Source organism: Chiroxiphia lanceolata, chromosome 11 (assembly GCF_009829145.1).
Source record: "Chiroxiphia lanceolata isolate bChiLan1 chromosome 11, bChiLan1.pri, whole genome shotgun sequence".
Taxonomy (NCBI): domain Eukaryota; kingdom Metazoa; phylum Chordata; class Aves; order Passeriformes; family Pipridae; genus Chiroxiphia; species Chiroxiphia lanceolata.
The window spans coordinates 7,374,435-7,518,613 of record NC_045647.1 but is presented as its reverse complement, the minus strand read 5'-3'; the positions used below and the strand labels follow the sequence as shown (position 1 = coordinate 7,518,613).

At 44.4% G+C, this 144,179-nt stretch overlaps 2 protein-coding genes across 4 annotated transcripts; both read left to right on the top strand.

Moving 5' to 3' along the window:
* Positions 1-30,601: 30,601 nt before the first annotated feature.
* Positions 30,602-133,664, top strand: SYNPR (synaptoporin). Of its 3 annotated transcripts, XM_032699283.1 has the most exons (6): positions 30,602-30,715; positions 30,812-30,877; positions 104,647-104,771; positions 121,498-121,696; positions 130,672-130,863; positions 131,884-133,664. In XM_032699283.1, the coding sequence occupies exons 1-6, from the start codon at positions 30,698-30,700 to the stop codon at positions 132,148-132,150; spliced, it is 867 nt and encodes a 288-aa protein (XP_032555174.1). In that variant the 5' UTR covers positions 30,602-30,697; the 3' UTR covers positions 132,151-133,664. The 3 variants fall into 3 exon arrangements, with proteins under 3 accessions (XP_032555174.1, XP_032555175.1, XP_032555176.1); XM_032699284.1 differs by lacking the exons at positions 30,602-30,715; positions 30,812-30,877 and adding an exon at positions 80,871-81,048 and having other exon boundaries at positions 131,884-133,135; XM_032699285.1 differs by lacking the exons at positions 30,602-30,715; positions 30,812-30,877 and adding an exon at positions 90,115-90,265.
* Positions 133,665-140,269: 6,605 nt separating this feature from the next.
* Positions 140,270-143,644, top strand: SNTN (sentan, cilia apical structure protein). The gene is given in 5 exon segments (XM_032699292.1): positions 140,270-140,379; positions 140,993-141,030; positions 141,769-141,908; positions 143,403-143,466; positions 143,469-143,644. Coding segments are annotated over 5 exon segments (444 nt in total). The 3' UTR covers positions 143,561-143,644.
* Positions 143,645-144,179: the final 535 nt, after the last annotated feature.

Below are 144,179 nucleotides of genomic sequence, written 5' to 3'. Positions count from 1 at the left end.
CTGTTTAACAAAGCTAACTGTGCAAACAAAGAGATTTTGAATCCAGGGTGCTGCCAAAGCATCCCTTGCTCACAAGTACTGTCTAGGACATTAAAGAGAATGAAGTTTGCATGTTATAAGGCAGAGCTAACCTTATATTTCTCCTGGAATTCAAATGATGTTCACCATCTGCTCAGCTTTGCCCGTTGTGAGACTCACTGTATTGCCTTGAATAGACAGAGAGGCGTGTGGTTCATCAGATGGGCATCTCGTCTGGGAGACAGGCTGCCTGCCAGGCTCAGGGCAAGGACATGGAGCAGTGTCCCATAGCCCGGCCCTTGTGACATGACATCAACCCTCCCACACCCTGCTCCCTCACTATTCTCTTTCAGAAAAAGAAAAAATATGAATCAGATGAGACAGAGTCTGAATCACACTCAAAATGTGCTTCTAGAATAAAAATCCCTGTTTTTCAGTAATTATTGTGCTTAAAGCCTCAGTCAAAGATTATTTCTGGGAAGGGCAGTGCTAGCCTGGATTTCGGCAGCTTGCAGCCTGGGCATTTACTGCTGGAAAGTGTCTGATGTGTCTTCCTGGTTCTCTAGTGTCTCTGAGATAATGCCCAGTGCAGCCAGTTGGTCTGAGCAAGCAGCTTCAACAGGGAGCCAGGGATGGCGGCTGGGAGCCATCTGGGTGCATGGATATTAATAATGCCTCTCATGTCGCTGGGTGATTAAGGCAGAGATGATAAGCAGCCAGAAATCGCTGCTTTTGGGGATGTGGCAGCTGCCAGCAGGGAGGTGCAGGCTGTGCAAACCTGAGAGCACCACCAGAACGGTGATCTTGTACCTGTCCCCTTCAGGGACCCAAATTCTATCTCTCAGGAAGATGCGAACTCAGACAGAGCTGGGCAGTGAAAATCAGCCTCTGGAAGACATTTTGTCTTCTTCTGCAGATCACGACGAATCTGCTGTGTTCTGGGTTTCTGAAGTACTTTAATGCTGGCTATCTCAGCTTAAAAAACGAGAGTGAGCATCCTCTCAGACTTTCAGGTGAAATGGGCTCATTTTCACCTGCAGACCTGTGAAGGGGCTGTGTAATCTTTCTATAGACATTAAAGACCATCTTGGCTCTTTCACAGGCTGTTGGGAAAAGGGAGCACACAACAGGTCTGAGGAGAGGCCTGTACATTTCAATCACCTGAAGTAACTGCAGAATTCTTTAAATGTCATGGATCTAATGGTCATTTTTCAAAACTAATTTGAAAGCACTGTCCATTCATAAATAGCAGCTATCTCTCCATTGTAATTTCTAGGAATATGAAGGGTAAAAAAAGGATTTTGAGGGGGAAAAGCAGAGAGATACAAGAAACACCAAAATAAATGAAATACTTTTTATAATGCAGTGCAGCTCAGTTCATCATGAGCATCAGATGATGGCTGCTCCCCAAGCTGACAGTAGTCTCTAGCACGATGATGGCCTGTGGGTCTCTGTGTAGCCTCTGGGATGATGCAGAAGGTGATCACGTGGCACTTTTCTGTGCACTGTGCTGCTTGTGGCCATCCTCACCAGCATCATCACATTCCCCTCCAGCTCCCAGACTTCAGAAACAGGTCATGCCAGGAAACAACCTCCTCAGCCCATCTCTGCCTCCTGATGGATAGGAACCAGAGAAAAACTCATCCTCCCAAGCATATCAGAGGAACACAATGTCTGGGCTGTGTCTGAGCTGATGTCTGTGGTGGATAACGCATAAAACATCCCTATGGAGCTTGCTGCATTTCCCCAGGGAGACCCCAGGCGTGACTCCTGCTGCCTGACGGTGGCTGGGACAAACTTCCTTCACCCTGGGAAGGTGAGAAGGAATCAGCTTTATATGGGAAAATGTACTCGGAATCAAACAAAGGGAGTCATGACCTCAGTTCATCATCCCCTGATTCAGGGACGTCCCTGGCACCCTGGGGACTCCGGGGCTCCACTCCCCACCACCACAGCCATTCCTCCTCACCTCAGCACCCAGCAAGCAAGATGCAAAGGCAATCAAAGCCCACAGTCATCAAGATCCTTGCACAAGAAGCCTTTGCTTTCCCAGGGCATCTCCTGACCACTTTTGCTTTGCTCTCACTTCCACCTGTGCATTCAGTTTCCCAGATTTCAGCAGCGTCTGACACCTGCCAGAAGCAGCACCAACAGACTTAGTGGCTGTATCCCCAACTCCAGCCACTGGAAGCGGGAAGCTTATTGCTGGCACTGAGACTGCGTCTGACCAGCTGCATGAAACCACAGGAGGGAGAGGTGCAATTCATTATAGCTGTTTATTTTTTTTTTAGCACCTTCTCTGCTTCTTCTATGAGAAACACCACCCGATCCCACCCTGATTGTCTATTAATTTTGCAGACCTGGGCTGTCTCCTCCTGAACACTGTGCAGGACTGAGGAGGGGGAGTGGGAGTGCATCACACAGCTGTGCTGGCAGCAGCTCCATGTGTGCATTTGTGTGTGTCCTTGTGTGAGGGGACAGGGGAGGGCACAGCCTGGATCATGCCTAATGCCAGACTGCTCCCAGTTTCATCTGCATCTCTCTCTAACTGCTCTCTGGTTAAACCCACAATTTTCATGAGCTAAATCACTCCCCTGCACCTCTTAGCACATCCTGGGCTCCAAAAGGCTTCCTATGCTGCTAAATTAATGCTAGAAAAAGACCTTTTCACCTACTGTCATATTTGATCTGTCCTTCTCCTAAAGGCATTTCCTGAAAACACATAAGAGCAGGAACCTTCTAAGATGTTTATTAAGTGTAAAATACTGAGATGACTTGATGACATAATTATCTTTTCTTCTTTTCTTCTCAGATGTGTTCCCAGCTGCACCCATTGTATCAGCCATTCCAAGATTCAGCCAAGCTGTCACATCCATGTCGTGTCAAGTGCAATCATCCAGTTAAGGGGGAACGTCTCTCCTAGATGCCAATGACAGGCTCCAAAGTCTCCTTGGGTTTCCAAGTCACTGCTGTGTGTCCTTGTGTTGCATAAACTTCTGCTCTGACCTGCACTCTTGGCCATCAACTCGTGAAAGCTCTGAGTGCCCGAGCATCACACGGGCTGGGGATAATTCTCGTCCGTCTCTCACAGCTCAGCAGTGCCAGCAGCAATGGGCAAACTGCTTCTGTCTTCCACCTTTTATTATCATATATTTCCTTTTTATTATCCTTCCAAGAGACTCTCACTATCTCAGACATCATCATAATTTTTCAGAGTGTTTTTAATGCCTCTTCCCTATTTTCCCTTCAGTTGTCTTTCACATGTCACAGCTCATATGGCTGGGGCTCATTGTAGCGCCATGACTGTCTATCCATTTGTCTTCCTAAATCCCTGTGGGTTTTAAGGGTGGTATTTCAGTATTTCTGAGTTGTCTTCTCTTTGTACTGTAATGTTTCATAAGAAAACTTGCTGGTGTTGAGATCTGTCAAGAGAGAGACAGCAATGAGTTAAACAACTTCACATACTTTGGAGAGCGATGACAGCATATAAAGAACCAAGTGTTCAGAGAGCCTTGGGATGTGAAAAGCCAAAGAGGCAGAGAAATCACAGGTGAAATGTGGAGTTCCTCTTTCCCTTGACATGTGGGCTTTTGCAATATTATATGTTGCCCTGCAGTGTTGAAGAGCCCAACCATGCCCGAACGTGGGATATTGCATAACAGCTATTTTCCTGTGAAACTCTCCACTGATGCTTGCTGAACACCCGCATACAGCAGTAAATACATCAAAATTCAAATAAATTAAAATTCTATGAAGAAGTTGAGCTCTGAGAGGAGTAAATGTGTTTCTTGAGTGAGCGAAGTTCAAAACGTGGTTTTGGCTGAAAATTTGTCAGGACTGTCAGAGCAGAGCCCTTCTGCCAGATAAAAGCCTTGGCACTTCTTTTCCCTCTCATCTTCAGCTACTCTCCTGCACTTCTTCAAATAAATTATGCAAGAATTTCGCTGATGGCCCCTCACTAATGCATCATGGCTTGGACTAGTCTCTGCCAATACGAATGGCAGCAGCAGTTGCTCTCAGGCTGAGCAAAGCAGTCAAGTGATACCTCTTGCATAATGTTGATGTAATGAAGGATCATCACTTTTTAGGTGGAGGGAAGAGAATGTAAGAGAGCCAAAAAAGTCTTCTAAGTGAAAAGGGTTTCAATTAGCGCTTCAAGCCTCTAAGCCAAAGGAGAGCTTTCAAATCAGAAGCTTCATGCTGTTACTCTGAATGATGCTGGACCCTGTTTCAGCCCTGTAGCAGCAGAGGGCATAATTGAACCAAATCTGGATTTCCTGACCCTTCCTATTGCATCTACTTTCTGGTGAACAAAAAAAAAAATTAGTTTGTGGATGTAAGGCAGAGAGACTCTCTCACCTCCCAGCTTCAGACTCTTTCTACTTCCCACTAACAAATCAGTGTTTAAAATCAAGGCAGCCTCCTTAAGGTCAAAGAATTTCCCCTTTGTTTTAAATTTTGCTTTGCTTCAGAGAGGGAAATCATGTCAACTCTTCAGAAGTCCCCCGCTCCTTATTTCCCTGTCAGAGCTAAAGAGAGGTCTTTTTGAAAGGGATTTGTGCAAGGCAGGCATAAGAAACTGTTTGGTAGCAATGCTTCCCGTGACGACAGCAATCTCCTACAGAAAAAAAAAAAAAAAACAAAACCAAAAAAAAAACAGAAGAAGGGCAGAACTGGCTTTTCTGGAGATATGTCCAGGGCATCTCTGCAGTGTTCTGATGCAGAGCCATTCCCATACCCCTGTCTTGTGCATCATCCCTAGCTACAGGAAGAGGAGCATGTACTCACTCAACTGGGGCAAATTAAACACCCTGTCTTGAAACCAAAACTGCCTTCTCTGAACCAAGGTATGAATCTATCCTGGCCAAGAGAGTTTTCTTGGAAATTTTGGCAGGTTTTTGTGAAAAGAGTTGGGTTTTTTTTCTCTCTGAGTACAAGTAGGCTTTCACTGCACTAAACTCCCAAAGAGTAACAAGGGACCTACTCCAAAGCTCTGACAAGTGTCAGGAAGTGGTTCCTGACAGATGAGGGAGCGGTAGGAAACACAAACCAAAAAGAAGTTGAGAAATAGGTCATGCTGGTGCTATTTTTATATGCATACTATTGATTAACCAACAGACTCAAGCAGTGCTTAAAGTAGGTATGTGCTCATGTTGTCTTGGCTTTTTTGGTGATGCTTCATTAAAATAGTCAGAAAAAAAATACATTCTTGTATGAAACTCTCAAAGCCCTGAAAGCACAGCATACCATAGGCTGGGGGAAGGAACGTTTGTACAAGCTGTCACTGCGTTAGTGCATGAACCTCTCATTTTGTTAAACTCAGCACAGTGTTGCTACAAATAGTTGGACAACGATCAGATATTTGAATGGTGCTTGTATAGAAGGTTCTAAAAATATTCCGCTGTTATTTTATGCTCAACTGCTGTTGAAATCAATGGTGCAGTACTGCAGGTGACAGGGTACCTAACAAATATCCAGCATATCCAATATTATGATAAATGTGCCTCAGAATACAGGCTTTGATATTCAGCTAATTGGCACAGGCACTTCAAAAGAAGAGCCCCATGTCAAACTGACAGCAAACCCCTCACTGGCATCAGCCACAGGGCTGCCCTGATGTGGTTGGCATTGCACCTGCCCACAGCTTGGCACCAGCAGGTGGGGGCTTTAGTGGCACAGGCCATAACTAATATCTCCCTGAGCACGGTGCCAAGTCTTTCAAAGCACAGTTTACACATCATGCCAGGCACTTGGGAATGTGCTCTCTTGTGCTGCCACCATTTTCTGCCCTTACAGGGCACCCAGCAAAGAACTTCTCCAGCTGTGTGTTATCTTGACCTGAGGAGGAGGAGTGACCACCCAGAGAGCTGTACCCTATCGAGGCACTTGGAGAAACAGCCAAACTTGGTGCTCTTCTCTTTTGCTCTCTAATCCTGCTGTTGAGTGCTTCTGTCTGAAGTTTCTTGGGCTTTCTGAGCCATAGGATCTGATGGGCATTTTAGGAACATTTTAAAAAAGGAGAATTGCAGATAACTAATGGAGCTTGCTAGCACTGGTAGAGTCAGTGACAGAGGTGCAGGGGGGCTCATAGAAACTTCTGTGGGTGCTAAAATTTTTTGAGGTTTCTATATAGTTAATGATTTCTACATATTTAGTTAAGATACGGATGATAATACAGCCTTTTTCATTAAACACTCTGAAACACTCCAAGTTCCCCTTGATGGAAGGTGCCTGAGATGCTTTCATTAAAGTCTCCCACTAGAGACACTCCCTCAGTCTGGATGTGCTTCCACCAAAGCATTATAAGCTAGTCAGAGACCTGGGACTCATTCAATGGCCAGGCACTGGAATAACATGATCAGAAACAGTTCCCTTTCAAAAATGTCTTAATTTTCAGGTCAGCATTGGATATGGTACCAAGCAAATCACTGTGTATGTAAAATATCTAGAAAAATCCTTTGTTTATGAGGCAATTTTGGAAGAGGAAATGGAAAAAAAATATTGTTAAGTCTTTCTTTCAAAGGGGGAACCCCCTGCTAGCTCTCTCAAACCCAGAGAAAATCGAAGTGACTGGGGATGAAATGAATATGTATGGCTGGGTGCTGCATTGCACTGATAAGAGCCTCTCCTGCTCTGCTGGCAGCACCATCCGTCCTTACTCTTGGGCTCCCTGCATCCCCCTTGCTCCCGAGGCAGCACCCAGCCAATGGGAGATGCCTGCACATTGAGGAGGAGGAGGTGAGGAGGAAGGAGCAGAGCCAGCGTTACCATCACAGGCACTTTGGCCTTTGGGAGCCCCCAGGCACTGCTCTTGTAGCTGGATGTGAACACGCGGCCGTGCTCACCCCTCTGCAGAGGCTTTTCCCTCTCAGCCCCATAATTTGAAGGGAGGGAGGCACAGAACAAAGTGATGGTCTCAGCTGCCAACAAAATGAACACCTGCAGGCTCGATGGTGTCCCATCACCTGGGGATGGAGTTGAGGGGTCTGAAGGAGGCACTTGCTCTGCCCCTTCGGTGGCACCAATCTCACTGTCCCAGAAAGTTAATCAACCAAATATTGCTCCTTTGAACTTAATCTACAACTGCTTATTATTGCCAGTTATCCTAATTTCCAGCTCATCCCTCCTCCCCGGTGCTGGCAAACTTCCAGGTGCCTCCCTGTTGGACATGCAGCCCCACAACCAGCAAAGCCTTCAGGTCTCAGCATCGCTCAGAGCTGCGCTCGGTAACACAAAGAGAGGTAAAATGCCATGCTGTGCCCTGCTGTGCCATGCTGCCTGTCACCAGCCACAGCACCTGCTGAGGCAAAGAGCTGTGCTGGGAGCTGAGCAGGTCCCACGGGCACTGTGCTGCTTATGGCTGGGGCTGCTGGGTGAGGTGCTTCCCTCAAACACTGCACACAGCCTTGGTTTTGTTTAGTGAAAGTAGCTGAGCTCTTACAGACCTTTCTCATATACCCCCAGCATCTCAATACTCCCACTCAGGACATCTTTGTTTAAGATCAGAGCTCACCAGTGCCCTGTTAGATCCATGTTAGCATTAGAAGCTCTCTGCTGCTACATCCTTGGTTCTCATTTCCCTCATCAATACTTCATGTATCTCAGCCTGTTAGCAACAGATAGATGGAGAGCAATCATTTCCAAATAATAAGCTCTTGACTTACAGTAGAAGTGCTCATTTAGTGCATTACCAGGTGCTTTGATTCTACTAAATTATGTCCCATATTTATTCTCCAGTGGTCAGATCTTCTCTGTGGTGAAAATGCCTCAAGCTTTCTTTCCTTGCTAAATTTCATTAGAATGCACTGTTTGCAAAGGCTGTGAATACATGAAACAGGCTCAAGGCTGGGCTGTTCTATGGGAAATAGCCCCTTTACCATCTCTAGCCTGATGCTGTAATGAAAAGACGCTGTTTTCCTCATTCGTCCTTGACACTCACAGCTTTCTTTATATTAGTTCTAAAACACTTAAGGCTATACAAGTGGCTGGCTGGTGATCAGCTCAGCTGATATTTTGTGACTCCACAGGTTTGATTTAGCCAGAAAGGAGCAGGGCACAACAGCTCCTATCAGCAGCAGCCCCAGAACAGATATCTACAAGCTATGGAGTTCCAGTACATTGCCCCTCACCATATATCCCAGTCCCTTGCTATCTTATCAGCTCTCCAAGAGTCCCTCTACTGTTTTTCCACATCTCTTTTCAACTGGAGAAGCCCAAACTGGATGGTTTACATCAGGTGCACTGAGGGGAGGGGGGAGATAACTTCCCTTGATATGCTGGCAAGGCTTTCATGAAAGCTTTTAGACATACTCAGCAAGTAAAATTAGTAAAAGAATTCCCCCTGGCTTCTTCAGGGAAGTCAGCTCCATGCATGTGCATTTTGTGAAGCCATTTGACCCGCAGAAAAGAGCCAGATGCTCTGTTCCAGCCCTTTCCCATTAGCTGTGGGATGGGTACCACTTTTTTTCCTTGGGCAAAGCAGAAGGGTTTAGAGAGAAATTATATATGCAGCCATGAATTAGCGCAGGGGGAGGCAAAGGAAGCACAGTGAGATTTCGTAAGGAATGACAGACTCCCAGTATGATGATGGGTTCCAAAGAACGGAGGCTGGGTACCACCATCACCACCGCATCGCCCCCGGCCTCTGCCCAGCGCCGCCAGCGCATCCCCGGCCCGACGAGACCGCAGTTCCTGTCGCAAAAGGAGACGTTCGGCCCCATCAAGTGGCAGCTCAGCAAATTGCAGGAGAACGCAACTAAACTGTTTGTACCTTAGGATTAAATATTTACATGTTTTCCTATTGCCCTGCCATAGTCAGAATTATGCTCTTTGCCAAATGAAAAGGGTGCTGGCCATTTGTACCATCTCCGATTAAAATGGCTACACTTGCTAAACGGGAAGCCTAGGAATGCTCACTTGCTTTAAAATGGTAAATTCAGTTAATATATGTACTAATTTGTTTTTTTTTTTTTCCCAAGTACCACTGTTCTTCACTGGAAGTGTTGTCAGATTTTTGAGGTTTTAGTGTAACATATGTGCAATTACTTAGTGTAGTGCTTAGAAATGTAGCTAAGACTACAGTGTGTGTCTGTGCTCACACAGATGAGTGTACAACTACCCTATGTCCTGCAGAGGGGGGTTACAAATCATATAGTTTTGGTGAAAGGCAGCGTGGTTGGTTTTAGCTCCAGCCGAGGCTGTCCCTTTCCCTGACCCTCAACCCAGCACAGTGTAGGCAGGGACACAAGCACAACCTTCCAAACACAGTTTTCCCATTACAAAATGAATTTGGGACTATTAGATGTATTACCCATCACATGAAATACAGGCTTAGAAACCTCCGGTGCATATTTCAGCACTTGAACATTGTCACAGCAGTAAATGGGTATAAAATGATGCTGTTACTGGCACAGGAGTGTTGTCCAGGGTTACGAATCCTGGGGCATGTATGAATTGACACAGAGTTGACAAACTTGATGTCCAGATTTCTATTGCTGCCTATACAGATAAGGTAGATCAGAGAACAGGCTCTGCTGTTAACAAGTCCCTGCATCCCAGCTCAGCTCTGTTTCAAATACACCCAAGAAGTCTTCATTGGATAGAAAGCCATGAGAAAGTCTGCAAGACTCTTGTACAGGAGAAAGTTTCCAGCAGCCCTTGCTGTGGCTCACAAGCTGTGTTCCCTCCTCTATATGCTGATCCATCAACAATGAAATGGCTCTTTGGTGCTGCTAGAAGGGGCCTGAGCAGCTGGGAAAGCAGGTCCATCTCCATCTAGTGATCCCCAGTTCAAGTTCAACCAACCTGAAGCCATTTGTAATTACCATCAGCATACTCAAACTCTTCCCATCAGTCAGGTACTTTCCTTCTCTAGTACCTGTGAAGAGCTTTGAAAGCAATTCTGTGATTGCATCTGTTAATTATTTTCTCTCCTCCTCACTTCTGTTACGTTCATTTAAGGAAATATCAATATAAACCCTACTGCTTCTGTGCAAGTAAATGCAGATCCCTAAAGAAAAGATCAGCTCATTTGCACCTACTTCAGCATGAGGTATCCCACAAGTAAAACCTGCACCTCTGCTACCAAAATCCAAAAGTCTTGCTTTTGTTGGATACCGATAATGACAGTCTTACTGCTTTTGGATTCAGAGCATAACTTTTCTGACGGATCACACACATGAAAAGACATCATGTCAGCCACCCAACTAGAACTGTTCCCATTGCCTTGGATTCAATAGCTTGTGCTGGCAGCTCAGAAATATATCAGAGGGTGGAGGGCAGGCCTGAAAGAAACAGAGGCTCCAGCATCCTCCATTGCAATTCAATATAATTCCAATAATCTGCTGAAAGGTCACTGAATAGTGAGTAATTCAGCACACAGCCCATAGCAGGCTGATAGTGTTCCTGGCACGCAGCCTACACGCTCTCACAGATAACTTGCTAAGTGAGGCCATTTTCTCTGAAAGACAAAGCCTGGGCTAGAAACACAGCCCTCTCACTGGGAGCTGGGATTTTTGGTTTAATTTCATGTTAGAGGATTTCTAACGCCCCCAAGGCACCCAGCTGGATCCCAGAAAGAGAAAATGAGCGGATGTGCGCTCCTAACCACTGCACCAGTAAGTTACCACACATCTGAAATAGCAGCCAAAAAACAGTAGCATCACTGGGGAAAGCACTTGCCTGGAGGGAGGCGGCAGGGCCCCTGTTTTTGGGTAATGAGGGAAGGTGATCAGAGGGTGCTGGGACTGAGTGCTTCCCTCCTGCACTGTGACAACACCTGCCTGCAAAGTACCCACAGGCAGCTCCTGCACTGGCTCTAGCAGGTGCCTGATGCTCGTGGCATCCCCACCCAGCCAGGGGGCCTCCGGGTGATCCAGGATGTTCCCCAGTATCCTCACTGTTGGAGAGCATGGCACTGGCACTGGCACCACCTGAAGAGGTAACACCTCTTGCAGCACCCAGGGAGAGGCACCCTCCCTCCAGCGCAGGGGAAAGCGGCTGCTCTGCAGCCCAGCCGCAGCTGACTGGGCTTGTGTAAAGCATTTGGGGTCAGATTCCCAGCCAGCATCAAGGAACTTCATTCCTGATATCACTTTTTGAACACGGACCCAGTTCAGGCTGAGGAAACAGCTGAGTTTTGTGTTGAGGCAGGAGAAAATATGCAACTGCAGCTTTGCTCTAACTAACTCACTGTTCTTTACATTTCCAAGTATCTCACACAAAACCTCTGATCTGCTGTAATAAATAGAGCGTGAAAATCAGGTTTGGGCTTCAATTTTATCCATGACATTAGCTCTGCCTTCATTTTTTTTCTCCTGCAGGGTGAAGTCCTAATGAAAAAGGCAAAGGTATTGGTATTATTTTTCTAGGTATTATTTTCCCCCCTCCTTTCTTTCAAACCTGAGTAAGGTGGATTTCAGCAAGTGGATTTACAGTCCAGAGCTCTCCCACAAGCTCTCACTGCGCTGCTGCTGAAGTCACCACAACACTGACATTTCCTAACACAGGATCTTCCAGTCCCTAGCACCAGCAAGGACCTGTCTAACTGCCAATCCCACCTTCTCCTGAAGAGAAAGCCCCATTTTCTCAAAATGGAAGGGTGCATGGGAATTATCCACCTCTTCTTCTTTTGACAAGGTTTCTGGGGCCTGGAAGAGCACTGACACTGAAGAGGCCTCAGGTTTGGGTCACTCACCCAGGACACAGGACACATCTCCTCACCGGGCAAGGCTTTTTATAGTCTTTTATATACAGGTCGATATTCACCCTGAGCATCCAGTGTGGGAGGCAGTTTGCCAGAGAGCTCCTGGTTTTGGAATGCACTGGAAGCATCCCTGAAAATACTCAGCTGCTCAGAGGCAAAGTCAGGATACAGTCCTAGTCAGGCCTGTCCAAAGCTGTAAAAAGCCTGATGGACTCGTCCCGCTGTGTGTTTTGCTGTGCTCACTCATCAAAAGCAGAGCATGGCAGCGAGGCGTCTCGCTCTTGAAAGGGACTGGCAGCGAGTGTGGGTGGGAACACAGTCGTGGCTCTGATCAGATTATCAATCATCCCTTCACGACGTGGCCGGTGGTGCCACTCAAGTGGGGGAGCATCACACAGTTGCCAGAGAACCACATGGCCCAAGCAGCTGCTGAGCAGTCAGCCCAGCAAATGCTGGGGATGGCGAGGGGAGAAGCAAAGCCCTCAGCCACTATTCCTGATTAAGAGAAGAACTCATGAGTTCGATGGCAGGCTTGGTTATTACCCCTCAGTTTAACTCACCCGGGATGGTTGGCTGCCAAATTCAGCCTCGAAAGGAAGATGCCCTGAGTTCTGCTGGGGTAGAGGATGGTTCCCTGAAGTGCAAAGTGCTGTGGGAATGTCTGTGCAAACCAAGGCAAGGTCCTGGCTTTACAAAGTAGTTTGTTGTAGAGATCAGAGTAATTTTCTAATTCAGCAGGTGAGAATTACTTAATTAATATTGCAGTGTGGTGAATAAATAGTGCCTGGAAAATAAAACAATCCCTGGCTTGGCAGAAGTACCCCTTTGATGCTTATCTAGAGAAAGTAAGATTACAGAAATTCATATGCAGCAGTTCCTTTGCATCACAAAAGTCTCCTATCACTCCAATAACATTTTCCAGAGGATTATTTTGGAAGAACTTGCAGGATCAAGGCCTCTGTGTCACTGCACGGTTCATTTGTTAGCTACAGTCCTATTAGTGCTCCTTTCAGCTCCACTTGCTGTGGGAAACCCTGCCTGTTGCTAATGCCTCTCCCCTCCCAAAAGGCTTTGAGGTCCAGCAATGGCAAACTGTGTAAGAGCAAGATATTATTGCAATTAGCCAGAGTTGTTAAGTGTACCCTGGTAGGTAATGAGTACATGACGTAGTTCTGTACAATAATTCAGCAGCATAAGAGTGCTGAAAAAGTGTTTGTGTTTCCTAAATGCCTTAGGTTTTATATAAGGGAATGAGGCCACAGCTGCTTTTCAGAAAGGAGCCACGTGAGGGTGAGGCTGAGATATGCTAAGGCTGTGGGAAAGGATGTTCCCAGCCAAGCATCCCTCCCCATCCCCATCATCCGAGTGAGGGCTGTCCTATGGCAATCCTTTCCCCTGGAGGTAACCCTTAGGTGATGAACCCAGCCATCCTGGGGAGGCTGGAACCTCACCACGGGAGGGTGGCAGAGGACACATGTCCTGAACATGCCTGTGTGGCTGTGCCCAACCACCACAACAAGCCAGGTCTCGATGTAGGCTTCTAAAAATGCCAGGACTGAACTGTGATGTGAAGTGTCGTCAGCTCCTGCTGCCAGCATAGAAGTCCCTGCTGGCTCCTCCTGCACAGCGCTGCACATCTCCTGTCAGCGGCAGGAAACCCTCCTCTCTGTAGCTGTTCTGTCCGGGTTGATCCAAACAGTAAACGTACAGCTTGAGTGTGAATCAACATCATGATTCATCCTTCCTGCAATGTATCCTTTCACTGTGATTAAACAGCTATTCTGTAAGACATGAACTTCACTTAAGACTACATGGTTTATTTGGGTTTGGGAATACAGATGCGGTCCTGTTCAAACTGCCATGCCCGGGAGCCAGTGACAGAATATAAAAATAGCTTATGCTGTCAGCATGGCTTTTTCTTATTTGTATTCTGAGTATCATCACTTTGGCAGGCACAGGAAGCTCTTCTTGTTTGCATTTTATTTTGCCTGCAGAAAATTTACAGTTCAAATGACTTCTCTATGCTTCATCAGACTAATCGGATGACAAATTGCTTGAGCTACAGAGAAGAGACCTCAGACAACAGAAAATTGTAATGGAAGAAAAAATTAAATGCCTGCTTTTGGTAGGAGCAAAGATCTTGCTTCATACCAATCTCAGTTTTCATTTTTTCCTTCTATGTTAGTGCAAAGCTTTGTGAAATGGAAATCAGATTATTTAATCTGATTACAAGGATCTACAGGCTTGGCATCATCATTTTCTTCAGTGACACAGAGCCTGAGAAATGCTGTCCTTCCTTAACCAACAGTAACAGCTACAGACTATTTATGCTGCACTTCCTGTTGCCACAGAAGCCTCATAAAGAATCCAGCACAAGGCTTATTTTCAGCTCATCTTATTTATCATTTTTGATGTCTAGCTGCTATCCAGAACGAGCAGTTTAACGAATACCCAAAGATTTGTCTCTTTTTCAGAAGGGAATGGGGAGATGGGATGGGTTTTCTCCTACTTGCTGTGCTGGCTGACCTTGCCTGGAGTGACATGGAGCAAAAGCGATGAAGATACGTTGCCCTAGTTTTCAATAAGAGCCTTAACTCAGACTAAATGTCAGGTTTGGAGCTCTGAACTGCCCTTGAAAATAAGTTTGCTATTAAATTTCTATGAAATATTATTTTCCGTGCAAGGACTCTCTTCTGATCTGGCATTCACTTCACAGGCAGAACTGTGGCACCATCTTCTGGATGACTCTTTAGACAATAAAAAGTAACCCACCTAAAGAGAAGATGTTTCTTTATCACCCTTAACAATGAGAACAGCTTGAATATTCATTGACTGTGCATTCCTGATTACAGCAGGCTTTAAATCATTTAATTATGCCATCCATTTTGGGAGCACTAAGAGCTAGTCAAACTCTTGATTGCTGAATATTGTTGCGAGGGAATACAGATTTTGCTTCTGAGAGGATATTTCTACCCACACAGTTGTAACAAGAAGTGCCCCATTTATTAAACATAGAGGCTTAACTCTCCCTGCTCTGAGGTTATGAGCTCAGGTTATTCTGTGATGAACCAGGAGTGAGTTATTCCACTTCAAACTGTTACTCATGAAAAGTTTTCATGTTGTAAGAGGAAAATGGAGGAAAGAAGTGCAAAAGGAGCCTTGAAGAGCAGCCTGGGAATGCCTGTAATTGTAATGCATAGCCTGAACTACCTGCTACAGCCTAATGCAGGACTAAGGAATCAGAAAACTTTACAGACTTCTTATAATCACAGCTTTCCTGAACACAGATTGCAGACCAGTAATTACAGTTAAACCCCTAAGGCATCCAACTACCTAAGGATAGCCAGGGGCGCCTTGGCAGTAGGGAGTTTTAGGAAGAAGATGCTGACGCATGGCAGCTCCACTGCCCCTCAGCTGCCAGTTCTGGACATCCTCCCAGATGACTGATTTTGAAAATGCATTTTTCACTCATGTACTTGTGTTATTTTATTTGGTGGTAACTGTTGAAAATTCTGTAACAGGTGAGATTATCAGTTGGATGCCAATCACTGACTGTGGGTCATCTATCAATTTTTTTCTTTATTTCTTACAACACTTTGATATAATTTTTTTTACTTTTTGACTGTAATAAAAATCTCTTTGGATTGTGTTTTGACTGAAGATGAGATGGTGGTCAGAGCTCTCTGTCCCTCCTGCCTCAGGTGAGCATCAATGCTGCTTTTCCTTTTGATGCTTCAGGGTATATACACTTTCACTATCATTCCTCATTCTTTAATTCAGAGTACAAAGGCATCAATCCATCTAAAGAATTTTTTTTTCTCCATACTTGAAACCATGCCTTGTTCACTGGGAAGCACAAGCCACACGGGTAACTCCCATCCAGGTGAAGCCAGAGAGCCTGAACTGTGTGATCTCTCTTGTGCTCTGCCTTTTGGTAGCTCTTGTATGTTCCATGTGAACACTACAATCACACCATTTATCTTGAATGAGGGATAACTGGGTTGTTTTTCATAGTTACGTATCATGACCTACGGAATCATTCCAAAGGAGTGCCATGACTGGTGCAGCCTGACATTTACGCTGAGCGACCGAGCTGCTCAGTCACGTATGGAGACCTGCCACAGCTCCCACAACCAGCAGCACATTATCACATCAGATAAGATTTCATACCGCTGGATCTATAAGCACAAGAGACATCGTAGGTTGTCTCCTTCAGTGGCAGCTTGAAGATGCAATATCTGGCTTGAAATATACAGGGAATCAGAGACCCAACTCTGCCCCCAGGAAATTCATGGGACTCCTGTTGCCACCAGCAATAGTTTCGGGGCTTGCTCTCACACTCCTGCAGCATGCAATGCTCCATCCCTGCTGAAATCAGCTGCTACAACTGCCCAGTTCACCCTGGTAGGACGAGTAGGACCTTGGACGCTCAGCCTTCACTGCACAGCCTTGCTCCCATGCAGAAGTCAGCACCTGGAACTGCTCCGAGGTCCCCACGGGTCACTGTGTGCCACTTCCCCTGCACCACTGTTAATCCCATCAGCAGCAGTTTCCTCACTCAGGTGTCCAGTGACTAAAAGCATTGGGAATTTTTACTTACATGCTGGGTTATAGAAAAATATTATGGCTAGGTATTAAACTCCTGCTGTGAAATACCACATATGCCTGAGGAGAATGTCAGATCTTCCTGCTCCTTTCCCTATGAGATTATATATTGTCAAGGTACAGCAGGCATTGGAGGAACATGGGAAAAAGTTGCCTCTCTCAGGTGGCACAACAGGTATGAACTTTCAGGGAAAAACCATTGCTTAGACAGACCTCTGTCACCTCTCCACAGACCTAAACTCCAGCTATACAGCAGAGCACAGACCTCTGCTCAATTTTTCTCTCCCCCAAATTAGTCTACCTGCGTAAAATAGCTCCAAAGAGAGCTTTTCATGCCACAGCTATAAAATGCCAGAGAAAGCACATGCATAGTGTGATTCGGGAGTCTATACAATGAAAAATGATGTATTCTTTAGCCACTTACTATCCCTGGTGTTGTTTTAATGTCTTTTATGTCTGAAACCAAAGCAAAAGGAAGTTCATTTGACATACAGGTGCTTTGCTCTTCAAAGCCTCTGAAAAACCGAGGTCCAGATGCTCTGCTGCTGATTAGAGTGGGACCAACTGTGTGCAAATGATTTGCAATCTCTAAATCTTGATGATATCTAGTCATGTTTGGATTACCTTCTCTCTTTTGCTTTCCTCACTATAATGTGCGTGACAGGGTCTGACTGCACAGATGTTTAGGAAGAGGTTTCTCTGTGGAAACTCAAGTGCTCCCACATGAGTGAGTGTGTTCTGGTCTGTGCAGAAGTTCTTACAGAACTATGTCTTCTCCCTCAGCAATGACACAATTACCTATGGCAAACGCAACTGAAGAAAATCAAATGTCGAATCTGCTAAACATCCAATATGGACTTGGTGTTCTTGGCAAAGCTTTCAAAAAAAAAGCATTTTTGTTCTCCATTCCTACAGCTCCCAACACATGACCAAGGCTGTAAATTACTCTCCAATACAAGCAATAAACCCCATCTCTGCTTTGCTCCAAGTTAAACACAGCCGGCTTTGGAACTCATACGCTCATACAGAGCCGGGCAAGGTTTTCCCTTATTCAGGAAGAAAAGATGAATCGCCCAGATAGCACTTTTGGGCAGTATGAGGCTTGTTTGCTCACACTCTCTGGGAGAGGCAGAGAGATGCTCCTGGAAGGCATCCAGGAACTCAGGATGGTTTGGTGCTGCTGAAGGGTCTGTTCAATAGGAGAAAATAATTTTGTGTGTGGCCAGACTGTGGCCAGCACCAGCACTAGGGATGAGAGATGAAAAACAACAATTGTCTTTGGCTGAGAGATTAAAAAGGGCTGTTCTGCACGCTCCGGTGCTGAGAGACCTCATGGTTTAATCACAAGCCTCACAATACTTAGAGATTTTCCTAGAGTTGTTGTGGCTTGAGAAACAACTTCAGGCTCTATTTTGATGAAACGAAAGATTTCACTCCTAAAATTGTAAAAACTATTGATCCCTGTGTATCTTAAGTTTGACTGTGAAGATTCTGAGCTTTATTTTAGCAAAGTATGTTTTAAGGTGCCAGGCCTGTGCTTATGCACAATGAAACTGAGATCCTGAAAAAATAAGGTAGACAAATAAGAAGTGATAGCCAGCCCTCCTGGATCCTCATGCTGAAGGTAAGGGCAAGGACCCAATAAGAGCTACGAAAGGTGCAGACAGTCATACCCACACTGTGCAGGCACTGCAGCGCCTGCAGAAAGTGACATCTGGTCTGGGATAATCTGCCTTCCGAACAGTGGCTTTATGCGAGGGAAGCGCCACTGATCTCGGAGGACTTGTTCCAGATTTAGCTCCGTGTGGGATCAGAACGAGACCAGCTGCAGCTGCTCAGTGCTGCCAGCCCCGAAGGACAGAGCAGCCCTGGGTGGGTGCTGCAGCATCCCCCAGGCCAGTGGCCCTCCAGGGCAACCCGGGAGGCACTGGGTACCGCGGGATGGCTTCAGTGCCTTACGCTACACTGGAGTGGATGCAGCCAGGAAAGGAATTTCTGTTGGTTAAGTGAATGATTCCCAGGCAGAATTTTGGCTTGCCCCGACTTCTTGACACACATCCCACCCCTGCAGCAGCAAACTGCACTGGGAATGGGCAGCGGGAAGGGTTGCAAGTTACCCGCCAGCTCCATTTCATGGTTTCAAAGTCCTTCTTTCTGGAGCTCATATCACTGACTTAAAGCCTTTGGGTGACAGCTTTCTCACCCCAATGCTTTCATCAGTAGCTGGATACTGGGTTTTTCACTTGCTCTTTGCTATCTCAAACCCACTTAGAATTTCAAAACCAGAAGTGGAGGAAAGCCCCCTTCTGCCCTCGAGCTCTGTCCACACAGCGGAGGAATGGAGATGGTAACTGGTACTTGCAGCCAGACATGTCAAGGAATTATGATGGCAGAGCAGAGGAAGTTTGGCTAAAAATATCCCTTGTGACAAATTGCACAATAAAACAAAATTAAAAAAAATTAATATTTATAAAATATTTAGGCTTCCCTGATTTTCACTTTGAACTTTTTTTCTTGCAAGCTCAGATTAACATGTAAATATGCGTATAATCAGGCCATTACAGGCAAAAATTATCCTGTCACCATGGAATACAGGCAGGTTTTTCTTTTTGATACATTTTAAGTAAGGGTCTGATTCACACTCATGCATTCTTTATGTTGTGCCAGCAAATGAATCTTATTTTTCTGCCCTTTTTGCTTCACCTAAAAGGTGTAAAAAGGCTTTTGTACAAATGAGGATTGAGAATGAACTGTTGTTTTGTGAATTGGAATTATACTTCATCTAAATTATAAAAGATATAAAAAATAGCTCAAATATCAGAGAAGTAACACATTAAAATCAAAGAACTCATGATCTTTAACACATATTGCTGAAATGTTTATCGCTTATCAATAGTCGTCAATTTATGCTTTCCCCCATTACCTAAATGGTTGCTTTTACAAAACAAAAGTGATCATGGGTTTCCTCACAACAAACTGAGTTGCTGTAAAAGAATTAGATGAAAGGCAACTAAGCCACCCTAAACCCTGCAGCACTCATATTCACATGGAGCAGATTTTGCACTAGATGTCCTGCTTGAGAGCTGTGAAAATCTTCCTAAGAATCTACTTTCCTCCTGTTGTTACATGCACATAATTTTCTTTACTGGTAAGGGATGTATCAAAAGGAAAATACCCTTTAAAAACACAAAAAAGTTGTTCTATTTTTGTTCATTCAATGGCTTAATGCATTCTTCATTTAGTGACATGGTTGTTTGTGGCAATAGAGATTTTACTGTTAGACAAAGTGAGCTATCTCCTTGTTTTCACATCAAAGGAAAGGAATGTGTTATGCAATATTTTTTGAAAAGCATTTTAATCACCTGACCTGATATTTTTAAATTAATCCAATTATTTAAATTGATAGTGTGTTTAATATGTCACTGTAGATATGGCCTTCGCTTTTAAATCAATAAGTCACAATAAGGTATTTAATATTAACTTTTTCACAGCAATTACCATGATCTTTACTTCTGAAATGTAGCTGGTTCTGGGCCTGAGGGATCAAACACTCAAACAGTGAGTAACAATTGTGGGGGAGATCAGCCCTTTGGCTGGGGAAATCCTGGCCTTTGCTCCTTCAATCTGTTACCTCCTCCTGATGGATTTTCTTAAATCCTTTCCTTCAGCACAAGCAGACTGGCTCAGGTACACGTACACACACATATACTCATCTACTTTGCTTAAGATCTCCTTCATATTTTAGGATTAAAATTTAATTGTTTTAACAAATTCCTCAGGTTTTAATCTTATTTTTCTTCATTGCATGTGGTGTCTCATCCATCCATCAAAGACAAAAGAGCCTGGTCACATTGGTCACTGCCTGTCCCTAATCTGAGCCCCTGGTCTCCCTTGGGGCAGCAGCAGGATTAGGGGGCAGAGCATGCTGGATGCTACACTCCAGTTTTCTCAAGCACATATTTGGATTTTGGATTTCCGGGAAGCCTGTGTCAAAATCAAGAAGAGAGGAAAGAGACTGTCTCAGGGAGATTCAAGCTTTTTGCTTTATTTATAGAGCATCCAAACCCAGAATATTAAATACTGCTGAGACACAAGCCTGGGCAAAACAAAACAGATTTTGGGATATGCTCCTCTCCATCACACCAGGAAAAGCTGTTGTCAAAACACAATTGAGCTTTCAGTCTAAACACTACCAGCACTGTCAGATCCAGCCTCAGAGAGAAACCATGAAACAGACTACATTTCATTAGAGGATCTTAACACCTCCCAGGGCACCCCATTGTCAGGAACTGATTCAGCCAGACTTGGCTGCAGGTTTGAACCAAAACTCCAGCACCAAACTCTTCCTCTGCAACCACTGTTTCTCAAGGGTTGTTCTCAGTTACAGCTGCCAGAGTCAAGAGAAAAGGAATAGAGAAGAGCCACGTGGCAAACTCCCCATCTAGATTTGCCCATTTTTTTTTCTCTGCTGACAGTGGTACCCATCCAGGGAGGTGCAAGGATGCTTACCAACCAAGGGTTGCTTTCCATCCTCTGGGACCAGGGACCAGAGGGTATGTGGAAATCGCTGTTCCTGCCCAGAGACACTGAGCTTGAGACTTGAACTTTTTCATAGCCATATCACACCACTGGCTCAAAGCTGTTATCTGACACATAAATAGTCAGGCCCAGTACTTCTATTCACACTTGCTGAACTCCTTAGGACCAGAACAGCTGGGTTTAGTCCTTTGGTGACATGTGTCCCTTATAGCTTACACTACTACTATGGGGAGACATTACCAGTGAGGTCACCGTTCCTTTTAAGTGCTTGGACTGTCACCCACTAAGGTATGTGTATAAGTATATAGGGGTGGGTATATAGATACACTTCCCCATCCCTGGAAGTGTTCAAGGCCAGGTTGGATGGGGCTTTGAGCAACCTGGTCTAGTGGAAGGTGTCCCTGCCCATGGCAGGGGGTGGAATGAGATATACTTTAAGGTCTCTTCCAACCCAAATCCTTCTGTGATTCTATGTATATGCACACATGGAGGTCCTCTACAGATCTCCAGCCTCTCTGGGAAGGTCTGGTATACATAGGTCATTGAAATAAACCATATGGCCTTGATAAAGATCAGGCTGCTCTAGAAGTTGTTTCTGCCAGGGCAGATTTGGAGAAAAGGGGCACGTCACTACATCGCCTTTTGCTGACAACAGCCTGGGGGAAAAAGAACTTTTTTATTTCCTTCTCCAGCCTCCCATTCTTCCTTAGGCCTAGCAAATGCTCTCAGACAGCCTGAGCTTATCATTTCACCCAGATAGGTTATTTCACAGACTCAAGCCTTTGTTTTCCATCTCCCAGACTGATTCTGTGAGAGCTGCCATAGCCCCCAGCTCCTTCTGCACCTGAAGAGTTGTCCTTGAAGGACTTCAAATGTTTCTGAAAACTGCAGCAGAAAATATAGCCAAAAGCCAAAGTTTGAGGAAGAGAGACAAGAGGTGATAACACACAAGAGGGAGAACAGAAAGAAAGAAGATGCTGCAGAATTCCCTTCTGCTACTATTTTTTAAGATCTCAAAACTCAAGATTTTTGACATTTCTAAGAAAAATGACCTTCAGCAAGAAAAGAAAATTTATTTCTCTTAGGAGGCACATAGCTATAAAGATGACTAAACCAGGAAACGTTCAGCAGACCTACTCAGACTTTGGAATAGCTCTGTCCATAAGCCACTGCTGCCTAATGCAAAGCCCTACCTACCACTCTCATTTACCTAAAAAAATCAGCCAGTAGCCCCCCTGGCCTTTCCCACCCCTTGTTGATTGACTTAACAAAGCCTCTGGGAGGAGCAAACTCAATATAACCTTTCGCTCCAGCAAAGCCTTTTCTACCTTCTGCTCAACTGCAGCTATTTGGGATTTTTGTGATGGGCTGTGCCTGCTTTCTTTTTAATTCCTGTTTTGCTTATATCTCTGGGGGTTTTAATTCCTTTTTATTATGTTTCCATCCCCATTTTTCCACTTCAGTTTTCCTGCTGCTTCTTCTGTTTGGTAACACCCTTTCACCATGGTTTTTTTGTTAGTGGTCCCTGCCTGCTCCCTGTCCTGCAGGGTCTCCTGGTGTTTCTCTTTCCAGTAAAGGAGTGGGCTTCAAGTTCTTCAAAACAAAAAATAGTTACCTTTTCTGCAGCTTCAAGGACTGATGGGTGGTGTTTGGACAACTCTGAAAGGGTGTTTCTAACCAGATGTGAAGGCTAATTTATCCTCATGAAAACTGGGTGTTGGTTGGTAAGTAGGAATAATACACTGGCTAGCTCTGTGTTTTACATCCCTTAAGTAATGACTTCAGGGGTATTAATTAGACTCCCTTGGAAACAAACTGAGAGGAGGAGCTTTTCTCTTTCACACTGTCCCTGAGAGGAGAGCCTGGTGAGGGTTTGACCAGTAATGAGGGTTCGGTCTCTGCTCTACCATTTTAGGCACCTGTGAAGCTTCTGTGAATTCGTTGGTGGGGACCTGGACTTCAGTGCAGCCCATTTCGGGCTGGGGAGAGCTGGTTCTGTGCTGGGGGAGCTGCACCTCTCCCTGTGAGAGCCCTGCAAGGCTCAGTACCACAAGGAAAAATGAACTCAACAGGCTGATGAAATGGGCAGTAAAAAGTGCCTTTTTTTAATTTTATTTTTAATTTTTCCACAAACCTCAAAAACAATTTTTTTCCTCCTAAATCCAATTTGATGAAACACAAATTTAAAAACACACAATCCTAGGAGGAGGGAATGGATTTCAGTGTTCTCAACAGTGCTATAAATAGTACGTCAACAACCAGCAAGACTGTTGCAACAGCTTTAGACAGATTGCAGATCTGAAGGAAATTTAGATGATGTTTAGCATGAGAAAAGGTTGTTATAGTAATTGTTTTGAAAAGGAAAGTCTCTGGTTGACTTTTCAAATTATCTATAGTTATAAAAAGTTCACTTTATGACATTAGTAAATCTCCTGTTTTGAGGTGTGCTACTGATAATCTGACTTCAGCACATGCTGGCAAACTATTCATACTGTTAGCAAAATTTCCAATTAGATCCAGAAAATACCTTATTAAAACCTGAAGGTTTACAGCACTGTTTCTTGCTCAACCCCAAAGCCTGAGAAAGCAATTGGGAAAACTGTAGTCAGCGTGAGGAAAGCAAAGATAATGTGTGAATTGCCTTCAAGGAGAGCAAGAGTGGGGGCTAATGTTATAGGCAGTCATTTTGAGAGCTGTAGATTCTTGCTTTCTCATAATTTACACTTGTCTAGTTCATTTTATGTTTCTGATGCCCAAAAGCAGGATGTAGAGAACTGCTCATTTCCTAAAAGTTTTTTGAAATCTTGTTGCAGATGACAGGAACTGGTGCTGTGCTTAAAACTTTTCTATCCACCCATCAAATACTAATTGGGTGTCTTTTACAAGAACATCCAAGTGGGTCACTGTCTTTAATGCCTTGCGTGCCCAGGCTTCCACCAGTGAAACCTGCTGAGTATTTTGATCTGATTTGGAGCATCCCCCTTGCTGCTGTGACCTTGCCTGGGCTGCACACCAGATGATGCTTTGCCTCTCAGCCTGGCCTCATCTGCAACCCTGTGCTTGGGGCACCCTCTGGAAAGGATGACATGAGCTTGAATTTTCTCTGGCTGGAGAAGAGACTGAATTTTTCTCACATGGTTTGTGTGAGAGCTGAAACCAGCAAGTAGCAGTTTTAAGGAGAAGGAGCTGCTGTTGCTCTCCGAAGGGATGGGGCACCAGCTCTTACAGCTCCAGGCTGTGGGTGCACATGGAGTTAGATGGGTTACCCCTGGGGGGTCAGGAAGTTTGGGATGTTTCCTATCCTTTCCATTTTTATTAGCTATCTTACACCTTCCAACTTGCAGGGCTGTGCTGGTGTGAATTTGGGGATTTCGGTGAATTTGTTTTTTCCACTTTGTGTTTTGAGAGATTTGCACCTACTGTGCTGTCAAAGCTTTAATCCAAACTGAGAGAGGCAAATAAATGCTCCCCTGGCAAGGAAAGAACAGGGGAGATACCTTTTGAGATACACAGATGTGCATGCAGTGTGCCTGTCTCATCCCTTCCTAAGCATGTAAGTAGCGTGCATGTGCTTTATACCAGCATTGAGGAGCGAAGTTTGGGTTTGTGGTATTTCTCATTCAATCCTGGAGCTAGCAAGGTGGGTCCTCCCCACCACTGGCTAGCCCTGACCCTCTAATTCCTTACCCTGAAAAGAGATTTTTCTCCTGCAAAACAGCAGCAAGGCAGGTTTAGGGTTTGGCTGTTGCTCTGGCGCCCTAAATGGGCATTGGGCCAGGGCACAGTATGGATGTGTGGACGTGTCCCTCATGGGGCTGGGACAGCTGATGGCATCATCTCCATGCAGGGTGTGGTACAAGCCCCTTTCTCTGTGGTTATCCCAAAGCAGCTCAGGCTGCTGCAGCTGTTCCTTGGAGCCAGTGCACTGACATTTTTCCCTCTTCCTTTAAGGAAAAAAAAAAAAATCTAGCATTTAAACATTTGCTTTGGTAAAGGATGAAATGGAAAAGTAGGTCGGATTTGAAGGATCCCAGCCCTGACAGTGTCCCTTCTAGAGCTCCAGACCCAGGTTTTTGGAGAGAGACAGAATATGACTGCAGCGGTGCTTCTCACGCTCATTTATTCTCTTTGTGTTCTTGTGTACAAAATCACCCTCAAAATGCCCAGGACAAATTATATCCCCATGATTTTAAGGGAAGGATTTTGTTACCAGCAATATGTTTATGAAATGAAGCTGTCCCTGTTCAGCTCCTTTGAAACTTAGCTGGATTTTACCAGGAAGTGAGGTTATTTTTTTCCTTTTAAATAGTCTAAGCTAAATTAGCTGGAACCTAATTACAGAATGCTTTTGATTAAAGCCAGACAATGCGCTCTGGAAGCTAGGATCAAAAGTGACAAGACTGGATGGCAGAGAAGGATTAGGAAGGAAAAGGAAAATGACTGATTAATTTTTAAAATCAAATCAGGATCACTCTTTGTACATGGAACTAAGGTTGGAACCAAGTCAGGCAAACCTTTTGGGCTAGAAGAAGCTTGACTTTCGATAATATGATTTTTAATTTCATTTCACAGTCACATAACTGAAATCCAAAGAGAAACACCAGAGACTATTTCTGCAGCTATTCTTAGAGATCAGGAGAGAAATAATTGCGAGTCTTGTGTGAGATCTAGAAATCTTATTAAGACAGTTTGACTTGTAGACATGATACTTTTGGTCAACATCAGCTGTGCAGCCAAACAGCTGGCTGCTCTTGCCTTAATCACTGAACCTTTAGAAAGTGCTCCATAATTATTTTCATACCGTACTCTGAAAATAACTCTGCTTAAAGAAATTGTGCATGTTGCTAGCAAAACAAATGCTGATTCAGCAAAGCTCCTTTCAAAAATACTTTTGTACCTTTAGCTTAATAATGAGCAATGGCCTCATTGCTCTACTGATTTGAATCCTGAAGACTTCTTGTTGTTTATCTGGCAACACATTGAGATGTGCATTTTTTTCCAAGTTATTTTGCTCTGAAACAAGCACATGCTTGTATGCGGACTTTATTCAGCTTCCAAGGATGGAATATTCTGCAGTACTGTGGCATTTCAGTTATTGACCTTAACATACTGTGGGTGGGTATTGATGTCCATGCTTGGCCCTATCATCTTCACCCAGGGAAAACTGAGAAATGAGGTTCCTTTGGAAATTAGGCTTATGAAGGGTTATTTATAGGTAGAGGTGCAGACCTAGAATTTGAAAATGGAATGAGGGGGGAATCTCATGGGTGTTGGAAAATGTGGTAGAGAAGCTGGCTGGGACCTAAGGGACAGAGACTGGTCTCTCCCATGGTTTGATATATGTGATTCCTGGTCACATGGAAAGCAATTCTTGGCTATCCCAAGGCCTCCTATTTTGTTGTTCTTCTGTTATTAAATTTTAGAGTGAATACACCAAACAAATGAAGTCAAGTGATGAAATAACTGGCAATTGGCTTTGGGATGGCGGTGTGAACTCTCCTGTGCCAGGGAAAAGGTAAAAAGCTCCCTGGTGCAGAATACAGCCCCAGGGGAAAATATTGTAACCTAATCAAAATGACTGGGAGGTTTAAAAACAACAGAAAGATCCAAGAGGTGGCACCAAGCTCTCCCTTTCCAGGGATAATGTATTGCAAGCAAGTCTGATGGTGACCCCGAGAGGATGAATTGACCCTCAACAGTGTGGATCTCGAGAAGAGTGACAGGTAGAGTGTGAGACTGAGGCCTGGCTGGAGCTGGGAAATCTGGTGTGCTAAGTGCCATATGGTCCTCCTAGCGTGTGTGTGAGACCTCATTTCCACACCCAACTGCTCACAAAAAAATTGCACTGGTGCTATCACCAGTTGCCTCAAACTCGCTTCAAACTGGGTGACCCCACCATCTGGTCCTTGCTGCTGCAGCCTGGATGACCTACAGGTCATAGGCTTCATGCTTTGCCACATGCAAGGGGAGATGCATTTTGAACTATTTACCCTTTGTAGGTGAGTGTGCACACACCTGCTTCACATTTAATATCCAGCCTAGCAGAACAGGAGGCCAACCCTTACCATTTCCCCATCAGCAGACAGAAGTAAGATTTAAATCAAAGATGTCCAAGGAAAAACAAATCCCCACTGTCCTTTAGAGCCCCTCAAGGTTGGCACAGCTCTGCCTGATGCAGCCCTGGACAGGGGCAGCATCTCTATCATCCCTGAAGTTAGTGTCCCTGTCTTGCAGTGGCTGTTTTTCCATTCCCACAGGCACAATCTGACCCAGAGCCATGTGCTCAGGAGAGGTGCTGGCACAGCCATGCTTGCATTGATCCAATGTGTCTGCAGTCCACGGGTGTGAAGCAAAAGCCTGAATTCACTTGGCCTGGTGCTTGGAGGACACTAGGAAATTATTTACCACGGGTTTAAGCAGGCCAGGAGAAGTTGAACATGTCTTTTTGTATAGCCCTGAGAGAAAACCTTTCCGAGGTAAAATTGAGAGGTCGGCACATATTGAGGATTTTTCTGCTGATGCACAACATCGAACAGATGCAGCTCTTACACTTGCCATTAACCAGGGAAGCTTCCCTCCCTCTACCCAAGTGAAAAATCAGGGCATGTGCTTCCTAGAAACAGGAAGGAAATAACTGCATGTAGTTGGACAAAATGCTAATCCTGAAATTAGGACTTCCATTAAAGCTCCACTAGTGTCCTGTGGGGGGACTTCGGCCCCCAGCAGTGATGCAGGACTGGCATTGCTGCTTCCTCTACAGCACTACTGGACCCTCTCCAAGGAAAGGAAAGAGTGGGAGGCTCCTGCCTTTAGGGAGTACACTCACTGTGAGGTTCTGTCCTTATGAAACACTTTGGGTCTCTCCAGGCTATTTTTCATTTATCACAGATACTTGCAACTGCACCTCTATGGCTTTTTGTGACTTATGTGTATCAAGCCCAGTCATCCAGGTGTGAGAAGAGTGAATATAATGTAGCATTGCTGGGGTACAGCTTCTTGCTGTATTCCAGTAATTGCAAATGTATCATCTCTGCTAATCTGAACATACATTTCAGAGTGTGTTTTATTACATGGGATCAAAAATTTGTGGAGTTCTAACATCATTTTCAGAGCAAGGTTTGTACTAAGAAGCTCAAGAACTGGGAGGGAGAAGCTCTTACTTCTGAGCTGACTGGAATGGTGTCTAAAGAGAGCAGCTGGGAAAGCCAGAGACACACTCTGCCATATCAAAGAACAAATGCTAATAGCCATCTGGAATAGTTAATAATGGTGAGAAGAGGCACTGAACACTGACTATAAACTCAGGTTGCTGCCATGGGTCTGCAAGGATTTCCAGCCACAGGAGGAGCTGAGCCCTCCACAGCAGGGATGGTCGAGCACTTAAGAGCATCAAAGTGAAACAGTGGGATGGTGGAAAGGAAATGGAAAAAACCCAGCACCTATATCTGCTGAAACCACAAGTGTGCTGAGCTAGAGAACAATGGGGAAACCATCCCAGTTTGCAAGAAGGCCTGACCTGGCAGTGGTGAAGGTTTTAGCAATATTTGCTTTTGTTTTTCTGTCTTTGACAATTTTTGAAAACTGAAGGTTAAGTGCTACTAATATCTCAGGCTTATAATTGGAGGTAATTATTAAAGGGTTAGTGAATTAGACTTCCAGTTCTCCATGGTAGTCAATGGAGATGGGGCATATGTCTTTTTTCAGATTACACTACTAATAAAATTAAGGAAAAAAAGATTCTCCACATCTTCCCCAGTCTACTGCTCAGTTATGCCTTTACTAAATGTTTCAGCATTTTTTTGAATCTCTCAGGAGGTTTTTGAACTGCTTCAATACATCCACAGCTGTAAGTCTCTCCATGAAAGAAGCCTATTAAAGGAAACAGCACATGAGAGCCACAGTAAACAGCAAGTGATGAAACTTCCCACAGCTGAGGGTTTTGTTGGTGGGAATACCAGATACCAGAGCTGGAAATCTCTGCTGGAATGAGCATGGTTACCCTGCTGCTCTTGGGGACTGGACTAATTTGGAGGCAATGATACTTATGGGTCCCTTCCAACTCAGGATATTGCATGATAATTTCTTCTTCAGGCATGAGAGCTGAAGGCAGGTGGCTTGCAGTGTGGCATCTCTGCACCAGTGAGAGAAGTCCTGGATGAACGTCAGAGGGATAATTGTGTGTCCCTGCCTGCTTGTGACTCTTGGAGGCTCAGGGGTGCTCTGCTCTCATTCTCCTATGAGGAGAGTGCCTCCCACGGCACTGAGCCACCAGCAGGCAGTTACTGGAATTGCTGAGAAGTGTTTTGTATTTCCTAGAGGTTGTTATTTAAATAAATAAATAAAAGCACACTTGGTAACGTTTTGTAAGGAAAAATTATCCATTTTTTTCTTTCCTGCTTTCTTCTCCTAGGGCAGAAAGAAGGCAGGGCATAAAAAACAACAGTTTTAAATCGAAAAAATTAAATGTAGTAGTAATTCTGGCCTCAAAGATAGGTTTGATATGGTAAAAGAAATTATTTAAGCTAAAGAAAAATCCGAACCCAGTCCCACCGCTATCACAGACTTCAAGTGGGTTTGTTTCAGATATATGACTTTGACACAAAATTGTTTGCCTCAAATTCTAGTGAAAACTTCACAAATTTATCTGCACCCCGATGCATCTTGTTTACTCCAAGAATACATTTATCTTGTTGTTTTGTTTTGGTTTTGGTTTGCTTATTTGTTTGGGGTTTTTTAGATAGCGATTCAGTTTCAGCAAAACTAATTGACTTATTAAACTTTTGCAGATGGCTGATTCCTTACAGGGCATAAAAGCTTCAGGTATTTTTTAGGCAGATCTCTGACCTACTTACAGCCCAAATCCTATTTGAGCACCGGTGTCCTTCTGGTGGCACAACTGGTTATCAGGGTGGCAGTTAAGTTGAATATGCAAATGTTTGCAGAGTCGGGGCCTAAATCTATTTGATGTTTTACTGTTAAATGGGGTGATGGATTTGTACCCTGAGCCTTTGCTGGGGCAGGAACTCTCTCCATCACAAAATCCTCAGTGTAGTGTTTTAATGTCACAAGGAGCTGGAAACGCTGTCAGTGAGCATGGATGTACACAGGGAACCTCGGCTCCTGCCAGGTTGTGCCACCTAGGATGTACTAGAATCATTAAGGCTCTGCTGGGAAACGAGGCCAGGACAACAGCAAGAGAGAAAACGCTGTTCTGCTGTCAAGGAAATGCTCGAAAAGCAGGAGGGAGCGAGGGCTGGGAGCGCAGAGCTGCAGCCCTGTGGCCGCGGGGGCGGCGGGCGAGTTCGTTCCGGGAGGACGAGAGGGGACGGAAGGACAGGGAGTGGTGGGTGCCATCCCTTAAAATATGAATAGTTTCTGTGCGGGCGGTGAGGAGTCAGTTTGTTTTCTTCTTTCTTTTTTTTTTTTTTTTTAAATTTATTTATTTATTATTTTCCCCGTCTTCCTTCTCCTTCCCGCCCCGAAATAATAATTCTAAAAAATATATATTTTAAAAAATAATACTAATTAAAAAGCAACCCTAAATTAAAAAATAATACTGATTTTAAAAATGATAATAATTAAAAGGAAAAAAAAAAAATTAACGCCGATCCAAAAAGTGTCGGAGCGGCTGCCGGGGGCCGGGGCGGCTCCGCGGGGGCAGCGGGCGGGGGCCGGGGCGGCTCCGCGGGGCGGTGCGGGGGGCGCGGGCCCCGCCCGGCTGCTCCGCCCGGCCTGCGCGGGGGCAGCGCCGCGCATCCCGGCTGGCGGGCGGGAGGCTCCGCTCCGCTCGGCTCCGCGCCGCTCGGCTCCGCTCCGCGGGGCTGCGGCGCCATGGAGGCGGTGGACCAGGTACGCGGAGCCCCGCGGGCGGTGCGGGGTGTGGGAGCGCGGAGCGGGCGCGGTGCTGACCCCTCTCTCTCTCTCTGTCTCTCTCTCTGCCCGCAGCTCGCCTCCGCGGGCACTTTCCGCGTGGTGAAGGAGCCGCTGGCCTTCCTCCGGGTGCTCGAGTGGGTGAGTCCGAGGCGTGGGGGGTGTCGGGGGGGGCTGTCCCCAAAGTGCGCGACCCGCGGAACAGGTGGGAGCTGGGCCGGGCTGGCGACAGGGACGCGGGGGCTGGGGACAGGGACACGGGGCTGGAGACTCGCGTCCTACAGCGCTTGTGGCCGGCGGGGCGGGCTGGGGGCTGGGTTTGTGGGTGCGCCCCCCCCCATCCTTGTGCTGGCTGTAAACGAATTAAAAAAAAAAAAGAAAAGCGAGGAAAATAAAATCCTCATTATGCATTTAGCAAACTTGTCTCTGGGCCGAGCGGGGAAGGAGGCAGATAATTGGTGTGCGGAGCAATGTCACTGTGTGTTGCTCTGATGCTCATTCGTAGTGAAGTCTGCAGGTCAAATGACATCCATCGCCAGTAGGTCTGCGGGAGCAGAGAGCCTCTCTGAACGGAAAGTTCAGAACATGTCATGGAGGATTAATCACATTCCCCTAACGCCGACTGGCTGGGGAATTATGTAAGCCGCGTATTTTGGGGGGCGCGTCCCCGTGCGGGTGCGTTTATCCACATGTTCGCACCCGCCGCGCGCAGCCCGGCCGCGGGGTGCCTGCCAGGGGGTGTTTTGGCGTGCTAGGGGCAGCTGCTCGCCCCAGACCCTGTGCCTGCTCACCAGCAGCAGCTTCTCTTCCCCGCTGGGCTCCTTGAAGCACCGGGTCCCATGGAGCTGGGTGATGGGGTTGTGGTGGAGCCATGGGCCTGAGGTGAGGTGGCCCCACAATGAGGTCACCTGCATGTGGTGCTGGATGGACGGACGAGGTCCCTTTCATTCCTAGCCCAGAGCTCCACAAACCCACATGGTGCTGCTGCTCCTGCTTCGAGGAGAAGTCAGGACATCCGGGGGCTGAACCCCAGGCGCTGATCTGAGGGTGCTTCAGCCACTCTGTGGCACTCACTGCGGGGCAGAAGAATGGGGAGCTAAGCTATTCCTATGGCAAATAGTCACTGGGAGTGTGGTCTTTTGGCTGTCTGCCTGATGAGGCAATGTGTGGTGGAAGTTGGGAAGCAAGCTCTTCCAGGAAGGGCTCTGTGCTGGTGGGCATGGGCTGTGCCCTCAAGGAAGCTGTTGGCCCCGGTCGGTGCATTCGGGACAGTGAGTGGGAACTCTTCTCTTGGCAGTTTCCTGGGTCTGTAACTTCTTCCAACAGCCAAATACAAAAGCTACCTTTGTCATGGTTGGAAGCCACGTGTGGAACTCTTCTGGCTGGTTTAAGTGCACATGGCTTGTCTGTGTACATGTACATGCACACATGGTATGTAAAGAGAGCTCTTCTGACACAGCCAGGGTGTGCCCGTCCTTGGCAATATGGGAATGTGGGACAAGGGTGCAGAGTGTGTTAACATTTGAGATGATGTGGGAAATTACTTTTTCTCCTTTTGACATGTATGTGTACGTAGAATTAAGCATATTTTAGTGTATGATGTTTCAGATTTTTTTTTTTAATATACTTGAAAGGCTTTTTGGATTACGCAAATTCCATCTCTGTTCAATTAATCTTGTTGCTCCCATCTTCTTTCTCTTCTTACCATGCCTCCCAACTGCTATTCCACCTCTCCGTGTCCATCTCTCCCTCAAACTCCTTTTATCAGCCTAATCATAATTTTAAACTTTAAAAGAAGACCAAATGCTCCAACCAATTCTGTGTCCACTTCCATGTCCCCCGGCAGCCTTGCAGACCTCATTGCACTTGGTCAGAACAGTCAAATTACACCCTTTAACACCTCCCACTTGAGTCCTAGATTGCATCTGCAGAGAAATAAAGTTCATAGCCCAGCTGGTGACGCAGCAGTTCTGGGCGTTGGGTGGCTCTCGTGCCTGGGGGGAGGCTCTGTGGTGTTGCAGCACAGATGGCAGAGCTGTGGGGGCTCCTCAGAAAGCCTGGTAGGGTGGAGGTGGTGCAGGCTGAAAATGTCCTCAGCTGGTCCAGGCAGTCCAGCCTTGAATTTGTGCTCTCATTTGGGCGGTTTGGGTTGGCTCACAGTGGTTCTGGGGTGGTGAGCATGTCTTTATTCATAAACTTCTTGTACAGTGATGCTGTTGAAACTTGTGTGTTTGTGAGTGCAAACATTTGCAGGTCTGGAGGCAACTGAGGTGGCTGTAGGTTTCTCAGGTGTGAAACTGTAACTGTTGAAGAATTAATCTGTGTGCAGATGCCAGTTTGCCTGAAGTCTGGCTCAGGCATCATGGATCTCTATCTCGAGCAGCAGGGACCTTATCTGACCTTCTTCAATCTCCTGCTTTGACTGTCACCTAACACCCAGAGAGAAGCTGCTGAGATAAGAATGATTCTTGAATATTCACAGCACTGTAATATGTTTTCATTTGTATTTCCCATGTACTTTGTAATCTTATTTTCAGCCAAGAAATTGCATTTAGAAGCCATTAAGAGGCAACATTGGCTCAAGCCCAGGAAAGGTTAAGAGAAAGAAAAAAGTCCAATGAGTGACTTTCAGCAAGTAAGCAGAAGTTGCATTTTTTTGAACTCTACCTTGGCAATAAAGTTTGTGGATCACAAATCTGAGCTTGGAAAACTACACACAGCTGTACTGGGTCAGCCCTGGGTGTTTCCAGCTTTGAGTCAACTCTGGCTTCATGGCATGTGCTGGGGGCAGGGAAGAGCTGTTTAAAAGCTGTATTTGTTCTTGCTTCTTTTTATTCCCTTGGCTGTTACTCCACAGATCTTTGCATGAGAAGAGTGTTCTTCTGGAGTTTATTTCTCATGATAATCTACTGTGGCACTACAACTAGTAGCAATGTCACAAACACTCTTACAACTTCACTTGAGAAATGATTCTCTTATCCGTGCACCTGACAATAATGAATAAGGAAGGATGAAAGAGAAGAAATATGTTCATTTGTCTCCCTGGATTAATTTCAGTCCTGCAACTCTCTGGATGTGTTTAGACTGTTTTTATTGGGGTCCCCAAAAAGTGAGCAAGACAAAGCAAGTTTGTCACTTTTGGTCTATTTGTTTTGCAGTTGCTGCCTCTCTGGAGCCCTAGGAAAGGAAATTGAGTGAAAAGCAGGGCTCTGCCCTTGCAGTGTGGTGGGTATAGGAACTACCTCGTGTAATCAGGTTGTTACCGGCAAATATATTTTTGTAAAAGTGGAAACTTTGTATCCCTGGGCTGCGGTTTTTAATTACCTCTGTGAACTGCCACAAACAACTTTCTTCCTGCAAACCCAAAGCAACCTGATATTTGTCCTGTTTCCATGTGAAGTAACAGGAGCTGCAGCACTGTCCTTAATGCCTTTCCCTGTATTCCGTCATAAATAGCAAGGATGTAGAAACTCCACCATTTTGCCACTCAGGAGGTGCTGTGATTGCCTTGATGATTATCTACAGGTTAGTGTTTTAAAATACCTTGCAATGAGCTCCCTGCTCCACCAGCTTGCAGCCCTGTCTGGTCTGGTATGGGCAGAACAGAGGGATATTTTTGGCACAAAGGTCATACAGTAACTCTGTCTAAGCCAGTGCTGTTTTTATTTGGGCACATGTGATTCATTTATGTTGCAGGACAGATCTCATGGACACCGTGGGTTTTCTTGATAGGACAACTTGGAAGTGGACATTAGGGTGATCGGTGAAGCCAAATGTGTCTGAGGAATTGTTTTAATTCTTGTGCAGAAAAAAATGCATTCCAGACATTGCATGAGTGGAGTTCATCACTGCTCATGAGTATCTTCATGGGATGTACCACAGAGTTCTGAAGCGTTGCAGGGCCTTTGGACAGCAAACCTCTGGTGGAAATTGCACAAAGGTGGTTTGAAAAAATCTGCGTGTAGTGTACATGGACTGAGCTAACCTTGCTTTGCTTCGTTGCCTTCACGCTGTGATCATTTGACTGGTGAGACAGGAAAAAGGCCAGGCTGCTGCCTGCCTGGCAAGAGTCAAGCTTGCTTTGATTGTATAGATTCTGAAAGGGTTAGCACCCCTTGCCTTGCAAACAGATGCGTATTTGGGAGGCAAAGGGAATCTGAATCTTGAAAGACTGATGATAAGTCTTGTCTTTTGTCGTAGTGCTGATTGCTCATCTGGCCATGGCTGCTTTTGTTGGATTATATTTGCATGCATATGAATGGACATAAGTAGCTGCATGTTTTCAAGTGTGCCCTAGAAAAGCCTAAATATCTTGAGATGCCGAAAATAAATGGAAAAGAAATAAGAAGGTAATGCTTGCATGAAGCATGTGTGATTAGTAGTTTGCTCTGTATAGTTTATTATGGGCCTGAAATATTTTATAGTTGCTTCATAGTCTTCATCACATTTGCTTATGTTTGTTTTTTTGTTTAACCAGAAGGCTGCTGTCTGCTCTGGCATGGGCAGAGACTTTAGGTGATGGAGCAGGGTAACATTGCTGAAGCTTAATGCTCCATGGATGCAGGATGGAAGAGTTGAGTGTTTGATCTTCTCTACCCTCAGATTGAACGAAAAGCCTTCAAAAAAGTAATATTTCTTACTGCCTGCTGATGTTGTTTATACAGTGCCAGGATCAGTTGCTGCATTTGGTGTTCAGACCATCCATCTTGATGTGTAAGATACACAAACATGTTAAAAATGTATTGTCAGTTCTCTGATGCCTGCCTTGGGATACTTAGCTGTTCTTGAAACCTGGTCCCAGTTGCTACCTCAAAAGTCTTGTATATGTAGTGTCAGGTCAATAAACCATGTGCCACTTAATCAAAAAATGTAAATCCATTTCTATGGTATTTTAATATTAGAAAGATAATTACCATGTAACTAACCCTTCTCTGTAAACTGTCATTAATTGGATGATTTCTTATAGGCAACTTAGCATAATGCATGCAAAATACACTGCAGCTCTGTACAGGCAAAAATTGCCACTGTGAACCAATGTGATGTGAGTGTCCAAGAGACCTGAGCCAACAGGCTTCACCAGTCCTTGGCTTTGCATCTGCAACTTCTGAGCACATACCAGGGCATCGGTAATCTGCAGGCAGGGAACTCTGCTGGACAAGTTATTTTTATTAGGAAGAACTGGGAGGTGGGTTTTGCCATTAGACATCAGGCTCTGTCGTGTGTGATAGGAAGGAACTGAAGAGTTTTTGTAGTCTCACTGAAGGCAGATGTGAAAGCCATATGTCACTTTGCCAGTGGGACTGGGGTAAAGGCAGCAGAAGCACTAACAGTGCCTACACGGTGTTATACCTTGTGGTCTGAGAGTTGCAACTTCTGGGAATCTTGTGATTCTGAAACCTCTGGCTTTGATAAACCATATTGTTTTAGATCAAGGTAGCGGAAGAAGGATGCAAGCTCTAAAGACTGAAAAGCCAGAACACAAGTGAAAGAGCAGGAAATCTGTCTTGTGATCCCATGGATTTACACAGTCTGCAGAGAGCTGGCTGCTTTGCTGTTCACATTCATGTTTATCTGCATGCATATCTTCTTGGAAACTGAGAACTGTGCTCATCAAAGTTGCTGTTAAAATGGTACAAATTCTGGTACAGGGAAAGATAAAAGGTCAGCAGTGCCTGACCACATTGCAAATAAATGACATCTTTCATCTGGAAAGTGCCTACCATTTTCCACTTAGGCTTGTGTTTTGGTCATGGAAGAGCTTATTTTAAAAGGTTACCTAACAATTCATTTAAATCCTGATGATTCTGAGGCAGTCCAGAGTGGGACCTGGTATAAAATAGTTATGTAGAATTAGCACATATGGTTGAGAGACAGGGTTCCAGGAGGAAGGACTTTTTGGAGTTATGTGCTGCTGCTGTGGAAATACCTGAGTGAAACTGGGAAAGTCTCATGGTAAGCCATTTCGATGGCTTCCATTATCCAAGTGTGGCTGTTTGAAGCATTAGGAATAGAAGATGAGGAAAGAGACTCATTAATGCTAAATTTGATTATATATGCAAAGCAGGTTTCTATGAAAAGAGGAACAAAAATGATCTGACTTTCAAACTAGCAAGAAGATGTGTGGAGATAGAGGGTTCTACCATTAGACAAACACAGTTAAAGTCTCCTTGACAATTTTTGAGGGCAATGTTTCAGTCATCACTCCTGTAAATCAGCATCTGCATAATTGGAGCCCTGGGTAAAAGCCCTGCATGTTGACATCTCTGGATTCAGATGTTGCAGTCGGGGGAGGACAGGCTTGGAGGTGCTTCTGATAAAACCCTTCCGTCATTTGGATGCTCTGGTCTCTGGCTTAACCAGGATTCATGGCACTCCATGTGATCCCAAAGGGCAGGAGTCCTCCTGGTTGCTTGGTGAAGTTCTCCACTCTGCTCCAGGGAGAGAACCTTCTCCTCACACAGGGGAATGGGAGAGGCAGAAAGCAGGTAATGCTGGGCTCTGCACAGGGCTGGTGGTGGCACCTCTGCAAGCTCAGCTTTCCCCTTGGGCACCAAATAAAAGTGGTTCTGTCTTAGTATGGTCCTGGGGTGCAGTGTGGAAAACAGCACTTAGCTGTCTGTCTGTCTGTCCAGCCCAGCAACTGCCAAAGGGGTCTTCATGGATTTGACTCTCAGGGGGGGATCTACAGAGTGCTGTTAAGCACATTATAGGAAGGACCATACAGTGTGGAGGTGCTGCATTTAAGGTGTTTGTTCAAAGTGGCATATGTGCTGCAAAGTGTGACATAGTTGCTAAGGTGACAGCTTGCTTGCTTTTTGGCAAAAGCAAAAGAATACTGAATATAGGCAAACTGTAAGGTTTTGCTTTAATTTGAGCAGTTTTATCTTCTGGCCATGGTAGAGACTTCTCAGGTTTGTCTTTGGAAGCAGTGTTTTCCCATTCAGAAGACTTCACTTGGTTAGAAAAGCTAATAGTGTTTCCCATTCTTAAGGAAAAGCTTAAATCTCATAAAATGGTGGGGATTCCAATTATTATAACAGTACTATTTATAGCATTGAAAGGCTTTGGTATACAGCATTCATTTAAGTAAGGAAGTATTCTCTAAGGACATTTTGTATAAACAAAAAATATTAGGTATTCCCTCATTAGCAGCCTGTGGATGCAGGCACATCCATGAGCATATGCACCAGAAGATTTTTGCATATAGTATTTGCTTGCATTTGCAAAGTGCTCAAACCTAAGCTGGAATGGACAGTGAGGTGAGAACTCTTGTGGGTCAGGCTCTGAGGTTGGTTGTGATGAGACGGAACAGGGAGTCTTATGTTGGACAGCTCGGGTACTGCTGTGGTGGAATATTTTCATAATGCTGCTAGGGGAGAAGGATCAGCAGAGGATTAGACTGATGTGGCCCCTCAGGAGAGGGGGTTTTCCAGATGAGCAGCCATCTGTGGCATGAAGCAAATGTTATGGACCTCGGTGTGGAGAGCAAAGCAGAAAGGTCTCACAAGACTAATGCCAAATTTGGTCCTTAAAGCAGTGGGGTAAATGCAAGATCCAGGAAAATGGGTCAGAAAAGGCTTAAGTAATATGCTCATTGCCCTTTACTGTTTTACCTATCCTTTGTTTGTGATGTTCTGGTGGGTAGATAAATGTGTTTCCTGAGCAAGCTGTTCTGTCTGTGCCTTTTCCAAAATACCTTAGCATCTGGGAGAAGGCTGTGTTGGAGGCAGAGCCTGTGGGAGCTACTGAGCTAATGCTGTGGGGAGCAGAAAGTGCTACTGCCTGGAGCTTGGGATAAACGCTGGGGCTCCTGTTCCTGGATAAGTCCTGGTGCAGATGTCCAAGCCTCCGTTTGTCAGGGATGGCACAAGGCAGAAGTTAGTGAGGATGTTTTCAGAGTGATCAGAAACCATGACACTCTACACAGGGCACTTTTGCTGGGGGATTGGAAATGCCTCTTTGATAAGAAGAGCCCAGTAAGCATCCTGATCACTGAGATGTACATTGGGAATGTAGTCTCCTGTTTCCCCGTGTTAAGGAAGCAGGAGAAAAGCTGAAGCAGGAAGATTTCAATGAAGTGTTATACATTTTGAGATGAGAGGTGTACAGTCCCAGACCCGCTGTCAGAAATAAATCTGATTTGGCTCTCTTGCAAAAGTCCCGACCTGTCAACTTGATCTTTATTCTGTGAGAAATACCAGAGCCTGCTGCAAACAGCCTGTACTGAATATTCACTTGAAGTACTCAAAAACCTGAAGTATTGAGGGTGAAAGTCTGCCCAGAAGATTTCAAAAAGAATTGTTGCCCAACATGGGCAAGATCATTGATACATCTGGAAGTAATTTATAGTAACACCTCTTCAGTAACCTTTTGAATTTCAAAAAGAAGTTTATTGTGTCAGTCCTTAGTCTTCCCTTTTCCTGATGTTAATGCTCTGCCCGCATGTGTAATTTCTCAGGTGATGCAAATCCAAAGTATCTTTGGCTTGAAGTGATAAGCCTCAGTTCAAATCCTTTGTCACATGCATGTTGGGTGTTTGTATTGGAACCTTATGTTTGACACTGCATTTGACGATCTTCATAATATTAGGTGAAAAGCCTCTGTGATGTCCCAAATAATACTATAGAAGTAGCAAAATCTTCCTTGCTAGGTTCCCAAAAACGAAGGAGACAACTGGCTTCCTGGTTCAGCCTCCCTGAAGTGGGCCCTATTAGGGCCTATGGCTGCCTCAAGCATTCAAATCAAAATACCTCAGGATGCCAGGAAATATCTTACAGTTATTTAACAAGCAAACTTGAGCCTTGCTTGAACTGTTTTCAGAAAATCATCTCCCTAGCTGTGTGCTGGAGGTATGCTTGAAGCAAAATCAGACAAGTCCCCCATCTGTGTGTGAGTCTCAAACCACATCTTTGCTTACCCCTGCTCCTCCCATGCAGAGGCCGCGTTGCACACAAAAACCTATTGCTCTGTATCAGTTTTTTACCCCATTTAAAACAGCCTTTTTATGGAGAGAGGGGTGGCTTGAAGCAGTTGACCATGGCAAGATCACACCCCTATGGGTATCGTTCCCCATTACAGTCCCAGCAGGGAGGTATCTCATGCACAGCCCAGTGGACTTAGGTTTGATACTGAAAATTGGCTTATTATTGCAGAATATGTATATTGCAATACTTATCCTTTGAAGTTGAGACGTTTCTCCAAGTGCTTTTTTAGGGACTGTGCCTGAAAGCCAAAGCAAGCGTGGGATTCCCCCACCGCCAAATCCAGCAGCCGATAAATCCGGCAGAGCTCTCCTGATTGCCATCTCCAAGGGCAGTCAGCATGCTGGAATGGAATTAGGTCCCGGTTTGAAAGAGCACGCCTGCCAAAAAATTAAACAATGGATGCCTTCCTGTTTAATTTTAACATTTTAATTAAATTCTTTGCTGCTCTGTGCCTTTGATCTCGGCGAGCTGATATACGTGGTGTGTGCTGTTGTGTCGTAGCAGCGTTTTGTTCTAATCTTGCATGCGGACACAAAGATGCATTTGAGGATGGGTAAAAGTGCAAAAGCTGCACACTGCCAAGTACCGAGCGCATCGCAAGCTGCCTTTTCCAACTGGTGACCGCAGGCATGTGGACAGGGAGATTACTCACGAGTATGGCTCAGCAGAGCTTCTCTCTGAACATTTTGTCTCCCTCTTTTTAATCTACTTCTGTGAACGGTGCTGCGAGAACAGTTTCCTTGACGGATTTACTCATTGAGAGGGTTGAGGCCAAGAGTGGAGATTTTATTGCAAAACAGATTTAATTTCAAGTGGAATAATTAATAAACTTTGATTCTTCAGTCAGAGAGCAGAAGCAACACTGTATGATGTTGACTGGGCACATCCATCGATTGGTCCCGGCCAAGTGCCTGGTTTGGGAGTGTTTGGCAGCAGCTGCCTTTCTGTGCAGCCAAGCAGCCCCAACACAGCCCATTTCTAAGTGTGTGGAAAAGTCTTCAAATAAGACATGGTTACACATTGTTTCCCCTGTGGTGTTTGTGGCTGGGCTTCTGTGCTGGCAGGAGGAGAGAAGTGAACTGGAAGCACGCAGTGTGTTCACGGCAAGGAACAGTATTAGAGAGAGTTTCCTCATGGATTATAGGCTGGGGCAGATGATTGAGGATCATGTGGAATATTTGTTCTTTGTGATTTGGGCTATACCAAAGATGTCAGAGAAGAATCTGTCATTGCTGCGTCAAAAAGAGTCATTGGTAGAGCTGATTTGGGAAAAGAAATTTCATTTCCTTGGGGGAAAAATAAATTTTAATGTAAATTTTCTTGGAAATCTGGCATCATGGTGAGATCATGAATGAAGAAATATTTGTGCCAGAAACTACAACATTTCAGCAGCAAATATTTCTGTAAAGAAATATTCAGTACAAAAATGGTGGTCAGGTCATATTCTCCTTCTCCTCTGCACAGCCTGCTGTGGTGGCCCAGGCTAACTCTTTCTGCAGGAGTTGATGATGGATCACATCAAGGGGGACCCTGCTGCCCATTGGAATGGTGTAGTCTGGCTGTGGCACCTGATTTCCAGAGCAGGGGCAGCATGAGGGGCCAACCCAAACACCTTGATGGCACAGCAGTGGTGCTTCCAGGGTAGATGTTGCAAGCCCTTAGCAATGGGATTTGCAAAGAAGAGTCAACGTTTTTTGAGATATGACAACTTTTTTTTGAACAAGACAGTGCGTCTAAAATTTAGAAAATTGTTTTGGTGGACAATTGTCATCTGACTTCTCTGTCAATGTGCGCAAGCTGGTGTTGTAGTCTGTGCGTATATTGTGTGCCCTGCCCTTTTTTTGGTGCCAAAGATGGAGTTTTCCAGAGCTGCACTGAGGCAGCACAGTCCACTTAGCAGAGAATCAGCATTCCTAAGCTTCCTTGTTTTGCTGCGTTGGCTCCATGGGCTGCGCGCGGTCCCGCTGCTGCCGTGGCAGCCTGTCACTCGTGGCAGGCAGCTCTGCAGAGAGGGCGCCCGTTCCAGCACAAAATCTGTGCCTGTCCAGATTGTGAGGCCCTGGCAGGCAGCAGGAGCTGGCTTCACGGCGGGCCAACATATGCAGGGGACACTGGCTGTGCCACGGGGCAGAAAGGCTCCTGCCGCCGCCGCGCGCATTACGGCGCTTCCCAGGGAGGGGTGATGCCATGAAAATGAGATCCTTGCCTGCGGTCCTCTGCAGCCAAGTGGTGGTCCCCACTGTGGGAACCAAGTGCTGTCACCAAGTGTTGTCACTGCTATTTCCCCCCCTTTTTTTTTCCATCCTCTTCATCCTGGTTTTCACAGCAGAACAACAGCAACGGTAGAATGAGGCGGGGTTTGGATCTCATGGCAGAACTGATCCAGCACAGACTGTGTTGCTGATGAATGAAACAGAAAAGCTCTTTCTGCCATAGCTCGCCATGGCATAGGTCACTCATTTCTAAAAACAGTTTTCCATCTCTTTGTTTATGTGCTCATTAGTTCTGGCCACCCGTGGGTGCAGCAGTGTTGGTTGTTCATGCAGCTGGAGAGGCTCTGACAGAGCTCATAAATGTTTATTACGCAGTTTAGTCCCCCAAAAGTAGTGACTCAGCAATGATCAGACATCTCTCACGGGACAAACAGTTCCCAGCTATTCACAACTTGCTTTAAAAACCTGCATGTCACTGGGCTGCCAGGAGGCAGGACTTGAGTACCTCACATCTGTATTGCTTCTGCACAGAGAGATTGCTAAGCATGTCCTGGGTGTTAGGACAAGAGTACTCTTGCTTCATTTAAAAGAGTTTTGTTTTGTTTTTTTTTTCCTGGGGATTTTTAAACTCCACCCTGTGATGCGCATTGGGATGCATTCAGCTTTCTCTTCTGAATAGGGCTCCAGATGATGGAAATAAATTATCATAAATTAGAATAGATTGCACTCTTCAGCATCTCTACATCTGTCATTATGTTTCTTTAACAGTTCAGTTTAACATTTATACACACTCTGACAGCAGCTACTGGTGTGTATGCTATAAATATTGGCTTGCAGAAGACATTAATGGAGTTTAGGTAAACGTTTGATGCCGCTGAGATTCTGTTCCATATGGTGGCATGCAGTGAAATCAGATTCAACGTGCCACGTATAGTGCACACATATTCCCTATAGGCTGGCCTCCTGCAATTGCATCAGCTCACTACCCTACCAAGAAAGCACAGGTGCCTTCAAAGAGGAAAGTGAGATTCTTGCGATCTATTCTGGTTTTTACCACCTATATTGTCTGTGATGTTTGAAGCCAATGTGTAGCATGTAGAGATAGAAAGGGCTCATGGAAAAGAGGCATCTCGCAGAAGCAGCAGTCAGGAATTAGGCAACAAGCTGTGGGAACATTATGCTTTGAATGTGTCTAAAGATTTTCTGGACCAGATGCCATTTTGTTAGGCAGAAACTGAGTAACGGGGTAAAAGCTTTGTGCATTGGTTGGTCGCGATTGCTAAACCTGAAATTTATGACTCAACCCCTGGTGCAACTGTCACCAAAACTACACGAGGGAGCGTGGTGTCAAGGTTTGAGGAGTCTGGCTTGCGTCCCTCTGACTCACAGGAGGACAAATAGCTGAGGCCATCATGGCAAGAGGCAGGAAGGAATATATTCTGGTTCTTCTAGTGTTCCTTTCGTAGTTCAACAGAATTTGGATGTCTCCCACAGGTTTGGGGTTTTTTGTTTTGTTGGTTTCTTTCGTTGGTTGGTTTGTTTTCTGTTTGTTTTGTTTTTTTAATTTTGCTAATTGCAACACCTTGATTAGTGTAGCCTGATGATGTGGCTGCCTCCTTTGCAGTATATCTCCAATTTACCCCATTTTCAAGCTATCAGGAGGGTAAGAGGTGGGTTATCTGGCTCAGCACTGCAGAGGGGCAGTTGGGGTAAAGCAGCCCAGTCTCTGCTCCTGATGTGGGGCCCTGGGAATTTATTATTTATCTGGCTCGTGCCGGCCCCGGGGCACATCTGCTGCAAGAGAGGAGCGCGGCTGCTTCGTCTGCCCCTGTGTAATGCAATGTAAGTAATGAAGTAACCGTAATGTACAGACTGACTCAAAGCAGGGCAATCTGAAGAGAAAGTGCTCTTCACACTGTAAATTGCTAAAGGTCTTTATGTTGCCAGTGAATTAAAAATCTTGAGAAGAAAAAACCCTCCAGTGCTGTAAGTTCAAGATGCATCTTTTAAAAGCTGCTGGTGGGGAGGGGAAGAGATAACTTATCTGAATGGAAATGTATTTAAACTCTGTATCTTCTACAGTTCTGGGCTATTGCAAAGAAAGCAGCATATTCCCTGTTGCTTGGAGAGCTGGAGACATTTTTGTGTAGACTGAATGGGTTTCTTTGTTGATGTTACCCCTTTTGATCTTAATCATTAGCCAGGTTTTCAGTGCTTTGCAGGTTATTCTTTTAAAAGAAGAAGTTGCTTCAGATGTTTTGGTGATTCACTCCTGTTTATTCAAACTGGCAGTACAGAGGAGCCTGGTATGCTTGTGTGTCCCATGAGCAACATTGTCTGCAAACCTCTTCCCCCTGGCTGGGCAGAAGCCCCTCTCTTACCATTTCTCAAGTTTCCCGGTTTTATTATTGTTCTGACTGATTGTGTGGTTCTTCTGCCTCAACCTTCCTCTTCTTTCTTGTTCCTGCATAAAAAAATGTTTCACAAAACCATTATCAAACTCCTTCTGCCCAGAGCAAAATCTTGCCCATGATTTTCAATTGAACAGTTAGTTGTGTCCGAGCTCGAGGCTGGCATTTAGGTCTCTTGAATGATGCTTTAAAGAAACTAAACTGTATTTAAAGAAAGGCAGCTTTTACATTGGCCTGATGTTAAAGACATTTTAGCCCAGCCAACAAGATTTCATGGTGAGCCTTGCTCCGGCAAGGAGCCCTTCAGCCTTCTCCAAGCTGAAAGAGAAGATGGACTCTGGGGAGCAGTTTCAAAGCGTTAAAACTCTTTTATCATTATTTGTTGTGATTTTTTTCTGCATCTTTTGACTCTTCGAGGCCTGGATAATTCAGACCTGCACAGTCTGGGTGCAGCTACCACAGGCAGGGGTTTCTCCATGGTGCCCTCATATAAGCCTCTGAATTTGGGAAGGAATGTGCAGCGAGAGGAAATTCATGTAAACAATATGCATTGGATCACTTGTCATGAGAATATCTTCTTGAATTGTGTATTTGATTAGTTGCTGTTTTTTTAAATTTAGCTCTCATCTGCACTGTAAAGGTACTTTTGGCTGGAGGGAAGAGAAAGGGGCCCTTATTGTGCGTGGGTTTATCTACTTGTTTTCAAATATACATGACATTCTCATATAGGAAATGGGTCTATGTAGTTCTTCATCATTAAACCCTTTAGCTTTCACATATGGCTGACATTCCTAAATTCCAAAGTATTTCTTTTAGGCTTTCTGTCCACATCATAAACCTGGACATGACCCATTCCTAGTTCCTGCTGTCACCTGTCCCTGGCTGAAGGGCCCTTCGGGGTAGGACAGGAGAAAAGTCATACTTTTTGCACTTCAATCAGTGCTGGATCTCAGTTTAAAAATATCACAAGTGAAAAACATGGATATGAGTCATACAGAAAACACCCTTCATTTCTCAGGGAGTAAAAATATCAGAAAAACACATTCTTCAGATGTTTCCTCCTGTTGAGAGGTAGCCACATCTAAGAATTCTGTTTGAAGTGTTCAATCATAAACATTGGTTTCCTGCTGTCAGGGTGACCACTGGATACAGGAGACGCCTATTAAATGTTAACAGCTAGTACTCTGCCAGAGCTACATCAGTCCTCAGGGTCTGGCTGAGTTTTACATGAAGAGAAGATGGAGAATGCTGTGACTTCACTTCTTGGGTCAGGATACTCCAGTGATAACATTCTGCAGTAAATGCCTCACTTCTGGAAAGTTCAGTGCTCACTTTGGACCTAAATGCTCATCCACATCTAACACATCTGGTGTCATATTCCAGGACAGCATATCTTCATGCTTTTGGGGGAGTGATCTCTTTCTTATCAGTCATTGGCTTTGCCCCTCAGGGGCTGGGATACCATAATTTTGTATCATTTGGCTTAGTGGTATATTTGAAGCAAGCATGTTTTAAAATGCATATGCATTTCCCTGTGTTTTTACAAGATTAATATTTGAAAGGCTATTTAATACAAAAAGGCTGAAAATTATTTAAATCTGAGACATGCTGGAGAGATCAGAGAATTCTTATCAACTGTTGAATTAGTAATGTTGAATTAGACATAAGAAAATCCTTTTCAGTTTAAGTGGCTTTTCTCATAACTTTTTACATGTTTAATGTCTTCATTCATCCTAATAGTTGTTCCAGTTTCTGCTCTCCTTGAGTATCCATGCAGATGTGCACAATGCACAGAGTTCAGGCCCTGATCCATTTAGCCTAGCTGTACATCTCTGAGAACCATCAGGGACACCTCAAACCACTTATCTCAGGGGGTCATTTTCCCTCTGTGGATGCAAAGATTGAGCCCTTCATGAATAATTTCATACTTGTATTTGAAAAACCTGGTTCTGCTGCTGTCTGAGAGAGTGGAGATCGTGAGTACTCTTCAGTTTAGACGCTTCAGCATTATCTTCCAAGAATATTAAACCTAAAAATTTGAACTGGAAATAACATTTGCATAGTATTTTGTAAGGATGCTACCACGAGACTCTACAAGGGGAATTACAAACATTGCCTCTGTTTTCTTCATAACTCTTGGAGTGGGTCAGCCTCTCTCCAGTCTCCCTTGATAATGAGCTGCTGTGAGAGCTTAGCAGAGCAATGTGTGTCCTGGTCGCACCAGATGGATCTCATTTGTGTTGCTGTTCATGGCCATGATAGGCAGCAAATGGAGTGGAGCCTGAGGCAGCACTTTGCTGCCTGAAGTTGATGCCTGATGAATAACAGAGATAAATAAGGTGAGAGCCTGCCTTTGCTTTTCCCTTTGAGCGTGCACGTAAGTTAGGTGGCCCATGTTTGAAGAGACAATGTGAAATGAGCTTTCAAATATTTCCTTGAACTTGTCTTAATTATTTCATTATAATGGTAAGGAACAAAGCAGAAGAATCAATATGCCTAATTATTACATCTAAATGCAAGAGAAATTAGTCAGTGAACTTTCCCTTCTCTGGGGAGGATTAATCTTCCTATGCTCTATTTCAAATGTCTTCCAGAAAAATGAAAGGCTTATCACCTAGGAAACACGCGGTCCTAATCGCCCAGGTCTGGCTCTTGGATTTACTGACGGTGAGGGGACTTTTGGTTGATCTTCTGAAGCACAAAATTAGATTGTTTTGCTTGTGTTTAAACGTCGTAGTTGAGTTTTGTAGTTGGGTGATTTGAATGACAAACACAATTGGGGCATGAGCCTTGTGTCATCCCCAATACCACCCAATTGGCTGGTGCTGGATGAGAGGTGGAGACCTTCTCAACACCAGGCAGTGCCATGTGGAGGGGATGGGTTGGATCCTAATGCAGTGCTGTCAGTGGGGCAGTGCTAATTAGCTCAGGTTCTCAGCAATTAAGTGCTGTATTGATGAGTATAATGCTTACAGAGCTGTCTTGTTGCCTTTTTGATAGCTGTGTGAGACACTGAGAAGATGACATTTTGCTGTGGCCTGGTGGCACGCAGCCACAAGATGATTACAGGTGATCCCGGTGGGACTTGATTCTTCACCCTTGAATTAGTCACTGAATTGAAATGTAAATATTTCCTGCATACAAGGTTTTGTATGGCAATAAATTCTGGTTCTAGCTCCTTGCTGCTGTTTTGCACCAGGCCAATATCTCGTGATACTTTCTACTGTACAATTTCAAGTTGTGGCACAGATGTAAGATGATTTCAGATGAAGTGTTATATGAATAAATTCATCTTCACGTAAAATGTGTTTAACCCCCACCCGCCATAAGTCTGACTTTCTGTAGATGTTGTCATTTGTTGTCATGTGTCATCCTGGTGGAAATCCAAGTCTGGAAGCACTAAGATGTGCTTCCCTAGAATAATTTCACATTTTTGCACAGTCAGATCATGTGTAGCAATAGAAGGGTTAAGTTTATTCCTCGCCTGCAAACCCAACTTAGTGTAAAGAAGACTGAGAAGCTAAAATATGAATTCTAAATAAAAGAAAAAAGGACTGTTTCTTTGCATGGCACTGGGGAAATCAGCCTTACAGTTCACAAACTGAGATGACAGCTTGCTGTAGGGAAAACTTCAGTCCATCATTATTTTGTATTTTTGGGTTGCTTTACTCATGGCAGTTTATTAATTAGTTTCTATTTTGCACTCTTTCTTAAAAGACAAAGATTTCAACTCATTATGTATCACCCTTGTACCTTTCTTCCTTCCCAAATTACTTTGCATCATGGTCAGTTCCCATCTTCCCTGGCTGTTGAGTTGATTAACTGGGTGATGCGGACTGGAGGGCATGGGACGGGCCACTGATGCACCACCTGATTATGTGGTCATGGAAACCCCTGGAGGTAAGACCTCTGTTATCAAAATAAATTGGGATTTTCTGCCAACTAATGGTTGGCGAAGCTTGCACTAATGCTAGATTCTGCTGGATGATGCACTATGGAAGCCAATTAGCCTTTGCTGATAAGCTAGGCTTTGATTAAGCTCTTTTAGGCTTTCTCATCACAAGAAACATGTACTACTCATTGAACATGCAAATGTATTTGCAGTGTGTAATTACAAAATTTTCTAAAGGAGCGACCTATTTTAAACAGGGCTTTTGTTTCACTCTTATTCCTTCATTGCACTTACCAACTCAGTCACACAGTCTAATTCAGCAAACATAATTGACTGGTTTTAGGAGTTAAAATATCCTGTTGTTGAATGTTTTATGCTTCAAATACCGATTATAATGAAGACCGCTGCGGTGGGTACGTAGGCTCTCTGCAGCCACTCTGAGAGCTTGCCCTTTGCAGTGAGCCTTTGGGACACAAAGGGCTGGCAGTGCTGGGATCTGCAGCTCCAGCCAATTTAAAAGTGATCTTGTCCTAATAATGCTGAGAACAAACTGTCTTTCAGGAGCCATAGGAAGGTATAACTTACCCTGCTGAACGTGCAGCTCATTGCACTTGATGGGAATTCACTTATTGATCCAATTAGCTCCTGATCCATTTGCAAGGTGATTGTTATAATTAAAATTGATTATGGATGCGTATCGTGTCTTTTATCTTTGATGCTGGCGATTTGGATATTATGGCCTGCCTTCTGTAGCTGATAATGGATTGTGAAGAGCATCAAGGAGTTAACGTATGTTCACACTCCTCAGGGATACATTTTCTGTGTTACATTCTCATTTGTGGTGTTGTTAACTGAGTGACAGTATCACGTTGCTTACCCGGTCATACATATTTTGATAGCTTTAGTCACTTTGTCTAAGAGATTGTGTGAGTTCGTGTATCTGCCTCTATCCATAGCATGGTGCTTTAGAAAAAAGCCTAGGATATGGATATTTTTTTTCCAGGTCTAATTCATAGTTACAGTCCTGGAGTGTGACAAAGACTTTCCTATGGCTAGATGCATATAATTCCCAGTTGTGGTACCTTTAGTGTATTGCATGCCTAAGAACATGGAAATCAGTTATATTCTGTGTTTATTCTGATGGGATCGAAGTTTGGCATAGTTAGCATTTTCTGATTGAAAAGCCTGGAAGAATTCTAAGATCAGAGTGGTAGAAAGACACAGAGAAATGGGCAGTGTAATGCCCCATCTACACTTTCCCTGTTGTACATCTCATCTCCTGTGGTGTGGCTGCAGACTCAGAGGGGAGGAAAGGCAGGAACAGAGCTAGTTCCAGATTCACCATCTCCTGCACTTTTTCTCCCCCAGTCTCCCAGTGCTGCACTGACATCTGGGGTAGGGATCTGTCCCTGCTGTCACAGACCCTCTGAGATGGGTACCAGGGTTGGGGAGTTTTGTGTCTGTTTGGGGTTTTCTTTAGGCTGGAGGAAACCAAGGGTTTGATCCTTGCAGAAACCTGTGGTTGAGAGTCCTGCAGGACTAATGCTGTGATACAGGTTTTGCCCCTTTTGCAGGCTATGACTGATGATTTCAGCTCCCCATACCTTAGCTAGTGGGTTCAAGAAATACTTCAGGTGAAGAGTGCGGTCATCTTTCACTTGTGAGGTGTTGCTTGCCCAGTCTCTGCCCTCTTGCTAAGCCATCTCTCTCTGCCTCTCTGCTCCTCACACAGATACTCCCAGGGTTTCAGCTAATGACCACAGAGCACACTTCTCTTCTCTCTCTGAACTCACATGTCTATCTTCTTCCAAATTAGCAGTTTTCACGTGTCCCACTGGACATCTGGCCTAAAATAGCCTGAACACTTCCATTGTTTTATGGTCATCACCAGCTTTCATGCCTGTTTGCAGGCTCTGGTGAGGCCACAGGCTGAACACACGCACCACTGCAGCCTTTATTTAAATTAAATTCCATCTATGTTGCATCGAAAGGTTCCAGGACTGATGTTTGAGTGCAAATATCTGAATTATAAATTAAATTCTACAGCATTTAGGCTTAAGAAGAATTTTTATGAAATCTTAAGAATTGTAATTCTTTCTCATTCTATCAATAGTAACTGCTAACTTGAGCATATGATGCAAAAGGCACTGAGGCAAAGCATTCACTTAGAGACAGCACAAGTGCCTTTTTCATCTGAGGCAAATTAGCAAAAAAAGGAGACAACTTCCAGCAAACTGTGGCTTCCGATCCACAAGCTGATAAAATCTGCATATTAGTCACAAGTTATTTTTCCAGATTTCTAGTTCATTCTTTTTTCTTTCTTAAAGATGCTGAAATTCACTTTCAGGCCTTTCAGTCTCTGTTTCATAACTAGTATACTTAGTGGGGAGGGGAAGAAACAGAATCATCACCACCACTGTTATTATAGCTCACATCTGGCAGATTTGATTTGGTTTTGTCTCAACCAGCAAAGATTCCAAGTTGGTTTTTACTCAGGAGTAAATCTAAGGAAGAATGCATTCTTTATTGTGACCATGTTCTGTAAAAATGGGATTTTTCCCAAAGAGAAGGTGTTATTTTATGATAAAATACCCCCATGTGATTGAATTATTAAATCCAAACCCTTCCAGTTATTTTTAAGTCCAAGCCCTTCATTACATGGGTTTTGTGCTCAGCATCCCAGCATGTCTCCTGTTTGCACACTGGACTTTTTAAAATCTGAGATAGATGTGCACATTTTATGCCTGTGTGGAAGCGTGAAGCCATTCTGAGTGTTTTCAGTAGTGGATGTGTGTCTGTCCAGGGCTTGTCCCATACTGAATTAATTGCTATGAGGATTAATGGCACTTCACTGGTTTCACTTGCCTATCAAGGGGTTTAAGAGCCATGAGCTTTTCCCAAATATAGGAGACATCCCTGGCTTGGGGAAGGGGTAACATCAGTTGCCTCATTTTGTAACAGTGAAATCAAAGGCTCGAGGAAGTGGTTTCTCATCAGAAAAGATGGTCCCTTTGTAGCAGCAATGTCATCAGAGAATCAGCTTTTCTGCCAGAAATAGCAACCACTGGCTACAGCATGGGCATTGCTGCTTAGGATAATTTGTAAGAGTATTTGGCTGCAAAGCTGGGCTTTTTACAACTTTGTACCATTATAGTGACGGAGGACATTTTTTGATCTTCACTTCAGTCACAGGAGGTGTTTTCTGCACTTTTTTGGCATGTGGTAGTTTGTGTAAGAGATGCTGAGCCTGAGTTTCTGTGCATCATCACTTCTGGAAAAGCGTTGTTGTTCTCAGTGTTGTCCGTAGAGCAGCTGGCACAATCAGAGCAAGTACCATAAAATGGGTTGGCTCTCATGGTTTCTAATGCTCCTCGAGTTTGCTGCTGCCTGTTGTCAGTGTATTCAAATTAGTGGTTGGCTTTTACTGTGTTTTCTATCCTAAATTTAAATTTTATTCACTTTTATGAAGGGATGCACAAGTGGGGGGAGTGCATCAGAGGTTATCAGAGAACATACACAGAATTTGCAGACTGGGAATACTGACCTGCAAGCAGAAGGCAGCAAGGGCCAGTTTAATATGTACAGCACATGGTTCCAGTTTAGTTTGGTCGTTTTGGCAGAATACTGTTCCGCTGTATTATGCATTATTATTCCAGTCAAGAAATCATCCATACTCATGCTTTTCACTGGCTGATTGTCTTCTTTGCACACCTCTCTTGCCCCATTTTCCCTGCTCTCAGCCTGATCATTGCCTAGAGATGTACATACATTGGTCCATCACTCATGAGGAGGATATTTTTGGTTGAAAGAAGTCTTCTCAAAAGGGCTAACGTAGTGTTCATATTTTATTCTTCCAATCTAGTCAGACTGATGTAAGAATTGAAGTGAATCTGCACATTTAGATATAGCAAAGACTGTTTTTATCCCTGATGAAATACTAAAACGCCATTAAAGCAGAATGTTTGCAGTAATTTTCTGTGTATGAATGCATAAAGGCCATAAAGAGAAGTGAACCTTATCGATTTGATGGCACTTATTATCCTAGAGCTATTTTTTCACAGGGTCCTTCTACCACAGTTCTAGATTTTTTTATTTTCTCTTAAAATTTGCCCTGACATGTTTATGTTTTGGAGGAATTTTCCCTCTGCAAGATGAAACACCATCCTGTCATCTAACTTATTTCTCTGTTTTTTTACTTGTGGCAAACTCTTGGAAGTTAAATGCTGAATTCATGGTGGGCTCGAAGGGATGCATGATTGCATTAACCATTATGCACTGTTCAGTACTGAAAATGTCTTCTGTTTATCTTCTGTTAAGACAAACTAATTGATTAATCCATTTAAGAGTTTTACCTCTCAAGTGACATGTCATTAATAAAGACAGTGTTTTCTAACAGATATAGCATTTTGTCTATTATTATTATTATTTTCAGTATGACCATGCTGGTTTTGTCTGTTGATAGGCTGAGCAAGTAACAATGTTCTGCAGTGTTACAACACTATCTCTAATGCTCTGGGAGTATAAATTGTGACTGTTATTGTTGCATGGTGTATGGGCAATTTCCATACCCCAAGATTCCACTTTCCTTAAAAGGCTGATATAGGTAACACATCTTGTGGTTGAAGGAGGATTTCAGGAAAAACAAATGCAAAGACATGTTTTAGAGAAGCACCCATGCTGGAGGAGTTGGCCTAAACAAGTAGGCTGAACTAACACCTAAGTGTCTGCACCTGAAAAATCCATGTGGGAATCCTGCTGGGCTGGGTTCTGATTCTCTCTGAGTCATTCCTACTAGGTGGCATCACCACAGATTGCCATGACTATCTCCCTGACTTTGCAGCAAATCTGTCACTGGCAATGGATAAAAGTTGATCTTTTTTTCCCATTATTGTGGTAAGATGTTTGCAGCCATGGCTCTGGATGCATCCAAGGGAGAGAAGGAGGGCCTGTGTGTGTGTGCCCAGCGTGCAGCTGGGCTGGTACCCATCACCTGGGCAGGATACGTGCTGCTTTCTGGAGCAGTTGCAGCTGGGATACTGTCGTGTTGATGCTACACTATTTAGATCTCTGGAAAAGATTTGGTTGCCATAACAGTTGGATTTCCTACAAAAATAAACCTGAAGGGGTTTGGATGATGTGAGAAGCTTAAGACGTGGTTCACAGGGGAGCGTCTCCTCTGAATCTGAGCAAAGGAGGTGAGATAGTCTGATTGGGTGGTGATTTTGGATAACAAGCTTTTGGCATGTGCCCTTCTCCTTCATCTCCAGGAGGCAGGGAGGCTTCTGCTTGGGTGCTGGGATACAGGGAAGCCAACAGGAAACCTTTCCTGTAAGATAAAGATTAATCCTTATATTCTTAATTTAAATTTATCTTACCTGTCACATACTTGAAACTTCTTTACCTGAAATGTGCAATGGAGGTTTAACAGAACCTTTCTGCAGTGCTCTGTAGGTTAAAAAAAAAAACAAAAAAACAACAAACCAGTGTATTTCCATGGACATGCTGATTTTTACTTTCTAAAATCAGAGACTGTGATTGCACTCTGTGTCCCCCAGGACCTTGTTTAGAGCAGATACACCCTCTAAAGATTTAATGATCAGAAGCGTTTTCCTCTTATTTCACTATTACTTTTTTTTTAAGTGAATGCTCGTAAAACATGGGCAAAATGTAAAGCTGAAAGGAAGAGAAGCCAGGAATACTAAAGAGAGAGAGAGAGAGCTTGCTTGAAAGTGTTGGCCAAGCAGCTGTTCATGCCTCCTATTTAGCATGAATGGAAGACATAGCCCTGATTAAAAATGGTAGGTAGCAGCTGCACAGCCTGGGCTAAGGATTACCAGATGGTTAACTGTGATTGACTTGTCTCCATGGAGCTCAGTGGGGAGGGAGGAATGGAATATCTGAAATGTGATGAACATGCTAGGTACACAATTTTTTTTATAATGAATGTGCCAGATTTGTTTACATGCTTCTTGAATAAAATATGGCTGCTAGTTTGACTTAAGACAGACATCTTTAGTACATGCTATGTTGCAAAACCTTGCTCTTTTGATTGTAGGTGTGATGATTCCCCCTCATCTCTCCCCCCTACCCCGGTGCTGTGATACAGCATAAAATAATTGGTTGACAGAATGTTGATTCTGCAGCGCGGGGAGGATTCGCACAGATGGGAGTCAAAATATGTCTCCTTGCCTTATGCTAATGCCACCACAAAGGTTAGGGAGAAGTTCAGAACTGAATGTGGAGTCCTTGTGCTGCTTTAGCTGTGGCAAAGTGTTTAAAGTCGGTACCTGACGGAAGAAGATCTGGATCCAAATGTTCTGTGTGTCTGCTCCCTCTGTTTTGCAGCAAAAGTAAGCCAGCACTTGCTACATATTCATAATACAATGGTGCCTACATGGCTGCTTTTCCTTGACATGTGCCCATCATGGCCAAAGTGGGATTTTTTTCTACCCTGGAAAGGGCTAGAAATCACATATCTCTAAAAATACCATGGCAAGGGGCTGACGCATCAACATGATTCCAAACAGCATCTTGTAACGGGGCTTGGCCAAATTTCTTGCAAGTGCCAAGTGATTGTCACTTGTTTAAGCAATATGTTCTGCAGAGGCCTTAACCGTGTGCAAGGTGGTGAATTCCTCATACAACCTGCTCGTCGAGGTGGTGAGAGAGTGTGGGCATTGGTCAGTCAATGTCCAGAACCCCTCACTCACCTCTTCTCCTGGACAGTCCCTGGGAAGTGGCAGCCCCATGACTTGGCTTTCCTTCCCCTCTCTCTGATCTCAACTCCTTTCATATGGGCAGCAGCTCTCACGGTGTGTTCTTGGAGGATTCCTGGAGCCATGGCACCCTCAAGGCCATGGGGTTCATGAGCAACCAGTCCCTCACGCTTCAGCCTTTAGTTCCACATGACTGCCCTGACGTGCACGGGTGATGGAAATTACAGGTAGCTAAGAATAGAGGCCAGTAATTTGGGAAGTAATACCTTGGCGTGTCTTTAGGAAAAAAATAGTAATAACACTGAATAATTTAGAAATGCCAAGATAAATACCGTGTTTGAGGGAATGTGTCACCTCCAGCTGCGGGGAGTGGGAGACATTGACCGTGTGTTTCTTTATCCTCTATGTTGAACATTTTTACTTCGTGTTTGCATTACTTTTTTAAAGCAAATTACAAATATGTCAAAAAGATGGAGTTGTCAATTGTGCCAACTCATTTCCTCACATTTGAGCATGAATGAAATTGTGGTGCCGATTTCTCTTTGTAAATGCTTTTTACCTAAAAAACATTAGTTTTGGGCCTGTGACACTTAGTACTTTATTATTATTCTCACCTGAATGTTGTCACTATATACAAATAAAATAAAATGCTGGATCAAGCTACTGATATTGCTATGCAATTTTTTTTTTTTTTTACTTTGTTGGACTTTTTTTTTTTTTTTTTTTTGGCAATATCAGAGCCTCCCTCCTTCTCCTTCCCAAAATATAAAACCAAAAATAAGATCTCATTTTTTGAAAGCTGCAGACTCTTGAAAGCAATGATTTAAAGGCTCATTATCCTCAAACAGTACACATAAGTGCCGAAGAGGGGAGGTTGGACTGGGAATGGTGGCCACAACCTCTACCTCTTTGTGGGATACAATGATCCTGCCTGTGGGTTTCATGATTCTGGTGTAAGGTGCATCCTGGTTGCAGAGGCACTGCAGCATTTCCTGCGTGTTTCAAGTGCAGAAGGAAAAGTTCATGAGGAAAACAAACCCATGTTTGCCAGGCTGAGCATGAAGACCAGATGAGGTCTGTGGTGCCTTTGTAAGGGCTTTTGGTCTCTCCTTGGGCATTGAGCCATATGGATACTGGAATGTGGTGGATGCCCATGCCTGGCTCTCTGGAGCAGATAGCAGGGTCCTTATCAGGTGTACTTGTACCTTGCTTTCTTTTGCATGCTGCTGGAAGTTTAATTTCTGGGAAAAACTCAGCCTCAACATGGTCTTCTTCTCAATGTATGACAAACTGGATTAATCTTAAGTGTAATAGTAAGTGTAAGACTGAGTAATAGATGGAGGTGGTAAATCTGTTAGCAGCCACACTGAAAAGGCTGAAATATTCTGCATTTGTGGAGGTTAGGCATTATTTGTGAAATTACACATTTATGGTTGGGCCACACATTGAAAAAAGAGCAAAAGAGGTGGCCAGTGAGAGCTGTCTTGCCTGGTGCTTGATTTTAAATTTTTTTCTGATAGTAGGGAAAGCTGCGGAAAAACGCTGGTGTGATGAGAAACTGCTGTATGAGAGGGAGACAAAAGAGGGCTTGCCTTGGTTTTTCAGGTGTAGTGGGCACACTTAAAAATAACCTTGCTCTTTAGACACATGAATAGAACAGCTCTTTGAGCTAATGAACCAACTTGGTGTGGCTGTAGGCACCATGTAGGTTAGAGAACTGCCTTTGGGGGGGGACAAGGCTCCTCTGCGAACATGGTGGGAAGAAAAGAAACAAAAGTAGTTTTGTGAGAAAACTAAGGAATTCATGAGAGTGATGATGCTGTGCTTCCTCAGCAGCATGAGGCTTGGTGACTCTCATAGTTGCTTCCAGCCCTGTGAGAGCCAGGAGAACACAGTGATTGCGATTTCCCTTGGGATGCCGTGGTCACCACAGCTGGGCATTTCCTTCTGTGGCCACCACCGTGCTCTCGAGGGGCTGCTGCAGAGTGCAGGGCATGGGAGGAGAAAAATCTGCCCTCTCTCTACACATGAGGGTAATTTTTTCCTCAGTGATGCTTGGCAAAGCCACGTGTGAAACAGCCTTCATGTCTCGCTGAAAAAAGGCAAGACTGCCAAAATTTTGTCTGTTTTGAGTCAGGAAGAAATGTTGAAATCTTGAAAGTCTGTTTGCCTTGAAAAAGATACCAACACCCCAAAACTCAGATCTGGTCAACTGAAGTATTTTGGTTTTGATGCGTTATACTGTCTTTTTTATGTGTGTATAAATTTTGTAACACAGTATTTTTCAACCAAAACTGTTCATTTTGAAAACTTCAGAGCAAGGATTTTGACAATGTAATAAATTCCTGTACAGAACATGTCATCCTTCCTGTCTACAATTATGTGTGACAAATCAAAGCTTTAGGGGAAAAACACACATGCGCAATAATAGTTCTTTGGGAAATTCCTTTCCAGCTGCATCGTTTAGTATATTGTTTCAATTTTAATAGAAAAGGGAAGGACTGATATAGACCTGTAGCATATTTTGAGAATCAATGGCAATTCCTCTTGAGGCTCAGTCATCTGGTCTCTTACTGATGGAAGGAGAAGATGGATCTTCTGCTGTCCCAACAGCGTTTGGGGGCACTCTCAGGAATATGTCCCACCACTACCCCTTTTAGCAGAAGCCAGGAGCCTTCAGAATGACGTGCCTGATGGCACCACTGTCACAGTCCCAGTGGGACATGTGGCTTTATCTTCTGAAGACAAAAGAAATGCTGAGGCATTTGGAAGGCAAAGCCAAAACTGAGGAGCCAGCAGCTCTGCAGCCTTGGCTCTGTGCAGGTGCCTGATTGCAAATGGAAAGGTGAGGAGGGGCACAGGTCAGGCTGGCAGCTTTTGGGAAGAAATATGATTCACCGAGTGGTCTTGGGAGAGATGCCAGATTTTGGAGAGTATGGGTTCACACAGTGCAACCTCTTGGGTCCTGTTTCCCTCCAAAAGGAACAGGCACCTCTGTATCAGCTATAGGGAAGAGATGAGTGAGTACACCCTACCAAAGGTTCATTCCCAAACAGAGAGGAACATGTCTCTCGGGGTAACTGTTGCAGTACTAGTGTTGTAGCTACTAGTAATGAGAAAACATGCCTGGCCATCAGAAGGTGGTGGGTAGAGCTTCACATGTTTCTGAAGCTGCCCTTGAAGGTGAGTGTCTGTGGCCATGGTTTTATGTGTCATTTACTACTGCATGTTGTAAATATCAATACATGTGAAGTGTTACACCCTATTTCTCCAAGACAGTGTTGTGTTCTGGTGGTGCAAGGATGCTTGCCAATGTCTTTGCCATAAAACATTTTCGTCTTATTGAGCTACACATCAACAACTGCTTGATAGCAAAGAAAAATATCTGACTGCTGCTTATGATGCCATGGTAAACAGAACAGATGCAAATGGTTTTTCTTGTCAGTGTTGTGTGCAGATCTTCAGACTTCAGGAGGAATAGTGCCATCCAAACCTATTTACATTCTGTTTTTTATCATTTTACTCTCAGCACAAACCCCATCGTCTCCATGTCAGTCCATCACAGATAACTCATTGCTTGACATTTTTCCAGCAATATTTCTAAGCAAACATTTTGTCCCCAGTAGCATAAACACTGTGTACTAGGATTTATGCTTTGTAACTCGGGGCTGGTACTCTGTACTGACAATAACATCTTGCCATGAATGAAAGCTTGGGGTCCACATGTCAGGTGACTGCAGCATCCTGCCCTCTGCACCACAGGATTTGTCTTGGAATGAGTATGATGAATTAATACTTCGGCACTCGGCTTCTACACATGTAGTCTGTTTTGTGGGTGCTTGGGTGACTCACTGGTACTCATGCAATGTAAATCAAATCTCTCTCTTGCCGGCTGAGTGATGCCTTGATTGTAGACAGTAACAGGAATTGTCTTCTTAGAAATTGCCTTGTTTATCAGCATAAATTGACCATTAAAATGAATTGTTTGCAGGGATGCAGAAAAATGTGACAATTGATCAGCTTAAGACAAGTATACATTGATTTTATCTAAATTTGCTCTGTGTTTTGCGAGTATAAAGCAGTATACAATTGACTTAAAACAAATTGCATCTATAATGTATGATTTTGATTTAGCCAGATTAAGTTAAGAAGTAAAATCTTGACATTGCCTTTCTACAATATAGAATACATCTATGTATACATCCAGTGGGTGACATCCTTGCCCATGGAAGGGGGGTTGGAACTAGAAGATCTTTAAGGTCCCTTCCTACCCAAGCCGTTCTGTGATAGATTAAATATTAAAAATGTATATGTAGGGATGAAATGTATATATTTACTCATGCACATGCATACACACATATAGAAATTAAGTATAGAGTGTGTGTGTGTGTGACTGTAGGAATCTGACTTTGAAGTGTCACCTCTGAGTTTGAAATGTGAACCAAACCTTAATGTGGCAAGGTGTAACTCTGCTGCAGTTTGTGTTTGGATGTGCCCAGAGTGGGCTGTGTTAAACAAGGCTGGATTAAATCTCATCAGTGCTGTACAGGTCATTAGCAGTATGGATTGGCCCTTGGCTGCCCTCCATGCCCCACAATTCATGCTCTTTTTCAGTTGGATGCTTCCATGTAGTCATCCCTAAGAGCAACCTATGGGTGGGAAATAAAGACCCTTACTGGCACTCAAAGGCTGCTGTAGTGTGAGCTCTGCATTTAGGATCATCCCTGATGGACATGTGCAGACACTGCAGCGTTGCTCTCATGACGTGTGTGATCCCTAAAGCCCCGTATTTAAGGCTTGGACAGCATGGGGAAGCTGGGCAGCAGGTTTTACACACATCTGTGCCTTGCATCCCTGCATTTTGTTTACAGAAGCAGCATTCCCTCTGTGGACTGTGTCTGCAACATGAGGTGGTGCTGGGCTCTAATACTGGTCCTGAGGGGGTGTGAAGCCACACAGGACTCAGTGCCATTTGCACACATGGAGAGATGCCTCAGCACCTCTCTGCACAGATACATCATCTCTTCTTCTGGTACAAAAATCTCATCACGAGGGATTAGAGTGTTTAGTTCTGCATTGTGCAGTTGAACCAGTTAAGCTGCACTTGGTTTATCCACGTGCTCAGATATCTTGATGAATTCATCCTGCCCTACAGCATGTGCACGTTCTGCTGAGAATTAGATTTATGTTTTTAAATTTCTGAAAAAAAATAAATCTAAATAAACAGAGTTGAGCAATTGATCTGGATTAATGGGGACCAACTCTATTAGCCTAATACAACACTAATCTGATTCCAAACTGTTAACATATTAAAGCTGCTTAATTATATGTTTGTTTGACACAATGTGGTAATCCTGTATGATTTAGGGTATATTGTCACAGCTCTTGACTTGCAGTGCCTCACCATTGATAAAAAGACAATTAAACCCCTTCAGTATGGGTTAGGCATTCACTTCACCCTTTGCTGTATTGAAATGTGGCTTGTTGTAACTGCTGCCAAACATCCTCCCTGCTTTTATAGAAACAGTCACCACCTCCGTTTCATGCATGAAAGCAAGGGGCAGGAAAAGCTGGAGTTTGCTTATGCAGGGAATGGGTGTCTGAGCTGGGAATTTAATCCAGGGAATTTAACAGTGGAATGACCTTCTGCTCCTACTGATGCTGTGAACATTAGCTACATTTCATCATACAGCAAGAAAAACAACAATTCAATAGAGGAGGAGCTTCGGGTTTACCTTTAGATTACCAGTTGGTTAAGGGATAAGAGGATATAGCACTTTGATGTACTTGGGCAGTTGTCTGGTGTCGAGCAGTGTTTTCTACCCAGTCTGGATACAGCAATGCTCCAAAAAGTGAAAAGCTTCCTCACATCTGCTCATTGTGAAGAGTGGGATAACGAGATGCAAAATCAAAGCAGAGCACAAGCCCTCTCTGCTTATTTGAGCCAGGCACTGTCAGAGGAGGAGATACCTTCCCTGAGAAAATGGCTCAGCCATTTCTGAGGGCTCTTCATGCAAAGGGCCTGATCCTGGACTTGTGGGGAAGCTTCTGCCCTGATCCACTTGCGGGAGCAGGACCAAACCTGGGACGTTTCTGCCTCACTCACTGTGCATTTCCATGGTGTTTTGCATTTTTCACAACAGGATCCTTGTGCAGAATATAGCATCTGTGTGGCTCTGCAGAGAACCAGAGAGAGGGGGAAGACTTGTGATTCCTGGTGATAAATGAACTGAACTCACCAAGGTCACTCACTATCCAAGATCTCACCAGAACAATTCAGCTAATATGCCTGTCCTAAAACCACAGTTATCACCTCTGCTCTTCAGACTGTGAAAATCTCCACTGTCTCAGATTACAAGTTTTTTTTGACACCTTATACAATACCCTTGAGATTTTTCGTTGCTATTAGGGAAATTTGGGCTGCAAATTCTACATAGCATCATTGAAATCAATACGGATCAGAGGGATTTTTACTTACAGCCTTTGAATTGAAAATTTTCTGATTTTTAAACACAGTTGAAAAACTTGAAGGATTTCTTGAAGCCTTGGTATGAATATCTTAGCTTAAGCTTGATGTAGAGGACATGGGGCTTTGGTGGCTATCCAAAGTGAAAATATTCCTGGAATGGGTGCCATATAAAGTGATGCCTTGAAAACAAAGTAAAACATTTCTGGTCTTGTGTCTGTCTCTCAGGTTTAGTATTTGCATGACCTAATCTAAAAAAAAAAAAAAAAAAAAATATTCCAGCGACTGTCTTATATGAAGATGTGGACAACATCTACCTTGAACCTGTTGTGTAGTGTCTGCAGTGATGGCCTTCAGTGGACATTATAGTGACAATCTGAAAGAATATGATGACATGAGGACCTGCCAGATGGATGCTTTGAGTTCTGAGGTGTTTGACAAGGCTCTGAAATTGGAGTGGATAATCAGAGGGAGAGAGAAGAGGAACAGAAAGTCCTGATTTTTATATGACTGAAGATTTCAGGCTGCTGTTAAATTTTTTCACCTAGTATGGGTTTGCTTCAACCAAAGGACCTGGGGCTTATCGACCAGTAAGGAAGGTCTGTTCCCAGTTAAAGGCATTTGTATTCATGGCAGCTCAAATCAGAATAAACAGAGAGTTTTGAGTCCCTCCGGGAGTGTCTTTCACATGCTGAGGCAGTGTCCAGATGCTGCAAGAATATTTCCTCATTGATCATCTTCAAAGTGTGGCAATCTCTGTAGGCAGTGAATATGGTGGCAGCATTACCAGAGCTAGTGCTGGGTGCTGCTTGTGTATATTCCTGCTCTGTGTATGGCATTGCACTGGGAGCCTGGGGTAGATTATCTCCTGCAATAACTTTTTTTTTCTGATATTTTTGTAACTGATACAGAAGTATTAGTAACTCATGTTTTCTCTCTAGTTCTTACATTGTGCTGATTGTGAAATGTCGTGCATGTACATGAAGATATGAGACTGGAAAGATGATTTTCCCCATCTGAGCTAGTTTTCTTTCTGTTGCTCCCACTTTTTGGGTTGACATAGGAAAGCTCTGTTTCAGCACCATTTGCTGAGACACCAGGATACGTAACTATGCTCTTTACAGTTATCACTTACCTTTTTCCAAGGTACTCTTTAACTTTCATGTCTTATACCTTGTTTTATGCATCTGGGGGGTAACTGCCCTTGAGCTAAGGGGTTGTGGGATTTACCCAAATCATTTCCCTTCTGGAAATCTAGACCATAACTGCACAGTGGGTTGTTTTTTGATAGTAAAGCAAAGGTTGGAATACTCAGTTTCCCCGGAGGCTGTGGCAGGCTTGGGTCTGCTTTTTTCAGAGATAGCACGTGGCACCCTCAAACCCCCACATCCTTCATGGTAATGAGAGTTAAACCTCACAGTCAGATTGGATTCTTTTTCTGTAAGGTGGCAGGCTGTTGGAATGACTGGACACACAAGGGAGTTACCCACAGGCACCTGCACAGGAACGGAGACAAACAGCACGCAGTTTTGGAGGGGAAAGTGCCCATCTTTTCTGCTTATATTGCTGGTACTTGTGTAAATCGTCCCCTTGAGTAATAAATAAAACTGATAAAGGCGCATTTTGAGATCAGATCTGCGTTGATCAAGAAGTTGGTGACACCTGGTGGCGGGCGCCGGCCAAACCCGTGGCTCTGCCGCCTGACCCAGATTCAACCACTGCCCTTTAAATGGGCTGCTGCAGAAATACTGCTATTTTCTGACAAGGGCAAAATGCTCCACATCAGAGTCATTGTTTGCCAAGCTTTTTCTGGGATAAAACTCGGTCGAGGTAGTTGTGTGCAGCGTCGGGAGCATCCCAGCTCTGCCATGGCTCCTGGCTGCACAGGCAGGAGGATGCTCCCTGAGACCATCCATGCCTTTTTCTTGCTGCTTAAATTTAGCTGATCTCCTCTTCTCCCATCACTCGGAGTGTGTTATCTGTAAAGGATGAAAAATTTCAGGAAGAATAGACTGTAACAGAGGTTAAGTACAACTGGCTTCTTATCTAGTATATTTTGGAGAAACTAAATGCCATTTCTGCATATCTGGATGCTTAAGATTTGTATCATTTGGGAGTATCTGGCTTATCTTACAGAGCCACAGGGAATCAGTTAAAAAGAAGATAATAGCATGCTTGCATTTATCTGTCCCTGCTATACTTGCCAGTGTCTAACTTGGAAGAATTTTTCCCAGTTAGGGGTCCAAACCTGACCCTTTTTGGTGTGAGGATCCTTCCTGCGCCCAGATGGAACCTGCCAGGATGATGCCTGTATGAAGCAGCGATTTAGGATGAGCAACAGCCACTGTTCAGGGTCGTGTTCACCCCTGCAGAGCCAAAGGGTGACTCACCCAGGCTGCTGTCAGGATCCTTGTGCATCTCAAAGAATAAAATGGTTCCAGTCCCAAAACTCTGTAAAATGAAAACCAATTCAAATATTCTTAAAGACTTCTTTAAAGTGACTTTTCATCCTTTACAGTCACATGTACTGGTCAATAGAAGTGTAGCATCATTATATCAGAGGAGTGACATAAAAGGATTATTCAGAAGGTATTGTTGCTGCTCTCCTTCTCCAGTGGATGTGATGGCTTTATTGCAAGAGATTAACTATAAAACATATTTCTTGGACAGCCTAAGACCACAATGTTTTAAAATCAGAGAAATAGAGACTTTTCCAAAATCCTGTCAGTTCAGTTGTACTAAGGTGTCTTTTCAGGCATTATTTAATGCTTTGGAACACTTTTATGCTCAGTTTAATTAGTTTCCTCCAGTTGAATTTGGATTTTGCTTGTTGACTAAGTCATTCTCCTCCAAACTGCCTGAGGCATCAAGTTGATCTCGACAGAAATGCTGAAGTAAACATTATTATTTGGTAACTGCAACCATTCAGAACTGCATCACTGGTGCCAAACTGTTACTCGCTGTGACAGCTCATTATCTCCCTGCTTTCCCAGGCATGGTAATATCAAAATCACTCTGTCTATCTTCTTCATATATCTTTTTGTTTATTCTGGTGGGCTGAAAATAGATTTGTGTCCACTTTTGCATGTATTGCTGTTTTCCGTGCAGGAGTCTAACCACGTTTATTAGGTGTACAGCATCTTACTTGTGCAGTTTTATTGGTGCAGAGGCCAGTGGGGAGGCATGTACTTGTGTAAGCTTGTTCTGGGAAGTTCAGGGTGTTATTTATATATATATAGATATAGATATAGATATAGATATATGTATTTAAGAAACCATAATGTGTATACTTTTTTTGACATATTTACTGTATACACATTTATAATTGTGTGTGAGCAGCTCAGCCTGTGCATGGAAGAAAATGACAACATCCAGTCAAGGTCAAGTCCATACATACCTCCCAGAAAGAGTCAATAAAGAGCATTCCTGGTCTAAACACTTGGAGATATCTTTTTGAGCTCACTGGCTTCTGCAATGGGCAAAGGGAGTATAATTGTCTACTCTCTGTGACTTTTTTAATAACATGCTGGCCAAGTGTATCTGTTGAGATCCATCAGTTCTTTGTTGGAATCGCTGTAAACTTTTGGACCTGTTCTGAATCTGGTTTAGATATTTGTTTTTAATGCTTCATACCAATAAAGGTAAAATTGTAAGCATTGAATCTCATTTCTATACTGCATTATTCAGATGGAATATGAAGATCTAAAAGCCCATGTTTAATTTGCAGTTTGTCCTGGTTTTGGTTTGGAAGGTGGCCTTTCAGGCACACATGTGAGGAAAATGGAATAGAGGCAAAACTGTTTCCTTCTCTGGGTTTGTGTTTCACTGTGCTTTGTTGCAGCTGGGTCACCTTGGCAATCAAGCTTATTTTGAATGGGAGTTTCCCGGATGTATTTTTGATAACACATCTCTCAGCTTGAACAGCTCATGCAGCATCACCAGGTTGATGAAAGGCGCTACTTCAATTACTTTTTAAATAATTTTTTAAGGAAAGATTTTGCCTTTTTGTACATGACCTGGGGCAACCTTGTGGTTCTGATTTTTTGACCAAGCAAGGAGCTGTTTTTACATGTGTACAGAGTCTGTAATCTGCATTACACAGATCAATAGGTCATGGCATAGTTGGAGGAAAAAAAAAAAAAACAAGCAAGGAAACCAAAACCCAGATATCTGGCCTTATCTATGCAACAAACTGCTTTGCACTCTCATGAGAACTAGGGACACAGCCCTGGAAGGCTGCAAGTCTCTCTGCAGTTTAGAAACCACTTCAGAAAGCCACCAATTGTGGCTGGTGTTGGGATATGCCACAGCAGGGGAAAGATGTCCTGCTCTCCAGCCATCCACAGACATCCCTGCACTGATCAGATCCCAAATGCAACAGGTTGCACTTTGCAGGCAGCTTGGTCTTTTGAGGCTTGGCCAAAGGGACTGTGCTCTTGCAAGGCGCTGGTTTTGAGGAACCACTAACATGGTGTGCCTGGGTGTTGAGCCCTTATGGGGAGGACTTCTGAAGCAGTAATGTGATTTTATTTAGTCAGATAGGAAACATTATTCTCCAAGCTCCAAGATAACAAATGCACAGCTTAATGTGCTACAGATGTGTGTGTGATGGTGAATCAGGGCCTTGGAAAGCTTCCAAAGAGCTTCACTGCTGACGATCACAACGAGCTTGTGCCTGAAACCAGCCCTGTTGTCCCTGCCTACTTTGGTGTGGTGGGGATGGCAAGCAAGCTCTGAGGGGATGTCTGCAGGGGGTGGTCATTAAGAAACTTATCTGCTTCTCCTTAATTGTGTTTTCTTTTCCTTCCTTTGCAATATATTTCACCAGTGAAGGAACCGATGAATAATTTTATGAAGATACTGACAGTTATTCCAGACCAGAATATTTTTTCCCTAAATCTTTCTAATTTTCTCAGAAATGCTGGCTTTTTTTCTCCAGTGGGCTGGAGTCATTGCATTCTGTATGTATCCGTTGTCATAAAAATGCTGACAAAAGAATTTGCCGAAATTGCACTTGTTTGCATAAATTTAGCATGTAAGAACCTACTTGTAATGAAGTTGAATACAGGGAAAAGCTATTTGGTATGAGGAGCAGCAGTCCCCATTTGCTGTGCCATCAGTTATAGCTGTATCAGAGACAGCCAAAGGTATTACTGTGCTTAGATTAGTGCATATTTATGTGTACTGTAAGGTAAGAATGGCATTTTAACAATATTTTAAATAGTGTGGAAGGAGCCTGTGTTGCAGCAGTGAGACAATGCGATGCTGAGGGTGCAGGTCTGTTTGCCACCCACCTCTGCTCTGGGTGAGCTATTGCCTCTGCTGGGATCAAGCTCCTGTGCTTGGCAGCAGCTATGGAGTTGAAAAGATTTGAGAAACCCACAATTTTGCATGGTTTTGTCCTGTAATATCCGAAATGTGCTAAATGCCTCAGTCCCCATTCCCTTGCCTGTTCACCTACTGCCACAGTTTATGTCCCCATCCTCAAGGCACATGCTGTCTGTGGTGTAAGAATATGAAAGAGGAAAAAAAAACCCCAAAACCACAAAAAAACCCACAAAACAAACAGACAATAAACAAACCGAACAAACAAACCAAAACCAGGAAAGGAATATGGGGCAGTTTAAAGGCTCAGCCTTGTATTGAATGTGCAGAGCTCTCAGACTCATTTCAGTCCTCTTGTTCCTGTCACAAGGTGTGCCATGGGGGATAATTCCATATGAGCAGAATCTGTGTTTATCTGGGGAACATCAACCACCCCGATAATTAAAGGCAGGTACCACGATACTCTTTGCATAGGACTTAATGCAGAAGCTCAGGGGTGAGTGAGGAGGAAGCCTGACCTTCTCTAGCAGCAAGGATTGATGGCAAATGACCGACTGTGGGTAAAAGCAGGACTGTGTCCAGGCATTCCTCCCCACATGTGTATATTTGGAGTGATCACACTGGAAGCCTGGCCCAGAGGGGACTGTCCTCCTGGGTGGAGGGTATGAAAAGAACAAATGTGTGTTTCCCTGATGCAGCCCAGATCCAATGCTGTTTTCTCAGAAAAATGCTGTAATAGACTGAGCTCAGCTGCTGGAATCGGCTGCTGCTGCTTGTGAGGCAGGTTAGAGAAAATCAAACGCTTCTAAATTAGCTCTACCCCAGCCTGGTTCACACCCTTGAGGGTGCTGATGTCCTGGGCAGAGCAGGCAGGCAATGCCTTGTCCCAAGAGCTGCTTGTTTCTGGAACATCTGAGAGGAACCAGGTGTACAGCCCGCGTAGATGGAGGCTGGAGGATAATTCCAGAGTGGGATTGACACAAGGAATGTTTGCTGAGAGCTCTTTAATGAACTTCACTGTCTGTCCTTCGTGGGCTCTGCAGTGACTGCAGCTTTGTAACTTACTTAGGAGTCTTCCCTTGCTTTTAATAGACTTTCTTTCAGTGCTTCTTGGTGTTCTGAGCTATTATATTACCCACTGTCTGCAGTGCCAGGGAACGATGTGAAATCAGCACCATCAAGAGGTAAACACTGACATTTCCGGGTGTAGCAAATTATCCCATGCCAAGCTCTCTGCATGTGCCAAAAGCACCTCACTCTGTGCACATTGTGAGAGTCAGAAAAGGTAGAAGTGAGTTTAAGCAGCTGCTTAAGAAGCCCTATCTGGAGTCCCTCACAAGGAAGGCATCATTCTGCAGCTGTTCCTCACTCACTGCTGCTCAACCCAACAGGTAAAAGAGGGGTGCAGGCAGGGGTGGTGCAGGATGCCCATGGTCTGGCAGGTGGCACAATACTAACTGCATCCCACCTGCCACAGGTTTGCTCTGCAAAACTCTCTTCCATCATTTCCTCATCTGCATGGGCTTTTCATGGCAAGTGCCTCTCTGCATTGCCAGCCTTTCATGGCTCAGCTGTCAAAGCAGTACCTGGGGAGATGCTCCCTGAAGTAAGATTGGCACTGCAGAAGTCCTGTGTGTAATCTCATGGTCACACCTTGGGAACCTTGCCCCTAGATTTTATGTATCAATTCAGGTTAAGGGATTGATAATTGAAAATATTTTTTCCTTGTTACCTGTTTTGACATCATACTGCACAGTTTAATTTCAGTAGTCTCCATAATTATTAAGTGTTTTAGTGTGTTTTTTTCAGTGAGTGCACAAATGGTGCTCCCTTACAGTAGAATTTAAAGCAAATCATCTGTTATCTGTTCTGTGTTTGTTTAAGCAACTGTGACAAACTCCCTGGCTTTACAGGTGCACTCCCTCCTTTCCTACAGTACATCAAATGAGTTTCCTTTTCACTGCTGATCAACAGAAAACTCCTATTCTTCTCCCAAGTGTTACACTCTTTACCTTGCCTGTGAATCTTGCAGGGAGACTCATGCTGTTGCTGTCTGGCACCTCTGGGGTGATGTGGGCTGGGGAGGTGTTAAGCTGAGCAGCCACCCCGCAGGTGAGGCATGACTGTGTGACACACTTCAGTCTTCAGGTTCATATGTCACCCACATAGATACATAAAATAATGTTTGATAGCAAATTCTGATTTATGAAAGTAGAACAAAACTGCAAACTGATAAATGGGCAAAGCAGTACAGTGATTGTAAAAGATTTTTTTGATCAGCATCGCAAGTAACCTTTTGTTCTTCCCTGTTAAGTCAAGCTGGAACCTCCCTCCCTTAGTTTAGGGTGAAGTTTCTTGTTTATATTTTCTAGTGGTTACACCTCCTTCTTCCATACAGAGAAGGGAATGACCTGGGCAGGAAGCAAGAGCTGAGTCCTGTGCCATCCTAGGCAAGAACACAGCACTTGTACCTGTTTCAGATTTGGATATTGAACAGTCCCAGCACATGGGAGGAGTGGTTTTCCTCCATTCCTCCTAAGGGTTTGGAGGTCTTTTTCTTAATTATCACGTTGCTTCAAACTTAATAACTGGCTCAGTTCCAGTTTCTGGCTGCTGTATTCTTCCACGGCCTTCTGAGGACACTGTAGATTGTATCATGATAGATACTAAGTGAATAATTTTCCTAAAAGGTTTGTAACTACCAATATGTGACACAGACTGAGAACTGGAGAAAAGGATGTTTGCAGTGAAGAGTTTCTGAGCTGTGCAGTGTGAAGAGAGGACACTGAGGTGGACCTGTGGGCAGACCCTGTTTGCCCTATGGAGGGTGTCCTGGAGTCACTGCTTGGTGCTGTGCCATGATTGCCATATTTCTCTCCACATTTCAACACGTTGCTGAGGTAGCACAGAGCAGTGTGGGCATGTGTGACATTTATGAGATGAGACAAATTCCTTTTGACCTGTAGTAATACATTTCACAGACACAGAGGAATATTTTCTTAATTAGGTAGATTTAATTTTCCTGTATGGATTTGCGCTGTCAGGGCATTTCTTCCAGCCTTCCTTTGATAGGAAGGATATGTTCATGATGCTGGACTGCCACTGAGAAATCTGGGCTCAGTTCTTGGCTGGGTCACAGACTTTGTGAGATGCTGGCAAGCAGTTCCTTCTTGTGCCTTGGCTGTGAATGAGGGGATCTTCTGTTCCTCTATCAGGAGCTCAGGGTTTTTCCTTTTAATAATGCACCACCCTCCTATGATGGTGCTATGATATAAATAAGGACCATGTGATTCTTTTGTATATTTCTGTGCAATAGTTTGATTCATTACTCCAGGTTATCCCCAGATTTTTTATTCTTTATTTATTGAGCAGCATTATCCTGTTTCACATTTTCATTTGCCTTTGCCTAGCACTGAAGAAGAGATACACGGTGATAAAGTACTTGCAGGGCAAGCTGGGGTGAAGAGCTTATCTGTTGCAAGTCTCCTCTCTTGCAATCCTGACAGGTTGGTTGGAACACAGAAAGGGCTCTTTCTGAATGATGTTGGAGGCAGCGTTCAGCTCATAAATATTTGTGTTTCATCACCATATCAGTGAAAATCTGGAAGGCTGTTATACCCTGTTGGTTCTGTCCTCACTGACAGTAAAATTTTAATTGGTTTTACTTCTGGTGCTTGTTAACCCAAATGTAATGTCTGCTTTCATGTTGAGTTCCAGGGGAAATGAAATCCCTTCCAGAATTTTGGAAAGAATTGTTTAAATAGAGGCATGTTTTTGTGATTAATTTTTTCAAGACAAATTGTTTTCTGCTCTTTGCAGAGGAAAAGCCTCCCACTGCCTTTATCCATATCCTTAGTTCAGCCAACCTGTTTACAAGGATTGAGCTTTAAAATCAAAGCACCATCAGGACTCAGCTGTGACTTTGCCTGCAATGACAAGATTGCTAAATAACTGTGTTGTGTTATTACTTGCTGTAAGCTCTGTGGAAGAGGCAACCTTTGCTCTTTGCTTATTCATAGCACTTCCTCCAAACCCTGTGCCCCAGGTGGCACATCCATCCTGACCTTCCCAGAGGAAGCTCAGGTCCAACAGCAGCTCCATAAGCCCCAAACGGAGACCAGAGTTGATGGAGCAGCATTTTACCCTAATGGCGACAGGAACTGCCAACCTGCTTGAGATGAAACCTGGGGAGAAGGAGATGGATCTACAGAAGAGACGACTGATGAGCAAACCAGGCTCTGGAGGAGACCATCGCTCACCACTGGGTCAGTGACATCTAATTTTGCAGTGCTGGGCTTAGTTCAGAGGGCTGAAACCTTGTGCCTTATGAGTAATGGCCCATTTATCCTATCACCTTCCAGCACTTAATGAATGTAAAAGTGAGGGCAGAGTCTGACTTGTGTTTGATTTCCACGCTACTGGTTTTAGTCACAGTGCCAATTCCCTGACCACCATCATGTTGACACTCCTTAGTATCACTGTCTACAAAGTCTCATTTAAGCCTGTGTATATTTGAAATCGTATACTGCAGAATATGACTGAATTTTATCACTGACAATCCTTACACTGAGGACCCAGCAAACTCTAATAAGAAACAGTTAAAAGAAAATTTAATAAAATAATATACTACTACATGACTGACTGAAATAAACGTAGGACTGGAGATTTTTCTTTATTCCCCACTCTTTCTTTCTTGAGGTGTAGTGAAGTATTTGCAGAATGTGAGGTCTGGTGTCACCCACTGGAAGTGACCTGTCTGATAGAAACATTTCTAACCCTGCCCCAAATTTCCCAATATGAACAACAAGATGTGGCTTCCAAAATGGGTTTTGAAATCACAGTTCAGGTAAGAACCAGCAGGCTGTTTATAAGTGTTATTATTAGTCTTAACTGAAACTGGCAGGGTGGAAATATGATGGTCTTTCCTGCATTAAAACATCTTCAGGCGACAGTAGAACTTTGCAGAGCTCTATAAAACCTATTGTCTCTGGTGAAATCAGTCTCTTTGATCTCAGTCTCATTTTTAGGTTTCTACAAAATTAAAACTATGCAAATATTTGAGTAGAGGATCAAATTGTTATATTACAAATAAAACGACTTTTTTTTTCTCTCATATTGAATGTGCTTTTTATTAAAGCTGGTATTCCTGAATTTAAAAATGCTTGCATGACAGAAGAGGAGAAAATGGGTTTGTTAACTATCTGGATTTGCAGCTACAAGGTGAATCTCAGTTTTTAAATGTCACAGCTGATACTCTTTAATCCTTTTTTTTTTTTTTGTCCCCTAACTGATGAGATAATTCGTTAAAGATACTTGGCAGCTGTATGAGACAGAAGAAGTGAGCTGCAGATGCAAGGCAGAGGGATGATCAAGGGAGTGACCCAGGGACATGGGGAGAGCAATCCAACATCTGCTTAAGATCCTCTGTATCAGAGACCCCAAGAAGGATCCCTTTCCTCACTGCCATGGGAGGCAACACTGGCTGCATCCAGAGGTGCTGGGAGAGGCAGCTTTTATGGGCGTGGGAAGCATCACACAGGCAAGGATGAGTACAGTCTGCTCCAGAACCACTGCATGAAATGGCACCTGCATCCTTCCTCCACAGGATCCTCCTGGATGGCCAGCTATGCCTAATTATCATATAAGCATATATTAGTGGGTGGCATCCCTGCCCATGGCAGAGAGGTTGGATTTTTAAGGTCCCTGTCAAATCAAACCAGTCTGTGATTCATTCTATGATTCTCTACCTGTCATGTTTAATATGATGATATGTATAACCAAATGCACACACACAGAGATTCATCCTTTAAATTACTTGAAGACTCTTGTTTGCCACAATTGATTTATGCCAGCCTTGCTCTGATTTAAATCCATCCAGGCCTTTGGCTTTGATGGTTCATACTCCTCAGATTGCAATTTGTATGTGTTTCATTTATAACCACGTGACAGGCCACAGTTTTTCAGTAACAAAAAGGCTGCTTCACACTTAAAATGATTAAATTGTCAAACAGCTTCTGAGCACACATTGAAAAATTGTCTGAGCTAATTGTCTGTTTGTGATTTTCATGAGAATTTGCATGTGCAAATCAGATATTTTGTTGCCCAGTCACCATCTGAGTTGTTGTAAATGCATCCAGGAAGGTTTGGCAGGTATATTTGGGTTAGAGTCAAGAATTGCTATATGCTAAAAACCTGAAGGGTAGCTGAAACCAGATTCAGCTTTGGTCATTAACATTAGAGTGATGTTTTTGTAATGCTGCTTAAACCTTCTTTGGCTTAATTTCATTTTATGCAGGGGTGTCAGTATTTTATGTTCTTCTTGGTAGAGAGCTAGTCCTTTTAAATTGTTTTTGAATTTATTACTCATATGTGTATACTCTTTGTCACTTTTCATAAGCTTTTTTCCCAGAGTGATCTGTAATTCAGAGTCAGCATCTATGAAAGAATTAAGTGGTTTTTTTTTCAGACTGGTCATGAGACTTTGCAGCAGACTTAAAGTGTAAATTAATGAGCCCAGCACAGAGCTCAAACACCACTGTACATGATAGCCACAGTCACAGTTAAAGGATGACTGTGCAGCTGATGAAAGAAATGCCTATAATATTAGTGTACTACTTTCCTGCTTTCCAGGAGTTAATTATTTGAAGAATAGGAACAGTATCCATCTTAGTCTACTGCCCAACTGTGTTTAAAGAGGATAACTGCATGCTAAATTGTTAAGTAGACAGAAGGGAGTGAGGGTATTTTACCTGCAAATCTGAATATTGCTCAGATTTTACACAACCCCAAAGTTGCCAGTGCTGTACACAGACTCTCAGTGAGGCCAGACAGGGCTGAGGGAAGGAGCAGTGATTGATGGGCTGAGGAAGAACCCAGACATACTTGGGATTTGTGAGCATGGACTTAATCACCAAGCCCAGCATGCCTGGGGTCAGTGCAGGTGAGCTCAGGTCAACCCAGCTGAAAGTTTAAGAGACTCGCATTAGTCGCAGCTGCAGAGTCCCATTCAGCCATTGGTTTTAAGGGATGAAGAGGGAGGGAGCAGCAATTTTGACCAAGTGGCTGGGGCAGGTGTGAGCTGAGCAGGTGATGTGCTCAAGTAAGTCAGACCTGCTGCAGAGAGGAATGGAATGGGCAGTTCTCTGTGGTGGTTGGAAAAAGACACGATATTAAGGGATATATAATTTTAAGGAGGGGGTGGAGAAGCACTGGGATAGATTTGCCCTGGGAAATTGTAGCATTGCAGTCACTGAGGGTCAGAAGTTAGACAAACATCTGCCAGAAAAGAAAGAGCTGCCTGGCCTCTGCTCTGAGGGTCCTTCCAACCCTCTTTGCAACGATGACATTGAAATCAAATTCTGCGCAAAAATAAGTCAACCTGTTGCCTTTTCTCTGCAAGGAAGGAGATGTAGGGTGTGCCCAGGAGGAAGAGATGTGGAATAAAGTGGTTGTGGCAAGGGGCAACATGTGACTAAGACCTGAAACCAGTATTTCCGTCTTTCTCTTTAAATATTAATAGACTTATTTTTCATGCTCTCAGGATAGCCAGCGTTATTCTAAGCTGTTGCTTCAGCCATTAATGCACTGTGCTCTGAGTTATGTTTTACAGGCCTTTTCCTTCCCCTCTCAGGAGAGATTTTCTTATGAAGTACCATTGTAGGCAGTGGAGCCAGGTGCTGGGATATGATGCAGTGTGGTACTTCATGAACGAGTACCTTGGCTTCTGGAAGGAACAGTGACTTTTGGATGCAAGACCACTTTGCTTCCTTACTCAGCAGTAGGCAGGCCTGCAGGATGACTGATTTTGATAATAATAAAGAAAAGCACACTGTGTACACTGGGGAAATAATAAGATGAGGATTTATGAGTGGTTTGGAGTGTGATTCTCAGGGCCAGCATCCTCGTCCGAGGGAGCTGTTTGTACCAGGAACACTGCGGCAAAGTGCGTTAAAGTTAGCAAGTGTCCAAAAACCTTTTCAAGTAACAGCATAAGAGGGTCAGGTTTGGGAATTATGGTCACTCTCACCCCTCCTGATCCGGGTGCAGTGAGCTGAGGTCTGGCAGATGTAGTGGTGGCAGGTGGAGGTGCTCTCTGGAATGTCAATCCTGTGGTTCATGGGGTGGATGTGCACTCAAACAGTCCTGCTTGCCCACTTACAGGTGCTCCCTTGGGCTCTGGTCATTTGCTCAAAACAAAAGCTAAAACCTGGGAGGTTTTGTCTGGTTGGAAGCATTTTCCATCTCTCAAGGTGCTTAGCAGCAAGCCTGCTCAGCAGAGTGTCGGTGTCATCCGTAATTTCAGATCTCTGTGATCAAAGCTTCCTGTTGAATAAAGCCTTTTTATCCACGTCAGTGATGGGAAGAGGATAGACTTTGTTACCTCCCTGCTTCAGAGGGAGCCCTGTGTTGTTTGTATTGCCCTCTGCATCCTGGACTGCAGAGAGCTGGGGAAGGCCCAGGCAGTGCTGTTGCTGCCTTGGAAAGAGGCTGTCCCACACTGGGAGGTCTTCACTCTTAGTAAAGACAGAGCAAGGAAGTGCAGGTTCTCAGCTGGCTCTCTAATGCCTGTGGTTGTCACTCTAAGTGGGAATATGTTCAGTGGCTTTTGTGTATTAACAGGCTTTTGATATTGGACAGGATTGTGGAGAATTCAGAAGCTGCTTCAAAGTCCTGAGTATTTTTTTTTCCTCGTCTCAGATATGCTGAGGGTAAACAGCTCTGCCCTCTAGTGCCGTTTGCCAAATCTGTTAAAGCAGAACACAGTGATCCCGGGAACACGCCTCACGCAGAGCACCCGTGGAGCACACTGACCTGTGCTGGTCCAGGCTGGTCTGGGCATCGTGCAGTGAGCCTAGGAGTGGCTTTAGGAGGGTTTTAGCCCCATGCCAGGCAGTAAAGCTGGCACATGTTGGCATATCTGCTGCACAGCATCCCTGAGTTCATTTCTGTGTTTTCCCTCAAACAACCCAGTCTAGCCTGATATTTGCTTTCCCATAATGTTTGTTATGCCTTTGAGAGACATGCAGAAGAGCTAAATGATTTCAGCAGCTTTGCTCTTTCAGCCCCAGAAATAATGAATTCATCAGGGTGAGAAAACACGCCCAGACACAAACACATGCAGAGCCCTGAGGAGGAAAGGGAATAAGTGGGGAAGCTTGAGATCCAAATGCAGAGCCCTGTGCCAGTACACTGGGAACTGTTTTTTGGGGTGAGAAGGTGTCAGGGGGTGGGTATGGAGTTAATTGCCTCAAGAGGAGACTAAAAGCAATTAGAAAAGCAGGCAAGTGCTAGCTGAGGTTGGAAGTGATAGGTTCCTGCCTGCTTGGCTTTTGGAGAGGGCCATTAGTTCCAAGGTGATGTTTGTTTTATCATCTGTAAGTCCCCTCTTTAACCATGAAATAATTCCGTTGTTGCTGGCACCCTGCAGCCTGACAAGGGGGATGAATACATTGTGAACCTGCTGGACAGCCAGAGCTTGATGGGCAGGATGGTGGGGGTTCAAAAATCTCCATTTCTGGAAGCTTTGTAGAAGTAACTAACTAAATAAATGAAACCTCACAAGTCCCATGCTGCCCCTGCTGAGAGTACTTTCAGAGATAGTGTATGTGCAACCAGACACCAGGGAATCCACAGTGGAGAGGATTGGAAAGGCAGCTCCATGGGGCTTCCTCAGCCCCAGTGCTCCCAAACGTGGTGCCAGACACCTTCACCCATTCCTCCTACTCTGCTGGGCCAGTTGTGGGGTTCTGGGATTTGCAAGGGCTCTTGCAAAGGGTGCTTTGAGTGCCTTTTCCAAGAGAGCTGATGTGCAGTGGGAGGTGTGAGCTGGCTGCTGTGGGGATCCGCGGGTTGGGATGCTGGGCTGGGCATCATGAGCTACCGGTGTCTGCAAACCTTGGCTGCACCCAGAAGGTAAAGGTTCAAGATGCAGAAGGTTCACCTGGGCAATCTTAGCAGTGTTTTGCTAGCTGGAGAATAGCATCATTGTGATAACTGTGTTAAATTCTTTTCTGAAAAAATAGCAAAGACACTGGTTTGCAGTTAGTCCTTCGAACAGAAGTGCTCCTGGACAGCCAGTGGAGCACTCGGGCAGCTCTTGGGTTTGTCAAATGCTGAGACTTCAATTCTCTGATCTATCTTAGCTTGATTTGCACTGACAAGAACTAGGGCATTTTCATAAATTTTGATCGTCTGCTTATAGCCTTGTCTAAAATGTTTTGCAGGTCAGCTGCCAAGACGAGATTATCTTTTGTGGAGTTGGAAATTTGTTTAGGGAAGGCTGGACAATTCCATTTGGAGGCACTTTACCACTCAGCAGGTGGAAAAACTGGGGGGAACAATTCATGCAGATGCTGAATTTCTGAGCTTAACTGGGGCTCACAGTTCTTATGTTGGCATAAAAAACATTACTTATAAGTAGCCTTCCAGTCTGCATGCACTGATTTTATTTGTTTTTTTCCCTTGACACTCAGGCCATCTGTGACAACTCTTATGACATCTCTCAACCTGCTTTATTTTTCTCCTTGATCTCTGAAGCAGGTGATACCTACAAGATTGCGCTGTCTGAGCTCCTTCCTTCTCCCCATAGATTTTGAACTTTGTTAGACTGTCTTAACCAACATTGACCGGAGGCAAACACTGTGTCGCTGTGGGTTTTATGGTCTGAGCTGGCTGGGCTGAGCAGAGGCCTCTTAGTGTCTGCAGAGGTTCACTCTAAAGCTGACAAATGGAAGTGGGGGCAAAGGGAAAGAAAGAGGCATTAGTAATTCCCGAGTTCAGGAGAAGTTCAGCCAGAGCTTCCCCCAGTAACTGTCAGTTCCCTTCTCATCCCCATTTATTTATGTAGTTGGTGTAATGACGAAAGCTTAAATGTGAATGCAAATACAAGATAATTTTGCAGAGTATCGTTCCTAGGAGTGCTACAATCATTACAGGCTGAAATAATATAAGTAGAAAGATAATAGCAAAGAGAGAGAGGCTTGAGCAAAAGAGAAATTGAGATTCGGTTGAGTTTTGGAAAGAAACAGAGCTAATGAGTTGGAGCTCATCTAGATGGCAGCAGCAGGCATCGCTTTTCCTACCAAGAAAGGTGATGTATGTCTGGAGAATAAAAGAGGATTAAAAAGTTGCCTGATTAGTGGTGTAGGGGTTGAAAGGGCTACAGGAAAGAACGAGGAGTAGACTGAAACAAGCAACGTATCATGGATTTACATGTACAGTTTATTCAGAGTGAGTGACTGATATTGGGCAGTTCATAAAAGCAGACCGATTCAATCTCATCCTTAGCTGTCTTTATTTTTAAAATAATACTTAGGTTGAGCAGTTTTGGTCCTGTTGCTGCAACAGAGTGGCTGGGGAGGGGGAACAAAGGTAGCAGCAAGGGGTTTGCCCCAGCCTTGACACGAGCACCAGGATGTGCCAAGGTTTGGGACCACCCACCGGTGTGCCCACCCTGACCTCATTCCCTTCCTGGAAAATAGCCCCCAGCATCAAACCAGAGGCACGTGTGTTTTATGGGCTTGTTTATCCTCTGCCCTCTCCCATGAGGTCAAAGCCAGAGCACTAAGCACCTCAGGGTGGCTGCAGGGTTTTTCCCCAGCGATGGTGCCAAGCAGGGGATGTTTGATGTAGGCAACTCCTTTACCTTTTTTCTTTCTTCCTTTTTTTTTTCCCCCCCTCAAGCAGGCTAATAGAGCCAGCAGCTGTATAATTAGTGGGAGCAGGTCCCTATGTTTGCACAGGGCAGTTGTTAGCAAGGCTGCTGCAGGCTGAGCACACACAGTGCACATGGAGGTGCTCACCAGGCTCTGCCCTCGCACTGCGCCAGACGGAGACGCCGGTGAGGATGGACACAGGTGGGCTGCTTAGCGTGACGGAAAATAATTAGGAGAGCATTAGTTTTAGGTTGAAATAAATGGGTTGTCCAGCTGTAGCTGCTGTAGAGAGGAAGCTGAATGTTAATTAGTTGCCACCAGTAATTATGGTGATTATGTATTTTTTGAGTGGCTGTTGGGAATAGCTCAATTCACATCCACAGAGTAATGTGAATGACATTTCTAATGGCTTTAAGGAAGAGGGAAGGTACTTTTGTAAGAGAAAATGCTTTGTGTCTGCTACAAGAAATACATCCTACTTTTCTACGGAGAAAAATTAGACCCTGGCAAAGATGGGACTTACATTTGTTCTTCCATCTCACGGTGGGTGCATTTTCTTAACTGTGAGACAGGCAGACCTCTTGAAAATAACTCTGAATTTATTTTGCTGGCTTCCAGGCCTGTTTGATGCTTCCTTCTCACACAGATAAACAAAGGTGATGCCAGTAAAATTAATGGAAACAGTGATTTTGTGAGAGACTGTTACCTTATATTACTTGCTGAGGGCCAATTTTAATATTGAGATCAGAAAACTAATTTTACAGGCTTGTCCATACACAGGGCTACTACAAAACAGTTGCTCCATACATATTTATGTAGGCATTGCGATAAAACAAGTGCTCACATGCAAATCTGTTCAGCAATAGCTGTTGTGCTCTAAATTCAATTTTTCTTTCAGTTTTTTCTTTCAGTTGTAGATCAAACCTCTCACTTATACCCACTAGTTAAGAAGTGAACTCATTAACATGCCACCCACTGTGTCTGATAACCTAACTAACACCTTCAATCTCAGACAGCCTCAGCTCAAATTCACTCTTAGCATTATTTGTCAAGATTATTTGTAGAATAGATTTGCATAAATTCCCAACAAGCATGTACTGAACACCCAGACTTTTGTGGAATACTTTACTGGAAATGACTGGTCTGCGAGAATGTTGTCCTCCATGCAAACCTACTAAGTGCTGCTTCCACGGGTTCCTCATTTCAAGAAATAATAACAGGTACTTGAACCTTGCATGCTCAAAATGTGCAGAAGCCCAAGGACAGTGAGCTGATTTGCACAGAACCCCTCTGATGGTTGGACGAGGACGGTCTTCTGCAATCCACAGGGAAGGTCGGCCTAAAGCACTTGTGTGGCTGCCTAAGGTGAAACTTAAAAAATGCACCATTCCCCTTCATTCACAGGGGAAATACAGTACCTCACCCTCTGACCTTCCTGAAGCTGAAGTTTGGAAGACCCCTGCTGATGGTGATTCAGGTAAGACATTTGCATCAGGCATATAACTCACTGTTAGGTGCATGACTGATTTTTCTGAGCATTGGGACAATACAAGATACCCTGATGACACTCAGCGGTCAGCATGTCTCAGGCAGAACTAAAGAGATACCCAGCACAGTGGCATAGTCCCCTTCTTAGTCTTGCACTTGCAGGGGCGTCAGTTGGAGAGGTGTAATCTCTGGCCCAGCCCTTACTTTCCTTCAGCTTTGTTCTCCATGTGGAGTTTCTTCAGGGGTGCCTGGTCTTGTTACATAGAACCATGTTCTCCTTTGGGTGGGACTAGAAATCCATCCATTACAGATTCAAAGTGCATCATGAGGTGGTCACATACAGAGATCTCCCCTCTGCTGTGCCCAGGCACGTGGGCACGTCTGTTACATGGTGTGACCTTGCCAGAAGCAGCTGCGTTTTGCTCCCGTAATGGATGTAGTTGTGCAATGGGGGTTGCGCATTCTGAGGGAGCTGGAGCTGTGGGGGTTGATTGCCTAAGCAGCAGGGTGCCCCACATCTGGGAACAAGCCTTGGGCTAACAGCTGGCTGAAAGCTTTTGGTGGGTCGGATGCGGCTGGGAACATAAGGAATGCCAAAGGAAAGGCTCCCATCTCCACTGCAAACACAATAGCCCTTGAATTCCTTAATTACTTCCATCTAGGAAAGTTGATGGCCCCTTCGATTGAACTATATTTAATGAAAAGTAGGTAGCAAGATGAATGCTTTGCTTTTGCATCTAAAATCCAGTGATAATTAGACCTCATGGAAGCAGTAATGTACTTTCTTTTCATTTTCCCCTGGCCAGTGAGTCAACTGAAATACATTTTCATCCTTTTATCCATAGTACTTTAATTTGGAGACTAGTGAGACCGTACACACGTTTTCTTGCATACATGGATCCCTGTGCAAATGGAAGTTGGACTGGCCTTGATTTACCCAGTGCTTATACAACCTGTGCTCTCCTTTTCCAGATTCCTCCTGAAGGATCTACTGCTTTTTGATGGGAAGTTCTCAAAACACATTGAGCCACTTCAGGAGAAGCACAGGACAGCCTGGGACTCTAGTTCCTTTTCTTTGACGGTGAAGAGTTGACAAGTTTAGATGGACACACCGCAAGCACTACAGTCTAGGAAAGATGGAGGAAGATCAGGAGCCCAGTCAGGTTTTGAAGCTTTGAAGACTCAGAGCCCAAGGATGTTCATTTTGATGTCTTGTGTGGCCTGTGTTTATAAGAGCGAGTGCTTTGCCATGTTCTCTTTGAGGACCTGGCTGAGCATTCAAAGAGGGGGCATGTGCTATCATCTCCACTGAGGCAGGCTGGCTCATGCTCATGCTGAGCTCCTCTGCGTGCTGTGCCATCACCAATACTTGTTCCTATAGGAGATTTTGCCGTTCCTGTGCCTGACAGCTTCAGTTTTCCCTTTTTGCTCTTTATTCTCCTTCTCTCATACTGTCCTTGGACACAGGGGTAGTTCTCAGTCATGCTCGTGGGCTCGCTTCAGCCCTGATATTTTGGTACTTCTCTCCTTCTGGCTCAGCTGAGGAGGCTGTGGGCTCTGCTTGCTGTCCAGGGGCTGGCAGCTCATTGACAGAGCCATCACTGGAGTGACTTCATCCATAACACAGTTTCTCTGGGTCTCTGGAGCTTTCTGGGTGAGGAGATCTCTCCGCCTGAGGGTTCATTTGCGCAAACACCATGGGTGAGAAATCTAACACTGTGTTGGGCCATGTTTATTTTATATCTGAGGGCTGCTGAGAGCTGTGTTGGCCAAGGCAGTCCTTCAGCCCCTGGGAACACCGGGACTCTCCTGGGTGGACATGGTGGGAGCTCTCCTGGTTTGCCTAGTAGTGCTGTGGTGCTGCTTGGCAGCCCAGGCAATGCCATAAATTATTTTTTATCTTTTTGTCTGAAACAGTGAAGTAAGTTTCAGTGACGGGAGAGAGGACTGAGTAATGCAGCTCAGGGAAGAGCTGTGTTCTCAGAGGGTTGTTCTGGGCACAGTCAATGCTCTCACAGTGCACACAAAGGGATTTTTAACCCTGGGGTCCCTCTGGAGTGCTGGTCAGGGTGTCTCAGGCTTGCATGGGAAGCAGTAGTTTCTATGTGGCTGCTAAGTGTTGTGCTGGGGCCAGTCTGTGTTTGCTGTGGGGTGGGAGAAAGGGTGAGCAATTTTTTAATATTTCTTTTTATTTGCACATTTTTAAACTGCTGCTCTGCCTTTCTCACTCCTGGGTTGATGGACGTTGCTGCCATCCATCCCAAGGATGGCTCCAGGTGCAGCTATGAGTGAAGATTGTGGTACTGCTGTGCTGTGCCACCTGTCTCTGGCTGTAGTAGGCAGGGTGGTGGTTCTTCCAGGAGGAAAAACACCTTGGATGAACCAGTCTCCCATGATTCCCTCATGGACCCAGTGGTGCAAGCAAGTGTGCTGGTGTGTTTTGTGCTCTTGTCTGTGTGTGTCAGTCCCAGCACAGCGAGGGGCTCCTTGAGGCGAGTGTGATGACTCCAGAGCTGGTCCAGGTGCATTCAGAGCCCCAGCATTGGCTCCCTCCTGGCATGGGCACCCAGGGCCCTTGCTTTGGGACACCACTTTTGGGAAACTTGTTGTTTCCTGTCTGTTCCTCACCAGCTCTCAGCAGTTTCTGTGCGTGCCCACCAGAGAGCAACCCCAGCACAGGGTTGTTATCTCCAGAGAGACAGAGATAGGGATTGTAGGTCTGGGTGTGAGGTCAAATCCATCTTCCCTCACCCCTTCCAGCCCTATCACCTCATCCCTAACGTGAGCTGAGCAGTGAGTTTAACCCCACTGTGCACACTGTCCTGGGTGAGAGAAGTATCCCACGGGGAAGGGAGGACATGCTGGCATGTAAAGCTCCAGCAGGAGACCTTCCCTGGGTCTTCTGCAGCAAACCCAATGCCATCTCCAGGGAATGACCATGCCATGAGTTAGGAAGGGACATCAATCCAATGCACAGTATGGGTTCAGACAGAGCTTAAAAACTTGGAGGGTAAAATCTGGTGCTTTATGCAGTCTTGTATGAGTGCACAGACAAATTGTACTAATCTCATAGAATCGTATAACTTAGTCTGTGAAAGACCCTTAAAAATGTCGAGTCCAACAGACATCTCAGTGGGTATCTCTAGTGCTTGAACATGTAGTTGGGTGGGGGTTTGTGTGTGAGAGGCCATTCCAGTGCTTGGTGTTTGGGGGAGGAACAAACTTGTGCGTCTTACGCATCCACAGGCTTCGTGAGCGTCAGCTGAACTTCAGTGCTGGCCCAAAGCCCCAGGGTAGGGCAGTCGTGGCTGGGCTTGGAGGTGAGGTTCAGCTATCCAACGTGAGATATTTTACCAGAGCTGCTTGGGTCAGGAGGGGGAGAAGGACGGGATGTATCTTGCCTGGGATAGACGCAGAGCAAGAGATTGACTCACCTGCTGGAAGGACCCGTCCGTGCCCTCCCTGCGCTGGAGCCGGAGCAGCAGCGTTCACGTGCCAGTGGTGGGTGCAAAGGTCTGTGGCACCGCAGCCCCGGCACTTGCAGAAATGGGCTTTGCAGGAAAGCTGAGAGAAGAAACAACTCCTTGCTATTTTTATCCTTGCACCAGCCCCCGGGGATTTCGATTGACAGGATTAGTTATGAAGCCAATATTATGAGTTTAACTATGAGTGAAATAACACAACTTCTGTGGGAAGCAGAGTAAAAGAGGCAATTATACAGTAGTTTAATAACAACGCGCTGCTGGCTGCATAGCTGAAAACTTACAGTTGGCAGTAATTAGGTTTTTTCATTCTTCCTGTTAAATAGCTTTAAAAATTACAAGAGGAAATAATCTGGTTCTTTTATTTCATGCTGTTTTCATCATCCACTCTGTGTCCATTTGGCCTTCAGATTATTCTTTTATATGTTTTTAATATCTGGTATTTAAGACATGCAAAAATGGGACTTAATGTTGAAAAACATGCAGAAAGTGCTAGGAATAAGGGGGTGGCAGTAACACAACTTCTGAACATGAGAAATCCAGGGGATTCTTGAATGGACAGTGAGGGCTTTCCGAAGTGACTAATCCTGACTAACAGCTGGACTTCTAACTACAGGAGTTATTCCAAATCATTTAAAATGACAGTAAAAATGAGGTGTTAGAAATTAAGCCCTCGTTTGCCTGCCTGTTACTGTAATGTGCCAGGTGTAGATAAGCAGGAGGGAGGGAGAGAGGTGCTGTGGTGCCTCAGTCTGTACGCTGGTTGCTTGCTGCCCTCACCTCTCTGGTGGGATGTCGTGATCTGACTCTGGGCTTTCCTCCCACCTTGGGCTCTGTGCTGGGTTGGCAGTGTGATGGGGGTTTGTTGGCTGGCAAAGAGCTGGACTTGGACAAGAGCCTGTGAGGTCCGTCAGGTCTGTGGGGCACTTTCTCTTCCCGGTCTTTGCTGCTCCATCCAGCCTGGCAGTGCTTGGGATGTGTGCTGGTGTGCTGGGACTGTACAGACATCTCATGTCCCTGTTGTCCATATCCCAAGTGATGCTTCCTTGTCTGCTGCCCTCCTTTCAAGCATATTTTTTTTCTGTGTCTAGACAGCAGTAAGTTTTCTCTTATGCCATAAAAACTTGAATTACTTTGGAAATATGCAGTTGTTAAACTTACAGGGTGAAACTTGATGAGCCAGCAAGTAGCATTTTGGCTGCTTATGATCGTAGCTTGAAAGTGCTGCACAGCACAAAAGGAAGTGCTCTCAGGTGTGCTCTCGCTATTGAAAGATCAGAATGGGATATTTGCTTGGAGATTAAAAGTATTCTTACTCTTGCTCTCCTTTACCTTATAATGTAAAAGATCTAGGTGTGATGAATGATATCCTAGTCGTGATGTTGTGCAGAGAATTGAGTATGAGGTAGTGTTTTGCAGCTCTGGTGCCTGATGGGGTCCCTGACACATGCAGTAAATGTGTTCTGCGGCAGCTCACCTGACCTCACAGCAGAACATGACTCCTGTTTTATTTCTTTTCCTCTGTCATGGCAGGAGCATCACAGTTCAACTTCACACTTGTGTGTTAGTTTTAAAGCACTCTGGAAATGCCCAGAGTTGATAGCAGGGCAAAGGCCACCTCCAGGTATGCCTCTGTGCCGTTTGCTTCCACTTGTTGACAGGAGTGCGCTGTGCTTTTGGCAGATGCAAATGGTCCAGATGGTACAGGGAAAAGTGCAAATGAAAGATTTGATTTCAGCCCTTCCTCACTTTAATAAAATCCTGTTCATCTCTCTGGTAGAGCCTTCTTTTTTAAGGGGCTTTTAAAAACTCATCCCTTCTCTTTTCTTCTACCTCTGCCTCAGAGCCTGTGACCTTCAGCTCATCCCTGTGTCATTGGAAGGTGTGCTGCTGGTTATTGCAGACTGCCATCCAATGCACGTGCCTTCCAGCACGTTGTTCTGATGCTAAGATCACAGTCTGTATAAACTGGATATAATCCATTAATCAGGGTGTCCAGCTGTCTCTGTGGTGGGGCCAGTGGCCAGGCTTGAGCCAGGTGGACAGGGTAGAGAGTGATTCACAGGGTCTGGACATGTACTGGTGAGGTACAAACTTTTAGTGTGTGCTAAAACAAATATTCCCTCGTGCTCTGAGTTCCCAGTGTAACTGAAGCAGGGGTAGCATGTGGCTCAAAACAGCTGGTGCTGTGCTTGGACTTTGTCTGCTGTCCAGTTAGGCAACATTCTTCTGCAAAGTCATGGTGGAAGGGCAGGAAGCTAAAAGGAGTCACTTTCTGTGGCTGGTCCCTCCCATGGGTCACTACATGGACCTAATTTCAGCTTGGGAGAATGAGGGAGAGGAGAGCTGTCATCTCCCCCATTAGCTCCATCTGGAATGGTATATGTGCTCCTGGGCGTGTGCTGTGCTGATGCTCACACAGTGCCCGAGTCACCACCCTGCATTAGCTTATTCCAGCACATTTCCTTGTTACAAAATTAGATCCATTTTGCAAATTGCTGCTGCACTAGTAATTGAATTGAAGGGGTATTTTTTGTCAGTTTTTTCTTTTCTTTTTTTTTTCCCTCTTTTTCACTGGAGTAAATCAGGAATAAGTCAACAGAATCAAGCCCTTAGTGCTTTCAGCAACATGCTCATTTAAATTGGATGCAAGAGGGTGTCTGTGTTTACATTTGGCCTGCCAAGAATCTCTGTTTCAGAAACTGGCTTACATAATATGTCAAAATTGGTTTACTCATTAGCATTGCAAACTGCGTGAAACAAGCTGCAGATTGATAAACTCGCAGCAATATTTGCATCCGGAGCCGAGCGGCACAGGGGGAGGGGAGGTTCATTAGGAAACGTTCCATTTCCACAAGAAAAACAAATGGTTTCCAGTTATGTATCTCAGACTTCGTTAATTTTCTGTCTTCCCAAATTTAAATAAAGATTGAGAGGGAAATGTTAAAATCTATGTTGGCAAACAGGCAGCCCGTCTTAATATTTCCTGTGCTGGTTGGTTGTTTGCAGGAGCAGCAGCTCCAGGTTGGCTGATTCTCCTCTCCCAGCTGGGCCTCCAGCCCCTCTCCCAGGCTCCAGCCTGCTCACACACTGCTGCTGCTGCTGCCTTAATTGATGCTTTCTCTACAGCACAGGTGGGATGGAGGCTTTGATATTATTAATTAGCTCCTCCAAATGTGGAGTGGGCACAGATGTAGTAGCATAACCTAAAGAGCCCGCGGTGGTGCTGCTGCTCCTGCCCTCACCTGGCCAGGGTGAAAGTGGGTGCAATGCACCCTTGGGCAGAGCTGAGGACCACGATGTGGAAAATCTCCAGCTCAGATCCTCCATGACTAAACCAATGAAACTTCATCTCCACCATGCAGTGCATGATTTTATAGGCATCTGTAAATCTGCACACACACACATGCAGGCATGAACAGGGCTCCTGGGGTAATATGAGCAAGAATGTTAAGAGTAAAGCAACAGAGCAATGAGAGGGTCTAAGTATAACCAGTGCCTTTGGGCTTCTGCTGTGTGGGCTCTGGGTACCCTGTGCTGGGCTGGGGATAGTGAGAAGAAACAGCAAATCGGGGTGAGAGGCCAGATATTAGGAAAAGTTTCTTCACTGAAAGGGTGGTCAAGCGTTGGAATAGGCTGCCCAGGGAAGTGGTGGAGTCACCATTGCTGGAAGTGTTCAACAGGCACATATATATGCTGCTTAGAGACATGGTTTAGTCATGGACTTGGCAATGCGGTGTTAACAGTTGGACTCAGTGATCTTAGAGGTCTTTTCTAACCTTAATGGTTCTATGATTCTGTACTGTCCTCCTGCAGATGCCTCCCCTGAGTCCTGCTGTACCTGGGGAGAAGTCTTTCCCCAGGCTGCAGCCCTCCCTGTTACTGGTGTCACTGCATCCCTTTTAGCTGCATTGGCCATGAACCTCACACGAGCAGTGATTAAATCTCTTGAGACCCAGAGTCATGTAGCAAAGCTGATGGAAATCTGCTGGATGTGTACTGCTTTTCAGTAGCATCTGAAGTAGTTTGGGGCTTAAATCCCAAGAAATTTTTAGTTTCCTTTGAAATTCTCAACTCAAAAATCAAAAGTGGAAAGCTCTGATACAGCAGAGACGTGGCATAGCACTGGCAGCAGTTCTTTCTGTTCTTAGTGATGCCAGATACCCCATCCAGTACTTCAGATGAATTTTTGAAAAGGAATGTAATAAAGCTGGGGAAAGGACCAGCCTGCAGGGCTACAGGGTCTGCCGCAGCCCGATAAGTGTTTTACCTTGTCAGCAAACACTGACATGCCCACTTTCATGTTAGACCAGATCCACAGCATTCGTGGTATATCACTGACTTGGGGAAAAAAAAGCAGGCTTTGTTTTCTGTATGCCATGGAGTCCGTGTTGCAGCATTATTTGAAAGAGGTGGGCGACAGGACAGGCCATTGTCTGCTGCAACCCATCGTGCTCTGGCTAAAGCTACATCCTGTACCCAGACATCCCACACAGGTGACCAAGTGGGCACATATTTTAGAGGATGGAGAAATGGCAACTCTCAGCTCTGCAAAACTGTTTTAATGTATGTTTTTTAAAGTTTCCAGAAGACTTCAGTGAGTGTAACAGCAGTTGTTAGCTGTGGGAAGGGAAAATAAAATTATCTCACTGGAAAATGATACGAGAGGTGTTTGCATTTCACTTACTGTCACACCTTGCATCAAGAGGCTGGTCACCATGAGATACAGCGCATTTGAGTGCCAGCTGGAGAGCTGAATGCAATGAAGAAGGCCAGGAGCAACGATATGTATCATCTGGGGAGCTGAGGCAGGCTGAGCATCCTCCTGCCATCCTCCTCCAATGTGTGGGAGCAACCCAGGCACCCGCAGGCTGGAGAAGAGTTCCCAGGGGTGTGGGAGAACCAGCATAACCCCTTGTGCTGATGCAGTGGGTGGTAAGTTTTGTGTGGTCCTTGGTTATCTTTGCCCATGTGCAGCGTGAGTGTGACTGCAGAGTGCAGCTCCTGCAGTGATAAGGCATCAAAGGGCTGCTCACGGTGTAGGGGGAGGCAAGTACTGCCCAGCTCTGCAGACTAGAGTTGCTGTGCAGTGTAACCTTCATGGATGGGACTCAGGCAGCGTGCAGGTAGCTGGTGAATGTTTTCATGTATGTTAAAATGCACCACGCAGCAGAGCAGTGCTTCATCCTGGAGAACTCTCTGAGCGTTGCAGTGTCTCCTCGTTACAGCATCAGGCTGTATCTGTTGGAAACACAGGGCCACATCGTCAGCAGTGACATCTGTCAGCCTGGCAGTGTGGCTTCTGCTTGTGGGAAAGGGGCCTGGAGTACTGTGCTCATAAAGAGCTGTCAGAGCCTCCTCTGCCTGGATTGTGCTAGAAGTGCCAGCCCCCAACACATAAAGTGAATTATCAGATTAATTCAGCCTCCTTGGTTTTGTCTTCAGGATTTTCCCTGTGAATTCCAGCACTTCTTGTACAACATAAATCCGAAACTGCTGGAGAGAAGTAACTGTACTCCAATTTTGCTGCGCAGAGAACTGTTGTCACCCTGCAGGTGTTTCTGTATACCAGCATGTAACTTCTGTCTCCAAATAAAAGGGAAAGTTTACCTTATGTCTCAGCCATTAACTCACATGTATTTGAAAATATTTGATGCCGTGTGTAGAAAAGAGGGCAAAACAATGATCAGTAAACATCACAGTGGTGGTGGGGCAAAGGAAAGGCTGCGCCGAGAGAGACCTGTGAATCCATTCCTGCCCTTAATGTGCTGATGTCCTGAATGCAGAGCTGAGACCACGAGACTGGCCTGAAACCCCTCTCATGAGGAGGTTTGCTGTGACAGTGTGTGAGGTTTGTGTCTGTGTGTAGCTGCTGGGGGGAGCAAATGTGGCACCTTCCCGAAGAAGTGATGTGTGTTTGCCACAGACGTGTCCTATGAGCAAGCAAGTACCTGTGTGTTGAGGCAATGAGCTTATCCCCTGCTACCTCCTCCTTCTTCCAACACACATGGGGCACAGCAGAAGTTTTGTTTGGGTGGGTTAATAGCACAAAAATTTTCCCTTTTGGTGCAAAGGAACCCATGGGTTTCCCGCAGCTTTTCTCTGATACACAAAAAGAGATGAAAGCTCAGATTCCACGAGGCACTTTGAAGGTCTGTTCCTGTGCAAGCACAAGCAGAGCTCAGTAAAAATGAAAGTATGGGAGACCTAGGAGGTCTTTTCCCCCTTCTGGATGGGCTTCTTGCTGCAGCTGCAGGGCGGCTGCCTGAGGTGCAGTGAAAGACATCTCAAAATATAACAGAGAGTCCAAACAGCCCCCAAACCCCACAGTGGAGCAGCACTGCTCTGATGACAGTCTGCAAGTGGCAGTGTTTTGGAGGGTCTTCAAGCTTAGTTCAAATTTAGCCCAGAATTGTGAACTGTTTCTTTTCTAAGGATTGAAGTGATGCTGCATTAGCAGTGGATGGGAAGGGGCTGCACCTCCCAGCCTACCCTGGTGGTACCTGCACCACATCAAAGCAATCAGCCCCTCACCGAGGGGAAAGTATTTGCTTTCTCTATTTAGGCTGTATGTAGTCAGTGTCTAATAATATGAGCATTTTGCCATCCCTCTGCAAACAAGGCTGAGGCTGCTGCCTGATTGGTATATCATCTCACTTTCTCTCAGCATTGATTTTCTTGCTCTCCTTATTTGCTTCATAAAAAGCGAGGCAAGGAGCTGGTGCTCGCTTGCTCCCTCTCCCTCCCTCCCTCCCTCTCTCTCTCTCTCTCTCTCTCTCTCCTGTGAGAAGCTTTTGGGAGCCTTTATTTTTAGTATGAGACAAACCTTGCTTTATTTCAGGAGAAGCAAGTTGGATTATAGATCCTTTTGTAAATGTGTATGGTGATATTTGCTCCGGTAAGTTATATGCATCTCTATTTATTTGTGTAACTGTACTGGCTGGGGGGAAAGTGGGGTTTTTCAGGAATTGTGAAGCCCACAAAATTGTTTTTAAGCTTGGTTTCTTTGTAGTCTCATGCTGAGCCAAACTGTTCCATGGTTTTTAGATACGTTGAAATATTTTCAATTTGTATTTTGCTTTCCAGAGGGGGATGCCTGCTTTGAAAACTTGTTTTGCACTTCATTTTACAGCAGACAGTGGACAGTGATGATTAAAGGGAAAAGAAATTCTGATTTATCGTGTTCCTTCCGGCATTTTAAATCAAAGGTACCTCCAAAATAATGCAGCAATATTTGATACAAAAAAAAAATCAGTAAGAGCTATTTAATATTGATCAAGCTGAAGTATGAAATCTGACTGCCTATTACCTTAGAAAGATCAATCTAAAGTATGGCAGGTTGGCAGCAACATGCTTCTCATTGAAATGTGTTAATGAAATAACGAAAATCTTTAATTAAGAAAATAGTTTGCTTTTCAGAGTGTAACATCATTAATACAGGTCAATAGACTGTTGCTCTGACTTTTGGTGCCCTGCCTTTGCTTTGTACAGCTCAGCAGCCTCATTCCTCAGCCCTCTTGGCTAACTTGGAGACCTCTTTGTTACCTGTGAATAACAGCGAGGTGCAGTTATTTATCTCTCCCCGTCACAGCTCCTGGTGAGCTTTCCAGGCAGCACAAGTCAGTGACTGAAACAGTAGGCTGAGGAAAGCAAGATATATAGCTGTAATACTTTCAGACTACATAATACTTGAATTTGCAGCATTATATTGATTAATTTATTGGCACTTTAATTCTTTCATACTTGAATCACGTCCGTGGGAGTCGATCGCTTTGGTTTTTCAGAAGTCTTTAAGAACTCCAGCTGTAGCATAAGCTGGAGCTGCTGTGAGAACATGCTTGAGTGTGTATCTGCACGGAAAATCAACAGATTAGACCCAGAATAATCTGCTACCCTCATGATACAAGGGTGCACTAATAGGTATATGAAGTGTACTTGAATAAGTCTGTAACTGAGTTTATTAAACCCACAGGAGAAGGTAAGGATATTGTGTCTGCCAGCCCGAGCTAAACTCTACCAGAGAGAAATTTCAGATTGGCAATAACTGCTTAGTCATTTTAAGCTGCTTTTGGACTAGTTTAATTGTTCCTTTTTTTTTTTTTTTAAATGTATTAGTTGCACTTGCCTTCTCACCTGCCTAAAGAGCAGCTGATGGGAATATTTGGTGGCGTTCCCCTCAGCAGTGGGCTCATGAGCTCCTCTGGATCTGTGCCCTGGCTGGGGTGAGCCAGTGCCAGTGCACAGCATCCCACAGGGAGCCAACTGGGCACAGAGCATTCCACAGGCGAGCCCATGCACTTGGTTCCTGAAAATGTAGTTAGTAGGCACTCAGTGCAGTGGCTTTCTGGTGTTTGCATGATTGCTGTTTCGTAAGGACCATATATAGCTAGACCAGCCGTGTAGCTTGAATGCATGTGCTTGGCACAGTGTCAGAAAACATGGTACATGAAATGTGCTGTGTGCCACAGTGTTAGAGAACAAGGCACAAAACAATAATTGCCTTTTTCACAGTCATTTAACTCCTCAGGTGTGGAGGGCATGGGTGTCTGAGCAGTGCACGTCTCATTTTCTAAGCATACTCCTGCTTGCCTGAGGACAGCATTGAGCATTTCTGACTTTGCTAAGCCCTGGTATCTGGCTCAGTGCAGTGTCCTCCAGGTGAGCAGGGTGATGGTCAAAGAGCACGTTTGGGTGACTCTGGAGGGGACAGGGCTGGGTAGTGTGAACTGAAGAGCACAATTCCTGCTCCAATCCCACAAAACCAAAGGCCTGGGGTTTTTGTGGCACATAACTCATCATAGCAGGGGTGCCAGACTGCCCTGAAGCCAGGTTGTGGTTTATTAGGGAAGGCAGTTGATCTCATCCTAATAGCCTTGAAGCAGGAAAGGTGGCCTGGGATGGCTCGTTTGATTGCAGGCAGGGGCAAGTCTCACCCCTGTCCCTGAGGGCAGGTCTCCAGCAGCCGAGGGATTGTGAGGCACAAAGTGAAAATGTCGTTAAGTCTGTTGCTTTCAAGACTTTGAGAAATGATCCCTTCAGCCCTACTTGCTGTCTCTATAGGGTATGGTGAGACAAACTCAAGGAGACAAGGCAAGCCTCGTGTTGTTCATACAGAAGTCTTCAGTGTTTTCCATCTGTGGCCTTTTGCCCATCCTAGTGTTACAATGTGTGGTGCTCCTTCATCTCCAGTTACTTGGTGGTAGCAGGTCTGGGGGCAGCTGCTCCTCAGGCCAGTACCCTCTTGGACCTTGAAGCAGCCTCCATCACCTCTCCAGGAGTGTGATATCCACTCTGCAAGATGACTTCAGGCTGATGTGCAAACCAGGGTTTGGTGCAGCTGCAGGTTCACATCATTGTGCTTTGCAAGCCTCATGGCTAAAAACATGACATTTGTGCCAGTGGGATAGAGGAGTCACCATCCCCTTCTAGCGGGTGCATCAGGGTTTGAAAGTAGTTTGAAGCATTATTTTAGGGGTGTCTGGATTCTGAGAGCTTCATTTCCTTTGAGATCTGTCTTCTTGGCTGCTCCTCTAGCAGCTCAAACAGTTCCTAGAGAAATTCCTTAAACTCTTAAAGAAATTGATTTCTTAAATATCTGGCTCCTCCTGAGTGCCAGATACTCTTTTTTTAGCCAAGTCCTTGGAAGACTTAATGAGTGTTTTCCTCACCTCTGTTAATCCTTTTCAGATCAATAGACACTCTACAGGGGGAAAGGTATTTGTGTTGATATTGGATAGCAGCTGCCTGTCATTGCTGGTGATGGCAGGTGGTATTTTATTCTTCATGTCACTCTTGATTAAGAGTTCTGGTACAATTATATGACCATTTTTTCCAGGGAATATTTCCCTGTACGTAGGATGGCAGATGGCAATTTGACCTGGAATTTGGTTTTTCCTGGTTTGGCTTTCGGGCTCTCTTTCCCTTGGCAAGCTGAGCACAAATTGTTTCAAACAGTCATACCCTAGTGAATTTAGCACGTTTGTGCGTGGTGGGCTGGGAACTCAGCCCAGCTAGTCTGAGCAGAACTGGGGTCTTGGGACCCCTCCTGAGCTTTGCCCGTGCAGGTACAGGATGCAGGCATGTGAGAGTAGAGCCATGGGTTGGGCACAGGTAAGAGCCACATCCCCGTTCAGCACATCCCCGTTCCTTCATCCAGAGCTGGCGTGGGCAGCCTGGTGTAAGATGAAGAGATGGAGCTGCTGCCTGCCAGCCCAGCACATGTGTGTCCGTACACTGGAGGCAGGGCTGCTACAGAGCCCAGGAGAGATCCGGCTCCTCAGCAGTGCATGTGGTGGCACAGTGCCAGCCCCGAAGAAGCTGGAAGGGCCTGTTGGTGTGTCTGGGCTGCAGTCAGGGTTGGGGGAACATACACCCCTGCCCAGGCTCTCAGGGGCAGTGGGAGCAGAACTGTGGAGCTTTCTCAGCCTTTATTTAATTCAGTGTCCAGTGCAGATGGAGGGTCTGGCTCTGCCTTATTTTGCAGATGTGGCCAAAGGGCTGCTCAGAGCCCTTGAACCTGCAGTGAAACTCCTCAGTAAATGAGATCTGGGGCCAGGGATGTGACAATACTGTGAAACTACAGCTGTCATGTAAAACCTCTCATTTTGGGAGGAGAAAAGAAAAAAGGCAAGGAAAGAAAAGAAAATGAGAAAGATGTGCTAAGCCCTTCTGTAGAGACAGAGGAAGAAACAGGTGAACAGCATGGAGCATCTGCAGTGCTCTGCCTTCCCTCTCCAGACTGCCGGGTGGGTGCCAGGGCTGTCTGTCCGTCCGTCCGTGCACGGGCTGTCTGGGTGGAGGAGCTCTGCACCACCTGAACGGCTGCACAGCAGCTCATCTGTCACCGAAATTCCCTGGCGCCGTGGCAAAGCAAATATGCTGCAGCAGGCTGTAAAGCTGTAAACATATGGGCACTAACAACAGATTAAGTGAGTGATTTAGTCAAAGGGGCTTGGTAGATTACCATAAAATGTATCTTAATTAGAAAAGCAATCAAACTTGCATGGAGTCAATAAGGATGAAACATCCCTGTTGGCAATAGCGAGTACTCTGTCCCTCATGCCAAGGATGGGCAGTGGATGTAGCTCATGCCCAGTTTGGGGGGTTTGCTGGGGTTTCCCCAATCCAGCTATGGGCAGAGGCTGCCCTCATGCTGAATTATTTGTACTTTGACCCATGAAAGCATCCTGTGAGCTGCTCAGAATGAGACTGATTGGTGGACTCAGATTCCTTTAACAGCATTAACAAACCAGAAACTGCTGAAGGTGAAAGAAGAGAGCATTTGCACATTTTCCTTAAAACCCTGTACCTTTACCCAAAGGTATATTTGAGTGTTTGCCGTGTACAGCACAGCTAGTCCCAGATAAAGGATTGGGGCTTCTAAGTGCTACCATAACACAAATAATTAATAAGTCTGTCTCCCTTGCCGTGTCCTTATCTTTTCAGTGAGCATGGCCATAATTAGCTTTCACCTGATTCTGAGTTTATAGCATGTTCAATTGCTTTTTCCATTCTGCTTGTGTTTTCTTTCCTTCCTTATTTTAGTGCTCCTGGCTTTATTCCATAGGTCTGAATCTACTGATTTAAAAAAAAAAAAAAAAGCTGGATAATCATCTCCAGCAGTGTAGATGTAAAGATTGCAATAGCCAAAAATGTATTGATGCATTAGTGGTTTTATACAAGTGCCTGCTTTTTTTTCCTGGGGTCTGGAAGGATTTGAAGTATGTTGGGAAGTGGCATAGAAGATGTGCAGCAGCTGCTAACAGTTGAGAGAAAGGGAAGGATGACTGGTTGTCTCAGAATTAAGTATTTTGAACCATGAAGGAAATGGAGAACATTCAGGTGAGATTTTTGGAAAGTTTTTTTTCTTTTTGTGTTTAGAAGCAGATATGGGTGCAGATTTCAGGGAATGTGAATGAACATGGAAAAAAAAAGAGGCAGGCAACAGGTGTGGAGCAGCACAGTCAGGGGAAGAGTGTAGAGGAAAGAGGACAACGTAAGGTATCCGGATGAAGTGTGTCTGGAGCTAGTGAGATAGAGAACATTTTTATTTCAATTTAAGGACACTGTTATTAGCATTTCCTAAATATGTTTGTGTTTAGGTGTTGCTTTTTATGATTACATGTGGGAAGGAGAGCACTGCCATCTCTGGGGACAGAGTATAATGGGAGTGGTGGAAAAGGAGAGGGAGGTTTTAATTTTAAAAATGTTTCTTGCTCAAAATGTTCCCTGTGAATTCCCAGAGCTCAGCAAAGCAAATGTTCATTTATAGCCCATCATCTTAATTATTAAAAAATAAATTATTTTTACCATGTGGGCTGATATTTAGCCAGGAGCAAATTCTTATTCCAGCCTTTTGCGCAGGGGTGGGTGTCGAGGTCAAAGTCATCTCCCATGGAATTTTCCATCCAAGACTGGTTTGAGATGAGGCAATGTGGCCCATGTTTGGGTCCCGCATGCATGGGATACTCTGGTTTGGAGGGCTCAAACCATGTTCCAGTGCAAGTGGTATCATGGTGAGGCTGGGTGTGAGAAAGAAAGGAATATCTGTGAAGGTCAGGCTACTGAGGGACACTCCTAATGGATCTCAGCGGCCAGGACTGGGTGGTCCCTGGAGGGCTTTGCAGACATACTGCCTAGAAAACCAGATGTGCTTTTCCAAGAGCAAAGCCTTGTTCCCAGTGGTCCTGCTTGTACAAGCGTTGTGGGACTGAAAAAGAAGGAAAAAAGGGCCAGACATGAACTGAAATAGGGCTGCTGAGTGTGTGAGAAGGGATTGGAGGCTCCAGTGCTTAGCAATTTGAAAGCACTGTCAAATCCTCATGGGGTAAAAGCTGTTGCGCCGGATTACTAATCCCAAGGGCTTTATGGATTCTTTCCCAAGCTAAATAATTTTCACCCATTTCCTTAAATCTGTTTGAGAAAGGAGTCAGTGCCAGTGCAAGCGTATGGGGCGTCGGGTGAAGAGGCAGCAGATGACACCAGAGAGCTACACGGCAGCCCAGGGAGCTGAGAGGAAGCTACTAATGGCCTCTGATGAGCACGGACGTGATAATAATGAGGTTAATGCCCTTTCATTCACCCAGAAACATCTTCAAGAACGTATAATCCCAGCTGGTCAATGGGCAATCATTAGGTCATAAATAATACAGAGTGATTGAAGGACAGGAGCCTTTCCTGTAATAATCATTTTCCGTGGGTGCTGACCCAGGGAGGGTTTGGTTGCAACCCCCACGCTGTGCCACACTGTGGGGACCCAGCTGTCGGAGCATTTTCTGGTCAAAGCAGTGTTCCAGCCTCTCAGTTCCGCTGTGTGCATCTGTCACCAGAGCAGAAAAATTCTCCTCTGGAGCCCAAGTCTACCAAGTAGTGCTGGGAAAGAAGCTAAAGCTAATGGAAAGAAAAAAGACACAAATTAGGTGAGGAAGCAGTCCCAGCAGCCATCAGAGAGTGTTGCCAGGGGACTCGACCCACCCGGTGGTGCCTGGTGGTGATGCTGGGAGAGCTGGGGATGGGGCTGGTCTCTCCAGCTAGGAGAGGTGCCTTGTCCCAGCCCCAGCCAGGGGCTGATAGTATGAGCACTGTGTACAACACTGCTTTTGCAAGCTGTGTTTGTGGTCCCCTGCCACCCAGTGCTGCAGTGGACAGGGTATGGTGTAGTCTTGGTTGACCCTGAGCCCCTGTGGCTTTATTGACCATCAGGGGATTAGCAACATTAAGTTCGGGGGCACTTTCTCTTCACAGAATGCTTCCCATGTGTGGATGTCACTCAGCCATAATGTAAATCCCTGTGATTATTAGGGGGAGTAAATCCTACTTAGTAATAACTTGGATCGTGCTCTGTATGCATTTATATTACATCATTGGCCATTTTAAACCCATATGCTTTTAAACCCATCAGCAAACAGGGAAACAAGCAGCCATCCAACCTTTTTTATTTTATAATTAAATGTTTACACTTGTTACACAATAAATCCCATATAATCACGCTGTAAAGTCTGCACAAAACCTGTGTTTTCAGGAGGGAGCAGGAACAGAGTTACATTTATTCATTAACCTGACCGTTTGCTAGGTTGTTGCACATTACCTGTTATTAAAATAAGAATTATCATGACCTGTTAGAAAACCTCTCCTTTACCTCACCATGGCTTTCCTTGGTTTTGCCTGTGGTGATCACATGTGGTTGATGCCAAAGCAGCTTATGAGACAATGTGGGCATGTGGGGGGACAGCTGGCATGGTCGAGAGGAAGGGGGGACAGCCCAGGAGCGGCTGCTCTCCTGGACTCTGGGCACTTGTGATGCTCTAGGCACTGTCAAAATGTGGATCCTCATAGAGACCACCATGGTTGTCATTTTTTGCTGGAAAAGCTCTCAGGCCCAAAAAGGAGCACATGTCTCTGCTGCAGTGACATATGTCACAGCATGAGTCATTCGGGGATTATATGTGCATTTCTAAACATGTCTGTCCAACTTGTGCTCCCACGTCCTTAAAAGAAGGGGACACAAAGGGGGAGTTGTGGAGAGGAAGAGCCATAACTTCCAGGCTGTTCTGCAGCTGGAGGGGAAAAGGGCTGCAGGCTGTAGATACACCTGTGATATATCCCAAATGAGGCCACGTACTCCAGGTACTCCTAAACCTGTCTGCAGCACATATCCGTGTCTGTTGTTTCAGGGAAGACTTGTTGCCAATCTGTCAGTGTCCTTGTGCAGAAAGCAATTTATACAATAAATTAAAATAACCCTCAGGCCCTTGTAAATGTTTACCTCGAACCTTTGACTAATGGTTAGAGGGGCTGGGAGAGCTCAGCATCTCTGCCCTGCTCGTGTAAGTACCTTTCTCCCCCCTTTTTATTTCACTGAGTCCAAGAAGAGATGCTCTAAATGTGTCTCTGTTTTCTGGCTGTTAACTCTTCCATGCATGCTGCCAACCTTAGCATTAGCTTTCAACTGTGTGGCTGACCCATTAAATACTGGATGAAACACATCTCATCAGCTTGCATTACATTTTGAACTTAATAAATAGGAAAGGCATTACATAGATTCTGTCTGGCCATCTGGAGGAACAATGTTCTTTACCCCAACGAATGGCTATCTAATCCTCTCATATACAGTTGGGTTTTATTCTATTAAAATATAATGAGGAAAGACTACCATACCATTATGTGGTGGAGCTAAATGGGATTTTTAGAATAATCAATGGAAGATGAATAAAAAAGATAAAGGTTTTCTTCAAAGAAAAAGAGAGAAATCTGTCTCCTTGGGATTAAAGTATTGTGGAACCAAATTATTATAACATGATCTTTACTCACTAAAAATACCCCAATTTCATTTCCATAAATCTTTCCATTAAAAATCAAATTAAGTATTTTGGCTTTTTTCATTTTAAAAATGCTAAGCATTAAGTGAAATGCTGTGCTTTAAACAGAGGATGCTGCGGGGTTCCTGCCCACCGTGGGGTCAGGTCTTTCCATCCAGCCAGCGGCATCAAGGGCTGCTCTCTGCAGATCCCCTAAAATGCCAAACAAGGGTTTACTGCTTCAATGCCCCAGCGAAGACCCCACAGCCATGTGAGGAAGTTGTAAAGCAGGTTGATCTCCTCCAGGTGGGTGGCAGTGGCCTTTGTGGTTCTTCATGCCCGAACTCTGAGTTGTTCCTTCATCCCTGGGCTTTTCCCTCCACACAGACCAGGTCTGGACAGGCGCAGGAGTGTTGTTAGCACTGCTACTGTTTATTTATGAGGAGGGGACACCAAATCCCAGCAATTAGTGAAGTATTGCTTTAGGGTTTATTTCTCAGCAGGAGTAGAATATATTTCAGCTTTCTCCCTGTATAACTGTTGGAGGAAAATGACTCCTGCTAGTCATCGCCTCCCCCCCAGCACTGCGTCGGCTGCGATGCCATCCACCTCCAATTCATCAACCAGTCAAGTTGATATAATTAGGAATTCCAAAGTCAATAATCTGATAATCTCCAGTGCACAAAGGCTTGTATGTAGGAGAAGTGATTCCAGGAAGTCTGCAGCTCAGATCCGTGCAGGAAAAATGCCAGATTTTAAAAAAGAAACAGGCAGAGACCCGGAGGAGAGAGTGCTTCCTAATCCTTCACTGGTGACATATTTTGGGCCATCAACTCTGCAGTAAATGTTTCCCGTACAGTCATTTAGTGCCTTCTTACCTTCCCTTTACGGCCTTAATAATAATGTTCAATTACTGGTCTGCCCTATAAATAAATAATCTCAGTTTAACGAGACACTGCTGGGTGAGTGATGCCGGCTGAGGGGGGATTTCTCCAGAGCCCTCGGAGCGACGCGCTCCCTCCCCGCTCCATGCGCGCCCTTGGCCACAGTGAGCAGCAGAAAGTGTAAAGCAGTACAACATTTGGCAAGGGTTTTGCAGTCTCTTTATTATGGCAATATGGAGAAAGGGAAGTCTTACATCCAGAAATGATGCCAGGAAAATAGGTCTTTTTTTAAAACACTCTGAACATGTAAAATGACTAATAATAGAGTAGGCGTTTTGGATATTTCAGGTTGCTCTTTAAAAGTGTCAGGAGTTCCCCTTGGCTTTTCAGTGCTAGGGCAGGAGTAGGGGGCTGCGGGGAGGACCTCTCTGGGAAAGCGTCCAGCAGGTTCATTCCCATTTTCCTCCCTCAAGCACAAGGGAAAGCATTGGAGACCGACCCACATAGTGAACTATGTCCCTCACAGCTTGTTTTTGGCCACTACAGCTCCAGGCAAGATTGACACTTTTTTTTCAGATCTTGCCCTCCTGGAGGACTCACCGAGGAGCCCTCAGGCAGAGCAGGGTTCTCCTCTGGGATAGATTTGGGGTGTGCCTTCAGCATGGCTCCATCTCATCTGCCAGCAAGCTGCCAAAGGCTGCTGCGCAGGGCAGACGTGCTCCCGGAAAAAGCAAGTGGTTTATATAGAAGTTTCATCAATTTTAAATGACAGCGTTATCTTCCTACCGGGACGTTTTAGCTGTAACATGTGCTACATAAGCCTTTTAACTCGCCTTGTCAGGAGTCATTCTGCCTTCTCCTGGTGTGCAGAGTGAGCCTGTCGCTCAGCAGGCGTTGAGGGGAATTGTCGGAAAGCCAAACACGGAGAAGCAATGGAAAATGATCCCATTTTTCCCTTCCACAGTGGGATGAGTGATGTCCAGGGTTGAGTGCTGAGATGCAACCAACTGTCTCATGCACAGCTGGGATGTTGGTTCCCTTAGGGCATTGCATGCCCTGAGTCCTTGGCCACCAGGGATGGCTGGGTTGGAAAACAAGGAGACCAGCCTTGAGTCTGGATAAATAACAGCACCTAATTACCAAATTAGAGGATCTATTGCCATTGTGTTGAAGCCTGGCATTGGAAGAAAGGAGCTGATGCCATAAATCACCTGATGAACCTTTCCCTGGCCTGCTCTGGTGTGAGAAGCATGTGCTTTGCTGGGTATTATATTGCTGTTTTTTTCTTAAAGTGCTGTGGAGCCAACTGAACTTTAAAACATATTCATCTGATTTGACAGGGAAGGTTGTTTATTGTTCCACAGTATCGTAAAAAATGTAATTTCTCTTGGTTTAAGTTAGACTAAGGGATTTACCTGAGTTCCTGACAAAAATATACCAAAGTCCTGGCCAAGGCTGGAAGTCATAAAGGGAATATCACCATAATAGCAACAGGGGATGGGATGCTCATCTCTATACAGAAACTCACTGCCTTGTCACAGATGTGTCTGAGTCCATGAGGAAGAAGGGTGATCTTCCAGCCAGCCTGGACTGGTCATGGGAGGTGTGCGTTGCTCCAGCCTGTGCTAGGGAGAACAAAAAATGTCCCTTCCTCTCTCTTTCCCATCAGTCTATGGCCACACTGGGCTTGTTGGTAACTGCTTCAACAGTGTACATTGAATGAGTGGGATGCTTGCTTGGCATGTTATCCCACACGGAATGTGGGGTAAACATTGGTCCAGGCTGTGGACAGGCATTCTCCATTTCCCTGCAAGGGTCCAGGCACATGTGAAGGCACCAACCTCCCCACTGCATTGCAATGTCAAGGCAATACCTGCAGCTGCAGGAGGGTCGGGGTGCACAGGGGATGACAGGGTTTGCCTTGCTCCCTTGCCAGTGGGCAGGAGTAGCCTGGCACAGCCATGGCAACAAGGATTTGTTGCCTCAAGGGCACCGTGTTTCTCCAGGGAAGCCAGCACAGAACTGGCCATCGGGGCTGAGCCGTGGGAGGCAGCAGCCATGCGATAACCACGGGTAACTGCATGCGGGGGAGATTTATCTCATGTGAAGGGGAGAAGCAGTGTGCAGGCACACTGCTGATAGGAGTGGTGCTGCGTGTGGATTTATAGGCAAAGAGTAAATAGGAACACAGGGAAACACTTTCCCTTTCTCCATAAACTTTTCAATTTCAGAGAGGCCAGGTTCAATAAAATTATCTCACAGATGGAGGTTTTATTGAATCTGGCCCATAAAGCTCCCATTATGGGGTTTACAACTGCCATTTACACAAATCCTGCTATAATAAAATACAGTGGTGTTTACAGCATCCCTGAAACTGCCACAGAATTACTGTGTGCACAAAAAACAGCGAGTAAATCTTGGCTTATTGCGCTGGGCACTCCTCTAACAACATCAAGCAGCACAACCTGGGGCAGGGTGGGGGGGAAAGGGAAAACGCAGAGGCAAGAGAAGGAGAATTGCACCACTGCTTCGCCGAGATACCCCAGGGAAATACCACTAATTTACAGCCCTCACTCTGTTCTCCCTTGATGCAAAATGTAAATATGCTTTCAAAAGGTGCTTCATGGCCTCAGCATGCAGCTGTGGGGACTGGCTGGGCATTACTGGCAGCTGGGTGATCCCATCCATCAGCAGCCTCTGATCCAGCCATGGCAAGGAGCCAAGCTTGAGTTGGCTGAGGCATTGCTGAAGTTTGGTATAAAAGTCTCCAGCTGTGTCCTCTTTGCTTTCCCATCTGCCTTGTGGGTGCTGACTGGGTGGGTGGAGCAGAATGTGTGCTGAGCAAGGATGGAAGCTGGTGGCTGTGCCTGGAGGGTTTGCTGAACAAGTGAAGGCATCTGAAAAGCTGCTGTTTAAGAGCTGAACATGGGGCTAGAGGGTGAGTAAAGGCTAGATCTGAACTATTTGAGCGTCAGAGACTCCAGGTGGCTGAGTCTGCTGTCAGAGGTGCTCTCAATAGGAGAGAGGAAAAACTGGGAACTCTGAAGGAGATACTTTCTGGGAAGGAATAGCCTGAGCTGTGTTTTTGGGCATGGCTCTATGCCGTTGGTGATAAAACATGGTGACACCCATTATGCTGATTTCCAATGCATTTCAATTGCATCTCTTTCCTCTACTTGTCCCCTTGCTGAGAGCTGTAACTAAGAGGTGATGGCTCTTCCTTTAAGGCAGTTGGTCTCAACCCACAGGCTTTCTGTTCCCACTTTATATATCACTGTTAATCTTTGTGCCTCTCTATGTACCTGCAAAACATTTGCATTTGCAACTCTGTTAATTAGGCCAGAAAGCAGGGCAGATTTCTCTTCTGTTCTCCTTAATATATTATTTTCTTACATCACCTCACAAATTAACCTGAGATGATTAATGTTGATTTTCAGTGCTGTGCTGCATGTAAGGGCAGAAACTTCTTTTGTGTACAGAGGAATTGTCTCATTTAGGATGAGAGAACACTGTTTAAGTTATAGTGGCATATACTTAACAAGTCAATTCATAGTAAAATTCAGCTTTCCTTTTTTTCAGTGAGCTCAGGAAAAAGAATTGATTCAGTCAAAGTTTTTATCAACTTTCCTCCTCATTGGGTACCTAAATACCTTTGCAAATCTATCCTCCATACGTGATATGCCCTGATCACATTGGAAGTGAGTAGTGAAGGGGAACTTGCATTGTTCTCCTGTTATGCTATGTGCTCCATCATGCTCAGCACATCACCCTGCAGCTGGGGAGGGTCTCGCCATAATAGGAGACACGCCTATAATCTGGCAGTCTCTGGGGAAAAGGTGCACAGGCAGAATTGCTTCAGCAGCTGAAACTTGGGGCTTTGCTTGTGCTATGAATTGGAAGAACTAAGATTAATGTTGTGTTTTGCAAAGCCCTGTGCAGCAAGAATAGATCTATTTTTTCTATTTATTATACTTTTTAGTTCTTTATTTTGCCAATACATCTACTTGCAACATAATTTTTCAGTGTCTAAAAACATGGTTTCTTTCCCAGATGTGTCCACTGTTTGTTTCCTCAGGGTTGCTGACGTTTAGCTTATTTAATTGTGTCTGGAATCGGGGATTTGCTTGTCATTTCCTATATCTGCCCCTCTCATAGTAACTCTGTTAAAGCTGATGGACTTACTTCAGAGCTATAGTGCTGCATTGTCCTTTAATTTAAATTACAACTGCATAAATAAACTGTCCCTACTTCTGCTCGGGGTCTTCCAGGGAAGTCTATGTCAGTGATGTTTTAAGACACCTATGCCTGCTTCCAGTTTCTCTTGTTTGAACCCTTGGTATAAATGCTGATGTGTCCATGGCCTTCACACTGCCTCCTTCACTTTTTTTTCTCCTGGAAGATTATGTGGTATGGGTTTGCATCAGACCCACCCAAGCTCTTTGTTCCTTTCCCGTTTGCCTGATTTTTATCTGAAGTTTGGAAATTTTTTTTCTGCTTTGCTGTCAGTTTCATGCACCTTTATATCCATCTTGGATTATGGTACTGATTTAATAAAAATAATTTTAAAAAAAGGCGTTTTTTTGCCAAGTTCATACATCAGCTGGAAGAGGGGCAACACAATTCTGTGTTTTGCCATGCAGTAGGATGGTGGCCACTTCTTGGTCTACTATTGCTACTCTGGTTACAACTTGTAAATACGTCTACCAATGTTTTTGTTTTGGTTAAGACTGACTCATTATGCTCAGTCAATATTCGTCCTTCTCTTCTTGTCCAGTCTCTCCTGTCAGTGGGATGATTTAAATAGCTACCTGGGTTGTGAATCCCAGATGGGGTTTAAGACAGGAGGGGAGGGCTGAGATGCCTGGCATAGACAAATGGTGGTGCTTCTGTCTGCGTGGCAACAGAGCTTCACTTTTCCTGGTTCTTTGCATCTGCTTTTGGGAAGGGTGCAGGAGTATTGTGTGACAATGCTTTGAATGCAGGGAGTGATGGATAACCTGACCTGAGGGGGCTGGTGCTGCAGCAAGAGCTACTGCATGGGTCTGCTTGTGGGGGTTACCGTAATGAAATAAAATAAAAATGTTGTTTGTTTTTGACAGCTTTTTGCAATCTTTGCATTTGCAACATGCGGTGGGTACTCTGGAGAGCTGCGCCTCAGTGTGGACTGTGCAAACAAGTCAGAGAGTGACCTCAGCATTGACATAGCCTTTGCCTACCCCTTCAGGTAACCCCGGCTGGCTCGCGGCGGTGCGTTGGCAGGGAGGCACTCGGGGGCTGGGGTGGAACCCGGCTGCAGTGGGGTGTCCCATCATTTATAGCAGCTTTTGATTAAACACCAATCTGGGCTTCCTGAATTTTCCTCGCAATGTCGTTTAGGCTCTGGGTGTGAAGGAGGAATGAACTTGGCCACGCCTGGTCTGGATGGGGCTGTGGGAACCTCTGGGAAATGGGGGCTCAGCGAAGGAGAAGAGAGCATGCAGAGCCCTGTGAAGGCCAGGACAGCTCAGGGAGGGGAGAACGGCAGGCAAGGAAAAACAAAATGGCACATCGGCCCAAGGAAAAAAATGGGGATAAAATATCCATTAACTGTAGTGCAGCCATTAACTAAGCTGGAAATGAGAGAGGATTCCCATCTGTTGGAGTAGCAAGGGTTTGAAATAGCTCTTCCATGGGAAGGGGAAGCAAAAAAACCAAAACCAGTTTGAACCGTAATTTTGAAATGCTTTTGAAAATTTTACTAATTGCCTGTCTGCATCTTTCGGTGCCTGATTGCTTTAAACCTAGTGATTTAAGAAAACAATTTTTATGTTGTTTAAGTACATCTGAAAGCTGTAGTGCATTTAAATATATATATATATATATATAAAATGTTCATGCTGTTTAAGATCCTACTTCAAAAGAACATCGACAGTCTTCTGTTTTTAGACATGTCAGTAGAAACTGTTCATTTCTATATAAGTGATTTCTTCAAGGAATTGATATGATTAAGAAGAGGATGCATAATCCAATCTCAAGTCTAGTACACTATGACTCTAAAATTATTATGCTTCCTTGGGAAATCACATGCTGTTTTGCTTATGATTATTATGCACAGACCAGACTTGAAAACATCTACTTCTTTAACATGTTCTAAAATTCCAAGCAGTGGGAACTGAATTTGATTCCTTGAAATGTTATTCTTGTTTGACACATATTTATTACTCAAAAAAGTCACGTTTTCTGGTATTACAAATCTTTATTTTTGTCTTGAACTTGTCTACATTTTCTTTCATTTCTGCTTGGTATGCCTAAGAGAGATCCTGAAAATTGAGTTATGTGAATTTGTAATTTGATTCACTTCCAAATAGGTCATTTCTCCAACATTCATTACAAATACACCCTACAGTGAAGTGCTTTTAGTTTGCATGATTATAAAATAGTATTTTATGTTAAAAGTTAATAAAAGGGAGAAAAGTAGCCATCAAGTATCTCCTGGTGTTTTACCAGGCGGGTTGACCATCTTTCCTAGAAGGAAGTGGCTGGATCTGCAATTTCCCACAGTCTTGCTTATTAGAAAACTGGATTAATTGATGGGTAATTGTTACATTCCAGCATGTTGCAAAGATGATGCAAAATAGGGCTTATCTGCAGGAGGGATCCAGCTGAGGCTGTAGATGGCCCTTGAACTCAGCATGCACAGATGGGGTCTGTGGCATATACAGTGAGGTGGTTGGCTACGTGGTATAAATGCACCTGGAATGTGCAGATGAGAAGGGAGATGACACTCATCCAGCTGCTGTTTTGGGAGAAGCATAAAGATACTCTGGTTTTGTGCAATTTGGGATTTTTGTATGCGAACCTGAGGCATGTGCAAAAAGTGTCCAAAGATGTGCAGACTAGATGGGGCAGCAGATGTGTGCCTGGAAAATCTGGCCCAGTGCTACCTGTGGAACTTGGTGTCATCTTATTGTTTCGTCTAAATATTCCTGTGGCTTCCTCATGTATTTGCTCTTTCTGCTTTTCTCCGGCGCTCCCTCCGCAGAGTGGAGGTGGGATGCTCTAAAAAGCAGAAATGAGATTAATTGGGAAAGGTAACATCTCATAGTAGAGGAGCAAATACCCTTGGAAAAAGCAGACACGTTTTAAGTTCAGGCTCCCTCATCAAGACTGCGCTCCTGAGGCTCATATCCCTGCATGGGCACGTAGGCTTTGTGTAGACAGGATGAGTTTCCCACCAGTTGTCTTGCATTCAGATCTGAACAAGTCCGTCTTCACATGGCATTTTCCTTTCAAATGCCTTCAGAGTCCTGATTATTGGCTGTCAGCTGGGGGAGGTGTAGGTGGAAGGAAGGGATGCTGCTGAGTACCTGACACCCCACTGCTGTTGTGGCTGTCAGCAGTGACAAGCTGAATACCTGAGCACTGTTTTTTATGAGCTGCTCCTTCCAGCATGACTTGAAATGAAGAAAGCCATGCAACTGTGCTACCAGCTGCTTTCGTTCCTGCTGGTGTGAGTTTGAGCCTTTGTTTTCTTCTCCTAGAAGATGAACTGCTAGACCTTGGCGAGTAGATGACAAGTGTCAAGAGCTTTAAGCAAGTAAACAAAGTGGTGAGGCTCAACAGGGCAGCTTGGCAAAGCAAGAAGACTTGGATGTTTTGGAAACGAGATTGAAGGAGCCTGAAAAAGCAAGATCAGAATGGGGACTGAGTTTTCCAGGCTGAATGGAGGGGGCAGTGCACTTGTGACCTTGTGCTTCTGGGGCCCATCACCTGAGATAAAGAAAAGGAAGGTGCAGGAGGGCAAAACCAGTTCTCGTGGGGTCTGGGGATGTGTGATTAAAACATACTGAATGCCAAGGCAACTTCAAACCAGTGATTCATGTAGCCCCAGGCCAGTCTTGAAGGTACTGAAGAAGCATTGCACTCCACAGCAGGTAGCTCCAGATGCTCCTGAAACAAAGGAGCATCTTCATACCCTCTTACTGAGATTTTTTTGAATCTCCAGCCTACAAATTTCAAAAGTCTCCAGCAAGCAATATAAATTAATTCAAGAGCAATCATTAATACTATTAGGCAGAGCTCTGGGCTTGTGCTGCTGGGGTGTGGTAACCACAGAAGAGTCTCTCCAATGTCACTGCTGGGTAATTGACCCCAAATCTGACTCCACCATCTCTTCTGGAACAGGAGACAAGGTGGATGCTTTTCCATTCACAACTCAACTAATTCATTTAAACTTTCTGCAACCCACATCCATGACCTTGTAGTCACCCTGTAATGTGGAAATAAACCTGTAGTCCAAACCCCAATACCCTCCAGCGGTGTCTCCTGGATCTCTGCCACACTTTTCTGTGGATCCTGCCAGAGTCTTCCATGCCCAGGCTGATATTCACAAGGATGTTTCAAATATTCACTGGAAGTTTTTTCTCATTTCTACCTGGTTCTAGTTTTATTATGAAGAATTTCTTTCCTTCCTTATGCTTTAAAGCACAAATCAGCCATTATTCTGGATACCTGTATAGGCATTTCAGAGGCTTTGCAACTTCAAATATGGAAAAAACTTCTGATTCTACACTAGCAGTTTTTGTCAGCATTAGGATCTGTGTTTAGTACAGTGTCTTGCAAATTTGGCACATATTAGGATGTCCGTCAGCTTTACCCTCACCCCAGAAATGATTCTTTGAGGGGTAGGAGGGAGGAAATCAGCATCTTGGAATTGTTTGTTCCTCTTGCAGTCCATCACCCTTTCAGATTGGATTTGTCACTCATCCAAATGCCCTGAAGCAATTTTTTTTTTCTGTAATAAGAGGCCTGGTAAAGGTCCTGTTAGTTTATTATTTTCTCTGATCCCAGCAACATTTTATGTTGTACTTTGCTATTCCTTGGTGTTGCTTTGATAGCAAGTGATGGAATAGTATACTTACTCTGCACATATTTGTTGGTAGTATTCATTGTTTTAAGGTGCTTTTTCACCAGTCCTCCTAAAATCTAATTTTTTTTGGTTGCTTGACTTACTGAGTCTCTACTGGAGATTTTTTGCTACATAATTATTTGTCTCACAAACATAACGTTTTACTTGTAACTGACAGAGTTGCACTGAAAGGTTTGGGCTTCTTCAACTACTGATTTAAATGAACCTTTGCATAGCAGAAGTGCTCTCAAGATGATGTGCTGTGAGAGGTATTCTTTGCTGCTTTGTGGTTACCTCCTGTCCTAGCCAGGGGAGGAATGCTGTGCCCAGACCCTGCCTGTGGGTGATGCTGGTGAGGTCTGTGGCTCATGTGAATCCCCAGAGGTGTTGTGCTGGATGGATCTGCAGGACAATGGGAAAGGAGAACTGTCTCAGTACAATGCCATAACTCTGCTGTCTTTAAAGTCTTGAGGAGGTCCTGGACTAAAGTCTCTGTCTTTAGTTTTTGGAGGTTCTTAAGCCCAACCTACATGTACAGTGTATCCCCAAGTTAAATGCTGCATGGGAATTTATTTATTTATTTTCCTGCTTGGAAAATATTGGCCTGGAGGATGGCATGGTTAAATTTTAAACAGTCTCACTTAAGACAGTGGTTAAGTTAAGCATGTGCATAGGTGCTGGGAGCACTGAGTCACAGTTACTGGTGGGAGAGAATGGAATTTCCTGGTGGTGCTAAGGTGAGAACCTGTTGAAAATACATCTGAGCACATCTTTGTGTCACAGAAGTGAGCAAAACAAATGTTTTCCATTTCATTCTAAATCACCTATTAATATCTTTTCAGTGTGCTAGTAAAGCTGTCTCTTGAAGTAATCCTTGCTTTTGAAGGAAGAGGAAATTGTGTTTTATGGGAGCTTTTCATTCACTTTAAGCATCTCATTTGAATAAAGACATTCCCATTGAGCACTCTTTAAAGTGTTCACTTCATCTGCATGCGATGGGTAGGCTAGTCTTCTGTGTGGAATATGACAGCCAGATCTGAATTGCCTACTTAGAAGTTACAAATTATAATTAAGGAGAAAGCATCTAACTTTCTGAGCTTTGCATGTATCTTTCTTTTGAAAAGGCCTCTGTTAATGTTAGCGCATTGCTGTGCCAGAATGTACTAGCCTTCTATTTTTTTTATCATCCATTTGTTGTAAATCTTGCTTCAGAATTTAGTGAAAAAACATTTTGGCTGAAAGATTATAGATGTTTATTATGGCTGGGAGACCAGGATAAATGGATAGTCTCTAAACCAAGTAGTTGCCTGCAGCACTGACTTTCAGTCAACTGTGGCAGGCTGTCTTCCCAGACATCTTGGGAGGACGAGAGATAGGAAGGAATAAAGTCACTGATTGAAGTGAACTCCTTAAGGTTTGTGTTTTATTTTGGATGTGTTCATATCACAGAAGATGCCCCTTCTAGAAAAGCAAACTGGGGCCTCGTAAGCCTTTTGTGAGTAGATGGAAGCAAAAGCAAGCCAGCAGGAATTGCTCTGGCCTCAGGTGTGCTCTGTGCCAGAATGTAGATGCCCCAGTTCCCAAGTGAATTTGGCAGAGCTCCCAGGAAGGTGAGAGGGGCTGGTTAAACTCTGTGTGACCCATTCCTGCTTAAGAAAGGAGGAAATCTCCATCCTGGAACTCTGAACAAGACTTGGTGCTTTTGAGAAACTGTGCTTTTGCACGAGCAGGAGTTGCAGGGGCGATGGGGTGGAATTCAGCAGTGAAGAGCACAAGCTGTGTGTTGACAGTGGTTCCTTCTGGATCTGCAATAGGTTTGTCCATGAAAGATGCATCATTTTAGTCTCTTTTCTTGCCAAATTATGACCATCTTGTCAAGCACTGCAGACAGGAGGTTAACAGCTGAACTGCAGAGGAAAAATGTTCAATAATACATCAGTGAAGCTGGAGATTTTCACCAATACCCTGATTATATAAACTAGCTCTGTAGGACACTGAGGGCTTGGTCATGGCTTTAATTATCTTTCATAAGTTTCATCTGGAATTTCATTAGATCCCCTGATCTCATCAGTGTTTTTTTTACGTAGTTTTGGCCTCTTAAAGAATAATTTGCCTGACCAGGGCTTCTAGGTTTTAACTACTGCTAGTGGAAACTGGAAATTATGTGGATGAGGAAGCTAACATTGCATCCTGCTGAGCAAAATTCAGGAAATCCTTCAGGACACAGATATCTCTAATCATGACACCTTCATGAAATTATCTTCATATTTAATGTGGCCTGATGATGCAAGCTGAAGCATTAGAAGTATTTTTAACTGGGAAATACAGACTTTTTTTCCCCCTCAGTTGTGATTTGTACATTCTGGTAATTTGTAAGACTGGCCAGAAAATTGCAGCTCAATTTTTTCAAAATCTTTTTTTTTTTTTTCCAACGGAAACCTGGTAAAAAGATTTTATTCCATTGTGACATGAATGCAAGAGCTTTCTGAGCTATTTAAAGTATGGCCCCAGCACCTCCCTGGCAGTGAAGGCATCAAAGACCTTGGTCAAGTCTCTGTACTGAAATAAGCCCGTGGGCAACCTGAACATTGCTCGCAAAGCCAAGCTGAGCACCCTGATCAATGAGCTATTGGCTTAGAGTTGTTTGCTCTTACATTGTCTCCTGGGCTGGGGAAAAGGTGATCCAGGTCTGCAGAATAAATACTTTTCTTTTCAGCTTTGAGTGAACATAGTTTAGGAAAGAATATTTCACATTTTTGTAACTGGTTGTAGTTATTAGAGAGTGAATGCCATGATATGATTTTTGCTTGCTTGTGCATGGCTACAGACTACTGAAGTAGTTAAAAACTGCAAATCAGTGTTCTCCAATGTCTAAGGGTCTTCACGGCTCTGGGGATACTGTCTTCAAGAGTACAGTAGAATGGAAGAAAATGTGCTTTTTTACTTGGACAACTGTGGTCTGTGATAGCAGCTGTCCATGAGCACAATGTACAATTTAATTCCTGTTGTCAGAGTTTGATGAGATCCTTGCTGGTTTGATTAAAACAGATAAAAATAAGGATGACTTTGTGGCTTTTCTAGTTTTGAGTGCCTCTTCCTGACCCCAATTACAGTCTTCAAAACCCACTTAGTAGAAATCTTCAGGATTGGCAACTTGGCCAAAGAATGGTCATTACTGCCAGTTTGCAGTTTTGTTTGAACTGTGGATAAATTCAAGTACCCTTTTCCCACAAGTGAGGGACTGGGAGATGCTTCCAGTCACTTGACCCTTTGAGATCTATAGGAAACCACCAGAAATCCGATAGAGCCACATCTTCAGCTTCTCTTTGAGGCTGATCCTGTGTGTTTGCTCCTCAGCACTGTGCCATTGAAGGAAGACATCATCCTCTGCCCCCACAATTTGAGAGCTGGTCTGAGTGGCTTTGCTTCTGGGCCAAACTGGACTGTACACAGCCAAAAAGCCACAGTCCAAGGGTGTCAAAGCCTTTGCTCAGGTAGTGCTTGAATAGGTCAGAGGAGGAGGTCTGGCTGTGTTGATATGTGTAAAATTGTGAAGTCTCCAGTGAACTGCACAACCAGGGACAAGCTGATTGGCCCAGGCACTATTTTTGTCGTGAGGCAGCAGCTCTGCAGACAACGTGACTCTTCCAGATGTTGAGGTTGTCTCAGTTGCCACTATCTTCAGCTTCTACTTTGTAGTTTTTACTTCCTTAAAACATGAAGCAAACATGTCCTTGAGTGATGAACTGGGGCCATAGAGGAGACTTGTCTTTTTCTACCGCCCTTCAGAATTGTCAGTTCTTGTCTTCTGCTATGGATGTCCACATACAAACACTGTGTGGACACAGAGCCCATGGGCACATAGTTGGGGGGAAAAGTGGTAGCAACTTTCTGGAGATGGTGTCTGCTGCAGATAAGGGAGAACACTTTCTTAAATCTTTGTTAAATTGTAGAGCTTTTCTCTTGGCACTCAAAGCCATTGGATTCTTGATGAATTTGGATGGTCCAATTGATCCAGACTGGCTGATTTTTCTTCACAGAGGCTATATTTTATGCTTAACACTCTTTTAGTGCCAGAAAAATTCTTCATTAATTCTTTAGGCCAAATTTGTTCTTAAAGTGGAAGTCACTGTTGGATTTGTTAATATATGCAGATTTTTCACAATTTGAATTTTTAATATATATTCATGAATAGTCTCTGCGGTATTGTGCAGTGATGGTGTTTTATCTGTGCCTGCCACAAAGGCTTTTCCTAAAAGTCAGACTTTAGACAACTTCCCTTGCAAATTTCTTTTTGCACATTTTCATGCTGTCAGTACAGAAGCAACCAAAGCAGAAACCTTTCAGCTTTGCTTTGTTTGGCATTTGATCCCATACCCCAGATGGCGTGTAGTGACCCAGCTAGGGAACAATCAAACATGTCCTTCCCCTTTTCCCTGCTCCCAAATGTGCATTTGCTGTGCAGCAGCCCTGAAGGTTTCACCAGGACTGTAGGCAATGGGATATGTGGGATGTCTTTGATCTTCTCTCACACCTGGATTCTACGTGAATGTATTTACCAAGAGTTTAATGCAATATTTCTTATTCAATAGACTCTGGAGAGGTGTGGCATCCAACCTCCTCCAGCATAGCCCCACTCAGTGCCTGTCCTCTCTGGATTCATACCTCCTGGGCTGTTCAGAGTATGAAGGTGCTGGCAGTTTGTCCACAGGTCCATTGGCAGACCTGCAGGTCTCCTTGGCTCCTGCCCTGTGGGCCCCTCAGCCTGCACTGGAGCCCACCAGCTCCCTGAGAAAAGGATTTGACATGTCCTTCCAATGTAAATATTGTGACTGGGAGTTTTATTGGAGTCATGCCCTAAAACTCTACAGAGCACGTTAGGACAATATACTTGAGAAAATCACAGTTAAAATGCAAAGTAATGTTGAAATACAAAGCATAAATGTTGCTGCATCTTCTGTAATTGCTCTTCCATTTATCTCAGCTGGTCTTGGAGGTGAAATTGCTGCTTTCACGGTGTATAGACCGGGATCAAGTTGTATGTGAACACTGCTGCTCACAGGGTAGAGGATTTATGCTCTCAGGTGGTTCTGGCTGAACACCAGGTGATGCCCAAGAATTCGGAATACTTTTACTAGGAGTTCATGGACCATTTCATTGTGGAAGGTGAGGTGTATTGCAGGTGGTGTGAGTGCTATGAACTGATCCAAGCAACACCAGAGCGTGTTGGGGTGCAGAAACGGGGGATCAGCAGTCCCACATCACTCCACGCAGAAACACCGCCCAGGGATTTGATATACCCTCTACTCAGAAATGATCTTATTAGATTCAATGACTTTTTAAGGCCTTTGCTTTATGATTTCGGTTGCTTGTGTTTTATCTGTAGTTGTTTAGATTTTTGTAGATCTTTCTCCATATGGAAGCTTTTGTTCAGCTCTCACAGGGGCTTGTTAGTTTGGAAGCTGATTCCTGTGTCTGTCCAGAGGAGAGGGCAGCAAGAGGGACATCAGAACTATGTGTTCAGCCAGGATCTCATGGTGGGACCAGGTAACATTGGACAGTTGTGTATGTGGAGATGTAAAGGCATGCTTGTGGCGTTTTCAGGCTTCCTAATTTGCCTTATTCCATGAACATGATGACATTTTTTAGAATAATTAAGGGTTACTTTCCTTCAGAGATAGTAGCTAAACTTCCCAGAGACTAGGAAGCAGTTCATCCCAAAAATATAGCTCAGCAAGGGGAAATCAGAGCATAATGCCACAAGTCTGTACCACAAAGAACGTAAGTGCCCAATCTGGGAAGGTATTTGGGTTGTAAAGACTGGTCTTTGAGCGCTGTGCTCTGCTTGCACAGCAAGTAAAGGCATGTGTTCCTGAGAAGAGCTGTGAAAATATCTTGGGAGATAAATCTGGGTCTTGGATGTAGGTTTGGAAGTGGGGTTGGGATCACCCACTCAGCTTTCCGAGTGTTCCCGGCAGCATGTGTTCTATAATGAGCCTTTTTTTTTTCTCTTCTGGTGCTACGATGGAGTACTAGGGTTTGCAGTGCTGCTACGTGCACAGTCTGGGGAGGTTCACTGCTATGGCTGGCACACGTCCGGGACACTTCTTCCCCTGGGATTACGATGAAACTGTTGCACAGGCTGTTTTCCAAGAGCTTTGTGAACTCAGTCACTGGGAGCAGGTCCTGCAGGAGGGATCTAAAGCTGTGAATGTGGCGCTGGTGTCCTCTCCCCACTATCAGGGTTGTCCTTCTTCCAATGTCTTTAGATCCCAACGTCAAAAGGGTTTTGTAGCTTCCCTTCCTGGAGGCCTGAACATCTTGGAGGGTCTGTGTTAGCAGAAGAGATGTGAGGTGGAGAGGGATGGAGCAGAGGATGTGCATGGTGCCCAGCTCTGGATAGGCGTGGGGGTGTGCCTGCTCCGAGCTGCCTGCACTGGGGGAATTGCCCCCTCTCCCAGTGCAGCACACAGTGTGGTTTGCTGGGACAGCAGCTGTGCCTGGCACCTTGTCCTGTGAAACCAGTACTGGCCAAACATCTGCACCACAGCAATGTGCTAGTGAGGGCTGGGAACCTGACAACCTAAGAAATTGGAAATGTGAAGAGGGGAAATATTTTCCATTTTTTAGATTGGACATAAACCAGAAGAGTGTGTAAGTTGCTACAGCTTTCCTAGTCAACTTCCCAGCAGCATCTTCGGGGGTTTTTTTGGTGATGCTGCTGTGGACATGAATTTGGATGGGTATAAGCCACTGAAGTGAGCTGTGACAAGGTGGGGATATTTAGGATGTTCAGATGCCCAGGATAGGAGTTAGGAATAAATGTTTGCAAGATGAAGTATGTATTTGTGTGAAACTACTCGTAGTGATGAATAAATCTAGAGTGATGTGGGCTTTTTTGGGATTTTTTTTTTCTAATAAATATAGAGGTTTCATCAAGTGCACAGAAGTTGAAAGTGAAATATTTTCAAATACTCTTTGATCAGCCAGCTGTATTCTTTCTTCCTCTAGAAAGCAAATAAACAAAAGATCAGGCTTGGATTGCTGCGTCAGCTGGAGAATTTTAGTTTTGTTTTCAGTCTCCAAAGAAAAATGAATTGATTTCATAAGGGCAGGTGCTTCTGCTGTGGAAGGGGAGGAGACTGAGGAGAAGAGGATACTGAAGGCGCCTTTGGGTGCTGTGGAGTCTGGAGGGGTGTTGCTGGTAGTGTGAGGTATGGAAAATTGCTGGGACAGTTAGAAAGGATGGATAAGCACCTCACTGTTTCAAATGCCTTCAGGCAGTGCTGGGATAAATAACTTCAAGCTGTTCAAATGTGGTATTAACAGGCTGGCTGCCTCAGACTAACTTCAACAGCTCCAGGATGCCTGGGTGCAAAAATTCAGGTCCTATGGGAATTGCTGGATAATGTTGATAATTTGCAGAAAATATGGATTGAGGGCAGCTGCTTAGCAGTGGCTCCCTCTGCAAGAGTCTGTGGTGTGTATGAGAGCTTGTGACATGGGTTCATCACTGCAGGGCTCCCCCCCTTAGGAGTCTGTCCTCAGAGCAGATCTGAGGGAAGGAGGAAGAACAGAAAGCTGCAGAGCTCAGTCCATCCATCTTCCCAAAGGCTGGAAGGAAACCTGTTCCTTACTGTATGAGCAGCCTTGAAGATAGCCAGGATTTAGCACTGAGTATACAGGGATGCCCAACACTGCAGGAAATGTTTTTTGTAGGAGCACTGTGTGAGCTACTTCCTCCTTGGGAACAGGCATTGAAGAGTGTTGGAAGAGTCAATGGACCTCAATTTTCATTTAAAAAAAAAAGACCTCTCCTTTTTAGACAGATTTCTACTTTCACCTGAGTATTAAAGATTACTTTTGAAGTATTTTTCTTAATGCAGGTAATATCTCTAGAGAAGTTTTACAGGGATGATGAGCTCTGCTGTGAGAGGAAAGGCTCCCATTGTTTTTGTTCTTTCACTAAACCTTCAAAAAATCCATATATGGCACCTCAAAAAGGGACAGTTGCCCAGGGACTGGCTGGCTGGAGGCAGTGGTGTGAAAGCACATCAACATAGTCCTCTGAAATGAGGGAATTCCAGTGTTCTCAGGGCTAACTAGAAGAAATACCTTTACTCTGTATCCTAGAGAAAGGAAGGTGTAAACCCTTGTCACGTTTTGTGCCTCGACAGAACAGTTTGATTTGCTAAGGGGCCCTGTGCATGTCAGCATTTCACTACTGTATTTTGAAATTTCATTTTCCCCTCATTTTGGAGATTATCAGCCAAGATAAACATTTCCCAAGAAACCCCTCTGTGAGCACCACCTGCAATAACTCATTTCCAGTGATGTATTTCTCTCGGGGCTTTGCAGACAGTAAAGACAATTGACAGTTTGACTACCAGAAACAAGTGAGGGGAAATAAAGCCCAATGAAAGGATAATGGATCTCTAGGTTTTTGCAAACATGTGTGTGGGTGTTGCAGATTTTGTTCCAGCATGTTGTAGACGGGTTGGGGGGTGGATTACAAGATGCTATTTTCAGAAAATAGGACAACCTGCCAAAACAGAGAGCTTTTTCTGCCTGTTTTTCACCAGGTCCTAGTAAAGGAATGGAGAAACACTAATCCTCATTGAGAATTTTTGGAAGCAGAACTTTGTCTGTTATTTGTTAATCCACACACTGATCAAAGCCCAGGAATGGAAATCTGTGCTGGTTCATCAATACCACTTGAGCACATATTTGCTGTTAATTGTGTGTTCTGTTGGCTTCAAGTCTAAGCCCTGGGTGCATTGCTGAAGGGGGAAGTTGGTGAGTCAGACACGATTAGATCACTGGGTGCTTACTCCCCTGCTTGGGCTCTTCTGTGTCTGCTGGTGGAGTGGGACATGGGACAGGGAGGGTCTTTGGGGCTGTTGGCTCTGACCATTTCTGTGCTCAAGGATCATCAGTGGAACTAGACTGCTTGAAAAAATGAGGGGCTATGATTTAAAGTAAGCTGTGGCTTGAATATCGTACTGGGGAAGTTCAGGAAGGAGAGGCAACTTTTCATTTACATGGAGAGAGCACAGCTTCTGCTCCCACACGCACACGTAACAGCTGTAGCTTTGTTCAGTGTGTCTGGCTTCATGTATTGTTTTCAGAGCAGGGGTAATTAGTGTCTGAAAATGTAACTGCTCTTTGCTATTGTGGAACAATGTAAAAATCCTTTTTTTTAACTGTAAAACATTCCTGCCCTCTTTTGATCTTGTCAAGCCAGACAATACAGCTGTCTTGTCATCGTATTTCCCACGGCAACGGCAAGTTTGCCAAATGGTAGAGGAAACCTCAGAAGCCCTTAATTACTGTGACTTCATCAGTGAAACTTGACTGTGTTTGGTGGACTTGCTTCGGACTGAAGTGAATTTGAGGGAATTCAGGCCTGGATGGCTTGGCAATGGCAGCTGACGTTAGTGAAGGGGATGATGCCAGTAGTAATGGGCAGTAAGGATGACCTTAGTGCTGCTCTGCTGAGTGTGGAGTGCAAGGTCACATTCCTAAGTCAGCAGCTTTATTTTTGAGTAAATAGCAATGCTCAAGGTGGTACAAAGCAAAAAACACTGGAGGAACTTAGAGGGGGAAAGGTTTTTCATTACTTGTTTCCCTAATTAAGTAAATTTATTGCTGTTGTGTTCCTTATTTGCATTGTCCAATAATCAGTGAAAAATCACTTCTGCTGATGCAGCCCAACAGTACTGTCAGATGTTAACAAAGTGCAGAGGATGTGATTGCAAAGGGTCACTCTTGGTGCTCCTGGTTTTGTGTGGGAAATGGAGAGGCAAAGGTGGAATGCAGGGGTGGTGCTGGAAATCAGAAATGCAGCAGGAGGAAGATGATGACCACAGATGACTTGGGGTGTAAACAGTGAGAGATAAGAGAAGATGAAAGAAGAATAAGTCAGAGGAAGTAAGAGGCACAACAGGTAGAATTACATCAAAAGTGGGAGGCAGAGGTATAGGTAATTAATTTTTTGTGAGTCATCACCAAACTATTCTGCCCCCAGAAAGGCTGACTCAGCAACATCAGTGGAAAAAGTCAGAGCTTTCTCTCCAAGGTGCCATCCCAGATCAAAGAGGTTTCTATTAGTGAAGCTGGATTTTCTGTCACTGATCCTCCCCTGCTTTAAAAAAACTTTTCAGATGTATCCTGTAAAGTCAGCATCCACCCTAACCACCCCAGGGCTTGGCTCCCTCACCTCTCTTCCCTGCCACATCTCCTCTTCCCAGCTCTGAATCATGGTCTATTTTGGGGCCCTTTGCACAACAGAGATCTCGGTTGTTTGGGCAGAGGTGAGGTGGCCACAAGAGGCACCAATTACTGCATTTTCTTAGAGGATGGGGAAATCTAAAAAGAAAAGGAAGTGAATAAAAATAACTTGATGGAAGAAAGTTTCTGTGATCTCGTATCCCTGACAGATGCCTGGCCACAAAAGCACTGCTGGGAAGATATGAGTGTGATGTTCATATATTAACATTTTTTTCTGACTTATGATTCAGAACTGAGATAAAGTCAGGAAAACAGGGGATAGAAAAGGAAAATGGTCTCAGTTACTTTACCATGTTTTGTAAAGGCTGGTGTTTGTTGATGATGAGACTGGATGGGGCTGTGGTGACTGTGGACAGTCAGAGGGACAGGGATGGGCAGCAACTCCCAGTCTAAACCTTGATAGAAGCATTCCTTAAGTTATTTCCTCTTTGATATGCACAGGAGTTTGAACACCATGTGTTGCCTGGTGCACTGTTTCAGGGCTCCAGGGGAGTACAGGAAAAAAAAATACCACAAAGACATGTTTTACACAATAAAACACATGCACAAGTGCCTCTTTTTTAATTTTTTTTTTCCGTCCCAGGGCACTTGGATTGTATTTAATGTAGCTCAGCCCAGTTTCATAGTGCTTGTGCAAGTGATGTGAGGGGAGGTGGTAGCATACCTAAAACTATAGAACTCCCCCCATTGCAGCAAAGCCTGGCTTTTGCTGTGCTCAGCTGGAAAAGCAGATCCTGCATCCAACAGCAGGACCTTTTAACAGCAGCTGTGGTACCTGAATGTGGCCCTTCAAACACAGCAAATGTCAGAACCAGAAAAGGCTGAGTAAGCATTTGGAGGTTTGGACCAACAACAACAGCCAATCAAAGAAAACCCACCCAACCTTAAGTGTTGAGGTGCCAAGTCTGGGCTGACAGGGAGACCTTTGTTCTGCACGTAGATGAGAGCACAGGGTGGTCCCCACCTCTGGTTTGGCTCCCCATTGCAGGTGTCCTTCCTACCCCAGACTGCAGCCCCATGGTCTGGGTGGGATGTGAAACCTGGCCTTGAGCCCTGACAAGGACTGTGAGGACAGCCTCTGGCTGCACAGCATTGCATTCCTCTGGGGAAAGAGGGATGGAGCCACATTCCTTACTGATCCAGAGCTTCATAAAGGCTGTTTTCAAGGGGCTTTGAAAGAGATTGCTGGTTTCGTTCTGTTTCGATACAGCACCCAAGCAGCTGTGCATGAGGGAAGCAGAGAAAGCTTTATTTTTAGACCATGCAAATCTTTCCATTATCGTGCTGATGGTTAAAACAAAGCCACTTTCTCTCCAGGCTGCAAAATTGGCATGACAAGCAGTAGGAAATTTTCCTTTCCCTTTTTTCCCGAATTTTTGAAAAGAACAATAAGCCCTGACAGAAAGTGTGTATGCAGTGATGCCAGGAAGCTTAGAAAACAAGTCAGGAAACTGATCGTGAGCATTCGGGTCTCTCTCATGTGTTCAGTTTTCATCAGGCTTTGCTGGGTTTGCGCAGGGAATGCAGCTCAGCCACTGCTCATCTCCACAATCTGGGCGAACTTGTTTCTTGTTTTCATCCCACCACTACAACAATGACAGAAGATCAGGGAAGTAAATGCCTAAGGCAATAACAGGCATTATGTATCAGCTGCTGATGAAAAAGTTCTGCCTACGTGTTTGGGTACATTTAGTTTGGACCAGCAAAAGCAAAAAGTCATGCAATCCTCCAATGTCCATTAATCCACCTTCTGTGATTTCTGCTGTGGGTATTTTGTTTTCCTCTGGGGACCTAACTTTTTATTTAGGTATATATTCATGGCTACTGCTGCCATTGGCTTACTGTTGCACACATTAATTGCCATTGAGCAGAGGAATGTCTCCCCAAAGGCCTAATCCTTTCTCAGCACCAGATCATCAGTTCTGTAATTGCTGCTGATTTCATCCCCTCAGAAAAGCGTGATCCTTTATCGGGTCCCTCGTCCCCATTGATGTTAATCTGGGCCATCCACTAGGACCTGCCAAAATGCACCTTCCGTGGATCTCCTTTCCTCTTCTGAATCAGAAATTGAAATTATTGAAGCAAAATAAGACTCTAGCAGGAGCATTTGTACAGAACCACGAATCTATTAGCTTGGTCACTGATTGCAAATCAGTGCGTGAGTACAAGATTAGGGCTTACATTGCTTAAACCAGGGCATGCAGACTTTTTCTTTGATCTAAGTTGTATATTTTTGCTGCAGCTTGATTTTAAAAGCCTTTAATGTAGAAGCACTGTGTGGCTTAGCCCTATGGGTTAACAGCCACAGGTAGCTCTGTACTAGGCAATTTTACACAAGGAATCCATGAACATGCAAACATGGGCATCTCACGGGCTTAGTACAGAGGATTAGACCTGTTTTCTGCTGCCTTAACTGTAAGAATTCGAGAATCAAATTGTTTCTCATTTTATCCTTTTTCAGTTGTTGCCATGGCAAAACCCCAGAGAGGACGGGGAGGGTTGTACCAAACCATTGGAACATCAACTTTTCTCTGGGACTGATTAAAAGATACGTTCAGGTGCTCAGTCTCACCTCGACACTCACGTGTAACCTCACGTGTACGAGCAGCTCTGAATGAGCACGGCCCACAAGGCTACTTTAGAGGGCCAGTTATTCACGGGGGTCGATGCGCATCAGGAATGAGATGGAGACAGAGCAAACGTATTTATCTTTATTCAGATGACAGTTTCTACTTTCTGTACTTCACCTGCTGCTCTTTGGGTTGTTTTCCAGGTTGCATCAAGTAAATTTCGAGGCTCCCACTTGTGAAGGCAAGCGCAAAGAAACACTCGCCTTGATAGGGGACTTCTCGTCTTCGGCGGAGTTCTTCGTCACCATTGCAGTCTTCGCCTTCCTCTACTCACTGGCTGCCACTGTGGTTTATATCTTCTTCCAGAACAAGTACCGTGAAAACAACAGAGGGCCTCTAATTGTAAGTGTGCATTTGCAGTGTTTTCAGGCATAGGTCTTACCTCTTGCTTTTTTGGTGGTTGAGGCTGTGGCATGGTCTGGGAGACCCAGGTGGCCCAATGCCCAAAGCATCTCTGCATTCATCTGCTTTTTTTTTTTTTTATCTTAATGGTGACTTACAATTTTAACACAAAGGGTAACAGAGTCTATATGCAGGTGGAGTTTAGTCCTAATCCTGTATGTGCTTATGCAATTCCCTCTTATCTCCTGCTGCCTGCGTGATGATGTTCAGAAAAATAATGAACGTTTACCTGAGTGATTGCAGGATCAGGGTCTGAGCCCTATGGCTCTGACAGCGGAGCTTCATTGGTGGGGGAAAAAAGGAAAGAGTAGATCTTGGGCATGTCCTGGCAGACAGATAAAACATGCCCTGATCAAAGCCTAGCTAGAGAGATTGCTTATTGCTAATTACTCGCTGGGTTCAGTCAAATTATTTTGCTTTGGAGAATTATGTGGCTGTTTTTCCAGTATGACACTGAGCTCCCAGCATGTTTGTGTCTCTGTGCTGGTTATGAGCCTTCCAGTTATCATCATCTGCACCCATCAAGCTGTGGCTGTTCGTTGCCTTTATTTTTTCTTTTACTGATTCCTGAAGGCTTGTGATAAAAAGCAAGTGCTGCTGTGCATTTATTTTCTCATAAGTTGACACAGTAAAGCCAGTGAGGGCTGTTTTGTTCCAGATGTCTGTTACCTGTCAGTGTATCGTGCCCCATGGTACACCCCATGTTTTGCTGGGCTGCTGAGGGCTGTGTGTTGACCCTTACCTGCTCTGAAGTTGGGTCAGGTCTCTTCATCTGTGGATTGCCTTCCATGGACAGCCCTCTCCCCCATGACTGCAAGGACAAGGTTACACTAAGGGAGAGAAAATACTTCCTTGAAGTCTTGATGCGAAGAGAGTGATTCCAAAGGAATGTGGGGAATTTATCATGGACCAGTACCAGGAAAGAATTAGTCCTGGATTTCAGAAAAATCTGAAGTTTATGAGTAACAGAAACCAGACACTTGGCTGAGAGTTGTGCCTTAAGTAACTAAAAGCCACCAATGAAGAATATCAGAAAAATATAACAGGAAGAAAAATAAATCACTAGTGCAGGAAAGCTGAACCTATTAAAGGAAATAACTACAGTAACAGTCAGCAAAAGATTAAACTGTAGGAAGGTAGACTTAGCATCATGGGGTTTTGAGGGAAAGATTTTCCTGCTGCAAGGAGCTATTTTCTTGAAGTTTGCATAATTCAAAACTGATGAATTGTTACAAAAAAATTCTGCTTTCATATCAAAGGAAATTAATCCTCTTCATTTGAGGGTTGTTGGGACCTTTCCTCTCCTAGAAAATGGTGAGGAAAGGTGGGAAAACCTTCACAGAGAAGAGGCAAGACGAAGGGATCCCTACCGAAAGAGTAGATAAATAAAGTGCCTTGCTTCTGCTTGATTCAGGTGGCATCAAGTAATATCTCATTTCAAACTGTCCATCAAAGAGTAAGTTGGAGAGTTCTGCCATCTTAATTTTCTTGCGGCAGATAATTCTTTCTTTTGACCAACAGCATTATCCTCTGTCACAATAAGAAAAGGGAAAGACAAACACTAGTATATATCAGATCACAATGTGGCCATCTCCCTGTGTCCAGAACTTTCCCAAAATAGCTGCTGCAGTGATGATTGTCACAGGATGCATGGCACAATCCGCTACAGCGTTAACCTCACATTGATTTGTTTTGTTCTGCATAGTGGGTTATAATTGAATCTACAGGTTAAATTTAACTACTGTCTGTTACCAAAACCTCTGTTTGCAATTTTCCAGTCTTGGTTAAACCAAGCCTAAATGACCTTATTTGTTTAGAATACAAAGATGCTTCTGAGTTTGTTCTACAGCAAAAGCAGTTCCTGCCGGTCAGTGGTGTTGGGAAGCGGCTGAGGGTAATTGTCAGCTTATGCCTGACAGGAGGGCAGTCCCATCAGCTCCAGCCACACACTCCAGCATCTCCTTTGCATTGCCAGATCTGTTGTATTTGGTATTTTTAGAAATAGAACCTTTTTCACCTGGAGCACATCCTTGCTGGTCTCCCTGGAGACTGCCCGGTGCAATGATTGCAGCACCACAGCCTGACTAGGGACAGGGTGTGAGTCCCTCAGTGCAGCGGAGTTGTAGGCAAAATGAAGAGCCCCAGGCAGAGAAAAAGCTGGCAGCTGTAGCCAAGAGGAATTCAGGGGTCAAGGAAAACTCAGAGTGAAAACCAGTTCCTTACAGCTGCAGTGCTCACCTAAGGGATGTCACGCGTTGTGCGAAGGAGGCAGGCGATGTATCCTCCAGCTCCAGGCAGATGCTGCACAGAACTGACGTGTATCAGATCAGATGTGTGAGTATGTCTCATCCCTGAGGTTTTTCCTTCCAAAGAAAAGTGCTGCAGAAATCCATGGTGCTTTGTGCACTCCTGAGTCCAGCAGCCAGTTCCCAGCACGTGTTGGTGCAGGAGGCAGGGCAGCCCTTGTTCCTTTTCATCACCAGGCAGAATCTGTGCATCAGGCACTGTTTCCAGACTACCAGTGTTTTGCCTCTTAGTGAAGAGTTAGAAGATGATAGTTTCATCCATCCTTGCTTCTGCTCCAGTGCCTGATCACAATTTCATAGTTAAAACCATCCCTGCTTTAAGCCTTGTACTTCCTCTTGGCTTGATATTTCCTCAGTCTGGGATGACATCTGCCTTTAGCAGCACCCTCTCAGAGCTGCCTTTCCCTTCTAAAGAATTTTGGGATTTGAAAAATGAGTATGAGAGAAAAAGTGGAAAGAGGAAAAAAACCCCTTTCATTTGAAATTTTTAAATATTTTTTCAGAAGCCCTTGCACAGGCAGTCAGAGCGCTATCAATGTATTAGCAAATTGCAGCAGCCTGACTGGGTGCAAAAGATAAGATTATAAGGAATTTAATGACCACTAAGTCATGACAAACTTGCAGGGAAAATTTCAGTCACAAATGTTTCAAGTTTACCTTGTTTATACAGATACAGGGAAAATAACTGCACGTGCTGATATCTCAGAAAAGCATCACTTTAACTGTGGAAAAATATTTTAGTGTTCAGTGTGAAGTGAGGCATCATGGCAAGGAAATACTTCCAGTTGGAGAAGCAGTTAACTCCTTCCCTGGCTGTTTGAATGGCATCAACCTGTTTTATTCACTATGCAGTGAGCCATTTCTGTTGCTAACTTTGCTTGTCAAGTTTTGGGGATAAAAATCTTCCTTTTGGTCTCACAGGGCCTCGGTTGTGTTGCTCATCCGTGATGGAGGTGGGAGTTTCCCCTTCCCATGGGGCTGGCAGCAGCAAGCCCTTGCCCTGTGCACCCTCTGCTTCCCTCACTGGCTCCGTGAGAGGTCATGTAGGGGGGTTTGTACAGATAGATGAGCCCTAGAGAGGACCTTGGATTCTCAGTTTCTAAAGGAACAAGACGCAGGTTACCAGGGATTAAATACCTAATAGATATGTGCAATGTGTTTCTGAGGTCTACAAAGCACAGCTGCGATTTTAATTCTGTTGCAAACTCCCTCATAATGCACGTGGTACAGCGAGGAGCTGGGGACTCGCCTCGGTGGTTACAACAAGGCAAGGCAGCTTCTCAAATGACTGATTAGTGCTCAAGAGCCAGAAACGTTCTAAAGAAATTAATTGGAGATGGTGACTTAGATTTTAATGAATTGGATGTACAAAATCCCACCAATCTCTCACACCAACCTAAGCTGATTCCCACTCGCGTAACACATGTGCCTGGGGGAGGCATTGCTGGTTCATGATGAGAGCAGAGATGAGCTGCACCGTGGGACTGCCTCCCCAAACACCTGTCTTGATGCTCTGCCTCATATCTGTACATTTGGAGCTGCTTGCAAGCAGAGAGTAACCAACCCAACAGTCCTGTGCTGAAGTTTTAGGGCATCAGGGTAGGACGCTTCCATATATCTCTCAGAAAATAAGTAGTCACAGTCAATGTGTATCAGTAGTCCCCATCACTCAGGCTTCTTACTTTTTCCATAGTTTCTTACCCTATATGTGCTCTATTTAAATCCCCATTCTGACAACCCTATGTGCCTTCATGTTTGCCTTGGGAAGTTACAGATTGGCCATGAAAAAACACATGCAGTCAGGTATAAATGTAAGTGTAAATCACTTTATTAATATTCCAATCAATTAACATAAAAGCATAAAATTATTTAGCCAAGAAAGGTGACTGATATAGCCCTGAAAAGAGATATTTCATTTTTATAGTGATTACTTGATAATCTCATTCTTATGGTGCATAAAGATGCTTACATATTAAGAAGATGAGATCTTTCATTTGCATCTGGAGTCCTGTGAATAATCACCTTAAGCAGAAAGGCATTTGGTTCTTTACATATGTTGCAGATTGAGTGAGTTAAGTACATCCTGGTTTGCTCTTTGGAGATCTCTTTGATTAAACATGTTATATTTCCTCACCTCTCTCCAGCTTTCTAGAAAACAGAGAGAAAAAGAATAAATAGCCGTCTGTGAAAACAAAGACTTGAATACTTTGCAGTTAAAAAATTAAATCAGGAAGAATCTGAATAATTCTTTGCATTTCAAAGAGCTGTTTCAGCCTGCTGTTGTCATCTTTTTGAAACACAAGCCAGGGTGACCTTGCTGTACATGCTGGTGCCTCCCAAAGGACCCTGCACTTCTCTGCCAGAAGCAAGCTTGCAAGGCCCTACACTATTGCAAGAAGCATGTAATTCTTTCAGAGCTTCATTCGGCAGAAAATCTGTGGTGGGACCTCATTCAAACCAGAAAAGAGCTAAAATGCCATTGTAGGAAGGTGTTTGCTGCCTGCAGCAATCTGCTGTTGGCCACTTTCCCGGGCTGGGACCAGAACTGTGGCTCTGGCTGGGGTAGTTCCTGAATTTTTAGGTTGATTGTGACTGTGAAAGCAAATCCTCTGAGTGGTTTGCCACTGCTAGGGTAAAGAAATGTCCCTCTGCTCCTGCATGGCTGGCCATGAAACCTGTTGGCAGCACTAGACAGGCGCTGGCTGGGAGGGGTTATGGACTTTGGCATTTGAGGAGTTGCTCCCTTAGATGCTGTAACTGTACAAGAGGTTTTCTTGAATGGAGAGGTTTTGTAGCAGGAGCCCTACATGGAAGCCAGTTACGAGCCAGCAGCTGTGAGCTGGCAAGGGAGGAGGGATTCCACACACACCCTAGCCAGGCCAGAGCCGAGGCTTTGCTGGTTTTCAAGCATAACAGGCCAAGATCATCCTGGCAGACTCGGCTGGGAGGCAGAGCAGGGCACAGAGTGCACACAGGGACATGTGTGTCACAGCCTCCAGGGGCTGCTGAAGCCACCAACCAGCTCGAAGCAGATGAGAACACATTCCCTTTCCGAGTGAAGAAGCAGCTTCTGCAGATGCTTTTGTGTGGGTGAGGTTGTGCTTGACACTGGGGAATCCAAAACTCTGCTCAGGAGGCTTAAGTGACTCTAAGTGACTGCCTCCTCCAAAGAGGGACATTTTGCAAAAGCCACTGGATTGGTAGCAAGGAGGAATGTTTCAGTTACTGTGGAAAAAAAAAAAGGCATGCACAGTTCTATTCTAAAAACATGTATTAAAGTGTTCCAAGTAGACATTTTTTGAAACTCAGTAATAACAAGTTTCAACTAGAGAAAGGCAGCAAGAATTTTGTTGTTGTTGTTGTTATTGCACATACTTCAGGATCTTAAAAACTCCCTCCTTGGATATTCAGTGTATCTTAAATTTTGTTTTTTTGCTTTCCCTACACGTTTTATTTTGCCTCCTTCCAAAGGCACCTGTAGGCAGAGCAAAGTATCTCAGCTGAAATCTGAGAGAGAAACTTTGCAATTAGGAGTGTAGTGTTATCGTATAACAATACACACTGAAGAGATCTGTAGACACCACTTCAAGAGAGCAACTACAAAAATTACTTTGTTCCGAAGGAAAAAAAGACTCACCCATGCTATAGGGATATTAAACATTGAAATGCAAGATTTGTTTTAGTATGCAGGCACTCTGGCCTTAATTACCAAGGAGAAATTCCCCAGATAGACATTAAGCCACAGAACAGCTTAGCTTGAAATTCACTTTTATTTTCAGCATGTCATTATCTTGTAACTCTGTTCCACCCAGAGCTGTGAAAATGTTCAGCCAGAAATCCAAACCCACTTGAAAACGAGAGGTTCAAGTTCCAGCCAAAGCTGAAGGTTCACAAAGATTCAAAATAAATAGGAAGATGCAAGTTTACTCTAGTCATAGAATCATAGAATTATACATTTTGCTCCTTGCCTAGTGCAGAGGAGACAGAACAAATCCTCCAAGAGCCTGAGTCCAGCCACGTAGCCTTTGTGAGAGCACCTGCTAAAGAAATCCAGATGGTCCATTAGCCTTCCTGTCCTCTCTTCTTGAGCAGCTGTTGGCCAGCTGGCAAATGGGCTGCATGGTTTCCTCTCCCAGTCCCACTGTGCCATCTCTCCCTCTTGGCCAGACTTTACAGTTTATGGGAGTTCATCTATACAAGGGCTGATCCCAGCACCCCAGGAGTAAGGACCCTTTCCCCAAGGCTCTGACCTGCTCTGAAATAGGGGAATTGGTGGCAGAGAGGGCAGGATTAGGCTTCTGTGAACACCCTGGCACAGGGGAACAGAGGAAGTCAGCAGAAGGCTGGAGCTTGGGGTGTGATGGAGAAGACAAGTCCTGAGAAATAACATGAAATACTTAATGCCTGTAGAACTAGCCCCTCAACTGCACAGTGCCATGAGATGTTCCTAGAAGGACTTGCAGCCCAGGACATGGGCTACCAGCAGCTAGTGAGGGGCTCTTGCAGATATAGTCATTTATGCCATGAGTTGTGCAAAGGCCTCACCAATATGGGGTCAGGGTCTGTGAGTTCAACAGCAGGTCTGAACTGCTGCTGTCACCTGCTTGAAGAACTTGGCTTGCTTTTAAAACTTATCTCTTTTAGCAAGTTTAACCTCCTGTGTTGCATTAGTTTTAGTCAGTTTGTCTCTGTTTGATTCAAATTTCTACCTGCTGTTATGCATTTAATTTATTGGCATTGCCAGTGCACTGATTGCAGAGCTGAATTTAGCTTTCAAAGACTCTGAGTATGGTGACATTGGGAGAGGATTGCTTGTCACTTTAAAAATGTAGTCCCCAGAACTCTGTTGTATCCCTGTTTTTGTCAATCAGAACCTGTATGGGGGCTTGGCATCTGGGTCAATAGCATGTCAAGCCTCACAGCAAATAAAGAGCATCTCCCATCATGATCCACAGCTCAACAGATATCTGGTGTTTCTACCAGCAGGAATCTTTAGGAAACGTTTGCAATTGAGCTGTTGCCTCTAGGAGTCCGTTTCTCATTCAGTAACCGCTAAGACACATGAGATACAATAATTTCTTTTGCTGGAAATCTCCTGAGAAGAAAAATTATTCTGGGCTGTATGCCTCTGCCAATGCAGAGTCTCTTTTGGTGTTAAGATAGTTGTCAGCTCCTGGGCTTCATGCTCTTCAAGAGAGCCCATTTGGGCAGCATGAAGGAGGTCAGAGGAACTCAAAGCTCAGTGGCAGATACAGGCCTGCAGAAAACAAATTGTTAAAAGAGAAGGATGTATCCTTTGGGAAAGCATCCAAGCACAGTTAATTTAATCCCATCTGCGTGAGCAGAGACATCCTTTGTTCATGGCTTGCTTGTGCAGCGGGTTTTTTGACTGGTGCCTCTTCCCTCATGACGGAGACTCGTGTCCTCCATCCCTGCAGTGCCCTGGAGAGCTCCTTCCCAAATATCAGGTGTGCTTGTAGAAGATGAGAATGATGTTTCCTAGAGATCGTTTCTTTCTTTGGATAGCGACCCAAAACACTGTGTTCTTAATGAGCGTTTTCCCTTCCTTCCATGTACACCTTTACTTTGCCAGGGGGAAGGGGAAGCAGCCCCATGGGAGGTGGGATATCAAGACGCAGCAATGCAGTTAGTGGTATGTTAGACTTTGGCACCTCTGCCATCTGTTGTGGGCTGACAGATGGGATGAAATATGACAGCAGAAAGGCTCTTCTGTTTTAGCAAGACACGAGAAAGCTTGAAAAATCACACCTCCTCCCTCCTTTCCCCCCAAACCCACACAACAACAGTGTCACTTGGCCACTTGTTCTGGCTAAGACAAGGAGAAGTTTATGCCTGTGCATGCTCCTGAGAGTCTTCCAAGGAGAAAGTGAGCAGAGTGGATCAGAGCAGAGCTGCTCAGAGGTGCTCGATCCTGGAGGGACTGCCACACCTTCTCTCCTCTTTTCACATGGATGGGAATTAGGAACAAATGCTCTACCGGACCAGAGAGGAGCTGAGGAGTCTCTGCTTGGCAAGTCTTGCTGTTTATTTGCTCACTCGTGATAATTAGTGGCTGCATGGCTTGTGCAGCAGAGACATTTGGCCTTACCTGTGGCTGGTGAGAAACTCTCATCTGGTAGCTGAGGATTAGCCAGTTTCAGGTTCTCCCTGAGATGGAAACACTTCCCATTGGAAACCCACCTTGGCTGTCTGTAGGAGCACCCAGGGCAAGGCCCAGCCCTCGGGTCCCAGCTACTTTAGAGGTATGTATATTTGTAATTGATTACAATTCATTGTCCAGGTGCTGTGAACAGCAACATTTTCAAGGCAGCTCAGCATCCTGGGAACTGGCCTCAAGGTCAGAGGTCAGAGGTGCAAATGTCAGACATCTGTGTCAGGCATCAGGGCTGTGTCCCATTAGGCATGTCAGGCACTCCTGAAAATTAGCTGTGTGGGTGATGATGGTAACACAACCTTCCACTAAGTAACAAGCTCTTGGTTTCTCTCTCCCCTCTGACCACGAGCGTTCAGTTTTCTGGTGCTTTTTAATATCTTTTTTCCTCCCAACGGACACACCAGTATAATGCTTCTAACTAATTTGTCTTTTAGGATTTCATTGTGACAGTGGTCTTCTCGTTCTTGTGGCTAGTGAGCTCATCTGCTTGGGCTAAAGGACTGTCAGATGTAAAGATTGCGACCGACCCGGACGAGGTGCTGTTGCTGATGTCTGCCTGCAAACAGCAGTCCAACAAATGCTTGCCTGTTCGCAGCCCGGTTATGTCAAGCCTCAACACTTCGGTTGTAAGTGACTTTGATTGCTGCTCTTCACCCTTACCTTGCAATGTATTTTCATCTTTTACCCGTGTATTGACCTAAATTGGCTGGTGCAAACCAGTTAGCTGACATGATTTAATTGGAAGTACAGTCTTGCTGCGGGGAAAGGCAGGCAGTGACTCACCGCAGCTCTGCCATGGAGCGGCAGCGGGATGAGTGTGCAGGGTTGGGATGGGAGGAAGCAGCGTCTGTCCAAGTACCTTGATTTGCCTCTCTGCTTTTAACTTGCTCGCTGCAACGCTTTTGAAAAGGGTCTGTGTGCTCCTTTAGGAAGAAAAGGTTTTGTGCCTTACAGATCCTTTAAAAATCCTCAAAAAAGCAACACAAAATTGGTCTTCGGAATATTTAAGAAAAAAAACACACACACAAAAAACCCTCCAGGTCAGATGACCAATTAACATCTCTCTTTTTAATTAGTTTCTTTCAATTTTATCTTTCCACAGTTTCTTTAAACTAGATTATGTTTTCAGACAAAACAATATTTAGGCCTAAAAACTCTACTTTTTTTTTTTAATCAAAGAGGAAAGCAGGCACATTGTGAGCTGCAGCTAGCTAAGGGAGGTGAATTTGGGGATTTGCTCCAAAACTGAGAAAATTTTCCATCAGATTTTGGGAGAATCATAGAATCATTTAGGTTGGAAAAGATCTCTAAGATCATCAAGTCTAATCATTAACCCAGCACTGCCAAGTCCAGCACTAAACCATGTCCCCAAGTGCCACATCTACACTACTTCCAGATATAGTGACCCCACCTCTTCCCTGGGCAGCCTATTCTGTGTTTGACAACTGTTTCAGTGAAGACATTTTTTTTCTAATATCAGTTTTGAACCTCCCCTAGCACAACTTGAGGACATTTTCACTTGTCCTTGAGAAAGACAGACTGGGAGCAGCTTTGACTTCTCCCAGGACCCGTGCAGTTGTCCATAATGTTAGGTTGGGCTGGGAGACTGTGGCTGCTGGTGATGAGCTCCTTTTCTTCCCACCCAGGTCTTTGGCTACTTGAACTTTATCCTCTGGGCAGGCAACATTTGGTTTGTGTTTAAGGAGACGGGCTGGCATTCCTCAGGCCAGCGGCACGCTGCGGACACCATGGAGAAGCAGCCCAGTGGCTACAACCAAGGTGGCTACAACCAAGACAGCTACGGGCCAGCTGGTGGCTACAACCAGCCAGGCTCCTATGGCCAGGTGGGTGAATATGGCCAGTCCCAGAGCTACGGCCAGAGCGGGCCAACCTCCTTTGCTAATCAAATTTAGGGTTCACGCAGCGCAAGCTCTTGCATCCCTCACATGTAGAGAGTTTAACAGGTCTCAAGTTTCAGTGGCACCAGATTTTTAAGGGTTCTACATAAATTAATACTACAACACGGTGATCAATCTCTATTGAAGGTCTAAGCCCACCTCCTGTGGCAGATGGGAGGTGGCTGGTGGGCTGGAGTTGGCCTTTTTTCCCTGACTAGCCAGATACAGGGGATGTGCTCCTCACAGGTGGTGACCTGGAGTCAGTGTTGTAGTACGTACCGTAGAGATAACTTTATGGTAGTTTTGTATGTGTCAAGATGGTAGAAGCATTTTGTAGCCTCAAGTCTGTAGTATTTAATATGCATAATATAATTGAATTTCCTTCTGCATTTTGGTGAAAAACGGAAGTGTTTTACTATGATTTCTACAGATTATTCTGTATATCCATGCATGTAACATTGCACCTAAATTTTCAAAACTGCCTGTCTGTGACTCTTCAGAGCATTTGTTTTGGTTATACCTTTTTGTTTCAGAAGATTTTACTATTATTTCAGTTAACTGAGACATCCATCCGTAATTTAGTGCATGGATAAGCAGTTTCATACTACCAAATGTCTGGACTGTGTAAATGGAACTTCTTGACTTCTACCATTGCATTTTGTTAAATGTCTGTTTAAAAGAAGTATGCATCTTTATATATTTTGCAGAGTTGAATATATGGCTTACCCAAGTTCTGAATGCTTTGTAACTAACTGTTTTTCTTGAAATGGCATTCAGTAGTATATATGGTACCTGACCAATGTTTATTCCATTTAACTCAGCTAAGTATTCATTCTATAAATCACTATTTCTATGGATGTTTTGTGAATCTTTTAACGTGAGCTGTGGAGAATAAGGACCAAGTAACTGTGTTATATGTTTACAAAGGTATTTATTTAACTAAGATAACAGAGGTGCAGATATCAGTATACAAAACCATGTGAAAATGCCCTGTTGCTTGATACAGCAACATGAAAACTGCACGTATTGTTGTGACCTTACAAAGCATAAATATTTCTTTATGCCCTCTTATAAGAGAAGAAAACCTTTCTGTCCGTGCTGTTTCGAGGTTGTTAGATATCCCTCTGTTAGGTCGCTGCTCTGAGCGCTAGCTTGGTGCTACTGGAGATGTAACTGGATTGACCAAATAACCCAGGCTCAGAGGAACTCATCCTAAACAGCCAGAGCCAGACTTGTAGCCTGTTGGATTCCTCCCTGGGCAATTCAACCCTCCCTCACTATGGCATATGGGATGCGTTGACACGAATGAAAGCCTGAAGCACAATATACTAATCAAAACTGATCATCTGCATTTCTAGATCAAAGTGTATCAGTATATAATCTTATTGTATGAGCTGTAATGTTGAAAGCATCTTAGCTTAAAACAGCTTAGTCTCTTCTATGATTGTTGTAACCAATTTATGGCTACTCGGTGGATGAATCTATATTGTGATATCTATTTGACCCTAATAAAGTTATTGCATACAATGCATGTTTTCAGAGTATGTTAATATTGAAATGTCACTGCAAAATGATGAAGATAGCTATTAAAGCAAAATAACTATTCCTGTGCCTGACCTTATGGTCATATCTTACTGTTTTCCAACACTTTTATGAAGACTGTTTTAATGTACAGTGGAGTACAACACTTCTACAGACACCTGTTATTAAAGGTCAGTATCGCAAGTTCTAAAAAATTAAAATTGTGCAGTTTAATACCTGCCTGCCTCTTTACCTCTTTCCCCCTGTCAGTAGGACTAGCCCAGTACTGTGCTAACCATCCCAGTTCTGTGGGTTGCTGGAAAGCCATGTTTGAGTTATAAAGAAGACAAACTGGAATATCTAAATGTCCTCCTGTTTCAAATGACAGCAAAATACAATTTTCTGGGTAAATGAAAAAATTTATTTTGACTCTCAGTTTTTTTGGGGGGCATTTTGGTTTGGGATGGGTTTTTTTTTTTTGGTTTTGGTTTTTTTTTTGTTTGTTGGTTGGTTGGTGGTTTTTTTTGAAGTTTGTAAAAAATTTAGATACAGGCAAGTCAGGAAAAAGTGAAATGTGTGTGTGGCAAGGGGTGAGATGGGATGTGTGCTCTTCATACCTCTTGCTCCCACTCTCTTTTTTATTGTCATTCTTTTGAATTCCCTTTATATTAGTTGATCAGAAATATCTCAAGCTGGTTTATCTAAGCCTCTCCATTAGAAATAGATAGGTTTTTTGTCAGCTAGCTTTCACTTCGTGAACTTTTCCCCAGACCAGTAGGATTCCATTACCAAACTTTTCTATCCAATGCTGGAGGTTGGAAACAAGTTTTGCTTCAGTTTATTCCTGTATTTTGAAAAAACTGAAATTCTTGTTTAACCATGTGAACACAGGAACTGCAGCTTTCAAACCCTCAGGAGTTCATACCCTGGAGAAAGGGCACGTTTCTAATACAAGATTGGGAACAGAATTAAGATTATGTCTTATTTTGGGTACTATTTGTGTAACTCCAGATCTAAGTTTTTCTCATGAAGGGCAGAGCTGGTGGAAGAGTTGACAAAGTCAACATGTTTTCATGAAAGACTTGCTGTTTGCTTTACCCAGTGGCCAGATCTTCACAGGTACATCCTTGCTGCCATGCAGAACAGTTGAGCTGGTGTTACCCTTGGGGACTGTAGTGTTCACTCTGAATTATAACGGGAGAAAAGTCTCTTCATCTATATCTTCTCGGATTAATATGGTAGGACAGCAGCAAAAGTGAAAACAAAAACTTGTCTGTGTTATGTAAGAAAATGTATCTGAATGTTTCCTCCGTGTTCCTCTGGATTCAAGTCTTATCACATCCTTTTGCAGTTGTTGAGAAATTGGAAGTTTATTTGAACTGGAGACAGTGACTGTATAGCAAAGGCTTGAGCAGCAGATGAGAAAGACTGTATTTGATGTTACCTGGGTTTCAGACAAATAGCTAAGCAAACTCAAGCATCCTCTGTGAAACTGCTGCTGGCAGCCTGATTGCTTTCCCGCTTCATCATTAGTGAGTATCTCTGCCAGTTAGTTAAATAACTAGGTCAGCCTGGAAAAAAAACCATGTTCCTTGGTCTTCTGTGCTGTCCCTCCTATTTTCCAGTGTGTTTCTCTTTATAGCCCATTTCTCAAAGTACCCAAGATGGGAGCATGTTTGCATTATCAAGAGCAAAGCTGTGGAGGAGAGGCAGGTACCTCTGTGAGCGTGTCTGGGCAGGTGGGAGCACAGGTCTTTCTCTCCAGGTGCCTCAGTGGCCAAGGAAGAGGCACACTCACCTGCTGGTTTGGAGTTTCCCTATTGCTCTTGCCTGGGGAGGGGATGCACTTTGCAGAGCTGCAGCCTAGTGCCCATGGGAAGGTGCTGGAGAGGGCAGAGAGGGTGACTCTGGATACCAGTGGCTCTGCAGCCTGCTTCACTGCCCAGCACATCAAGGAGACAAGGATGAGTCCAGATGCAAACCCAGCCCACAGGGTTTGCCCTGACTTGATGGGGTTGGGTGGTTTTATGCATGATATTTTTCCTGATGACTGATCAGATCTCCTTCACTGTGGCCATTGAGCTGCCCATAACAGAGCTTCAGTGATGGCCAGGACTTGGAGAAAGTTTGTGCTCCTGTTGCATGAATTCATATTGCAATTGCCTGACCTGTTAGGTTAATTATTTCCAATCTTTATGTGCTCTCAAATTGAATGAGCAATTCAGGCTATAGCCCTGGATCATTCTTGGCTGAAACTCTGAGGTACTGATGAAAGAGGCAGTGGCATCAACACACCTTGCACCTCCCTGTAGTCTGCTCCTGACAGTATCTCCAGTTACACAGTTAATATGACAGACAGATGAAGAACTACAGAGTAAAAACTGCCACGTACTGGTTTATCCTTTTCTGAAAAAATTCTTCTCATATTATGCCATATCATGTCACAAACATTTAGTCCTCTGTCTACTAGTTTTAAGATAGATTTGAGTCAAAAATCTTTCTATATGGGAATGGATAGGCTACTTAGTTTGTGCTCTCCATGATTTAACTATTCTTTTTTAAGAATTTCTTTTTATTCCCTCCTTTTGCTAAATTCAAGAGCTTTTCCTCTTGGAATTTTCTAACATCAGCAATAATATGTATTTTGTTATTAATATTTGCTGATTAGCCCATCATTTGTCAATGCTATATATCCTTAGTATGAAGATCTTTGCATTTTGATATGAAATTTTAATAGTTAAGTAGAGAGGCATCCCATTTGTTGCATTTTGATACCAGTTTCTGTTCTTACATTTTTATTATTGTGTCCTTCTTTAATAAGGTTTTAGGTTTGTAGGAGTATAGCTGCCTTTCTAAAGTCTAAATGTTCTATAATAAAACATTTCTCAGAGGAAAAATTATTTGGTAATATTATTTTCAGGCATTGCTCTGAAAATTAATACGATACCAAACATGTTGGGCTCCTCCCTTATCCATTAGATTGTCAAAGAAACTGAGGGAGCTGTGTGCCTCCTCACAGGGGACCCCCACAGCCACCCTGACACCCTCCATATGAGGCACAAGAATATTTTGGCCAAAGTGCTGTACCACCTCTGAAAAATGCCTCGACTTGAGGTGACTAAACATATTTCCCTGCAGACAGACCAGTTCTAATAGCTTTTTCTTAAATGGCGTTTTACCTGCTCTGTCTCAGCAATGGGATTCATAAATATTTCAGTCATTCGTGACCCCAGAGCTGAATTTCCAGGCTGAGCTATCTCCTGTATGTGACAGGAGATGTGGGCTGATCCATCCATGGCTCCCAACTGGGTTCTCCCTCCTCACCCCTCACAGAGCCATTAAACTTACCCCATGTGGCAGCACTTGTGTCACCTGGGGGAGCACTGGTCACACCTCCAGCACCAGGCACCAGTCAGCAAACGGCTCCCAGCAGATAAATACTGGTGCAGATTTCACCCTTGACTGAAATCAAATTGACTATGAAGAGATACTTTTAAAAACAAGTGATGGCCAAGAGGCAACTGTTCCTGGGACACACAGAACACCCCTACACCATCCCAGCACAGGTGGAAGCAGCATACACCCCATGGTGATGGAAATACAAATGAGTGGGAAACACTCCACGATTTTATTTATCCTTCCCATTCCCTATCTCCTGGAATAAATGCAGGAGTTCAGGTTTCAGGGTGCTTAGCAGTATGTAGCATGGGAAACCAGCTGTGGGTGAGCAGGAGCCAGTTCTGTGACCATGGGGGTTCATGGCCAATAGCTAATTAATACTTGCCAAAGCAGCCTGTGTGTTGCAGCAGCACAGTTCTCAATTCCTTGGACTGCTTAAATCTCCCATTAAGCTGCAGTGCTGGGTTGTGTCTCCTCTTTGCATGTCACTGAGCAGAAGAGGAGAAGCCCATGGGGGCACCACAGCTTGTGGCTGATGTTGAGAGACCAACCGCAGGGAGCACATCAGACCGGCTTTTCTCACGTTAAATAATCCATTTCAAAGGAATGGAGCAACAGCAGGAAAGTAGTATTGGGCTGTGGGAGCCAGTCCTGCTTTGGGCTAAGATGGACTGGGGGGCTTCTTGGTCTTGGCTCTTGGAAAAAAATTGCACGTATCATGTAAGATCAAAATGGCCATATTCTGTTCACAAAGAGTCATAGAATGGTTTGGGTAGGAAGGGACCTTAAAGATCACCTAGTTCCATCCTTCCTGGGCAGGGACACCTTTCACTAGACCAGCTTACTCAAAGGCCCGTCCAGCCTGGCCTTGAACGCTGCCAGGGATGGGGCATCCACAGCTTCTGTGGGTGAAGAGATCAAGCTGTTGCCTCCCTGGGTGCAAGTTAGCAGTTCTTCCCCTGCAGCTACTGAAGGGTTTGCTGAGGAAATGAACTCTGAGTGGCCAATGATGTGAATGCATTTCCTGTTTCAGGTATTCCCTTGTGCCTGTGTTCCTCGGCTCTGCCTGCCTGCTGCAGGCATGCCCACACCTGCCACTGCCCAGGGTCATCTCTAAGGGAGCCAGGGCTCTGTCACATATATCCTTCACAACATATGTCATCTTGAAATGCAAGAAGCACTTGTAAAAGAATGGGAAAACTCTGGGAACATAACAAAAGCAGAGCAGAGGCTGCGGCTTTTTGCAGTGGCTGCCTGTAAAGATTTTGCAGTTTGAAGTGGCAGGTTGCGTATTTTGTGCAGACAAGATTGTTAACGTGTGAAACATGCTAAAAATTGACCGATAGAAGCACCTGGATATTTCAAACATAAATAGTGTGTATCAAAATAGCTACAGAGCAGATGGCCTGGCTCCCTGCACACCTTGCTGACCAGAATACTCGAGCAACACACAGCCAAAATCTCGCTGTCTTCAAAGCTGATCATCTGCAAAAGCAAGGGTTATCCTCATGCTACCCTTTATCTGTCAGGCAAAAACACTCTTGCATACACTAATTAGTGTATTCTAGAGGGATAATGAACCCAGGCTCGTTTGAACTTGTTACTACCCCAGCAAAGCAAATCACCTGTTCTAGAGCTCAGGCTCTCAAAAGTCGGTGAGATTAAAACAACTGTGAGCTGAAATCTGATCTACAGTGAAAAGTGCCCAAAACACAGAGGGCTGGGTTTGCCAGCCCACTCACAGCACTGCCTGTCGCTGATAAACATGAAACTGAATCTGTTTCTCACTCTCATTTTTTACCTTGGATGCTAAGACCAAACATTCTCATTCCATGGATTAACTGGGATGTAAGGCTTTTCATGCCTTGTTGTATGGTTCAACAGATGTGAAAGGGAATTATCACTTCGACATGATATCAAGACTCCTTTTTTTTTTTTTTAGTTGATGGGAGATTACTAAGCCTGAATTCTTGTTTAATTTTAGTGTGTTAATTGATGGGATAATGAGCATTGATTATATGTGTTTTGGCTGCGTCATTGCAATTACAGGCTCTGTTTTATTCATGAGCCAGTCCCAAAGAATTCACTAGAGATCTAAGACAGCTTAAACCTCTCAGAAAAACGCTCTGAATTGTTTGAGTAATGACACTCTTAGATGGAAAATTAAAGGTTCTCTTTTCCCATGCTTTTTAAGATAATTAAAATCCAGGAACAGTAAGGTGGTGAACATCCTTATTCATTAGCCTTCAGTAATTTAGCTTCTACTAAATGAGGAAAACATTTTAATTCTCTAGGCCATCTGTTGCAGTCTCCTTTGTGTGTCCTGTTACATAAAGTCTCATCTTGGATAGTTTTAACATCAGTATTGTATCCTTTCACCAGGAATGATGAGCTGGATGAGGTAGTTGAAGTCACTACCTATTAAAAGACCACCCTGGGATTAAAATGGCTGCTTGATCTTCTAGGTTGAAGTTATCCTGTCTAGACACCTCTAGGCAAAGGATCTGCAGAAAGGAGACCATGCACAGAGATAGGCAGCGTGACAAGCTGTGTGTTTTCTAATAGCACTATTCATGCCAATAAATAACAAAGTTCATCGGAGCCCTTCCAGTTCCTCTAATGTGCGACTGCTCTGCCATATGGCTCAGTGCTGCTTTTGAAAGCAGGCACTATCTGCAGAGGCTCTGTGCTGGATGCTGCTTTGGAAGCAGTTTGGAAGCAGAATGGATCTCCTCTTTGCATGTGACAGGGGAATAGAATGTATTAGAGCAGGGGTGTGCTCACCTGGGATAAACTCTGGATCAGGAATTGAGAAGCACTTGGTTTCTGACTCTAGTTATAGGAACAACTCGCTTTATAGCCTGGGACAAGTTACATTAGCCCACGCCAGGAAAGTTTCTCATTAAAATTATAATGTGTATGGCTGAATGGATTCAGTGTCTTAGTTAGTCTTGATGCAAAGTTACATCCCTACAGGTCTAAGAGGATCCGGGCTCCATTAGTTTGGTTTGTTTCTCTCAAATTCTCATGTAAATACCAGCCACACCACTTGCCAGCCCAGCAGGGGCTGCTGTAGACTGGTGTATTTAGCCAGGTAGTGATTACGTTATTGACAGGCAGGCTGCAGGCAGGTTGCTTCCACAGGGCAGAACTTGAATCCACCTGTTTGCTATTACTCGAGTTGCTTGGAGATCATAAACACCCTGGCCTCGAGATGTGTGGCTGCAGAGCAAGCATTCCCAGCACGGAGCAGTACTCGGTCAATCAGCCAGCTCCTGCTTCCACCAAAAAAAGCCCTTTGTCTGCTACAGGCATGCCCAAGTGGTAAGTCATTGCTTTGTTCTGTCATCTTGGTGTTCTGCCATTTGTCTTGAAACTCATTATCTGGATATGTTTGTCTCTATCACAAGCCAAACCTCTCTGCTCTGTGCTGGCTGCTCTGTAATTAGTTTTAGCACTTTAGCAAAAGGTAATCAGGCTTTAGATTTTAACAGAAAGCAAAGATGTGCTTCTCACAGATGTGAGTCCTGCTGGGAATAAAAGCCATGTGTCTGCTCCAAACTGAGAGCATTGATGAGGAGGGGATGATGGACCCCTCTGCACTTTCCTGAGGGTGGGCTTAAAACTGAGAAACTTCCTAGACCTCTTTCGTGTTCTGAAGAAATTATATGAAGTGTATTGCGAGGCCCCTCTCTTAAAATTAATTAATAAACAGCTTTAGTAATAATAACTCTAGCCTACTTGCTTAGGTGAGGGATTAGAAGCTGTGTGATGTTCTGTGCTGCTTGTAGAGGACACTTTCCATTGTGAAGGAAAGCCAGTTTCCCTTGGGAAGCCCTGAGTTCCTGGGGGACTAAATAAAGCTCACTCATGGAGAAACAATATACCCTCACACAATTCACCAGGTGATAACTGTGCCTCTCTTCTCTCTTGCTAGCAGTATACCCATAGCCAAGCAGCTGGCATCAATAAAAGGTAAGGGTACCCATTTATCACCCCTTGAAGATTGAGGTCTTCCACAGCCCATGTGCAGAAAATTCCAGTAATGTCACAGAGCTGCAGAGGCTGCATGGACCCTCAGCTGGGGCAAGACAAGAGGGTCTCATATCCCTGTGCAATGTGCTCCTGTATTGATCACTTCTCCCCTGCCTTTTCATTAAAAATCACAACCCAAATTGTCTGTGGTGCCTGATACTAACTGAGGGATGTGAGTGTGCCCTCTTTAGGATGTGGCTCAGGAGCAGGGGCAATGAATCCAGCCAAAATCCCAAGTGTACTATAATGCTGAAATGCGCTGCTGGTGCTCAGGCACGGGCATTTCTGTGCAGCCAGGCTTCCCAGGTGGGTCATGTTTTCTGTGATACAGGACCCTGGGAGTCCAAACACACCTGGACAGCCAGCATGGCCTGTCCCCATGGCATGGCAGGTCCTTGCTGGATGCCCAGGGTTAGGGTAGACCTTGCCGTGTGTTACTGCCCTAGCTCCGAAGGAAAGCTTCCTTCAGGGTGTGACTGTAGAACATGAGCCATGTTGCTGGCCCACTCCAAATAAAATCTGGGCTGGCTCCTTTGTGGGTATAAACACTTTCAGTCTCATTAACTTTAGTGCAACTACACAGATTTCCACCCACCCAGGATGGTTCTAACAGATAGCTTTCAATTACATCTCAAATGCCACTTTTTCGGGTAGACTGATAACTTTTCCTCCCTCCAGCTCTAGGACAAGGCTCAGACCTTGAAAAAGCTTTTGCTACAGTGGCTTTGGTGTATAACAACAATGCTGACCCCGAGGGCAAGCTCAGCAGAGCTGAAACCAAGAGCTTGCTGCAAACCCAGTTTTGGCACTTCATACAGGTGAGAAGAGGGTTTGGGTGAGCGGGTGGGACTGTGACAGCACTGGCCATGCACTTTGGATGCAGGGATGGCACCTCAGGCTCTGTCCTGCAGCTGGGCAAACATCAGTCCATGGGATAATCTCAAGTGAGACTTTAGGGATTTGGAACAAACATTCAGTGAATTAGTTGCTTTTATGTTGAGCCTGTGTCCAGCACAAGGCTGAGGGAGGGGGATGACAATAAACCACGGTGGGATGTCTGCTTGCATTTGTTGAAAGAAAATAGGGCATTTCAAAAAAAAAAAAAAAAAACCACAACAACAAAAACAACAACCAAATGAAGAAAAAAACCCCCTTAGACGGTGACAAGAGACTTAATTTATGAAGAGAGGAAACCCAGTGCATTTAATGAGGTGTTTGACAGTTTGCCAGAGCACTGACCCAGCACTGTGAGAGCCAACCCTGTGCCATGGAGCCATGTGCACTGTGGTCACTGGTGGGGCTGCTGGGATAGAGGGGGCAGAAAGCCCTCACCCATCCAACTGGGTAGGGTCAAAACCAGCCATATTGGCACTTGTGGCTGTAAACTTCTTGCAGGGGTTTTTTTTTTCCCCTTCCTAAATTAAAATAAAAAAAACAACCACACAACCCCCCCCCCCCCAAAAAAAAAACAAACAAAAACCAGTTTTATCAAGTGGTAGGAAAAGCTACATAGGACTAATAAAAAGAGCTCAACTAAGTAAATGACAAAGGTGTTTAGTACTAAAGACATTCTTGACAATACCTTGCTTCCGAAAAGAACAAAATCACATGAACTCATTGGGAGGGGGAATTGGCACCAAAGAAACTAGGCTCCTTACAGAAAAATAATTGAAAATATCAATAGCCAATCATACTTGAGATTGTGAGATGTTTTGGAGATTATTAAACTAAAAACCTATCCTGGAACTCTAGCAAGGTTTTTTTATAAGGAAATATGAATAACAAACATGATATATAATTTCATAATTTTAATAATCCATTTCAACAGTGATGCTCAACAGGACAGGGAATAGTAGCTACTGAAGTACTGAAGCCCCTAAAATCTAGAGTTTCTGAGACCTTCATAGTATATATTTGTATATATTTAAATATTAATTTAGGGGGTTGGTTGATTGGTTGTTTCCTCTCCCCCAGTTTTATCAAGACCGGGACTCCCTTTTTTCCAGCAGTTACCATCTACGTCATCATCACTGTCAGATTTTTAGTCATGATTAGGTGTCTTTTAAAAGATATATTCTGGATTCTGGTGGAAACTTTGAGGACTGTTTGTTCTTCTGTCTGACTGCAATAATGTGTCTGAGTTCCTTGGTATACCTTCAGAAAAACTAGTGTAAATGTTGATATAAAAACATGAATTGGAAGATAGAAAAAATACATTAATGTTATATAGGTAGATGTCTCTTTTTTTTAACGCTGCAATAAAAAGTTACTTTATTCTTAACTTTTTTTTTTTCATTTAAAATCCTACATAGGGCCAGAAAACAAACCAAAATACCAGGAGATAATTTTCTGACCTGGATAAGGAGCCAGAGAACAAAATGATTTTGAAGATTTCATGATGACATTAGTCATGCTCACTTTAATGTCTGACCTCCTGCAGGAGATCAAAAACGTGAAAACCACAAAATGATCTGTGCTTTAAAAGGAGAAATAGCTTGACACTTTATAAGGAAGGCATGAGTGAATTACACACAGATATCAGCGTGTGCCTGGATACCTCGGCTGGTCCCTTTTAAATGGAATAAAATCTGGTCTGAACTTACTCCTCTGTAGAAACAGTCCATGGAGTGAAGATTTGGTTGCTCAGGGCTTTGTGTCTGCTGCGTTGGGTGCTTTGGGGGAGTGTGGTGACTGGGCTCTCCCAGACCTTTCCATCCACTCCCACACTATTGTGGGGAGATGATGGGGAGACAACTGCAAAAATGTGCAGTCCCATCTCCCTTGGGGCAGGGCTGCCCAGCTCTCCCAGTTACCCCAGGTGCTTCAGCACTGAGCAGGGTGTTGCCAGGGATGGGTTTCACGATTGGCAGTGGCCACAAAACATGTTACAGCTTTAGGTAAACATTGACTTTAGCCTGCGGGGTTTCCACCCCACCATTAACCCTGCTGAAGGGAGCATTTATTAATTTTTTTTTTCCTCCTCCAGCTGACCTCTTCAGTGAGAGATCACAATAGAAGAATTTCAAGTCCAGCTTTTGCAATGCATCTTTGGCAGCACGGTGCTTGTGTGACCAAAGGGGTGGCTCAAA

Coding starts and splice junctions, on each gene's coding strand:
- SYNPR (XM_032699283.1), top strand. Junction 121,697..130,671: donor ACAACAGAGGGCCTCTAATT/GTAAGTGTGCAT, acceptor TTTGTCTTTTAG/GATTTCATTGTGACAGTGGT. Junction 130,864..131,883: donor CAAGCCTCAACACTTCGGTT/GTAAGTGACTTT, acceptor CTTCCCACCCAG/GTCTTTGGCTACTTGAACTT.